This window comes from Theropithecus gelada, chromosome 4 (genome assembly GCF_003255815.1).
Source record: "Theropithecus gelada isolate Dixy chromosome 4, Tgel_1.0, whole genome shotgun sequence".
Classification (NCBI taxonomy): domain Eukaryota; kingdom Metazoa; phylum Chordata; class Mammalia; order Primates; family Cercopithecidae; genus Theropithecus; species Theropithecus gelada.
This window is the reverse complement of record NC_037671.1, coordinates 159,693,556-159,837,734: the sequence shown is the minus strand read 5'-3', so window position 1 is coordinate 159,837,734 and position 144,179 is coordinate 159,693,556. Positions and strand designations below refer to the sequence as shown.

The window sequence follows — 144,179 nt, the reverse complement described above, 5'->3', positions numbered from 1 at the left end:
CACAGAAATGAATAATGAAAAATGCCCGATATAAAAATGATGAAGTATATGAAAAGGCGTTTCACAAAAGAAGGTAAAATAAAAGATAAATATATTTTAAAATTTGAATACCATTAGTAATGAAAGAAATACAGAGTTTTAAAAACCCGGCAAGATACCATTTAAAGCAAAACAACAAATGGATTAAGATTGTTTTTAGTAATACTGTTTATTGTTACAAGGTTAATTCACTGCCGGAAGCACTTTGGCAAGCATGAAAAATATTTGTTCAAGTGATTCCACTTTCAGAATTTATCCCAAGATTTTAACTATATCTGTGCACAGAAATAGTCACAGCAGGGTTGCTTAGTGAAAAAACTGTAAACAACCATATGTTCAGTTAATTACATTATTGTATATCCATACAATACAGGCTTTTAAGGTGATGTTGTACAAAATATCTAATGACATGAAAAATGTCTATTGTAGAAACAAAGCACAAATTACACATTTTGCTTATAATCCAATATAATTCCATCATTTCTTCTCCCACCCCAAACCCACCCCAGGCTTATGCTTTTCTCAGTGATGGTATTTCTGGAGACTTCATTTTACTCTTTTTTTTCTTTGTATTTTCTGAATTTTCTACTTTAAACTCCCATAAGAGAAAAATGTTAATTTTTTCAATAGTAAATGCCAGAAGTTTTTGCCAGTAAGCGTCTTCTGAGGGAACCGCCCTGATAACATTTTGTGGTTTTGATATAATAACATCTGCTGTCCAGAGTGAATTTAATCCTGATGTTGTGTCAGTAGAGTTTCTTAATCGGGAAAACCAAATTGCTTTGTCCTTCTGCAACATCACAAAATTGTTTTCACAACCGGGCCGAAAACCAGAACTTAAAAATGATATGCATTGAAAATACGATGGTGCCATTAGATGGATGTAAAAGTTATTCAGTTTGCTCCAGTTACCATAGAGGAGAAGAATAACAATGAGTGTCTGGACGGGCTAGATTAGAAATCTGGAGAAGTAGGTTGTGGTTTCATTTGTTCCATCAGTTAGAGGTGTGCTTTGAGATTAATGAGAATCATCACCATAAAAATAATCGCAGGCATTATTATTATTAATCATGTGATTCCTATATATTACTCTCTGCAGTTCTTTTTTATATTATCCCGAATCCTCACAACTTCTTTCTCAGGCTATTTAATATCCCTATTTTACTGATAAAGAACTGGGCTTTGGAGAGCTTATTTATTTACTCAAGATTACCCAGCTTCTAAGTTGCGGAGCAAAGTGTGATGACATTTTCAGTTTGTATAGTTCACTAAAGCTCTGATTGCCCCAGTAAACATCAATTAAAGGTCGTGGCTTTTGTTTACTTTGGAGGCACTGGTCTAATGGTGTGGTTCACAAAGAAAGGCCCACTATTCTGACCAAAAATTTTCCACTGCTGCCATCATTCTATTCAGGAAATAATAAACGCCTCTAAATACAATGCACTGTGTTAGTTATGGCAAGATACACCATTGTTGAAAATAGTCCACTCTTTAGAAGCTTAAAATCCAGAATTCTAGGTATGAATCCTAAGTGCTTCACATACTAGCTGTGTGGACCTTGGCTTTAACTTCACTGTGCCCAGCTTCCTTATCTGTAAAATGGGGAAAGGAAGAATAACCATCTCAAAACTTACTAGAAGGATTAAAAGAATTATATGTATGGTGCTGAGACTGATATTTGGCATTCTTAAGTACTGATATGTGCTAATGAAACAATGTATAAATATATAACCAATCTAGTGGCTAATTGGATAATGTTGATAGCATTCACTGATAGAACTACTAGTCTACTTCAAAGTTTATACATGTATGATTTCTTTTAGCCACGTTTCTCTTGAGCAATAGCCTTTTGTTACCTGGTCCTCTGCTTGGTTACATTATCTGAAACATGCAATCAGTAACACTTCTAAACTCACTACTTCGTTGGCTAGGTTAAATGATAGAAGACATTTAAAAGCACTTTATATGAAAAAATATGTAAATACATGTATATTATTAGTAGTAGATCATTTAATTGTCTACTCAGTAGCTTTCTGTAAGCACAGGGACTGAAGAGGAAAGAAAAGGACTAAAATCATAATTAGGGTCAAATCTAGAATTAACTTTTAACAACACAATAGCAGGCCGGGCGCGGTGGCTCAAGCCTGTAATCCCAGCACTTTGGGAGGCCGAGGCGGGCGGATCACGAGGTCAGGAGATCGAGACCATCCTGGCTAACATGGTGAAACCCCGTCTCTACTAAAAATACAAAAAACTAGCCGGGCGTGGTGGCGGGCGCCTGTAGTCCCAGCTACTCGGAGGCTGAGGCAGGAGAATGGCCTGAACCTGGGAGGCGGAGCTTGCAGTGAGCCGAGATCGCGCCACTGCACTCCAGCCTGGGTGACACAGCGCGAGACTCCGTCTCAAAAAAAAAAAAAAAAAAAAAACAACACAATAGCATTCTCAGTGTGTGAGACACTGTTTCTTTTAAGTATGGTCCAGACACGCAAGATGATGTGAATAGATGTTTTACTAAAATTTGACAGAATTCTGAGTATTGTTTTAGCACTTTAATATGCGTGACCACTAGCCTTTCAACGACTTTGTAACTTCATACAAAGTTCTGATTATGTATCCCTGTCTAGGTTGGCAAGTACAAAGAATATACTGAGACATTTATAAAGTCGGAAAAGACAGTCCTATTTCATAAATAAAAGAGAGAGTTAGTAAACAAATATTTAAAAAAGAGGGGTAAGTCTCTTGGTTAAGCACATATTGTAAATTAGCAGCAGTGCTAATTAAATAATGAAATTCTTGGCAAAGTACAGTTTTCTCCCAAGTCAGATGAGATTGTTAAAATATATATGCACAAACACATATTTAATCTCTTAATTTCACTCATTTTTATATGACTTCATTGTAATTTAAAAGTAGCTCATTGAACAGCAAACTGTGTGTGCCAAGTACTATGCTAGAAGCCTAGAATTGCAAAAGAGCAAGGACCATGCAAGGGAAGCAATCTGGTCTTTGGAGGCTATGCTTTTGCTATTCTCTAGAGTATATTACATTATTTCCTTATTCAGAAATTGTTAGGATTTTAAAACATAAACCCAATTATTTAATGGAGAGTTCAGTTGCATCCAGCCTACCTATCAGATGAATTCACTCATTAAAGAACAGGTATAGTAGTGAGAATAGCTGAAGTAGTTAGTATCTCGGGAGATTCTCAGCCCCAGGCCAGGCCATTTTCACTTAGAATATAACCATAATCATGCACATGTCAAAACTCATTTACTGTAAAAATCATATTGGTTTTGAAATCAGTTAATACTCATTTAAGTAAAGGCAGTGAAAATATCTCAAAGACTTTTCCCTCCCACCTTCTAGTTCTCTCTTCCTTTGCTGACCTTCACGGGCTCAGTGTTGGAAAAACATTGAAATAGCATTGTTTAGCAATATCTTTTACAATTCTACCTTACAGTTGATGAGAAATTTAAAAAATCTTATTCTTTCAAAAAGTGATCTAGAATGGAAACTCAGAAGACATCCTGTATTACAAAAATGTAACCAAGTCTAATGTTAGACTTGAAAAGCTCAGAGTATTTAATCTTATTTACTTTAAACAATGGAATAAAAATCCAACAAAGCCTCAAGGGTTTTAAAAAATTGTTTTTGGAAATAAGAAAACCTTAATTTAAGCAGTAAAGATAATTATCATGCTTAAAAAAAATAAGTAGCAGTGAATCACCAAGACCCATTTTACTATGAGTCATAATGATATGTGGTCAGAGTCTTCAGTAGGTATACCTTTCTTTCTTCTTCTTCTTCTTTTTTTTTTTTTTAAGAATACCCTTTGGTGGTTTTCTTCTTCCTCCGGATTTTTCATAATTTGGCATTGCTTTCTGGGGCTGAGACTTTTCATCTCTAGAAGATTCAGCACCCTATAAATAAAGTTCTTGTGGTTCACATGGTACAATAGGACTGATCATATAGATGAGTCCCCTGCAGTGTCACCTACTCAGCTTCTTTCCCCACCCCATCCTGTCTCATGTGCAGACACATAAAATGTTCAGTTGATAAACAGGATGGCTTAAGGTAAAAGGTGAGAAGGAAAAAAAGGATAATATGAAGTGTTTTGAGGGTACAGATATTATATCTTTTTTTTTTTTTTTTTGAGATAAGTTCTCACTCTGTTGCTCAGGCTGGAGTGTAGTGGCATGATCATGGCTCACTGCAGCCTTTGACTCCTAGGTTCAATCAATCCTCCCGCCTCAGCCTCCCAAAGTGTGAGATTACAGGCATGACCCACTGCACCCAGCTGAGATATTACATCTTCATATGCCCCTCTTTTGACTAGCACATTTACTCTGTATCTTATAGGAGATCAATAAAGATCTGTCAACAATGTGAATGAATGAATGAATGAACGAATGAATGAATGAATGAGGGGTCCTTGAGAATGGTTTGCAGCCTCTTGTACTGCATCTGGGAAAGCAACTGAATTGAAAGAAAGTTGTATATAAGGACATTGGACTAATAATAACATCTATTATAGTACTTTATAATAGCTATAAAATACTTTCACATGGTGTATCTCATTTGAACCTTACAAAACCCTTGTTAAGGAGGCAGATGTTATTATACATGGAAAAGATGACAATGTTTCCTTCAATATATCACTTACAAAGCACCAGCCTGTGGGAGTGTTTGTCCCCTGGATAGCATATCATTAGTTGTGGTCATTGTGGTGAGCAACAAACCATTTTAAAGATTAGAACTGCACCAGTTTAAGGATGAAATAATTAATGCAACAAGTAGTCTTTTTGTACACATGGACAGAGTGGCAAGGAATGGGATGGGATAGAAGCTTATAAACTATTATGTAAACAACAAACATATAATGAGAACTTACTATATGCCAGGCACTTTGATGGGTCTCTTTTCATACATTTTTCCCATTTAACGAATGAGGAAATTGAGACTCTTAGAGATTGAGTGACTTGCCCAAGGCCACAGAGTAAGTATATGCCAGTGGTAGAATTCTAATACCCAAAAAGTAAAATAAAAGTTCCTGTGTTGGCCAAGTGTGGTCACGCCTGTGATCCCAGCACTTTGAGAGGCTGAGGTGGGAGGATTGCTTGAGCCCAAGAGTTTGAGACCAGCCTGGGCAACAGAGTGAGACCTTGTCTCTAAAAAAAAGTTCCTATTTTAAAGAGCGTGAAGGAAAAACCGTGAATAACACACATCGACAGATAAATATAGATGTAGCACAGGACAGACTCAATTGCTCTAATTAAAAACTCAAGCAGTGCACACTGCATGAGCTAAAGTGGTTGTTAAGTTCTTGAGAGAGGTCAAAAACTTGAACTGACCCTTGAAAGGCGAATAGAATTTGGACAGGTTGTGTGGAAGGGGAAGGTGTTTCAGGCAAAGTGAAATGCATCAGCAATTTGCAATACAAGTATGAGCATAACATAGTCAAGGGACAATACAAAGCCTGGGAAGATTTCCATGGTCATTCGCAACCACGATCTTGTATGATTTTAGATATGTCAAAAAATTCAGAGAGATATTAGACTGGTCCTACAGGAGGTTAGAGGGGGATCAGTGGGGGCCATTGAAAACTGAGTATGTTGATAAAAGTTTCATGGAGGATCTAAATCTAGAGCTCAATTCGAATGAAATTTTAGACCTTACGTATGCATAGAGGGGAAAGAGAGACTGGGAGAATGCTCTTGGTAAAGTATGCTGGGTTCATGTGTGTTTTGGTAGAAAACAACATTGCTGTGGGCCTTGGATACCAAGCTAACGAGTTTGTACTTTTTCCACCCAACATTTAGAAGTTTGGGGTTGCCTGTCATGGAGGACAGACATGGATAAGTCTTTATTCTAGGAAAATTAGCCATGTGGCTCTTGATAAGACTGACTGAAGGAGAGGAGAAACAGCAGCCAGAGTTAGAACCATTAGGAGGCTTTTAAGATAATTGAGCATGAGCATGTGGAATGGGCTGTGGAAAAGAAAAAGAGAGACAGAAAAGTGCGGGCTGGGCATGGTGGCTCATGCCTATAATCACAGCACTTTGGGAAGCCGAGGCAGGCAGATCACTTGAGGTCAGGTGTTCGAGACCAGCCTGGCCAACATGGTGAAACCCCATCTCTACTAAAAATACAAATATGAAAATTAGGCAGGCATGGTGGCACATGCCTATAATCCCAGCTACTCAGGAGGCTGAGTCAGGAGAATTGCTTGAACCCAGGAGGCAGAGGATACAGTGAGCCAAGATCACGCCACTGTACTCCAGCCTGGGCAACAGAGCAAGATTCTATCTCAAAAAATAAAAATAAAAATAAAGGAAAGCGTGGGGACGTACTGGATGTGGATTGAGGAGGAAAGAGCAAAGACAAAGAGGGCACCAAGGGTTCTAGTCTGGTGACTAAATGCCTAAGGACAGCTGGGCCACCTTTCTAATACTCTGCAGTGTTCAAAGCTCTCTGTTTTTATGATATGATTTCACCCTTTACTCTTATGATGGACCTGTAGGCTGGATATCATTCCTCCTGTCGATGAAAGAAGAAACTGAGAGGTCAAGCCAGAGCTCCTAAGCACCTGGCATGGAAAGGCAGTGAGCATAGGGAGTTGGTAGGGAGTGGTATGGGGATTGCTGTGAACTGGAGAGCCTAATTCTTATCTTCCATTTTTCATAGATTCTATTGTTCACATTTTACTTACTTAATTAGAGATGTGGCCTCACTATGTTGTCCAGGCTGGTCTCGAACTCCTGGGCTCCAGTAATCCTCCTGCCTCAGTCTTTGTTCACATTTTAATTTTTCTGCAGTTGGGGTGTATCTTACAATCCTATAGTCATTGCCAGTGAGGTGGCGGTCAGAATGAAGTTATTATCATAGCTGTTTGTATTATGGTTGATTCATGCATTGTTTAATGCATGCATTATTGACACTACGTGTGATGATTTACTTGCCATATAAGATGTCTTTTTTTTTTTTTTTTTTTTTTTTTGAGACGGAGTCCCGCTGTGTCGCCCAGGGTGGAGTGCAGTGGCCGGATCTCAGCTCACGGCAAGCTCCGCCTCCCGGGTTTTTACACCATTCTCCTGCCTCAGCCTCCCGAGTAGCCGGGACTACAGGCGCCCGCCACCTTGCCCGGCTAGTGTTTTGTATTTTTTAGTAGAGACGGGGTTTCACCATGTTAGCCAGGATGGTCTCGAACTCCTGACCTCGTGATCCGCCCGTCTCGGCCTCCCAAAGTGCTGGGATTACAGGCTTGAGCCACCGCGCCCGGCCTAAGATGTCTTTTAAAAGTATACCTTGAAAGTAAAAGTAAGTGTGTACAAAGAAAGGCATGTAAACAAACCTGTGGGATATATATTTAATATTTAACCACATTCATTTTCTATTGCTTCTTTATAACAAATTTATACAAATGTAGTGGCTTAAAATAAATAGCACAAATAGATTATCTTACAGTTTCGTAGGTCAGAAGTCTGATGGAGGTATCACTGGGCTAAAATAAAGATGTTGGTGGGCTGTGTTCCTTTCTAGAGGCCCTAGGGGAGAATATGTTTCCTTGCTATTTCCAGCTTCTAGAGGCTGCCGACATTCCATGGCCCCTTTCCTCCATCTTCAAAGCCAGCAGCAGCAGGTAGAAGCCTCACACTGCATCTATGTAACCCTTCTACTGTCTTCACATCTCCCTCTGACTCTGACCTGGGAAAAGTTCTCAAATTTAATGACTCATGTGAGTGGGGTGGGTCTACCTAGATAATCCAGGATAATCTTGCCATCTCCAGGTCCTTAACTTTAATTACATCTGCAAACTCCCTTTTCCCATGTGAATTAACACATTTCCAGGTTCCAGGGATTAGGAATCGGTCACCTATTGAGGCCATTATTCTGCTCACCACAGTGTTAAAACAAAAATTCATCTTTTGAGCAAAGACCACAGCAAAGAAACAATTGCTATTCCATGGGTCTCCAAAAAGGAAGTTATTACAGAGTAGGTACAACTATGTTCAATGTTATTAGTGAGATGTATATGGAAGATTTTACCAAAAACCAACCAGTGCAACTAAAGTGAAGGGGGATTTTGTTCAGTCTCTCAAAATGGATATATTTCCAATCCAAGAGGCTTTACTGATAGAGAATTAAAATATCAGAAGGATAATTTCTAGACTGATTAAAATCTAAGCTACATAACTTTTCTCTATTTTAATGTCTGAACTAGTTCAGCCTAGTTAAGTACTGATGTTTTTCAACTTGGCTTTGTTAGAACTAGAATCTGTCCTCTTTTTGCCCCTTGACCTCTTTCTGTGATAAAAGTGAAAGAATAAGACAAGCGTTACAAGTCAGAGCATGTGTTATTCCTGGGCAAGAGTATGTTAGTGACAATTTCCAGTGTGGGTGGATTTGAGGTTCTGGAGGATGAATGAATATTTTCCAGTTTGCTTTTCTATCAACATCAAAGACTCTATTGTCACATCTGCCCCATCTACTGCTTCAGTCTTGTGCCTATTATATAATATGTTCTCGACCTTAAGATTTTTTTACAGAGGTTTTGTTTCATATATCTAAGTTTATAGTTAATTAAGTGAAAGCTTTTTGAGTAGCTACTTATGCCAAAACAGTGCTAGAGGCTTCAGTGTGTGTCAGCGCACAGAATTTAATCCTCAGAGTGCATCCAGGAGGCACATATCCCATTACTGGGAGCTGGTCTTCATTTGTTCCTGGCAGTATCCCCCCAGCTAACACTCAGCTAGACTTAGCTTCATATGATATTGGCCATATCCAACAACATCACATCCTCTTCAAGTATCCAAGATTTGCTAACACGGAGGCTATGGGAAGCCCCAAATGCTCTGGTGGATGTTATTAGGTGGGTGCAAAAGTAATTGCCTCCCAAGGCAAATGCTTTGAAGAAAACAAGTCATGTAGATAACAGGTTTATGGAACTTTTATTTAGCAAAAATCAATAATGTTAATTTTAGTTATGCTTGCATGAAAGTTGTGACAAAAGCTAATCATCTTTTATATCTAAATCCCTAGCCCCTTTGGATTTTATCAGCAGTTGTAATTGTTCAATAAATATTAGAACAAATACATGACTTAAAAATACGTCATGTATGCGAGGCATAGCAAAAAAACTAAAGAGAAGTGACCGGCTAGATTTGGCATAAATAAATAAATATTATGAAGCAGCACTTGTTTATGCAAATTTCCAATTCCCCTTCCAGTGCCTCTGCTCCCATCCACTGGGGCCCACCAAACCTATTTCTGCTGGTTTTTATTCTCCCTTATAGTGAAAGTGTTGGCTGATAAAGGATTAAAGTGGCAGCTGTCCATAGAGAATATTCACTTTTACAGTGGCTTTAATGTCCTGATAAGGTTTGGAAAAATCAAAGACTAGCACCCCTAATGGTAGAATCTCAGGAGTAGACACCAGGGCAAAAAAATTCCTATTTGAAGCCTTCAGGTCTTCATTTTGTGGTGACTTTTTAGGCTGATGTTTTTTGCTACCCATTCAGGTCAAGACAATAGTCGTTATCACTTCACTTATCAGTAAGATTCTAAAATGAGAACCCATGTCCCCAGGTTATTTTTTCTCCAGAGTTCAAACGTGAAACCATGGTCCATCAAACAGGATCTTAACTGTAACTTCAATCCTATGCAGATTAAAAAAATAACCTTCCATTCCCAATGATGTTGGTTTTTCCTGGTCAATCATTTGTATGTGACTTTATTTCATGGGGTCTCTAATTACACGCCACGGGAAGACAAAAGGTATCGTAGGCTGCTCTTGTGGCTACAGTTATGATAAATCATGGGAGTGATGCAATAGTTGAGAGTATCTGTGGGTGTGAGGCAGTGTATGCTAGTGCTGCTTCGAATTGGCTCATGAGAGCTGATTGTGTGCATTTCTTCCCAACTCAGGTCCAATAACTTCATACTGGTAGTCTGAAATTGGATATGAGGGGGAGTATTTGCACCATGGAATTCGTCAAACAATACAAATCAGGGTTATTGATTGATTGGCTGATTAATTTCAAGAGAACTGGCTTACCATTTCACCACGGGTGTGGGTAATCTATGTCTCCCAAAGAAAGAAATATGCACTTTATTCCTCAATTAATATTTACTCATTTTATCCTAGCTGACCCTAAATCAGGTCAGCTGAACCATTACCTCAGGAGCATGTAAGATTGCGGACAACATAAAGACCTGCATTTGTTAATAAATATGAGTGCCTTCTAGGTGCTGTGGATACAGTACTGACTAAAGTCAGACACATGTCAATAAAAGAATGCCATAAATAATGTAAAATTTAGCCATGGTTAAGAGTTGTCAAAGACAGAGATGTCATATTACCAGAGTGTGTAAAAGGAGGATCTGACTCAGGGAAGGAAGGAGAGGCTTTTGTAAGAAAGTGATGTTTGCCTGAGATTTAAAAGAACAGCAGGATTAAAATAGACAAAGCTAGCAGGTGCATAGTACCTGGCACACAGTAGGTGCTCATTAAAGATAAATGGTGGGTAAATTATGTTCTGCTCATGCACTGGAATCTCTGTTGAACTTTGATAGCAATTTCCTGGGAAATATGGGTTTCGTTCTATTAAAACATATCACTCTGGGATGACAGCTATGATCTCTTATAAACTGGTTTTCAGGGACCGTTAACACCTGCTCACTGGAAGAACTCCAGCTCTGTGTGAGATCATGTGATAGGAGAGCCGTGGCCTTTAGCTACACATCAACCACACAAGTAGCTGTGGTTTGCCGAGTTAAAAAAAAAAAAAAAATTATTTTCCTTTTGAAGCCCAGAACCTGCCAGCCTCTGGAGTTGTTGTGACGCTGTCTGCCTTCATGTCTGGATGTTTGTTCCCTTCTGTACGGTGACTCATGTTCCATCTTGTCCATTTGCCATATGGTTTAGAGAGGTAACATTCCCTGAAGGAAACAAAAACACAACCACACGATCATCTTTAAGGTAGTGGAACTTAGGTTTTGAATGCAACTGTATGTAGAATATGAGAACATTTTGCTTAGAGAAATCAAACATATCTGTAATATACAGTAAAAGATGCTTCTTTGGGGGTGGTGACAGTGCAAGCGGATGTGGAAAGGAAGGCAGGACACATGTGTGATTTGGTGAGAGCTGTGGTGGATATGCCAACTGGGACCTGTAGTGGGAGAACCTCGCTGCCTCAAACACAAATGCATAAAACTCACACTAGGGGGCTCAGGGCTCTAGGATTTATGGGTTGGGAAGGGGAAGAGGAAGGGTGTCTTCCACCATCTGGCGCTCTGTGGTCCAGCTGTGTTAATCCAACCATTACTGTCCTCATGTTTAGCCCACAGCATCAACAGCTCTTTCTTTTTCATTAAATTTCATAAAGGGATATGAAAGTTTTTAATGTCAAAGTTTTGATTCCTATAACCATGTCATCCCCAGAGAAGCCTAAGTCTTTCCACATAGTTGTCATAAATAGCCTGGCCTGGTACTTTACCTCTGTCCACATAATGAGCAGAAAGGGGTCTTCCTAATGTATACTGCATGTATACTATGTACCAAGTATTACAGTTCACCTATCATCCTGTAATCCTTCAGCAAAGCGATGAAGGAGGTGTCATCTGTATTTTATAAATAAGGAAACTTAATTGTGGTGATATTAAGTAGCTCAACAAAATGTACTTACCCAGTTAAGTGGAGAACTTGGGGATTTGTGTCTATGTGTGTGTGCTTTCTTTCTACTATGCTGAAGTGTGTTTTTATCTCTCTGGGTTTTTTGTTTGCTTGTGTTTTATTTATTTATATATTTTTTTGCCATGGTCTAGTCATGGTGGATAAGAATTTGGAAAAAAAATTGTTTAGTTGCTTTTTTGAAATCTCAGACTAATTTTCCTTAGTTTCAACAATGAAGCAAACTCAGTAATAGTAAGTGATGTAGTTCAGAATAAACTTTATCTTCTTCCAAATGTGATTGAAATTAAGTAAAAAGAGGTGCCATTGTTTTTAACACATCATTTAAATATACAAGATTCTGAGAGTCTGGAATGTTTCAGTGAAAGTTACCCATGCTGAGTTTCTACTGATGGAATCTTTTAAACAGAGCTGCTAAAAATGACTTACGGCAATTATCGTTGAGACTTTAAAATCCCGAGTGTATAACCACAACAGTAGTAACAGACACAAGGTGTGTAATATAGAAACACAAAGTTCAGAGGCTTTGCCAAATTCATAATAAATTTAGAACACAGTCAATCTAAAGGAAATTAGTATATAAACAAAAATAGAAAACACGTAAGAGAACGACCTTGTATGAAAGCAAAGTGAAAGCTGTTGAATTTGTCATTCTATGGTATGCTTAAATACACAGAAACACTTTAATGCATCCACCCAAGTTAGTTGATCTTGATCTGTTCATCCTTAAAGTCAATCCATGGCAGCACATCAGTCTTTCTGCAGCCATGGGTAACTTTGGCTAGAGGTGTGCTGGGGATGTCAAGTGGTCATTCCAGACACCCTTGCCAAGGGGCTTTCCTGCTGGCCTCAAGGAAAGATACAGAACATTTCCTGGAATTGGTTAGAGACCCCTAAGCTGAAGCCAAGAACTTAATTTTTAAAAGATTCCAGACACTGAAATAAACACAAACCGACTGTTGTTGCTTTTTTCCCCCAATATTTGACTAAAGATTTGGTTGGTGCATGTCTTGTTATGTCGATCATCTACCTAAAAAATTCTTCGAAGAACTTACCTTCACAGGCAATTTGATTTAATTTTTACAGTAATTTTAAAGCCTAACTTGTCTAGTTGGGAGGGAGGGGGAGTTCCAAGCTTGACTTAGATATGTACCAATGTTGCTGTTTTAATAAATGAGCTGTAATCATTATCCTCTGCCTGTTATTCATCCTGGATAGTCTTTGCTTTGATAACCCAAAGTCAATCACATAAACTCTTCTTTCTTAGGATTTTCTTGGTGAATTATTTCCAATACATACAATTTTTAGGGAAAAAAGTGCCTTTAAGTCACTTTGCATACATGATTTCATTCTCAACAAGATTGGGTAAAGCCAAGATTAAATTTCAGAATCTATCTATATATCTGTCAATCTATATTTATTTATTTTTGTTATTCTTCACTAAATTATGGTTTCCTATCTGTGACTAATACTGTAAATGCTACTTCTAATTTGATTGTTTTTATGGCTGTAATATACACAAAATACATTGACTTTTAGTAAATATTTGAGACTATTCTTTATGGATAAGGGTTGAGTTGTAAATAAAACCTATAATGCAGGTTAAACAATGTTAAGGAAATGTTCATTTTAAGTCGGTATACTTATTGAAATTATTTGGCTGTACTAATCATATGTATGAAAACACTCAATATAATTATTATTGTAGATTTCCTTCACAGCAGAAACAAACTAGTATCTCTGGTGATTAGACTGAAGGATTACTTTGAGAGACTGAGGCGGGAGGATTACTTGAGGCCAGGAGTTTGAGACCAGCCTGGCCACATGGTGAAACCTTGTTTCTACCAAAAATACAAAAATTACCTGGGTGTGGTGCCTCATGCCTATAGTCCCAGCTACTCAGGAGACTGAGGTGGGAGGGTGGTTTGAGCGTGGGAGGTGGAGGTTGCAGTGAGCTAAGATCATGCCACTGCACTCCAGCCTGGGCAACAGAGTCAGACCCTGTCTCAAAAAAAAAAAAAAAAAAAAAAAAAGACATTTCTGGTGAGGGGATATTAGGTAAATAAATTAAAAAGGGTTTTGTTATAATTATAGAGTTTTTTTTTAATAAAAAGAACTAAATAATCAGGTTGTTTTCCCCAGTACATGAGGTGAGTTCCCAAGCCTGCAATACCAGCTCAAAGGTCTCATTCAAAGAATTCTCACTGCTCTGCCTTCCCTCTTTATCTGATGCTTCAAACGATTCTTTGTAAGAGCATAAGTCATAAAATCTGCAGTTAATAACTATGTAAAAGTGGCTTATGTTTTGAGTTCTTTTATGTTTTTGTATTTTTTTCTCTCTCCTAGGTCCTACAGATAGTAGTTGTTCCAAGAATTTGCTGTAAATCATTCCTCTCATATGTCAAATCATGCTTGATTCATGGTATGCTGTTAATGGCTTTGCAGAAGATCTGACCATTATACCCTTGTACTTTATTTCTTTACTTTTACTACAAATGTATTTGTGCATTTCTCCAAAGGGCAATAAAGTCTTTATAGCAATAAAATAGGCGCTTACTGTGACACACAGTGATACAATGAATAATTTCAGATCACAATGTTAAAAGTATTTATGAAAACAATGTGGTACAAATAGGCAGAAATCATGGTAATCTCATGATTCTGTCAGAATAATGCTTCCTTTTGTTTGTTTTGTTTTTCAAAGAAGTAACAATGGCAGAGACATAGACATCAGAGTTCTAAAAAGGTAAGGAGAAGGTTAAATAAAAATTGCTGTAGTTGAGTGAGTTCTATTGAATAAGTTATGGAAATCCTCTGGCAATTGAAGAAACAAAATTGAGCAGGTGTAACTGCATGCACATTATGCAAATTTGAAAGGAGCAAGGGCTCGTTCCGCAGACTGTGCATACCTTTATCACAGCAAGACAAAACTTTAGAAGGAATAAAGAAAGTGCCACTGAACAGTAACAGATCTTTAAACCTTTTTAGTTTTCAGCAATACATAATCATATCTAAAAATAAAATATTATTTTTGTACTACATAGTCCTTTGCTGAAACAGGTTATTTCTACTAGTCTGAGAAACCCGTTCAAGCCAGCTGAAACCAAGGGTGGATGTACCACCACTTACCCACTCACCTATTGTTGATCATTCACTTCATTTCCAGGTTTCTGCCATTACAAATGAAGACTGCAATCAACATCTTTGCACATATATCCTTATGCTGGCTATAAAATAGATTCCTAGCAGTGAGATTGCTGTGCTGAAACTAAATGTGTATTTTCACTTAAATCTTAATAGATGCTATAAAAATGCTTTCCAAAGGGTTGTTAATATTTCACATTACCAAATACTATGTCTCTGCCTCCCACCAGTAGAAGCATTCATACTTTTACATTTTAGTCTTTTCTGGCAGGATAAAATGAAATCTAGGGAAAAAATGCTAGAGGTAATAAGCAAATATATCAAGGTTGCAGGATATAAGGTTAATACGCAAAAATCAGTTCTGTCTTTACATTAGCAATATACAAGTAGAAAACAAACCGATTATAATAGCATAAGTAGCATGAGATATTTGGGGATAAATTTAACAGTATATATGTGAGGCCTGTATAATGAAATGAAAACTACAAAAAAATTTTCCTCAGATCGATCTATAGAACGAATACAATCATAAACACAGTATTTACTTGATAATAGTGACCAGATTTAAATCGTTGAAAACAATTTCTCATAATCAGATTGTACCAGAATGCTAAAACATAGTGCTTAATTTGCCCTACAAGTTAGTACCCAAATATGAATACTAAACAGTGTTTGATACAAGGCAAACTAAGTTGATTGTTCAAAATACCTAAACTTTTCTGTTAAAAGTAGGGCAGTTTTATATCAAAGTTGGCCAGGGACAGTTTATGTGATTTGACCTGATATAAATAATGTCCTCAAACTACTTTGATTTGAATGATGAACTATATGGTCACCTTAGCTAATAGGAACTCAGTGCTTAGTTTCAAAACCTTAAACCAGAAAGTTAAATGGAATTTAATAACTAGCTGCTTTTGTGTTTAATTGGTATGTTCTTGTGTAACATTATGATTCTTCTGGGTTTTTTTGTTATATATTGTTACTTTCTTAATGGTTGCCCTGGGGATTATAATTAGCATATAAATTTAAATAATTTACTTAAATTACTAGTGATTTATTTAAATGGAACACAAAAATTTTGCTCCACTATATCTTTGTTCCTCCCCCCTCCATTGTACTATTATTGTCATACAAATTACATCTTTTTTTTTTTTTGAGATGGAATCTCACTCTGTTGCCCAGGCAGGAGGGCAGTGGTATGATCTTGGCTCACTGCAACCTCCACCTCCTGGGTTCAAGCCATTCTCCTGCCTCAGTCTCCTGAGTAGCTGGGATTACAGGCATGTGCTACCATGCCCGGCTAATTTTTGTATTTTTAGTAGTGATGGGGTTTTGCCATGTTGGCCAGGCTGGTCTTGAACTCCTGACCCCAAGTGATCCACCCACCTCAGCCTCCCAAAGTGCTGGGATTACAGGCGTGAGTCACCCCACCTGGCCACAAATTACATCTTTATAGATTATAAGAGCATCAGCACAGTATAAAACTGTTGCTTTATACAACTGTCTTTTAAATCCAATAGAAGAAAAGAGTTACCTCCAAAATGCATATATACTGTCTTTTATATTAATCTATGTAGTTTCCTTCTTGTGAATTTTCTTCATGCGGATTTGAGTTACTATCCAGTGTTCTTTCATTTCAGTCTAAATGTCTACCTTTAGTATTTTTTGTATTTTATGTTATAATGTCTCCATTTCTTCATTTTTAAAGGATAGTTTGGCTGGATATAAAATTCTTGGTTGACAATTTTTTTTCTTTCAGTGTTTTGAATATGGCATCATACCATCTTCTGGTCTTCATGATTTCTGATGAGAAATCAAAATATTACTGTTTTTAGGGATCTCTTGTACGTGTTGAGTCACTTGTCTCTTGTGTTTTCAAGACTGTGTCTTTGTCTTTTGACTTATGACAGTGTATATGTAGGTGTTGATCTCTTTGAATTTATCCTAGAGTTTAAGCTTCCTGAATGCGCAGATTAATGTTTTTCACCAAATTTTGAAATTTTTTGACAATTATTTTTTCAAATGTTCTTTCAGCTTCTTTCTGTCTCCTCTCCCACTGGTATTTCCATTATGTCAATTGTACTAAGTACAATTAAGGTTATTGGGGCTCTGTTGATTTTTCTTCATTCTTTATTTTTTGTTTCTTAGGTTGGATACTCACAATTGACCTATCTTCAAGTTTACTGATTCTTTCTTTTTGCCGGTTTAAATCTCCTAGAGCTCCTCTAGTGAAATTTTCATTGTACTTAGAGTACTTTATAATTCTCGAGTTTCTATTTGGTGCATTTAAAAATAATTTCTACCATTTAATTGATTTTTTTAAAATTTGATGAAACATCATTCTCAGCTGGGAGCAGTGGCTCATGCCTATGATACCAGCACTTTGGAAAGCTGAGGTGGGCAGATCACTTGAGCCCAGAAGTTTGAGACCAGCCGGGGCAACAGAGTGAGACACTGTCTCCACTAAAAATACAAAAATTAGCTGGACATAGTGGGGTATACCTGAAGTCCCAGCTACTCAGGAGACTGAGGTGGGAGGATCATTTGAACCTGGGAGGTGGAGGCTGCAGTGAGCCAAGATTGTGCCACTGCACTCCAATCTGGGTGATAGAGCAAGACCTTGTCTCAAAAACACAAAGAAAGAGAGAAAGAGAGAGAGAGAGAGAGAGAAAGGGAAAGAAAGAAAGTAACATCATTTTCATACTTTCCCTTAATTCTTTAGCTATGGTTTCCTTTAGTCATTTGAACATATTTGCAATAGCTGATTTAAAGTCTTTATTTAGGTAGTCTACTGTCTGTGTTTCCTCCGAGATAGTTTTTATTGACTACTATTTTCCTGTGTATTAACCATGTTTTCCTGCTTGTGTATCTTGTGATATTTTTTGGTCAAAACTGGGCATTTAAAATATTACAATGTGGCAACTCTGGTAATCAGATTCCCTCCCTTTTAAGGATTTGCTGTTGTTGCTGCTGTTTCTTTGTTTAATGACTTTCCAAACTAACTCTGTAAAGTATTTTGTTGTTGTGTGTGGCCACTAAACTCTGCTTGTTTAGCTTAGTGGTCAGCTAATGATTAATCCAGGATTTCCTTGATGCCTTGAATAGTATATCTACTATACTTTACTGAAAAGCTATGTGTGTGTGCGCAGGCATGTGTGTATGTACACATCTGTGTGTGTGTTGAGGCTCACTTTAGACTCTGATAGAGAATTTTTATTATGTAAAAAAGGAATTTTTTTATACAACATATCTTCTGTTTCTTAAATTAAAAGCAATGTAAAAATCCCTAAAACATCTTGAAACAACAAAACCCAACAGTGTTTCCCTCAAGTCTTTGCATTGTGTTTGTTTTCCAATTTTAAAAAATGACTATCTTGCTGTGCTTAGACATTCTAAGGACCAAGTGGCAATGCTTACAAACACCTTCTTTTCATAGTAAAATACTGCTGTTCACAGAAATAAATGTGTTAGGCTTGCATTAGATTTAGAGTGTAAATAATTGAACAGACAGAAGTCTTGAACAGACTGCTTAAATATCATTGTTATCATAAAAAGTGTTACAGTGAGTCCACACTTTCAGCAATTCATTATAATACTGCAATGTGCACTCCAGCATATGGAGTGGCAATGTCTCAGAACATTTTGAAATATTCTGTTGCTTTTTTTTTTTTTTTTTTTTTTTGAGACGGAGTCTCGCTCTGTCGCGGGGGCTGGAGTGCAGTGGCCGGATCTCAGCTCACTGCAAGCTCCGCCTCCCGGGTTCACGCCATTCTCCGGCCTCAGCCTCCCGAGTAGCTGGGACTACAGGCGCCCGCCACCTCGCCCGGCTAGTTTTTTGTATTTCTTAATAGAGGCGGGGTTTCACCATGTTAGCCAGGATGGTCTCGATCTCCTGACCTCGTGATCCGCCCGTCTCGGCCTCCCAAAGTGCTGGGATTACAGGCTTGAGCCACCGCGCCCGGCCTATTCTGTTGCTTTCTATGTCTTTTTGTGTATACCCCAAAGCATGATTAAACATTTAATGATCTTTAGAATTAAACTTCTAAAGACAAACTATGAAAAGCATTCATAAAAGAGTATTTAGTCTAATTTAAGAGGTAAAGGTTTTAAGGGGAATTCATGGTTAGAATTTGGTGGCATAGCTTCTGTGTTTCTTTTTAGAGATCTTAGCACACCACTTTTCATAGCAGAACACATGATTGGTGTATGAAAGCTGTTGACTTTTGTGGTTCCCTACCTGAGAAAGTACGTGGGAGAACAGCCTCCCCTAAAATAGTAGGAGATATTGTGAATACAAGCACAATGTTAAATTGAGTATTAAATTAGTATTATTCTATTAAATTAAATATTAAATTCATCTCAATACTTGTGACTTGTATTTCCCTTACTTCACATAATTTGCAATATCTAATTCATTTAGCACATATTTTAGCAGAATCAAAATTTCATCCTAGGATTATGCATTATTATTATCATGTGGGTTTTTTTTTTTTTTTTTTTGAAATGGAGTCTCGCTCTGTCACCCAGGCTGAAGTGTAGTAGTGCAATCTCTGCTCACTGCGACCTCCACCACCCAGGTTCAAGTGATTCTTGTGCCTCAGCCTCCAGAGTAGCTGGGAAATACTGGTGTGTACCACCACGCCCAGCTAATTTTTGTATTTTTAGTGGAGACATACCTGAGACTGGCTAATTTATGAAGAAAAGAGGTTTAATTGACTCACAGTTCTGCATGGCTGGGGAGGCTCAGGAAACTCACAATCATGGGGGAAGGGGAAGCAGACGCCTTCTTCACAAGGCAGCAGGAGGGAGTGAGTGTGAGAGCGCAGGAAAAACTACCATTTATAAAACCATCAAATCTCGTGAGAACTCACTCAGTATCACGAGAACAGCATGGCAGAACCAACCCCATGATCCAATCACCTCCCACTAGGTGCCTCCCTCAGCACATGGTGATTACAGGGATTACAATTCAAGATGAGATTCGGGTGGGGACACAGCCAAACCATGTGGCATAGCATGCCACATGCTACACTCTTTATTCTGCAATCTTTCTCCCTATGCACTTGGTCACCTATTTCCTCCCCCTTGAGTCACTAAAATCTATTTCCTCATCTTTGAACCAAAACAAAGAAACAAGCAGATAGATAACCAACCAAAATAAATAAATATATCAACTTATAAAAATTGACTTCTCTTGGGCCATCTTATAGTCTCAGTCAATGTGCTTAGATATTCCTGAACCACAGTAGTGGACATAGTCTAGGCTCACACAGATTTCCTTTATACATAGTGTACCAGTCAGGCAGCACGCCTATCTTGAGGTCTGAGTCTCAGGTCCATGAACCTCTCCCTCTGATCTTCCAGGCATCAGCACCAGCCCTGCAGTGGCTCCTCTTCAGAGGCCTGAGTCCTGGCTATGCTGGGTCCTTCTTCTGGGTTTCTAGGTTCTGACAAGACCCATGTCTTTCTTTTTGCCCTAGAGTGGTAGCTTCTCCCTGGGGTGACTTATCTCTGTGTTACCTTAGTATTCCCTTTTTGCTTTAGTTCTCTAACACCTGATCAGTATTTCATTCATTACATTAAACGGTCTCATTATATTAAATTATCAATCTTTCATTCATTATACTAAATTCATTATATATCGTTCATTATATTAAACTAGTGTAGTTTCTATTTTCCTGACTGGGCGCTGGTGGTCCGGTGATGTCATTGTAGTGGCGCCATGAGGATGGCTCTGGGAGTGCTGAGAAAGGCAGGAGACCTGGCCTCTGCCAGGCTGAGACTTTTGCTGAAATAACACTGTGGAACAAACAGGAAGATGCAAATCCTTTCTTCAACCTGGCTTTCCTGCCTGCCTCCAGCATCTTCTTTTTTTTTTGAGACAGAGTCTCCCTCTGTCGCCCAGGCTGGAGTGTAGTGGGTTCACCTCCTGGGTTCATGCCGTTCTCCTGCCTCAGCCTCCTGAGTAGCTGCGACTACAGGCAACCACCACCACGCCCAGCTAATTTTTATATTTTTAGTAGAGACAGGGTTTCACCGTGTTAGCCAGGGTGGTCTCGATCTCCTGACCTTGTGATCCATCCACCTCAGCCTCCCAAAGTGCTGGGGTTACAGTCGTGAGCCACCGCGCCTGGCACCTCCAGCATCTTCTATTGACCAAGCCTAACAGGGAGCTGGAGGACCAAAGAGAAAAGCTCTTTACAGAGCCTCAGCCCCAGCATCACAACACAGAGTAGAAACGGTGAGTTTGGACACACACAGTTTTGACCACGGCTTTTAATTATTAGTGTTCCCAACTGGACTTTTGACTAATCTTGGGGATTCAATGATATGATGTTAAGTGCTAGGAAGAGAGGCATTTCACAGTATCCAAAGTATTCATTGTTTTTGTCTTGAATATGTATATGAAGATGTACTTTGTTATTTCTTGACTAATAGTGAAAAAGATAGTTTGAACATATGCCCATACTTTTCAAATTAACTTGATGGTTATATAATCTGAAACTAGGAATCTAAAACTAGCAATCAGAATTTAATAAAGACGGAGTTATAGAACTTAGTTGTAAGATACAGTGGAAAGAGACTTGAAAGTGCATATGGGCTGTAAACAGAGGGCACAAAATTGTAACACTGGAGTCACAATGCTATCATTTTTTCCCTTGCTTTAATAAGTATATTCTTCTCCAGAGACTCAGGAATTAAAACACAAACAAACAAACAAACAAAGGATATTCTATTTTACTCCACCAATTTATTAAAGTATTTAATTTTTTCTTTGTATACTATATATTAAGACATAACATACTTATAGATATTAAACAACATCTCTTCATTCATTTATTCACTCATTAAATATTTACTGAGCATGAACTATGGGCCCAGAAATGTGCAAGGTATTCGAGTTATGGTAGCAAACAAAAGCAAGATGGTTCCTGTCTTTAAATCTCCAAAGGTAGACCTTAAGCAAGTAATGTAATAAAATTGTTGGGTGTTATGATATGGAAAAATGGCCACTTTATAGCTAGCATATTTATCCACGTCTATGGAGTTGGAAAATGGTTTCCTGAAGGAGTGAGGTTTCAGTTGAAACCTGAAGGAAGGACAGGCGTTAAGCAGGTGAGGGAAAGTGGGATGGAGGAGTGAAGAGGGATGTGGGACCGTTGTGAGTAAAGGAGGAGTTAGAAGAAGGAAGAGTGAAGAAGAGTATTCCACGTACAGCACAGGCCATATTCAATGATAATATTGTTTTCTCTAGACTGAAGGCTCCTTTTGTATTATTATATTTTTCCTTTCCATTATTTTTATATTATTTTTCCTTTTGCGGTTTTGTGTCTCTGGTTTCCAATGAAAGGCTTGTTACACAGCAGGTGTTCAATAAATATATAAAAACTGTATGAGTGTGTTTTTCCTTTTCCTAAAATATTGAAACTCATTGATTTTCTTGGCAACAGTGATTCCATCTAGTAGGTATTCATACTGGTAGATTTAGATATTTTGGTTTTAGGAAGCTCAGTTTAAAATCCAAAGATCTGGTTGGGTATGGTGGCTCACACCTGCAATCCTAGCACTTCAGGAGACCAAGGCTGGCAGATCACTTGAGGCCGGTAGTTCGAGACCAGCCTTGCCAACATAGTGAAATCCATCTCTACTAACAATACACAGAACTATTAGCTGGGTGTGGTGGCATGTGCCTGTAGTCCCAGCTACTGGGGAGGCTGAGACAGGAAGATCCCTCGAACTCGGAGGCAGAGGCTGCAGTGAGCTGAGATCTCACTACCGCACTCCAGCCTGAGTGACAGACCGAGACTTTGCCTCCAAAAAAAAAAAAAAAAAAAGCCAAAAATATGCCTGTAATCTCAGCACTTTGAGAGGCCATGACTGGAGCCCAGGAGTTCAAGGTCACAGTGAGCCATGGTCATGCTAATGCACTCCAGCCTGGGTGACAGAGCAAGACCTCAGCTAAAAAAAGAACAAAAGGCTGGCTGCAGTGGCTCATGCCTGTAATCCCAGCATTCTGGGAGGCTGAGGCAGGCAGACCACGAGGTTGGGAATTCAAGACCAGCCTGGCCAATATGGCGAAACCCCATCTCTACTAAAAATACAAAAATTAGCCGGGCATGGTTGCGGGCATCTGTAATCCCAGCTACTCGGGAGGCTGAGGCAGGAGAATCGCTTGAACCCAGGAGGCGGAGGTTGCAGTGAGCCGAGATTGTGCCATTGCACTCCAGCCTTGGCGACAAGAGCAAGACTCTGTCTCAAAAACAAACAAACAAATAAAACAAAAAACAACAACAAAAATACACCAAAGATTCCACCCCCTAAAGAGAAATACTGGATAGAGTCATATTCAGTCAATAATAGAACATTTTGAGACAACACTAATATGTGAAGTTTCACTGAGCCAGGTCCAGGACCTCTAAAGGAGAAATCAGATGTTGTCATGTTTTAGCTTTGCCTACAACATTCAAATATAAAATATCAATATTGTTTGCTCAGTTCTCTCAAATGGAAGTGTAAAGTATTCATTTATTCATTTAATACTTTTATGTTCATATTTTAAGTGGCCATAAGGAAAGGAAAGCTATTTACTGGTCTATACATGAAATTTTCTAACAAAATTCTTAAAAACGTGAGTATGAAATGTTATTACATCAATACAATAATAAAATATCATATGAGTTATTTCACTGTTCCATAGTCAGATTCCTAACTAAACAAGTAAGCACAAACATATAATAATCAATAATCAATGAAACAAAAAGGACTAAAAAGCAAAACAAAATAAGGGCTTTAGATAAATTCCCAACTTCTTAACTAGAGTACATAGTGCAGAGGAAGAAAGAAGCGAAGGGAGGGAAGGAGGGGGTAAGGAAGAGAGGGAAGGAGGAAGGAAGGGAGGGAGGGAAGGAAAGAAAACTTCTATTCCTGACACTTAGTGTCATGAAAAAGTCACGCCAAGGTCAAGCACAAGTGAGAAAAGTCAGGTGAAGAGCAATTAATTATCCATTTACAAAGCAAAGATAGAGATCCTAATTTAGTATTCAGTAATTTTTTAAAAAATTAGGTCCTGAGAATAGTAGGAGTACCCTAACCAATGTATGATTGAATACTCTTGTTTAATTATATATGCATGAATCTGATCTCTGAGATAGGGAGGAGCTGGTTAAATTAATTAGGAAAATGTGGGCTTTTAGGGCCAGACTTTCAAATTTTTAAGAATATTTCTACCTTAGAATTGTTTAATTAGATTTCAAAGGAACAGTTTCTCATGTTTGAAATTGAGCATAGTTAAATTAAAATACCCTAATAAAGCATTATAGAGTTTATAAAAATAAACCTTAACTTTCAATTACAGGCTATTAAACTTAGCCAGTGGTTTCTATAAGTAAAGCCACATTATAAATTTACTCACAAATAACTAAATAGAGTCTCTGAGGCAAAAGAGTAAGAGAAAACTAGGAAATGATGGGGAGCTAGAACACAACTTCTGTAAGTAAAGAGACAGCCGTCCCTTCTCACTGGTGTACAAAAATGCCTCCAATATTTGAAAGAAGTAAGAGGCATAGTCCCAATTTCAAGAGTTATATTCTCAATTTCATTTGAGAATGAGCCAGGATGATATGTATAATCTTAATTTTAAAATAATGATAACAGCCAAAGTAAATACACTTTTTTTAAAGATTTACTACTTTCTCAGGCAAGTTGGCAGTTTGTCTCTTCGTACTCATGTCATATAGTCTAAAAAAACTCATTAGACCTTTTTTTTCCTGTAACTTAAAAAAAAAAACATGTTTCTTCTTTTCATTTTGTAGCTAATGTTGTCTGATTATCAAGACTTTTCATGTTTTAACACCCACCAGCCCCATCATATTATTTTTCTCTGGCTGAGGTCAGACTGACAAGTACATTGATACAACTGAATCATCCTTCTGCAGGCATGTCTTTGTTATCAGATTAGTTTTCAAGTAGATTTATGCATTTAAAAAATATATCCGTTTGAACAAGATTAGTCTTTGCAAGATATGACATTTATCCTAGCAATAGGTGATAGATTTCTATACATTCGACATGTGAACCAAACTAGATAGTAAGCTGACATATTGTTAAGTAGTTCTTTTCTTCTCGGCTATCAGATCAAGTCACCAAAATGAAGCTGAAAGAGTGTTGTCATGAAAGTTTATTGGATTAGGGCCAAATTTCTGCCCTCTTATGATGCCAGGTGATGCCAGGATTTTCCAACAACCAAGCCAAGTTAAGTCTTGCCTTAATATAAAGAGAATTCACAAAAACTGACAAACGAGAGGTAAAGTAAAGAAGCAAGCAAAAGTTGACGTTTTCTTGGATTTCCGTGGTGAGCCTAAAAAGCATTCCAAAGAGAACCATATAAAATACAAGAAAGGTTGAAAAGATGCATCCCATCAATATAATTTTAGAGAAGATGCTATATTGCTATACAAAAATAATCCTATTATATTCCTTAATCATGATCCTTCATAAATATATATTAATAACATAATAAAGATCTAAAGTGTTACTGCTGGGAAAAATGCTAACAACCAAAAGTTAAAGAGCCTTTTTTGAGGGATATAAAGAGTTTTGTGGACATTTAAAAATCTAAGAATCACATTATACCACATAGTATGATAGTGTAAACAACTCCAGACATGTTTTATTAGTTTGTAAGGAAGTGGAGTGAAGTATGACTTCCTTCAATTAAACAGCAAAGGATTTAGGTAGGTAGAATAAAACTATTTGACTTGGAGTTTAACCAAAATGTAGGGGTATTAGCACACCTTCTCATTGAAGTACTGTATGATCTTTTAAAGCACAGGTGTGTAAAGGGCCCCGGTTTTATTTTATTTTCCAGAAAAGGATTCCCTTTTCCTTGATGGAGAAGTAACATTGTACAAAAACCTGACGCGTAAACTCTGCAGGCCTTTTGGAAAGCTCTCTCCCGTACCTTCAAAACAGCTTCTCACATCTCCTTTTCTACCCATTTTTCCCAACTTCTTGTCTTCCTCTCTCTCCCCCATCACGTATCTCATTGGCATAAATTACACAGAAACAAATGGTCAGGGATTTAGCCCACATCCTTGTCATTTCCCACTTCAATTGCTTCAAAGTCATTAGATGCTGTCTACCGTTAGCAAGGGCACATTTTAACAATCATTAACTACAGTCCTCTAGGAGGACATACCAACCTTCTATTTGTACTTTTCTGGTTCATCTGTCAACTTCCTTTTGCATTTTGGATCAAGTCCCTTGACTCCATATATGAAAAGGGAGAAATCTGGATCACTTGAGGTCAGGAGCTCAAGACCAGCCTGGTCAACATGGTGAAACCCATCTCTACTAAAAATACAAAAATTAGCCAGGCATGGTGGTGCATGCCTGTAGTCCCTGCTACTTGGGAGGCTGAGGCAGGAGAATTGAACTTGAACCTGGGAGGTGGAGATTGTAGTAAGCCAAGATCACACCACTGCATTCCAGTCTGGGCAACAAAGTGAGATTCCGTCTCAAAAAAAATAATAATCAAATAAATAAACTGGAAAGAAATTTAGAGGTCCTGTAGTAAAACCTGTTTAAAAGCAAGCAAGCAAACAAACAAACAAACAGAGGCTGGTGAAGTAAGTTGCCTTGACACAGTTAGTTGATTGGTAACCTGAAGAGCTCCTAAATTATAGATAGATATTCTTTGCCTTGCACCAAGTTGCTTTTTGAAAGGAGGCGAAACAAAGGAGTCTTCCCATGCATTTTTTCATTACAAAGTTTTCTCTGGCCACTGCTAATATTGGTAAATGAAGTACTCTTCTTAGGTTCTTTGGGACACATGCTAAAATACTGGAAATTTGCCATAACATGAAGGATACCAGAAATTAGTCCTACTAATAGGCTTACCATAGTACAGGTTATTTCTGAATTCCTGATTTACCCCTTACTCTAGAGTGCCTATATTAAGGCACATAAAGAATTTAAAAATCTCTCTCCTTGTGGGACACTCCCTCCCTAAACATCAGTGTGCCCCTGAAAGGTTCTTTTCCCTAAGTAGAATGAGTAAATCGGAAGGCAACATCTCTATACAAGGAATTCAGAATTCATCAAGCCAATACTCCTAGGTCCAGGGCTGAGAAGAAAGAGGGGCCAGTACAAAGGCCAGTCTATGTTTGGCTCTTCCTATTGGTCTGGTTAACCAAATTGTGATTTTAAAAAAATTTCTAGTATATTTTTCCTCTAAAGCTGTTTATTGTTTTTTCGTCTTTTTCACTGATTGTCAATAGGCTACGACTAGTGGATAAAGCAATAATTACCTATATATTAAGATGGATTTATGTACACTAGTATGTCTGAGTATAGGAACAAACTTATCTCAGATTTTGTCTGGCCTAAGACTCTTGGAATGGGATAATTAATTCTTAAGCATTTTACTGAAGGTTTAAAAACATCTTTATAGATAATTTACTGTGTTTAATGGATTAGGACTATCCTAATAACATGACAGTGTGTTTCATTGCTTGCTGCTTAATTTCCTGTCCTCTTTTTCATTCACTAATAAAAACATGAGTTAAGAAATAAACAGTCCTTGGGACACATCTGAATCAATTATCAGTGCAAGTGAAATATAATAACCCTATAGTAATTTCTCTCTTTTTTTTTTTTTTTTGAGATGGGGTCTCGCACTGTCACCTGGGCTGGAACACAATGGCGTGATCTTGGCTCGCTGCAACCTCCACCTCCCGGGTTCAAGCGATTCTCCCTCCTCAGCCTCCCAAGTAGTCGGGATTACAGGCGCCCTACACCTCACCCAGCTAATTTTTTGTATTTTTAGTAGAGATAGGGTTTCACTATGTTGGCCAGGCTGGTCTCAAACTCTTGACCTTGTGATTCGCCTGCCTCGGTCCCCCAAAGTGCTGGGATTACAGGCGTGAGCCACCGCACTGGGCCGTAATTTCTTTTTTGAGATGGAATTTCACCCTGTTGCCCAGGCTGGAGGACAATGGCGCAATCTCAGCTCACTGCAACCCTCCGCCTCTTGGGATCAAGCAATTCTCCTGCCTCAGCCTCCTGGGTAGCTGGGATTACAGGCACGTGCCACCATGCTAGGCTAATTTTTTGTATCTTTAGTATAGATGGGGTTTCACCATGTTGGCCAGGCTGGTTTCGAACTCCTGACCTCATGATCCACCCGCCTCAGCCTCTCAAAGTGCTGGGATTACAGGCGTGAGCCACCATGCCCGGCCAACCCTGTAGGAGCAAAAAATAATAACAATAAATGACCCACATTAATATTACTTGGGAAGATGATATTTTATCAAAAGTTTCCTTGTTCAGCTGTCATTTTTTTAAAGAGCATCAACCTTTGAATAAAATATTTGTTCCTTAAAACTTCTGAGGCAATTAATACGTTGGGTAACAAGTGAAAGAATGGAGACTACAGAATTTCATAACATAAATTTTCCACACAGAAAATCAAGCCCTTGCTACACTAGCTTTCTTGAGTCGTTTTAGTGTAACATTTCAATGGGTGGAATAAAAAGATCTTTTATGATTATTTATGGTATAGCTAGGAGGCAGTTTTCAGAATTGTGATTAGGGACAAAAGAAAATCTCACTTAGAACAGACTCTCTAAACTTGTATTCCTTGTCATATAAATAATCACAATCAATAATACTTATAATTAACTTGATATAACTACCACTAGCATTTTTATGAATTATGAGAGCCTATAGACATGTAACATGGTGGTATTTACTACTGTCTCCTGTGAGATGTTTTTTGGGTTGGTAATTATTCTGGTTATATATTGCTACACAACAACCCCAAAACTTAGTGGCTTAAAATAAACATTTATATTTGTTCACAATTACACAGCGTTGGTAGAATCAGTGAGGACAGAGGATCTCTATTCCACTCAGCATCTGCTGGGGTATATGGAAGGCTTGACACTGGGATCATCTGAAGCCTCATTCACATTTGTGTCTGGTCATGAAGGCTGGTTGTCATCTGGAATCTCAGCAAAGGCACTGCTGGGCACATACCCATGGCCTTTCCAAATGGCTGTTTGCCTTCCTCACAATATGGCAACTGGGTTCTGAGGGTGAGCATCCAAAGAGGACCAAGTGAAAGCCATATCACATTTTATGGCTTAGCTTTAGCAGGTACACAATGTTGCTTCCAATGTAGTCATAGGTCCATCCAGTTTGTGGAGAGGAAAGATCTCTCAATGGAAGAGTATGTCTCAAATGAGGAGTCTCCCAAACTCTCAATGGAGAAGAGTCAGTGTATTAGCCTGTTCTCACACTGCTATAAAGAACTGCCTGAGATTGGGTAATTTATGAAGAAAAGAGGCTTTGACTCACAGTTCTACAGGCTGTACAGGGAGCATGGCTGGGAGGCCTCAGGAAACTTACAATCGTGGTTGAAGGATGAAGGGGAAGCAAACATATCTTCAGATGGCTGCAGAGAGAGAAAGCAAAGAGGGAAGTGCTACACAGTTTCAAACAACCAGATCTTATGAGAACTCACTATGATGAGAACAGCAAGGGGGAAATCCGCCCCTATGATCTAATCACCTCCCACCAGGCCCCTCCCCCAACACTGGGGATTACAATTCAACGTGAGATTTGGGTGGGGACACATAGGCAAACCATATCAGTCAGTATTACAAGGAAAGAAGATCATGTTGAATAGAATGTACTGGTGTGGACATCTTAGGAAAATATAATCTACCAAAATACCACAGTCATAATGGGAAACCAAAAGGACTAATTTTTGCCCAGTATTCTACTTGAAAAGGATTAATGTCTATTCTGTTAATCTAAATGCAAACATGGCTTTAAAAACTTCTAGTTATATCAATGTGATTATGTGTATCTCAACCAGAGTCAAAAGCAACTCTTGCCTAATAAAACCATGCCCCAGAATCACAAGTCAGGAAATAAGGAAATATGAAGAAATACGAAGAAAATGACTAATCATATTGAACCATTTCCTGAGAGAAACAGAAATTAGGAACCAAAGTCTTCTAAATGACCCCTGGTAAAATTACATAGGCAATCAGTATCAAGTGGCCTCTTCTCAGTGTGAAAGTTTTTCGGAACTTCTAATGAATTTTACGGGATAGTTTGCAAAATCTATGGCCCAATATACAGGCAACACTGTTGTGTGACTGTCCCATATCCAAGTTTTTCGAGATGAGCAATGGCTTAACCCTATACACATATTGAGGTGAGAAGGAAAACAAATGCTTCCCTTTGGCCTTTCCTATTTTCCAACCTGTCCTTCTGAAGAAAATCTACTAAGAATTGTATCTAGTGGCTTAAAGGGTTTTGATTTAAATTATTTTACTCCTGTCTTCTCAGAGTTTTTCTAGATATAGGTTTCTAAACAACACATTGACACTATATCCCATTTTCTGCCTTTTCAAAGAAAACAGAGCATGACAGGGCAAGGAAGGGAAATTCCTCAAGCAGTTCAGTGTTTTAAATGACTTTTAATGAGAGCCGCTTTTACCTTTTAAAACCCTACTTTTTATGTGCATGCTTTTTTTCTGGTTTAAATTTGATTTGCAAATTTTCTTTGCTTTGAATTTTCCCTTAGGATTTAAAGATGCTTCATCCTTTGATTTGTCATTAACATTCCGTTGGTGCCTTGAAGCATTTTGTACTGTGGACACACCTCTTTCCCATGGCTGAAAAGCTGTATGTGACCCTACATTATTCATACACAGGAAGCCTCAGGATGATACCCAGAGGTAGACAGTCTATAAATCCTAGAAGAAGTTGTGCATACACTAAGACGGTATATTGGCAAGTCTGGATTCCGACTAGGATGGATCTAGAAAATAAGTATTTCATCTTTGAAATATTCCCACCCAACTTTCTTTCTTAAAGGATACTATACTCAAAACGGACAGTTCTCTTCAACCTGTGTGGAAGCTGTTGTATGAAAGATTTCCAGATGTATTGGATATATCCAGCAATATTGGGAGCTATGCTAATTTCTTTTTTTCTTGTCTTTTTTTTTTTTTTTTGAGAGAAAGAGTCTTGCTCTGTTGCCCAGGCTGGAATGCAATGGCACAATCTTGGCTCACTGCAGCCTCTGCCTCCTGGGTTCAAGCAATTCTCCTGCCTCAGACTCCTGAGTAGCTGGGATTACAGGCACCCACCACCACATCCAGCTAATTTTTGTATTTTTAGTAGAGACAGGGTTTCACCATGTTGGCCAGCTAGTCTCGCACTCCTGACCTCAGGTGATCTGCCCGCCTCGGCCTCCCAAAGTGCTGGGATTACAGGCATGAGCCACCGTGCCCCGCCAAGCTGTGCTAATTTCTTGATAACATAACCTGGAAAGGCTGAAAGTCCCTCAAAAAAGCCTGCTCCTTGGCATGGTGCAGTAGTGAGATGTGGGCAGGAGGGTAGTGATATTACCTGGCTAGGGGCTGAAAGCAGTGACTGAGGGCAGACTCACTGAGCGTTGCACGTTGCAGCATAGAGCTGAGAAAACACTTGACAATCATGAGCCCTACCAAGGGGCAAGAAAATGCTAAATGTTTTGTTGGACAAACAGGCATGACATAAAGACAGGGAGGCCTCCTGAGGGCCTCATCACTGGATGCAGTGGTAAAGTTCAAGGGTAACAGTGGTGATGTCAGCACCCAGGCAACCAAACGAGACCAACCTCATCTCATAATTTTCAAGACCCCAATGGAATCTGTCCTGTGCAGCGGAAGTCAGTGGGGCCAAAGAAGAATACAAGCATTGTTGGAGTACTTTCTATGTGCCTAGAGCTGCTCTAGATGCTTTAATGAATTCAGCCATTCAAATCTTCACAACTGTTTAGAGTAGTTCAATTTTTATCCTCTGTCTCACAGTGTGACAACTAAGGCCCTGAGAGGAGAAGCATTTGGCCCTAGTTTATGCAGTGGCTCATGCCTGTAATCCCAGCACTTCAAGAGGCTAGGCAGGAGGATCCCTTGAGCCCAGGAGTATGAGACCAGCCTAGGCAAGATAGCAAGACCTCGTCTCCACTAAACATAAAAAAAATTACTACGGTATGGTGAAGTGTGCCTGTAGTCCCAGTGTGAACCCAAAAGTATCTGAGACAGGTCTCAATCAATTTAGAAAGTTTATTTTGCCAAGGTTAAGAATGCACTCGTAACACAGTCTCAGGAGATACTGAAGACACGTGCCCAAGGTGTTCAGGGTACAGCTTGCTTTTATACATATTTAGGGAGACACAATACATCAATTAATACATGTAAGATTTACATTACTTCTATCTGGAAGGGTGGGACAATGTGAAGTTGCCGGGTCTTCCAGGTCATAGGTAGATTTAAAAATTTTCTAATTAGCAATTGGTTGAAAAAGTTATTATCAGTAGTAAGGAATGTCTGGGTCACAATAACGGATTGTGGAGACCAAGGTTTTATCATGCAGATGAAGCCTCCAAGTAGCAGGCTTCAAAGAGGGCAGACTGTAAATGTTTCTTGTCACACTTAAGGTCTGTGTTGATGTTAATGAAGGAGGGGTATAATGAGGCATATCCAACTCCCTCTTCCATCATGACCTGAATTAGATTTTCATGTTAACTCTGTAATGCCGTTGGCAGAGAGAAGGCGTCCATTCAGATGACTGAGGGGCCTTAGAAATGTATATTTGGTTCATACTAGCTACGCTTAGTGGTTAAGGAAGGAGGAGCACTTGAGCCTGGGAGATTGAGGCTGCAGTGCGCTGACATTGTGCTAACGCACTCCAGTCTGGGCATCAGAGCGAGAACTTGTCTCAAAACAAAAGATTGCACATTTGGTAAATTGCAGAACAGAGCTTTTTGCCCAAGTGGCTTATAATCATTACAGAAATTGCCATTGTGCCAGACCTTTCTCCTTCTCTGCCTGCAAATTACAGAAGTCACAGAAGCTTTTCATTGCACCCATGTTTCTCAGGTGGCTCTCGGCTTTCAAACGGACTGAATACCGCCCAGGCGCAGTGGCTCACACCTGTAATCACAGCACTTTGGTAGGCAGAGGTGGGTGGATCACTTGAGGTCAGGAGTTCGAGACCACCCTGGCCAACATGGTGAAACCCCGTCTCTACTAAAAGTGCAAAAATTAGATGGGGGTGGTGGCACATGCCTGTAGTCCCAGCTACTCTGGAGGTTGAGGCAGAAGAATTGCTTGAACCCGGGAGGCAGAAGTTTGCAGTGAGCCGAGATCACACCACGGCACTCCCGCCTGGGTGACAAAGTGAGTCTCTGTCTCAAAAAAAAAAAAAAAAAAAGATTGAATATTTATCCAAAACAGATTGTTTCACTGAAAAAGACTCTTTAAAAAAAAAATTAGAGTTATACAGATATATAATTAACACCACAGAATTGAAGCAGCTGCCTTGTCTACGGTAAATACTTGGGGTTCATCATCACGTGTCATGAAAATTTAGGACACAGACATACCTAAGGAGTTTAGGAGTGGAGGTTTAATAGGCAAAAGAAAGAGAAAGGAAACAAAAAAAGCTCTCTCTTTCTAGTGAGAGACAGGGGACTTCTGAGAGGAAAGAGCCAGCTGGTGGATGCGCCAGATTTTATAGTCAGGCTGGAGGAAGCGGTGTCAGATTTACATAGGACTCGCAGATTGGTTGAATCAGGTACAAGGTTTAGGTAGCTCAGGAGAAGGCTGGCTGCTCCATCCTAATCTTATTATGCAAATGAACTCTCCCATTGTCCGGTGCCATCTTATTTGTTCCTTCCTGTACACCTGGCTGGCAGAGAAGGGAAGATGGAGCCGCCATTTTGAGCACAATTGACACAACTGCTAGCATGTATGTCTGCAGCTCGATTTTACAGGCTGCTCTTTGTTAGTAAGCAAAATGACTTGGGGCTGCTTTTCATTAAAAGGAAAACCTTACCGAGGTTTTCTATACCCTCACTATCTAAATAATTTCTTTCTTTCTTTTTTTTTTTTGAGAGGGAGTCTGGCTCCGTCGCCCAGTCTGGAGTGCAGTGGCGTGATCTTGGTTCACTGCAATCCCCACCTCCCAAGTTCAAGCAATTCTCCTGCCTCAGTCTCCCTAGTAGCTGGGATTACAGACGCGTGCCACTATTCCCAGCTAATTTTTGTATTTTTAGTAGAGACGGGGTTTCTCAAACTCCTCACCTCGGGCGATCTACTCTCGCCCTTCACAGTGCTTTTCTATACAATGTCTGTAATCTATAGATAACATAACCAATTAGGTCAGGGGTCGATCTTTAACTACCAGGCCCAGGGTGTGGCGCCGGGATGTCTGCTTGTGGATTTCATTTCTGCCTCTTAGTTTTTACTTTATCTTTCTTTGGAGGCAGAAACTGGGCATAAGACAATTTGAGGGGTGGTCTCCTCCCTTACTTTAAGGCACACAGGAGGGATACTTATTCTGCAGAGTCAAGGAAGATGTCACAGAGTGTGTGATAGAAACTGGGCTGTCCTGAGCAATAAAGAGGGAATGAGGATAGCTGGGCATTCTAAGCAGAAGAAATAGTATGTGTGAATGTCCCGAGTCAGGAAGAGCATGACTGGACCTGGAACCATAAAAGTAGGGGCTGAAACATAGAGTTCCCCACGTCTGGTGGTGGAGAGGTGGCAGGTGAGGTGGGAAACCAGGCAGCATTGACATCATAGTGGAACTCGTATGTCCTTCTAAGGGTTTGGACTTATTTTGTAAATCATGTGTTTCCATTGAAAGATGTTTAACCTGGAGAACTGATTATTATTAGAGTTTAGAACAATATGAACTTTTGAAAAAGTATCATAAAGAACTCCTGAAACATCTTTATTATTATATTTCATGATTAAGTGCTTGACAGCCAGAAAGCCTAGGGTTGTTGGTTGAAAGAACCTATCTGTGCAGGAAGAAAATTTCACCCAGGTGGTATTTTGCTGGTATTCCCCATTTAGTGGTTCACGTCTCAGTGTAGAACTCTTTGACTTTTATTTTGTTGTTGCAGGGCATTACTCTGCCTTATGAAATGCATGACCCTATCATTACCTCTCCAAGGTTTTGGTATGTTCTACATGAAGCTCTATAATACCACAAAGAAATTAAAAATCACCCACTGAGTCTTCTTTGAAGATCTGTTTCAGCGTCCCTGAATACCTTTTTGTTTGCTCAGTTATGCTGACAGCGCTTCTGTCAAACATGGAATTCCCAGATGGCCTCAAGTCCTTTGGGGGCAAAGCTTTGTCTTGATCACGGGATCTTGTCACAGGATCTTGTCACAGGATCTTGCCAATTTTTACTTAACTGAATTTCTGTCAAGAAACAAAGGGGTGGGGAGGGGGAGAGGGAGAAAGAGAGAGAGAGAGAGATAACAATATGTGAGGAAAGTAGTCAGGGGGAATTACAAATAGGAAGGTAAGAATATCATTTGTTCAGACAGAGGGTTATAGAAGTAATACGGGATATCAACAGGAAAATAAAGTCATCTGTTTATAAATTTTACGAATATTTAGTAACAATAATCAAGATGAGTAGATATATATTATTAACGTGTAATAATAAGTATAATTCACAAGTCCTCAAAACAATTGCAAAACTGCAAAGGACCCCAAAGGATCTTCCCACACACCCGTGACATTTTCTAGTTTGTAGCATAGGCCCTACTTTCCTAGACACTTCACTGGAAAATTCTAGAACTTTTCTTATATAACGTATCTAATGTCACAAGTATAACTATCCTCTATCCCTCCTTTTTTTTTTTGGAGGCTGTGTCTTGCTCTGTCACCTAGGCTGGAGTATGGTAGCACGATCTTGGCTCACTGCAACCTCTGCCTCCTAGGTTTAAGCGATTCTCCTGCCTCAGCAACCTCTGTCTTCTAGGTTCAAATGATTCTCCTACCTCAGCCTCCCAAGTAGCTGGGATTACGGGCTTCCGGCACCACACCTGGCTAGTTTTTGTATTTTTAGTGGAGACGTGGTTTCACCATGTTGGCCAGGCTGGTCTTGAACTCCTGACCTCTTGTGATCCGCCTACCTCAGCCTTCCAAAGTGCTGGGATTACAGGCGTGAGCCACCGTGCCTGGCCTCATTCTTTCTTTCTTAACGACTAAGATCAATTCCTTCATTTCTTTTTAATAGTTATGGAGTACAAGCATCACTATAATTTATTTACCAAACCTCATATGAGTATTTAAGTAGCTAACAAAGTGCTATTTCAGGAACAACAGAAAATTTTAAGTGTAAATGGATCAGTAATTGTTTAGTTCTGAATAGAGGATGGAAAACAGACTATATTCTGAGAAATATTGATATATTGTTAAGTAAATTCTAACTCAGCTGTATCACAGTGCTTAGTTTTTATTTATATCTTTAAAACAGGACACTATATGCTGGGCATAGTGGCTCATGCTTGTAATCCTAGCACTTTGGGAGGCGGAGGTGGGAGGATGGCTTGAGCTGAGGAGTTTGAGACCAGCCTGGGGAACATAGTGAGAACTCGTCAATACAAAGAAGAGAAAATAAATAAATAAAACAACACTGTGAGGCATAAAGGAAACATCTGAAACATATGTATATATTTCACATTAAATATAGTAATGAAAATTCCATTTAAGAAATTTTTGCATGTTTTGATTTGGTTTTTAAATTGAGGTATAACTTGTTACTGAAAGGTGCATAAATTTTAAATGTACAGTACAATAAAATTGTACACATGTATAAAACCTTATAATCCTAATCCAGATCAATATCTAGAACATCTTCAGCACCTCTGAAAGCTCCCTTTAATTCTCTCATCCCTGACTCCATTAATATCTACTTCAAAAGTAACATTTTGACTTTTTCTAATTTTATTTTTTTCAAACAGAGTTTTGCTGGGTCACCCAGGCTGGAGTGCAGTGGCAATCTTGGCTTACTGCAGCCTCCGCTGCCCAGGTTCAAGCAATTCTCCTGCCTCGGCCCCCCGAATAGCTGGGATTACAGGTACATGCATGGCTAATTTTTGTGTTTTTAGTAGAGACAGAGTTTCGCCGTGTTGGCCAGGATGGTCTCGAACGCCTGACCTCAGGTGATCTGCTCTCCTCGGCTTCCCAAAGTGCTGGGATTACAGGCAGGAGCTACAGCACTCGGCCTAACTTTTCTTTTTCTGCCCTGGCGATTATGTAGAGCAATCATTTTGACTTTTATCACTATAGCGTGGTTTTGCGTGTCCTAGAATTTCGCATAAATAGAATCAAACAGCACATACTCTTTAGGTCTGGCTTCTTTTGGCTCGCTGCAGCCTGGACCTCTCGGGTTCAAGTGATCCTCCCATCTCAGCCTCCCGAGTAGCTGAAACTACAGGCACTGGAACTACAGGCACGTGCCACCATGCCTGGCTAATTTTTGTACATTTTGTAGAGATGAGGTTTTTCATATTGCCTAGGCTCATCTTGAACCCTGGGCTCAAGCATTCTTCCTGCCTCAGCTTCCCAAAGTGCTGGGATCGCAAGCATGAGCTACTGTGCCTGGGCTTGGTGCCTTTATGAGATTATTTTAACCATTCTAGGATCTTTGCATCTCCATTTAAATGACAGGATCTAACTGACAATTTCCACAAAAAAAAAACCTGGTAGGATTTTGATCGAGATAACACTGAATATAGATTAACTTTGGAGGAATTGACATCTCTCCCATTTAACATAACAATAGTGACTTTTCCAATCTATGAACATGGAATATCTCTCCATTTAATGTCATTTTCTGTATTTCTGTTAGCAATATTTTCTAGTTTCCTAGGATTAAAAAAAAAACTTTAAGTTTTTTTTTTTTTTAATAGGGTCTCACTCTGTTTCTCAGGCTGGAGTGCAATGGTGCAATCAGGGCTTACTGCAGCCTTGACTTCCCTGACTCAAGCAATTCTCCCACCTCAGCCTCCCAAGTAGCTGAAACTGCAGGCATACACCGCCATACCTGGATAATTTCTGTATTTTGTGTAGAAACAGGCTCTCCCTACATTGCCCAGGCTGGTCTCGAACTCCTGGGCTCAAGCTATCCTCTAGCTTTGGCCTCCCAAAGTGTTGGGATTACAAGTGTGAGCCACCACACCTGGCTGGATGATATTTCTATGCCAATGTGGCTAATACATTTTTAATTTTTATTTTTCTATTGTTTGTTTCTATTATATATAAGTCATACAGTTTCATGATTATATATACAATTTTATAATTTTATCCAATTATATATGAATTATATACCTTATATATAAATTATACATATAGTTGTATATATAATTTATACAACTATATTCACAATTGTAAACAAATTATACAATGTATAAAATATACAATTTTGTGTATTGGTAGTGCCAATTAATTTATTAATTTTAATAGTTTAATTGTACAATTTTACCTTGAAATTTTTTAAAAAATTTACATAGCATCAAAAATATATGGAGTACTTGGCCAGATGTGGTGGCCCACACCTGTAATCCCAGCACTTTGGGAGGCCGAGGTGGGTGGATCACCTAAGGTCAGGAGTTCGAGACCAGCCTGGCCAACATGGCAAAACCCTGTCTCTACTAAAAATTAGCCAGGCCTGTTGGCGCGTGCCTGTAGTCCTAGCTCCTCAGGAAGCTGAGGCAGGAGAATTCCTTGAACCCAGTATATGGAGGTTGCAGTGAGCCGAGATTGCCACTGCACTTCAGCCTGGGTGACAGAGTGAGACTCAGTCTCAAACAAAAACAAAAACAAAAACAAAACACACACACACACACACACACACACACACACACACACACGGAGTATTTAGAATTAAATATTCCAAAATTGTGCAAGACCAGTCACTGAAAAACAAAAAGCATTATTGAAAGAAATCAAAGGAGACCTATATAAATGGAGAGACATATGTTGTTCCTGTGTTGAAAGACTCAATGCTAAAATGTCAGTTTTCCCCAAATTGATCTATAGAGTAAGAAAAATACAAGTTAAACTCAGAAGAAACATGTGTAGTAATTGAAAAACCTCATTTAAAAACACCTATGGAAATACCAAGGACCTAATATAACTAAGAAAACTTTGAAAAAATAGAACAAAGTTGGAGGATTAACATTACTAGATTTTCAGATTTATGAGGCTGCATTATCATGACAGCATGGTGGTAGTGTTAAGGTAGATCAATAGATCAGTAGTATATCAGTAGAATATCAATGGTCCAGAGACACACTGACACCAACAACTGATTTTGGATAAAGATGTTGATGCAATTCAGGGAAGAAAGGACCTTCTTTTCAACAAATGGTTGCAGAACAACTGAATGTCCATAATAAGCAAGAAAAAAACTTTTTTTTTTTTTTGAGACAGGGTCTTGCTCTGTTGCCCTGCTCACTGCAACCTCTGTCTCTCTGTCTCTTGGGTTCAAGCGATTCTCTCACCTCAGCCTCCTGAGTAGCTGGGACTACAGGTGTGTGCCACTATGCCTGGCTAAGTTTTGTGTTTTTTATTAGAGACAGGTTTTCGCCATCTTGGCCAAGCTGGTCTCCAACTCCTGACCTCAAGTGATCCGCTCACTTCAGCCTCCCGAAGTGCTGGGATTACAGGTGTGAGTCACCACGGCCAGCCAAGAAATGAACTTTGATCCAAACCTTTCCTCATATACAAAAATCAACTGAAAATCAACCATAAACCTACATGGAAAATCCCAAATTGTAAAACTTATTTTAAAAAGGAGAAAATTTTTGTAACTTTAGATCAGGCAGAGATTTCTTAGTTATGAAATCAATAGCATACTCTATTAAAGAAAAATTTGATAAACTGGACTTTTTAAAAATGAAAAACTTCTATTCAAAAGACACTGTTAACAGTATAAAGAAATGAGTCATGTACTGGAAGAAATATTTCCAAATTTTATATCAGATAAAGAAATTGTATCCAGAATATAGAAAGAACTCTCTACTACAAACACCCTATTAAAAATTGACCAAAGATGCAAAGACTTCACCAAAGCTGATATATGGAACTGTCAAATAAGCTTAACATCTTTTTATTTTTTTTCTCAAGACAGAGTCTCGTTCTGTCACCCAGGCTGGAGTGCAGTGGTGCGATATCGGCTCACTGTGACCTCCACCTCCCGGGTTCAAGCGATTCTCCCCCATCAGCCTCCCGAGTAGCTGGGATTACAGGTGTGTGCCACCACACCCAGCTAATTTTTTGTATTTTTAATAGAGATGGGGTCTCACCATGTTGGCTAGGCTGGTCTCAAACCCCTGACCTTGTGCTCCACCCATCTCAGCCTCCCAGAGTGCTGGGATTACATGCATGAGCCACCGCGCCAGGCCATAAGCTTAACATCTTTAGACCGTATGAAGTGTTGGCAATGATGTGGAGAAGATAGAGAAAATGGAACTACATTGCTGGTGGAAACATAAAATGTTACAACTGTTTTGGAAAACAGTTTCACAGTTTCTTTAAAAAGCTAAAGATAACCAATCATATCATTCTGCTCCTAGGTATTTATTTACCCAGGAAAAATTAAAGTTTATGTTTATATGAAGATTTGTACACAGATATTCACAGAAGCCTTATTTGTAGCCATCAAAATGGAAAACAACCCAAATATCTCTCAATGGGTGACTGGAAAAACAAATTGTGGTATACCCACATAGTGGAATCCTCCTCTAATGAAAATGAATGAACTGTTGATTCAAGCAACTACAAGGGTGAATCTCAAAATAATTATGCTGAGTGAATTAAGACAGATAAAAAAAGAACACATACCATATGACTTCACCTGTATAAAATTTTAAAGAATGCAAACAACTCATAGTGACAGAAAGACGAGCAGTTATTGTGAGGGGCCATGGTGAGGAAGCCTTGATGGGCAGGAAGGATCCTTGGATATTCTGGAATTTTTATTCTGGGTATAAAGGTACTTTAGGAAACTTTTGAAAGTCTGGATATGTTCATTATCTTGATGGGGTTGATAGCTTCACTGGTGTATACATATGTCAAAATGTATCAGAATTACACATTATATGCAGTTTATTGTCAATGATACCTCAAAAAGGCTGTTAAATTTTTTTTCAGTAATGTAGTTATGCTTCTTTCATTCATAATTTTTTTCACAAATCAATATAAAATGATATGTATTGTTATTTATGACATTTAACAATTCCATAGCAAGATAAATGTCATTTTATTTCTCTTCTTTTACTCATTAATTCATTCAGCAAACATTTAAAGTGCCAGACATTAGGGTGCTGGAGAAACAAAGATAAAGCTTTGTAATTACTGGGGGTAGAGAACTGGCATCTATTGAGTACCCACTCTGCAACACCTACTGTTTTTACATACATCATTTACTTTTCACAAAACAGAAGACATACATTTTCATATATATCCATTTTACAGATGAAGAAATTAAATCCAAAGGGATTAACAGCAACAAAACTGGGACTGAAATCCAGGTTCGTGATATTCCAGAGTCATAGTACTTTCCATCAAAACACAATACCAGAGTCTTTTTTTTTTTTTTTTCTTTCTTTTTTTGAGACGGAGTTTTGCTCTTGTTGCCCAGGCTGGAGAGCAGTGGCGTGATCTTGGCTCACTGCAACTTCTGCCTCCTCGGTTCAAGCGATTCTCCTTCCTGAGCCTCCCAAGTAGCTGGGATTACAGTCGCCCACCACCATGCACGGCGAATGTTTTTTTATTTTTAGTGGAAGACTGGGGTTTCACCATGGTAGCCAGGCTGGTCTCGAACTCTTGACCTCAGGTGATCCACCTGCCTTGATGTCCCAAAGTGCTGGGATTACAGGTGTGAGCCACGGTGCTTGGACCACACCTGCAGAGTCCTGAGGGGAGTGTAACAGTCCTAACTTTTTCTGAAGAAATCAGTGAAGGCTTTGCTATTGAGGCTCTATTGTTTGAGATGCAGTAGAGGCTGTGCAATATTTAGAGTTTTAAAGGAGTGCATTATTGATGACCTAAGGGCAAATTATATATTATCTGGCAGAAGTAATGTTTTCTTATTCATTGCTTCTGTAGCACTTTGCTTATGTGGTCTATTTATAACTCATTCACTTCATACCTCAGTGAGTTGTAGTTAAGCTTGCAATTAATTGACAATTACAGTGGAGTGCAAGCTGCCATTTGTATTTTAATAACACGATTTTTTTGGGGGGCGGGGAGGACAGAGTCTCACTCTGTCGCCAGGCTTCAGTGCAGTGGTATGATCTCAGCTCACTGCAAACTCTGCCTCCTGGGTTCAATCGATTCTCCTGCCTCAGCCTCCCGAGTAGCTGGGACTATAGGCATGCACCACCACCCCCAGCTAATGTTTGTATTTTTAGTGGAGAGGGGGTTTCACCATGTTGGCCAGGATGGTCTTGATCTCTTGACCTCATGATCTACCTGCTTCAGCCTCCCAAAGCGCTGGGATCACAGGAGTGAGCCACCGCACTCGACCAATAACACAATATTTTTAAGCACCTACTATGATCTGTGATAAATCCTCTTATGTGGATAAATTATTCACAGCTCGCGAGTTAGTATTACTATCTCTATTTTACAAAGAAACAGGTGGCAAAATAAAAATTACCTAAGGGTATAAAATAATAAAAACACTTAAGCCATATAACATTAGCAACTATCTCTATTTTTTTTTATCTTGGAGCTACATTAAACAACAATTTTTGTAGTCGAATACATTCAAATGCATGAATAAATTACGTTCCAAGCCACTTACAAATATAAACTAAATTTGGATTACTCTTATTTCTTTCTATTGTGCATAGCAAAAAGCTGAGTAAGCTTTTAATTATCTCTAGAATTTGACATTTGCCTTTGATGTGAAGTATCATCATTTCAAAAACACAAGCTAAAACTGAAGTGGTTTGTTCAGTATAATGAGGTTGGTTTCTTATATAACATTATTAACTTTACGTTCTAAGAAATGAGGACATTTAATAGTGGGTTATAGATTCATGCATCAACAACATTCATCATTACTACCTAAGGCCAGTGCTATGTCTAAAAACCTATATTTAATACAATGTTACACACAATTATGTGTTCAATGAATGTTCAGTGAATCCTTCTTTATGATGCTAATAAATATCGTTTATATAGCTAAAATCGTTTGCAAAGCTAAGGGCAAATCGTTGTTTACTGGAGATACTAATGCCGAACGGAGTGAATACATGAAGCTGTAAATTATATGAAAGCAGGGTGACCTATTATAGCCAGGGTCTCAATTTAATAATATATACCCGTTTAAAAATAGCCTTATTTCCTCCTCTAAAGCTTGGACTCTTTTTTTTTTTTTTTTTTAAGATAAGTTCTCACTTTGTCGCCCAGGCTGGAATGGAGAGGCCCGATCTCAGCTCACTGCAGCCTCGACTGCCCGGGCTCAGAGGATCCCCCCCACCCCAGCCTCTTCAGTAGCTGGGACTATAGGTCTGCATCACGGGGCCGGCTAGTGTTTGTATTTTTTGTAGAGACGGAGTCTCGCTATGTTGCTCAGGCTGGTCTCGAACACCTGGGTTTAAGCGATCCGCCCTCCTGGGCGTCCCAAAGTGCTGAGATTACAAGCAGGAGCCACCGCACCGGCCTGGGCTAAATCTGCTACCAAGTTTACACAAGTTTGTTGAAAGCCTACTGTGTGCCTAATTAAAGATCAAAGTTTGATAAAACAAGGTCCCTGCTCTTACTGAGCACATAGCTTTCTCAGGTTATCAGAAACCACATTTGTAAAATAATCCAGAACGCTGGCGTAAGTAGGTCAGGGTTCCCCGCTTGCAACATTTAGTCCAAACCAGTCAGTTCTAGGAGGCGCGATTTCCCCATCCCCCTCCGTCGCCCAACCTTTGGGTGGGGCCACGCCCAAACGCTCCCTCCCCTCTTCCCGCCGTGCGCAGCAGTGCGCATGCGCCCTCAGGGAGGCGAACAGTGACCCCCGAGGCATTGCCGTCGCGCGGTGCACAGATAAGACGTCGCGCTTGCGCAGGCGCTCGGCGCAGAGGCCTGCGGGAAACCAAGATGGCGCATGGGGGTTCTCCAGGGCGCAGTTGGCACCTTATCAGTATCTAAGCGGAGTGTTTTGGAAGGAGTTAAGGGGCTGTGGCAAACGCCCTCTCCGCCGTCATGGCCCGGCATCGGAATGTTCGAGGCTATAACTACGATGAAGGTAGGAGGCAGGGTCATGCCGGGACGTTCTTTTGCGGTTACAGCTGGGATCCTAGCCCGTTGGCATCTACTTCAATCTGTGAGTTTCTCGTCAGTGGTGCCCTGTCGGAATTGGAAGAGCCCAGTTGGGGAATATTACAGGCCTTCTAGTGCCGCCAAATGCCGTCGTTTTTAAGTCATGATTTCTGCCCTCTGGTGTTGATTTTGTTTGGGGAAGGAGAGGTGCTGAATAGCGTCATATGGGTAGGACATTGGTGAGGTTGGGATCCGGTGATATTTAGGCACGTAAGCATTATCACCTCTTCCATTGTTTCCTCCCATGTCGGGCACTCACGTGCCTGCTTCTAGCTCCTCTCTTTCAGACCCCCTTTGAGAAATGTCCTTGAAACGTTGCTTATTTGTAAAACACAGATTGACTTAATGCTTACAGTCAACAGACCTGTACCTGTGCTAGATTTACACGGTAAATCTTTTCTGTGTGTCCATACATATTTAGTGCAGAACCAGTTTGCGCTAATTTATTTTTCAACAAATTTCAAAGTGGAAACTTAGGAGACAGTAGAAAAGACACATATTAAAAAGGCCCAAATAATGAGTCGATCAGATGATCGTGAAGTTTATACTCAGTTCTTGGCTGGTAATGCTTGATGTAAATGTATTTTGAAATGTAAGTAAACGGCGGTACTAGAAGAAAGAGTGTATGGGAAAGGACTTTTTGATATTAAAAAATAAAAGAAAAATGTCTATATGAATGTTCTGTAGGAGTTAACAGGAGTTAGAATTATTTTTAGAAGGAGCACATCCCTCTTCATGCGGTAGATAACTATAGGCATCACCAAGCATCACATAAACTAAAAATATAAACAAGTATGAACTAATGCAGAAGAAGAATAAAGACCTATGCTTTGCAAAGTGCAGAACATGTAATGCTTAATATGTTGGTGATTGTCGTTGGCACCCCAGTAGATTATTATGGAACATCAGTGTGCTCTAACTAGAGTGAGGGCAGCTGACACCCTGTTCTCCATTTGGAACCTGTGACTTCAGTCCGTCTAGAACATGTGAATTTTCTGGTGGTTACTTTAGAATAGAGGCCCTTTTAAATAAGTATTGCAATGGATGGTGTTGCATGTGGACCATTGTCACCTAAGAAATGACTTTAGACTGAGAGATATTTTTGCAAATATAAAGTACATGAATAGACCTAATTATTATTCGTTTCTTTAATAATTGTTTATAATTTCCTCAACCACCATTAAGTTAGTGCTTAGAGTACTGTTCTAAGCTTTGAGGACTGACGGTAAGATATTTGAGGGTAGTCTAAAAGGAGAAGATTATACCAGTTACAGATTATTAGAGTATGAAAAATGCTACAAAAGGTACTGAGAAAACGCTATGGGAGGGATACACAGATGAGAACACTTAATTCAGAATGGATTGGGGGGAGTCAGCAAGATTTCTATGTGAAGGAATGCTTCATGGAGGAGAGGTGGTTGGCCTCAGGGAGCACCTTGGCTACTTGAGGTCAGGTTGTCATGTTTCTTTGGAACAGTTGGTGACATCATAACCAAGCTGTTCCTGTAACATTAAGGAGGTTCATCCCCTTTTCTTGTTTATAAAAGTTGTACTCATTATCAAGGTCCAGTTTATTTCTCTTCTTCCCAGTTAGGCTTTCTCTTGAATTCTCAGAATAATAATTTAAAAATTCTCTTAAGTAATATAACCTCATTAGAGAGAGTGTGCGTTCTAAAACCTATTGGTTTCTCTACTTAACTCCCACTTTGTTTTTCTCTGTAATTTATATAATACTTTACATGACTGCCTCAGTCACTGATTTAAAAGTCCCAGGAAGGCAAAATCCATACTTTAAGTGGCTGACACAGTGTTCTTTACATGTAGTAAATATTCCATAATTTTGTTGATTGAGGAAACAAACTACGAAGATTGCAGGAAAGAATTCTCTTCATCTTTTTATGTGGTGGCACTTTAGGGTCAATTTCAGCATTGACAAGCTGACTTAGTAAAAAAAGAGTCTCATTATGTTTTTTTTTTAAAGAGACGGGATCACACTTTGTTGGCCAAGCTGCAGTGTGAGTGCAGTGGCATGATCATAGCTCTCTGTAACCTCCAACTCCTGGGCTCAAGCAGTCCTCCTGCCTCAGCCTCCAGAGTAGCTAGGTCTATAGGCATGTGCCCCATGGCTGGTTGATTTTTTTTATTTTAGTAGAGACAGCATCTGGCTGTGTTGCCCAGGCTGGACTCAAATTCCTGGGCCCAAGTGAGATCTTGCCTCCTTGGCTTCCCAAAGTGCTGGAATTATAGGTGTGAGCCACGATGCCTGGCCTGTTGTTGTCTTCAGTATCTGAAAATATTTTGTTTGTGAATGGCCCCTTGTTTATTTTCAAATAAATTTTTATTAACTTGGGATTGTGATCTAATAATTTATTTAATCATATATCTTTTTGCCCAATAGTAGCATTTATCTAATTTTTCTTTGCCGTAAGCATTTGGTCTCAGCCTTTGAGCGTGCTGTTTCTGCTGCATGAATACCCTCAGAAATCAGCTAACTCTATCCTTTGGGATTGGTTTGGATTTTATATTCCTGGGGATCTTTCCCTGGCTACCCCACTCCCAGTTCTAGTTTTGTCGTTCATGTGTGTGTTCCCAAATTGCTCTGTGTTTCTCACGTCAGGCATTTACCACATGGTTTTGTAATTGCCCATTTTCTTGGGTGTATTCCTTGTCAGATTTTAGGTGCAGTGATAACTGGAAATGTGTTCACTGTTATACCACAGTTGTCTCAACTACTCCCTGGCATGGTGTTAGTGTTTGTGAAGTGAAATTTATGTAAATATATTTATGTTCTTTGTGGGTTTTTAGTTGTAATTAGTTTGATTCGTTAATTTATAATAAAACAGATATTAATCTAGTTCCACATGTGTGCCAGGTGGCTAAACCAAGTCTTGCCCTGAAGAAGCTGATAGTCTCATGTAGTGAACAGGCGTAGTACTCTGTAAATTGGGTAAGTGTGCTGGAGGGTAACAGTGGCAGAGGGGCTTACTGCTTTACCCAGAGTGGTCAGGGAAGACTTGTGCAAAGAGGAGACGTTTGAGCTAGAACCTTAGCTAGCAGAAAGAAATGGCCTAGGAAAATCAAGGCAAAGAGCATATCCCAGGAAGCAAGAAAAAAAGGGCAATTAGCCATCAGTGGGTGAGCATAGGGGTTTAGGGTAAGCTGGTTTGTATGGATGCTACTTAGCTTTTCATGAAGAAATACTACTTTTGTGATCTATTGTATACCCCCATGTTAGTGAGTTGTGTGGAAGAGACGTGCTTTGGTTATAGAGGGAACTTGGTAAAAAAAAATGGTTTATTTCAGATTTTTGTCAACACTGGAGAAACTAAGTATTTTTTTTTCTTTTTTCTTTTTTTTTTTTTGAGATGGAGTCTCGCTCTGTCACTCAGGCTGGAGTGCAGTGGCGCGATCTCGGCTCACTGCAACCTCCACCTCCTGGGTTCAAGTGATTCTCCTGCCTCAGACTCCTGAGTAGCTGGGATTTCAGGTGTGCGCCACCACGCCAAGCTAATTTTTGTATTTTTAGTAGAGATGGGGTTTCGCTATGTTGGTCAGGTGGGTCTCAAACTTCTGACCTCATGATCCGCCTACCTCGGCCTCACAAACTGCTGGGATTACAGGCATGAGCCACCGTACCTGACCTCAACTATGTTTTTTATAGGATTATTATCTTTGATCCTATGAGGTGAAAACTTGGGACCTGGGTAACCCAATTAATTTAACAACTGAAGAACTGTATATGTCTTTATAAATATAGTCAGTAGATAACTATTTTGTGGGTGAAATTCTTAGAGTTTTTTTGAAAATAGACATTCTAGATTCCTTAAATTTTGGATAAACAGTTTATTTTGGAGAGGATTCAGATGCTTCCTCACTAGTAACTAAGAATATGAAAAGAACTTGTAAATGAATTTATCTCTTTTGTCTTTATTTTAGATTTTGAAGATGATGATCTCTATGGCCAGTCTGTAGAGGATGATTATTGTATTTCGCCATCAACAGGTGAATTTTAAAAAATAATTTGATTCCTTTGATTTGGTGTTTAAAAACGTAAAGTAAATGGTAGTCGTTCAAGGACTAGAAGTGTTCTGTGAGACTGTAATGTATAACACTTAAAAAGTTAATTATATGTTAATTTTTAAAGGCATATAAAATAATTTCTTTACCTGTGAGTAGAATTTAAACTTGTGATTCTGTTATTTAGTTTTAAATAATATAAAAAAGACTTTGGCTTTTTTTCCCAGCATACTTTGCATCGTGCAGTTAATCTAAATATACTAAAATGGTAATTTAGTCAATAATGAAATTCCGAAGCCTCTAGAGGCAGGCAGCCATTATATCCTCAAGGATCCTTTGAGTGTTAGAAACATGGAAGTCTTATGCATAGACTTTCCTTTATACAGTACTTTAGTTTATCTATTGTTAAACAGTTTGGTAAATAAACCAATACATGTAGTTCAGACTTCTTTTGGAGTCTGATTTGGAGAGGGATTTGGCATTCATATTTCTGTATGATTCCACGTCGGAGCTGTATCTTCTAGATTATCAGCCCAAAGATTTCTTTTCTGCCACCATATAAGGAAAACATTCATATATTCTTCCCAGCAAAGACTGCGTCATTAATCCTGATCCTCCTCTCACTTATTTCCCTAACACTACCCTTGTCTCCAAATTTCAGCCTACTATCTACACAGGTTAAAATGCCCTGCTAAATTTTAGTATGGTATAGGCTGGGTGCTGTGGCTCACGCCTGTAATCCCAGCACTCTGGGAGGCTGAGGCACGTGGATCACCTGAGGTCAGGAGTTCGAGACCAGCCTGGCCAACATGGTGAAACCCCGTCTCTACTAAAAATACAAAAATTAGCCAGGCATGGTGGCGAGTGCCTGTAATCCCAGCTACTCGGGAGACTGAGGCAGGAGAATCACTTGAACCCGGGAGGCGGAGGTTGCAGTGTGCTGAGATCACCCCATTCCAGCCTGGGCAACAAAAGCTAAACTCCATCTCAAAAAATAGAAAAAAAAAATTTACTATGGTATAAAAAGAGGGTATAATAGTATATTTACCTATAGTTGGGTGTAGCATAAATGTAATTTATAAAACTCATTTTTCACAAGTTTAAAGATTTAATAAACATTTCTTTCAGAGCCTTCTGCCATGGTCTGAATGTTTGTGTTTCCCTCAGATTCACATGTTGAAATTCTCACCCCCAAGGTGATGGTATTAGGAGGTGGGGCCCTTGGTAGGTGATTAGGCCGTGAGGGTGGAGCCCTCATAAATGGGATTAGTGCCCTAATAAAAGAGGTCCCAAGGAGAACTCTTGCCCTTCTATCATGTTAGGACACAGCAAGTAGGTGCTATCTGTGGGCCAGAAAGTGGGCCTTCACCGCACACAGGCTGCCTTGATCTTGGACTTCCTAGCCTCTGAACTGTCAGAAATTTCTGTTTGTAAGCTACCTAGTTTATGACATTTTGTTATAGCAGCCTGAATGGACTAAGACATCCTTGTCTTAATTACCTTCTAGTCTGCTGGGCTGTCTTATAAACTGTACCTACTTTCATCCCATTTTTAGCCTCTTCTGACCAAATATGTCCCTTCTGACTTTTATAATTTCTTTTTATTTATAAAGGCATAGATATGCTAGAAGTTGTCTTTATCGTATCTACTCTTACCACCTTTTTCCTGTTAATTGGTTATTCTGAAATGCATCTAGCTCTTTATTTACAGGCCTGCCCTTCTGGTCAAGTACTTTTCTCATTTAGCTTAATCGTGGCCTTTGCTGTTATCTTTTAATGTTTCACTGTTATCAGTCCATATTCTGTTAGGAGATAAAGATTGTACCAGTTATTTTATCAGAAAGTATTTAACATAAAAAGTTGTTAACCAGGTATGATAGAACAAAGAATGCAAAAAGTGCAACCAGGATATCAAGAAGGTAATAAGTTCAGGAAGCACTTTACTGTCCCTAGTTCTTGGGGGAACAAATGGCAAGGTTGAAATCACCTTTTAGAAGCTGGTGGAGGCACCTTGGAACTGTGACTTAGACCTTGAGGAGAGGGTTTTTTGCTGCGTTGCCTCTGAAGTTTTCAAGAGGGACTGTGGGGCCAGGACTCAGACCTCTGGGCAGGGAGGCACTGCATGACTGATGCTGGTGCCTCAGAAAGCCCCTGAATCTTAGAGCTGGGATCCAGCCTTTTAAAGAGGGGATTGCAACCTACTGGCTGGTTGTGTTGTCTGGGGAGTGAAGAGGCAGATTGAAGCTGGTTCTGGGAGTTTTCGAAAAATCGAAAATGGATATTAATTGCAGTTACTGGAAGAAACTGCTTCTGGAAGGTGAAGTGAGTATTGCTGGGGTGATACTGGAACAAGAAGCAAAGGGAGAGGTGCATGTGCCTGCCTTCTCTGGCTTTCCAGTGTCCCTTTAGTATCTCCTTATTGGATGATCCTAAAAGGGAGCTGGGTATCAAAGAAGAAACGTGCTTTGCAGTGACTTCAATCCAGCATCACAAAGCTTAGTAAAGGATGGTAGGTTAGAAGCTGAGAGATGGCTTAATAAGCAGCATTCCTTTATAGCTCCTTATTCAGGGATTCAAAAGAGAAGACATTTTATAGTGATTTAGGAATAAAACAATTTCACATTTTTCTAGGAACCTCTTAGGCATTTGCCCTTTGGGGCTTCTATAATTCAGCATCACAGTTGACTAGGTAACTTAAATATTAGAGGTGACAAAGTGATGTCTGGTAGTGCTATCCTCATCACTCTCATTCTAAGCACATTAGAGAGCATGGCATATTCATAGAACTGAGAAGATGGTATGGTTATATTAGATTTGAGTTAAAAAATCTCTAATACATTGATAATGGATTAAAGGTGGTATATGGGTAGATGTAAGTAGACTCGTTAGGAGAGTGTTATATGTATTTATCTAGAGGAGATGAGGCTATTTAGGACAGTGTTCTCAAAGTGAACCATCAGCATCACTTGAGAGTTTGTTCGAAATGCAATGTTGGGGACTCCACCCAAGAGTCGGAAACTGGGAGTGAGGCATAGCAGATGTTTTAACGAGCCCACTGGGGTATGCTTGTGGTATGCATTGAGAACCATTTGTTTAGGGCAAGAGTGGTAGCATTGGATTTGGAAATACATTCAAGAGAAAATTTACAGGAGTTGAGGTCTACAGGACTTGAAAGTTGGTTGAATATGGCTTTGTGTAAGCATGGAATCTTTCAGATGGGGAATTACTGAAAGACACCTTAATATTGCAGGTTAACATAGTCATTTAGGCTTCTCTGGATAAATGTTATGTTATCTTGAATAATAAACTAACAGCACAGAAAGTCAGACTTTCAAAGGGTGTTTCTCTGAGATTTGCATTTATGGCCTAGCTTTCTTGAGGACAGGGTCAGAGTTTATCCATGTGTCTCTCATAGCTTTTGATGTGGCTCTTACCTGTGGTTTGTATTCAGGACAGTCAGAGTTACTTTTCGAACACACCAGAAGCCAACTGATCTTATCAAAGCAGGAGATAGTTAAATGTTTTTGAGTTTCTTCTGTGACAAACTGATATTTTTAACAAAAGCATGCGACTTTGGATTTTTAAAATTTTCAAATCATTTAAAAATAACAGTAATATCAGATAAGAAACTTAACTTTCCTCTTTAGTGGTATATTTTCCAAGTAATTTTCAATAAAAAATGAATAGTTTTAGAAGAATATTTTCCTTTCTTAAGCAGCTAATGTCATTGAATAGCTGATTATATTCATGGTGTAATGAAGTCTGATAATTGAATGACTTTACCAATTAATTGGAATTTCTCTCTAAAATTCATCAGCATGTGTATATTTTTTTGAATTCTATTAAGCCCAGTTTTCCTGGTCTCACTACGCTGCCTAGGCTTGCCTCAAACTCCTGAGCTCCAGTGATCCTCCTGCGTTGGCCTCCCCAAGTGCCAGGATTATAGGTGTACGCCACGATGCCCAACCTAGGATGGTGATTTTTAAATGTTAACTTTTCTTTCTTTTAGAAAGATTGACTTTGATACTGAGTATTGAACCTATGTCAAAGAGTGGGGGTAGCAAAAAGTTTGTATGTAAAACTTTATTTGAATGGTGATGTATTTTGTTTCAGCGAATATGATTAGAAGTAATCTTTATTTGCTCCATTCTAATTTCAAACCTTTATTGTGTATTTTTTTTTGTAAGAAAAATGTTATTCTAATACATTTATAAATTAGTTTGGTATAAGGAAGCTTGTTTAAAGTCTTGTTCAAATAACTTGCTACAACAGTATGGTGGGTAAAGAAAATAACCCTGACTGAAAGAGTATGAGAAGGCTTCTGGAAGGAGTTGGGATTGAAGCTAGTAAATTTGGGAGTAAGAATGGATTGAATCCCAGCTAGAGGAAACAGTGTTGCTTAAGCAGTGACCTGTAAGTGAGGCTTGTTTCATCAGACTATCAGCATTAATGCACGTGGCAGGAGGAAACAGGGCTAGGAAAGAAAATGGGAGTGAAATTGTGAAAGACAGTTTTTAGTTTTGTGTTTTTAGTGTCGACTTATTGGAGTTTTTTGAGTAAGGGAGCTAGTATTTTGTGCAGATAATCGATCATGGTCCACAAAGTGGCGTATGGGTGTGACAGAAGAAAGGGAAGACTTGTAGGTCACCAGTGTTTCTTAATCTTACCTTGTGATATGAATCTGCTGGGAATAGGTCTTTTTGTTTTTTTCTTTCCTTTGAGACAGAGTCTCATTCTGTATCCTAGGCTGGAGTGCAGTGGCATGATCTCAGCTCACCCCAACCTCCACGTGGCTCCCAGGTTCAAGCAGTTCTCGTGCCTCAGCCTCTCAAGTAGCTGGGATTGCAGGCGCCCGCCACCATGCCTGGCTAATTTTGTATTTTTAGTAGAGATGGGGTTTTGCCATGTTGGCCAGGCTGGTCTTGAACTCCTGACCTCAGGTGATCCACCTGCCTGGGTCTCCCAAAGTGCTGGGATTACAGGCATGAGACACTGTGCCTGGCCGGAATAATTCTTAGGAATACAAATTTCCTGCTTCATTCCAGCACCACTAAATCATAATCTCCAGGGGAAGAAGCCTAGAAAGCTGTATTTTTAATGAATGCCTCATGTGATTTTTATTTTAAGGTGTTTAGGAAACCATTTTAGGAAGTTTCAGGTGTTAGGTTTTGAATTCTTTGCACTTTTATGTTTGTCAAAATGCCTTAAGTTTTGAAAATTATGTGTCCATTTTTTCAGAAAGCACTTCCATCAAAGTTTGTGATTTACAATTTTAGAGAATAGCATTTTGTATTTATCATTTTCTCGTCATTACTTTCTCTCACTCCATTATTTCTTGTATTTGTTGCTTTTGGGGCTCTCAGTACAATTTCAGAGGTTTGGACCGGTCCCCGCCTCAGTCCCCGCCTCACCCACCCACCGTTTGAAAGTAATGGAAAAACCTGCAGTTACTTTTACACCAACCCAGTGTTTCTCCTGGGGGAATTTTCTTACTCTTCCCCCCACCCACCCTTCGCAAATCCAACCATTACTACTTCCAGAATAGTGGCCACAGTATAGGTTTCTGAGTTGGAGTTATGTGTTGGGTGTGTGTGGTGGTACAGGACCAGCCCGACCCCATTGCAGAAAAAATAGCTCCTGGCAGGCAGAGGAGAAGCCTGTACATTGAAAACTTCCTGTTCCCTGTCAGTATTTCCTGACTGAAACTTGTTAAGGGAAACATCTGATTTCATGCCTCACTTAATTTTTTAAGTTGTTTTGGGTTTCTCCCTCCTACTTCATGGGTAGGAGGAGAAGTTGGGGGAAGTATGTTTGTTACTTTTAGACTAAACTGTACACAGTTTATTAAAGCCAGGAAAGCACCAGGGACCAAAGGGCCTCATTTATACCACATTAAATCTAAAATGCTATGAATTGTAAGGTGTATCATTATTTTAAGGACCACTTTAAAACTGAAAGCTATCAGTCTAAGTATTATGTAATGCTCAGATGTCATTTGATTGAAAGACACATCTCTAATTCTGAGATTTGTAATGTGAAAAAAAGTTGTCCTCTTAGAGAATTGATGAAATAGGATGTCTCTTCTGCTATTTAGCCATGCTGACTTTATACCAGTGTTGTTATCTCCTTGCACAAGAGGGGGGAAATAGAGAGATATATGCAACATAACGTGCATTCTTAAAAATCTTTGTGATCTCCAGAATTACATGGGGAAAATAAGATCAGGACAAACCACTCCACCTGTAGAGTACTAACAGAAATAATCATCTTAATAAAAATGCTTGCACATTTGAAAAGATAAATTAATTTCCTATTAAGTATTCCAGTAAATATAGGATTTTACACTTTAAAAAAAATGGTGAAAGGAGATAGGAGATGTAAGAAAGGGTTGAAACTAAAGAGTAATATTGTAAATGCTCACAGACCTTGGAGAGCCAAGCAGTAAAGGCTGCCCAAACAGCGCACATGTCCAAACTGAGCTAAGGGGAAGAATGTGAAGCTATGTGGCATTACAATACAATTATACTTACAGTATAATATTTCTCTGTGGTTGGTGTTATCGGACTTTATATGTGTTGTTATTATGCAGTGATGCAAAACCTTGAAGTATTGGGAGAAAAATTTCATAAACTAAAGCATCCTCAATGTTACACTTTCATAGCCCATTGACATGTTTGTTTTAAGGAAACATGCATTATAATAGAATGGATTGAATTCTGTCAACTGTTCTTTATTAATATTTCTCTTATTCTGTTCTTGTTCAGGATCTCTTCCACCTCTTCAATTTTCCCTATATTCCTACCTCCTTTATTATAATGCTCCAGTCTTCATTGGTTACTTCTGTGCTTCCACAGTGCTTGTTGTCCGGTATTACTCATTTGGCTTTTAAAATAAATTATTAGGTTTTTCTTCTTTGCCTTCCCTCCTAATTTGTAAGGCCATTGACTTTTACAATGAATAGAGAGTGCTTATGCTTTAACCTTCTGAGTATAGGTGTTACACATACACTGCAGCTTTATGTTCTATGCATTATCTATGCATTTTGATGTCTTTTTCTCTACCCCTAGTGTGATTGTATATCTATAAATTTTGAATGTAGCTTCCCTTTAATAAGTAATATCTTCCTGATAACCTATACACAAGTCAATGAACTTAACATGTTTTGTGCTCTTATAGAAAGCTAGATAATACCTCTAATAATACCTTGCCTTGTGAATATCATATCTATATTTCTGTCCTTCTTAACATATTCTTTAATTTTATTCCTTTACAATTGAACACAGTCTCCAGGATTCAGTTCAGTGGCCATCCGGTAGAGCTGAAAGCATTAGTACTTTGGATATGCCTGTGATTTTCTCTTTTGCTCACTTGTATTTCATTTATGATACTCAGGCGTGTATCAGCATTTTGATAATCTGCCTTTCCTTTCCTTGATCAGATATATAAAAATACCCAGTTATATATTGAGTGATGATGTTGACCGTATTGCAGAGTAGCACAGATGTCTGAAAGTTAAAGTTAGGTATATGACCCTAGTTTACAGTGTCAGTGTATGATTGAAAGTGTGTGATTGAAAGCATGAGTTGTTTAAAGATTAAAGTCTGTATTTTCTGTGAACTCTTACATTCAGGCAAAATTAGCACTTCTTGGGAAGTGAAAATTAACTTTGTGTTTTCCTTCCTTTTCTTTTTTGTTTGAGATGGAGTTTTGCTCTTGTCACCCAAACTGGAGTGCAATGGTGCGATCTCGGCTCACTACAACCTCTGCCTCCTGGGTTCAAGAGGTTCCGCTGCCTCATCCTCCTGAGTAGCTGGGATTACAGGCGCCCACTACCACGCCCAGCTAATTTTTATATTTTTAGTAGAGATGGGGTTTCACTGTATTTGCCAGGCTGGTCTCGAACTCCTCACCTCAGGTGATCCATCCGCCTCAGCCTCCCAAAGTGCTGGGATTACAGGGGTGAGCCACCGCTCCTGGCCACCATGTGTTTTCTTAATTATGTAAATTAGAGGTTTGATATTTGGTTTGAAATACTTGTATCGAAGAGAAAATTTCAGAGAACACAGAATAGTATACAAAGAAGAGATAATAGGAAAGGTAGATTTTGGAAGCCATGGAGAAAGTAGGCTGAGTGGAATGGTTTCAGAGATTAGGGCAGAGAAGGAAGAAGATTATAAGAGATTAATAAGTGTAAGCACATTCGAGTAGGATTTTGGGTATATGTTTTGGTACGATATTGTTTTTGTTTTCTTCCCTTATTTTGAAATGTGGGTAACTATAGATGATTGATTAGAATTTTTAATTTTTACTTTAACGTTTGTAAAAAAAGTTAATAGGAAATGACTATACCATAGCATTCTTTGGTCATTTTATATTCTAGCTGCTCAGTTTATTTATTCACGGCGTGACAAACCTTCTGTTGAGCCTGTAGAAGAATATGATTATGAAGATCTGAAAGAATCTTCCAATTCTGTTTCGAACCATCAGCTCAGTGGATTTGATCAAGGTATAGCAAAAAGTAGTGCATCTGTTATCTGAAAATGATTAATAACCGAACACACCAGAATTTATCAGTTTTGTTGTGAGTGTTTATAACAGTGACTATGAACAGTAATGATGTAAACATATCTGTCCTATTCAAGGACAATTTATGTTTTATTAAGTATGTTTTGTGAGGAGTGTATTTAACTGTATGATTGAAAAATTGTATGGCTGTTGTTTAGTAACTGGAATTTTAATTGAACTGTCCCATTTAAAATTTTTTTCCATTGGAGAGAAACTCCAGTGATTTGTTAAGAAGACCTTTTTGAGACGATTTAATTGTTTGATAAGCTGTATGTGGAGCTTATGATTAGAATACATAAACTCCTTTACTTACAAAGATGTTAAGTTCAAAAGGTTTGAAAAAAACCAGTTGAAGTCTAAAGTGACACTGGATAAGTGTACTCAGGATTTACATCCGTGTGAATTAAGTTTCAAAATAGAACTTGGTAATGTCATTGGTTCTGAGTTTTTGCATATTTTCAACTCTCTTAAACATTTTAATGAAGATATTTATATTTTGGCTTTCTTCTTTTATAAATAAGTTCCAAACATGACATGGCTTCAAACATCACTCAAGCCATAGATTTGATAGCAGAACTAAAATGGCCAGGTAAAACAATAATGCCATTTGTTGATAGCACAGGGATTTGATCTTTCTCTGGAGTGTGGCTTTGTTCTATAATTTTCTTTTTTGAGACAAGAGTTTCGCTTTGTCGGCCAGGCTGGAGTGCAGTGGCGCAGTCTTGGCTCACTGCAGCCTCTGCCTCCCAGTTTAAAGGGATTCTCTTGCCTCAGCCTCCTGAGTGGCTGGGATTGTGGGTGCCTGCCACCACAGATGGGTAATTTTTGTATTTTTAGTAGAGATGGGGTTTCACCATGTTGGCCGGGCTGGTCTCGGTCTCCTGACTTCAAGTGATCCACCCGCCTCAGCCTCCCAAAGGGCTGGGATTACAGGCGTGAGCCACTGTGCTTGGCATGATTGTTTTTACATTGAAAATTTATAATAATTTTAAAACAGAGGAATTTTATGAATCTGGGAGTTGATCTTTGAATTAATCAATAAAATATATACCAGCTGCTAACCAACTCAAGAAAAATGGAGAGAAAGCATGAATATACAAAAGTAGAAAGCAGAAAGGGAAACAACAGATAAAGAAGAAATAAAAGGAATTTACCAACTCTGAAAATATGTTGGAAAATCTGGATAAAAGTCTGTAGCTGTTGTATGCACTCACTTTATAATTGTATTTTTAAAGAGTATTATTGTTAAGATTGTAAGGAGAGAAGATACGAATAGGATGGAAGTTCTGTCCTGCTATGCCTCAGTGGACAATGATTAAGGAGTTAGGAAATTCAGAGTTATTTTTGAGAAGGAAAGTTAATCATTCCAACCTGACTTATATGTAAGTAATGACAGTAATAATGATCGTAGCTGATTTTTGCTAATACTCTCTAGGTACTTTCTATGTACTGTTCAGGTGTTAGCATCTTTAATCTTCGCAACAACTTTATGAAGTAGGACAGTTGCCCTCATTTTACAAGAGAGGAAAAATGAGACACTGAGAAGTAACTTGCCTGAGATTGTACCTGCTAGTAAGTGGCATTAGGATATGAACCAAACTAGCCTAACTCTATAACCTCTACTTAAAATTCATAACCAGCCTGACCCACATGGAAAAACCCTGTTTCTACTAAAAATACAAAATTGCCCGGGTGTGGTGGCACATGGCTGTCATCCCAGCTATTCGGGAGGCTGAGGCAGGAGAATCACTTGAACCTGGGAGATGGAGGCTGCTGTGAGCTGAGATCATGCCATTGCACTCCAGCCTGGACAATAAGAGCGAAACTCTATCTCAAAAAAAAAAAAAAAAAAAAGGATGCCCTAATGCTAGCTATACTAAGTATTTTGTTACAGTTTCAATAATTGATGTTATTTATCAAAGAGATAGTATTATCCCAGTATAGCTTATTAGCCTTTAAAAGTTAATCTTAGATTGAAGCAAAGCAGAATTGCCCAAATATTTCAGGAATGTATTGTTAATAATTAAGGGGCCAATGAAATAAGTATCAAATACCTTTTTTTTTTTTTTTTTTTAAAAAGAAAGAGTATTGCCAGTAGATTACTTGTTAAGCATATGAGCATGTACAATTAAATATAAGTTGCATTCTGTGAAATGGTTTTGTGGAATAGGGAGTTTGAAAACCTCTATTCTGTTTTGGTTATTGCTGATTTAGTAGTGCTGTGATTTTCAATCTTATCTTTATTAAGTTAGAATTTGTCTGATATATCTAGCTCATAGACTTATTATGGGGATTACAAAAGAAATATATATATAAAAGTATTGTGAAACTTGGCAAGTGCTATACAAAAATATAAAGGAATATATCATAGATTTTTATTCATTGGCCCCTAGTTACCTGGTACTGTTTTAGGTTCTAGGGATACAAAGCCTCTCTTCTCTTACAGATTTTACATCATTAATAAGTATTATTAATAATTTTAATACTGTCATCAGAAAATTAAAATTTATAAACAGCTGAGATAATTCCAGACTTAAATTTTTTTATTTTAAAAGTGAATGCTGGCTGGGTGTGGCGGCTCACGCTGGTAATCCCAGCACTTTGGCAAGCTGAGGCAGGTGGAAACCTGAGATCAGGAGTTTGAGAACAGCCTGGGCAACATGGTGAAACCCATCTCTACTAAAAATGGAAAAATCACCCGGGTGTGGTGGCGGGCATCCGTAATCCCAGCTACTCAGGAGGCTGAGGTGGGAGAATTGCTTGAACCTGGGAGACAGAGGTTGCAGTGAGCTGAGATCATGCCACTGTGTTCCAACCTGGGCAACAGAGTGAGACTCTGTCTCAAAAAAAAAAAAAAAGCCTATCCTCCCCTTAACTTCCTGGACTTTCTTGTTTTTATGGCATTTTTATATTAGGTTATCTTGCCGTTTTTTTAAAGAGTCATTAAGGATTATTTTAGTTAGCTGGGAAGAACTGAAGTTAGCCAAAAAGGAAACAAGGTAGCAGCTTGAGAAATATAAGAAATATACTTTGTGAGTAACTGGGTTCACTAACAAATTAGAAATAGTTCCACACTCACCCCTTCCTTTCTGTACATGCGAAAAATGATCAATGCAGATACCATCATCATTGGTGACTGAAAATAGATATTAATGTATACTGTGCAGTGTACACTTTTTAAAATTATTATTATTATACTTTAAGTTCTACGGTATATGTGCACAACGTGTAGGTTTGTTACATATGTATACTTGTGCCATGTTGGTGTGTTGCAACCATGAACTCGTCGGCACCCATCAACTCGTCATTTACATCAGGTATAACTCCCAATGCCATCCCTCCCCGCTCCCCCCTCCCCATAATAGGCCCTGGTGTGTGTGTAATGTTCCCTTTCCCGAGTCCAAGTGATCTGTAATGTACACTTTTTAGAAACATTTAGTCACTATTATTCAGGAGACATTTTATTATAGTGATTTTTAAATTAACGAAATCGTTCCTCTGATAAGGGAAGATAGGTATATTGTAGATAAAAATGTGATCATTAGAAATAATTTTTGCCAAAGAGAAAGGAGAGTTGAATATTCTAGTACAGCTGTAAATTTTAAAATCAGTTTTGAAGATTAAAAGTTCTTTCATGGCGCCATTTAGTATAGCTTTTGACCATTGTTGTCTTTTCTAGCTCGTCTTTATTCGTGCCTTGATCACATGAGAGAGGTACTTGGAGATGCTGTGCCAGATGAAATATTAATTGAAGCAGTTCTGAAGAACAAGTTTGATGTGCAGAAGGCTTTGTCAGGGGTTCTGGAACAAGATAGAGTGCAGAATTTGAAGGACAAGAATGAGGGAACAGTATCTACAAGAAAGATGGCAAAAGGTATGCCTTTACTTGTTCTTTTTCACTTGTTTTACATAGTTAATGCCTAAAGAGAGACTTTCATTTGCTTGAGCTTTTAAGAAAATACTTAATTTGCTTGAGCTATTAAGAAAATCTTGCATGTTATTGTTAACTTTTGATTATCAGTTGATCTTCTAGTTGTGAATTTTTAGGATGAGTACTGAGTTTCCTTTCTTCTGTTGTACCCTGTTTTTGTGGTTATTTTACTACTTGATTTTTTTGGTTTGTTTATTTGTTTGTTTTTTGAGACAGAGTCTCACTCTGTCACCCAGGCTGGAGTGCAGTGGCATGATCTTGCTCACAGCAGCCTCCTACCTCCTGGGTTCAAGTGATTGTCCTTCCTTAGCCTCCCAAGTAACTGGGATTACAGGTGCATGCCACCGTGCCTGACTTATTTATTTTTTCTTTGTGTTTTTATTAGAGATGGGATTTCACCATGTTGGCCAGGCTGTTCTTGAACTCCTGGCCTCAAGGGATCCGCCCGCCTCGGCCTCCTGAAGTTCTTGGATTACAGGCGTGAGCCACTGCACCCGGCCTCACTACTTGATTTTATAACTAACAACATAGTGGAAATAAAATTAGATAAGACAAGACATCTTTTTCTTCTTGTTAGTAGCTTACAGAACTTTTCAATTGTTATTTTTTTAAACTCTAGTGAAATAGGAAAAGGAAATTAACAGCCAGCTAATTAATGTTAAAAAAATCCCTTTATGCTTTTATTATGTATACTTTTTAAAATTTAAATATAATTAGGTATAAGTATCATAATTATACTACTTTGCATTTTATAGCCAGAGATTTAATTTTAAATTTGTAAAATTTGGGGTGAAATTTGGAATTCAGTGGACGTAAGAGCGGAACTGAGGTGGTAGCATTATGTTAATTGGCATGCTATCTCTCAGTACGAGTATGGCCATTTGTTTACTTATGTCAGTGTTTATTGTAACCTTTGGGCTAAATTTTTCTACAACAAAGCTGCGTACAGCCTGTTACGATGAAATAAGAGTGTTTTCCGGGGATGCTGGGCCCGCAGATGGGCACTTTTAACTGGCTGTGATGGGAATGAATCTGTAATATTCATCTTGTATTGATAGTGTATCCCAGATTATGGTAGAAATTACTGGGAGTTATTTGTTTGCTTATTTGTTTCTAATACATTAAAATATAGAATAAAATGAACCTAGTTTCTTTTGTTTTTTTAAAGAAGTTTTTGAATTTGAGACAATCCTGACTATAATTTAATTATGGTTAAAACCTCACATTATTAAATTCATGAAAATTAGAACATTGACTGACTTACATTGTATTTATCAGTGAATAGAGTATAAAGAGTACTTTAAATTGTTAAAGGAAGGTAATACTCCCTTATTGGTTTTTAGAGTATTCATGTTAAGTAATGATCAAGTATCACTTTATTCATGTCATAATCAAAAGAAGCATTTAGTAATTAAATGCCTCATTTCATGTTTCCTTTTGGTTGCTGTGACTGTCTTCTGCGTGTATCAACCTATTCATCTGAAAATTAATGGCTCTTGTAAGGTAAGGAGTCTTATTTTCTTCTTCTGAAGTTTCAGCTGATAATGTTCAAAGTTCTTATCCTCAGTCAGCAAATCATTTGGATTATAGTTGCAAACCCTTTGATTTGTCTAGCTCAGTAGGAAAATATGGATTATCTCATAATTCTTCAGTTCCAAGTCACTATTTACTCCATAGAAGAAAGAAACTTGACAGACTTAAAAGTGAAAAGAAACTAGAATCATGTAAGTTAACAAAAGAACTTTCACTAGCTAACCTAATTCATGATATGTCAAGAGATTCCTGTGAAAGTCAGCCATCAGTCAGATTATCATCTACAGAGAGTCTGGAAAGTCTACTGTCAAAGAACGTAGATGCTGATTTGTTGAGACTTCATGCATCTGAATGTGTTTCCAAAGATGATTCTGCATTGAAAGAAATGCCAGATTTAAAGCCCGTAATCATAAAGAGCACAACACCGAATAATTCTTTATATATTCAAAATAATTCGCTATGTGATTTTCAAAACATTCCAGTACGGGACAGTTTAGGAAGTTCAAATAATCATTTGTACTTAACTAGCTCATTGGAAAATATGACTGTTGATCATTTAAATGCTAGTAAAGAAACTGAAGTTGGAAGTGTTTCTTTAGTTGAACAAAGTGCCGAGAATTATATTTTAAAAAATGATAATTTGCAGTTTTCTCAGTGTGAAAGTCCATCCCTCACTGAACTATTTCAGGAACACAAAGAAAACAATATAAGCCAGTGCTTTACTTTATCTGACCTTTATGACCAGTCATCTGCCAGTTTCACAGATCTAAGTTTGGGATCCTTTCCTCTGTCACAATTAGCAAATCGCTGTCAGTCTTCACCCGGAATATCAGAATTAACAGGATCTCTCTCGTCATTGGCATTTCATAAAGCTTCTCCCACAAGAGACCTTGAGAATTTGTCACTTTCTGAATTGATTGCAGAAACAATTGATGTAGACAACTCTCAGATTAGGAAAGAGTCCTTTGAGGTCAGTTTATCTGAAGTGAGGTCTCCTGGAATAGATTCAAATATTGATCTTAGTGTCCTTATAAAAAACCCAGATTTTGTTCCAAAGCCTATAGTAGACCAATCCATTGGTCCATCATCACGAACTAAAGTTCTAAATTCAAAGCTAGGGAAGAATTCCAATCTTGCTAAGGATAATAAAAAAAACAATAAAGGCTCTCTGACCAGGAAACCACCTTTTTCTCTCTCTTGGACCAAGGCCCTTGCTGCTAGACCTTCAGCTTTTGCCTCAACACTGTGTCTTCGTTACCCACTGAAAAGCTGCAAGCGACGCACCCTTGACCTCTATAAGACTTTTCTTTATAGTAGACAAGTTCAAGATGTAAAGGACAAAGAAATAAGTCCTCTTGTAGCGATAACACCATTTGACTTCAAATCAGCATCACCTGATGACATTGTAAAAGCTAATCAAAAAAAAGCATTTACTAGAGAATAGTAACAAAAGAAACACTTGATTGCTGTTGTAGAGCTTTTTATTTTTAATTAAAGTCTTCAGAGGATCACTTTATATTATGGGATTCAAATTGTGATTTTTATGAAAATTGTCCTAGGTCAGTTGATTAGTTGATACTTATTTTTGCACTGAATTTTTTTTAAACTATGCCTTCTTTCAGTGATAACTGGCTTTATTTAAGTTGGTAACCTATACTGAGTATATGTTTACAAAGTGGATATGGAAACTTGATGTTGTGAAATCAGACCTCAGATATTTTTGTTTGAAGCATTCAACTTTCTATGTTTTTTATGACAAAGTATTTTTTTCTATGAAATATTTTTGTGCTTTGTTCTTAAACGAAAATGCCAGCATTTGGGATTATTATAGTTTAGTGTGAAGATTATTCTTATGTGGCACAGCATAGCTGAGACGTTATATTTTAAAATATGATATAATTCCTAGTTTCATTATTTTTCTGTAGATAAATACTAAAATTTTTCTATTAGAAAAATCTTAAAATTCCTGACTTTTGAGAGTACTGTGGAGATTGTTAAAATACATTTTTGATAATAATAAACTGAAAATCTTTTAAGGGACCATGTAAATATAGAAGTTGGATTAATATGTGAATTATTTTTATACATTTTTAAAAACCATTTGTCCTAAATATACACTTTAAAATAAATGTATAAAAAGTGTTTTCAGGTATGGTTGCATGTTCTTTGAATGAAGAATTTTACTAGATGTCTTTAGCTGCTGCTGCTGCTGCTGCTTCTGCTTCTGCTGCTGCTTCTTCTGCTTCTGCTGCTGCTTCTGCTGCTGCTTCTGCTGCTGCTTCTGCTTCTGCTGCTTCTTCATTATTATTATTATTTCTTCTTCTTTGTTTTTATTATTATTTTATTTTATTTTATTTTTTTGAGACAGAGTCTTGCTCTGTCATCCAGGCTGGAGTGCAGTGGTGCGATCTTACTGCAAGCTCCGCCTCTGGGGTCACGCCATTCTCCTGCCTCAGCCTCCCGAGTAGCTGGGATTACAGGCGTCCGCCACTACGCCCGGCTACTTTTTTTTTTTTTTAATTTAAAAAAAAATTTTTTTTTTTTAGTAGAGACAGGATTTCACCGTGTTAGCCAGGATGGTCTCCACCATCTCCTGACCTCGTGATCCGCCTGCCTCGGGCTCCCAAAGTGCTGGGATTACAGGTGTGAGCCTCCGCGCCCGGCCTGTTCTTATTTTTTTAAGATGGAGTCTTTCTCTGTCGCTAGGCTGGAGTGCAGTGACAGTGACACTCACTGCAGCCTCCGCCTCCTGGGTTCAAGCGATTCTCCTGACTCAGCCTCCTGAGTAGCTGGGACTACAGACGTGTGTCACCATGCCCAGTTAATTTTTGTATTTTTAGTAGAGACGGGGTTTCACCATGTTGGCTAGGATGGTCTTGATCTCTTGACCTTGTGATCACCCCCTCATCCTCCCAAAGTGCTGGGATCATAGGCATGAGCCACTGTGCCCAGCCTGACTTGTTCTTTTCAGTAAGTAATGGAATGTGGAGTTTTCCTTTTTGCTACTGACAGCTGTGTGCCCCACAGTGACAAAGTTTCAGCAATGGGGGATCAATAAAAGCTTTTCTAATCATTCAGAACACAGACACTGAGGCTTCACTCCATATATGCTGAAGCAGTCTCTGAGGAATGGCACTTGGGAATGTGTATTTTCAAAATTATTCCCCAAAATGTATATTTCTGTTTGAGAATCATTGCCTTAAAGGGAGAAATCAGTAGAATGGACTTATTAATGCCAAGAATAACATCTGACTGACCTGAATGAATAATTTCTAGAAATAAGGAATACCAAGGAAAAATGCTACTTAGGAATTATAGCTTTTTGCATAAAATGATGGAGATATTATTAGTATTCCTTGCAAAAATATAATACAGTAGTATCTAAAATGTTATTTTATTTTTTTGAGACGGAGTCTCACTGTGTTCCCCAGCCTGGAGTGCAGTGGCATGATCTCGGCTCACTGCAACCTACGCCTCTCAGATTCAAGTGATTCTCCTGTCTCAGCCCCCCGAGTAGCTGGGATTACAGGTGCATGTCACCATGCCTGGCTAGTTTTTGTATTTTTAGTAGAGATGGGGTTTCACCACATTGGCCAGGCTGATCTCTAACTCCTGACCTCAGGTGATTCGCCCACCTCGGCCTCCCGAGGTGCTGGGATTACAAGCATGAACCACCACGCCTGGCCAAATATTTTTTTTAATGAAAATAAAAAGGTTGATCTTTTCCCAGTAAATATTTTTTCTCTGGCAGCTACTTTACTGTACATTTGATAATTTTTTGTGTTACTTTTGTTTCTGTTTATTTTCAGAATGACATTCCAAAATTTTAATCTCTGTGTGATGTTTTTCAGTATTTCGATGGGAAAAGTTAAGATGGCATTATGTCTTTTTTTTTTTTTTTTTTAAACCAAACACTTCTTGATTTCTTGTGATGTCTTCAGGTTTTTGTTTTTTAATTGAATATATCAGTGCACCATAATACTAATGGTTAGGAGATCATTTAAATCACAAGCTATATTTTGTGATTGATTTTAAAATTTTAATTATCCCAATGGTTGAGATTGTTTTTCTAGTCTTGAATCTTGGTCAAACATTTTAGTAACTTTGAATTAGTGTGTGACTGAACTAGATGTCTATATTGGCAGTCTTCAATTTAGGAGTGAATTAATTATAAGAGTTTGTTTGTAACTGATGATAATTATTGATAGGTTAAGTGCTGCACAGGTGGTCCACATTGCACATGAATCCCCAAATACTTACGTAATCTATACTGTAGTTGAATAGCAGCACTATTGTGTTACCTTCTTTTATAACAAAGTAATTTTCAAGTGGAAATGCAGTACTTCTAAAGCCATATAGTAGACCTTGTCGGTTGAACTAGGTCTCCATTTGTTGGCTGATTAGGGTTGTAACTACCAGGTATGAGATTCTTTTGGTGGGGAAAAAAATTATATATTATAGGGTGGTAAGAGATGGCAACGATATCTTAAATAGGTTTCCAGGCTTCCTATTTTCCTTGGCTTGGCTACTGGTCTGTCAGGCATGTACACGACAAGTACTTCGCTGTTGACTAAGGGAATGTCACAGTCTCTGAGATTGCAGAGGTGGAACTGAGCAGACCTTTCCACCTTCCACCCTTGGCCATTGGTCCTTGGTAAAAAGCCAAGTGTCTGCTTGTTCATGAATATGCTCCTTGTGATTGTTGGCACTAAGTGTATATTCTGTAGCAGCTGCTGTTTATTGACTGCTGTCTTAGTAGCTCAGGTATGCTAGGTGTTTTAGTTTACTTTACTTTCCAGTTCAGCTATAAATTTTAAGAGGCAAAGCTGTTTTTATTTGCTTTATGATCAAGGGCATTAATAATTTACTTTAGGAATATAAATAATATTGTAATTATATTCTAAATGATATAAAATACATTAAAAACAATTTTTGCTCTTCACTCTTTTTGGTTTCTTAAAAGATTTGATGTTGTTCATGGATGGATGTTTTGTCCTTTTGCATTTTAAAGTCTTTAGTTGGCTCTTTTGGATATGATTCTTCTAACAATAAATTGCCAAGAACCAGGGTTTCATTTCTGTACAGAGCACTTTTTAAAACTTTTCCTTTTTAAAACCTTTCCTAGTTACTAAACTGGCATTTTAACCTCTTTTTCTCCTTTTAGCTTTGAATCTGTCTTTCTTAAACTTGCCTTTTACACTTTTTCTTCTCATATGTAATGATAACTATAGTCAGTGTTTTATATTTAGTTTTTAGTATTCAGTGGGGGGTCATGTAACTAATTGTCATACCAGGGATAAAACTAATAAGGTGCTCATTTTTTGTAAGTAAAAGAAACCACTGAAGATAAAATACAGTTAAAGATAAGAATAATGAGTTCTCTTATGATTATTTCCCTTTTTAAATTGACCCTGAATCTATATGTGGACCATTGCAAATAAACAAGTATACATTGTATGTTGAGAAAGAACTGTGTATCAACATGTTTTCTCTTTTATGTTCATGCAGGTATATATTTGGTTATAAAGTCAATTTTATAATAGTTCAGAAATTATTTTATATGTAAACAGTAGATTATACATAAATAATGTGGACTAGACAGGGAGGGATTAATATGAATTTCTATACTCGTTTTCCTTTACCTATATATTTATAATGACATAAAGCTCAGTTTATGCAGTTACACAATTTTAATTTTTAGATTGTAAAAAATTTGTCACATTTTGAGTTTGTATATATTTTGTAAAAGCTACACTGAAAGAAATTAAAATTCTGAGATTTTCCTAAATCAAGTGTAAAAACATGCAATCTATCCATTAGGATTTTCTATATAAACTTGATATTTCTGAATGATCTTTTAATCATTTATGCTGAAAGTACTGTTTTATTTCTATAAACAAATTAAAAAACAAACTACCTGTTTGTGAAAATTTTCTTTTAAGATATTTGGCATTTAGAATTCTTGCTTTCCATGGGGTAAAATTTTATATATTCTTTTTACTATTTAGGACTCACCTAGAAATACTATATAAGTATAGGTTGTGATGAATATTGGCGATGTAATTGCAGAGATGACAGTGGAAGGCAAAGGAAATGATGAGCTGGGCATGGTGGTGGCATGCACCTGTAGTCCGAGCTGTTTGGAAGGCTGAGGCAGGAGGATTGCCACTTGAGCCCAGAAGTTCAAGTTCAGCCTGGGCAGTGTGGTGAGACCCTGTCTCAAAAAAAAAAAAGAAGTGATAAAATGCGTATTTATTTCTGAAATTGGCAGGCCTGATATCTACTGGATGCGTGAAGAAAAGCGTTTTAGATGAAAGATATAACCCAAGATGAACAAAGATAGTATTCTTACGTCAAAGGGGAGGGGGGTATATGCACACTTCAGCACATGATTATCTTTATTACGGTGTGGCATATTATACCCTTCAAAGCTGACATCTTTGTCTTCCTCATCTAAGGTGCCACCTTCTCTTCTGTTTCCCGTCTTTGTTATTACTATCACCATCTAGTTAACCAAAACCAGGAACCTAGTATCATCCTTGGTTCATCTCTCTTCACCTGCTACTCATAATTGATTACCATTCCTGTTATTCCCACCTTATAAATAAGTAAATATACGTGTGTGTGCATGTAATATGCATACATATATAGTCGACTCTTGTTATTTACAGTAGTTATGTTTTATAGTCACTACAAACACTGAAATAATGGATACTGAACCATTGCTCCTACAAGAAATACAGGGGTAGGTTCCTGTGAGCCTCTCATAACATTTTCATCAATCAGTGAATACATAACATTGTTTTATATGTGTCTCTATTTAAAGACACCTTATTTAATGGATGTGTATAGCATGGATTCATTAACACCGAACTCAGGCCAACAGCACTGTAACTCATGCGTTATCTCCTTATCTAACATCGTTTATTTTTTAGGCACATCCTAGCCTTCTTGTGTTTAGAATACTAAGCACTACACTTACAGGCCATTTTAAAAATTATCAACAAAAAGCACAAAATTACCAACAAAAAGTATAAAACTGGAAAAAAATGTAACACTAGGTAGACCATGAAAAGGACATTTGTTTACAGTATGAGAGCTGTAACAAGAAGGCCGACTGTCACCTTCCTCACCTCACCTGGGAACTTGCATGTTGGATGATTTTTTTGCTGCTCTGCACATGTCCACAAGTGAGTGCAAAAGTGAGTAGTGATTTTGGGATTACAAGTAAATTTGTTGTGATTAGGTGAATTCACAATGTGGAACCTGTGAATAATGAGAATCAACTGTACATTTTTTGGCCCACTACTCTTGTTATTTTTCCTCTTCATTATTTTCTCCTTTATTGTTACTTTTCCTCTTTATTGTTACTTTTATTTTTATTATTTTATTTCCTGTTACTTTTCCTTTTACAGGCCATTAGCTTTTATCAGAATTACCTAAACATCTAACTGGTTTCTTGACTTTTCAGTTTATTTTGGCCAGAATAAGTTTTCTAAACTAAAGATCTAATTTTCTCTCTCCCTATCTAAATCCTTTTATTTCCTGAGCCCCTTTATGAACTCATTTCTGTTTTGTACCTGTTTACCCAAACCTCCCCAAGAACACCTACCTGAGTTTCCTCTGCTTCTATAGTGCTTGCCTTTTTTCTCTCCCCCTTCCCTCCTGGCTAATCGCTGTTTGAATGGTAGTTTCGATATCACTTTACTCTCAATCATGGGGTAGGGGAACTTTCATATGCACCCGTAGTTCACTGTTCTGCCTTTATTACCACCCCATGTGAAGTCATAATTCCTCTCTCACACATGCATAGACTTTCTGTTGTAACTCTGCTTTATTCTTAACAGCACTTATATCCTCTGACACTGTGTTTGTTGTATATACACTTGTTTTTGTTATGTTTTCTCTCTGCTCTCCCTCCACCACCCTTCCACGTAAGTCCTACAAATATAGGAATTTAGTGTATTCACTGCTGTATTCCCAACTCAGAATATGTCTGGCACATAAACGTAGGCAAGGATTTTAAGTAAAAATTGAGTCTGTCTCCTAATATGGTCCCACAATCTAGTTCCTTAGAGGAAGCCACTGTAAATACACTGTTTCTTCTTTATTCTTCCAAAGGTTTCACTAGCATGTTACACATATGTGAATGTACGGATACATTTTTATACAAATGGAGAATATACTGTAACACTTGCATATGTATCACTTAAAGCATTTTGCAGAACTTTCTTTACTGCCATATACAGATCAATCTCATTTAACAGCTACCTAGAATTCTGTAATATGATTATACCATAATTTATTTAAACAGCCTCTGTTGATGAACATTTTAAGTGTTCCAGTTATTGCTGATAATGAATGAACATCCTCCATTTCTAGAAATTGAGCTGATACGCTTGAAAGTTTTGGATAGATATTGCCTAATTGCTCTTGATAGAAATTGATTTCCCTCCCACTAGTTTATGAGCATTTCTGCCCAAATTCTTATAGATAGGGGTATTATTCCTTTTGGTATTATACCAACCTGATAATTGGAAAATATTTTTTTCATTTATTTATATTTCTTATCTATAAAGCTATATTTTTCTCCCTGTCTACTCTTAATCTGCCCACTTTTCTGCTGGTTTATCTCTCGTTTCATGATTTTTAGGATGTGTGTGTCTGTATGTGTGTATGTGTATGTATATGTGTGGATCCATATGCACACATACATATGTGCATATTTATATACTAAGGAAATTAGTCATAAAAATTGTTATATGCATGGAAAACACTTTCTGACTTCTAGTTTGTCAGGTCATTTTTTTAGAAGATAGATTTTGAACTTTTATATATTCAGATTTATTAGCCTTTTTTCTTAGGGTTTTGGAAAGTTATGCTCCACTGTGACAAGATAATTTTTAAAAAAGTGTCCTTGTTTTTTCTAATACATTTGTCAGATTCATTGTTTTACAGTTGGATCTTTGATTTAGCTGATATTAAGGGCTAACATAGGAATCCCATTTCTCCACCATCTTTTCTCTGTGTGGAAAGATGGATTTATCGTAGTATCTTTTTAAATTACTATAGCTTTTTAGTACCTGTTTTAATATTTGGTAGGCTGTCTTGTTTTTTTCACTCCTTATTGTAGTTTTCCTGAGTTATCTCACATGCCTCTTTTTCCCATATGAGCCTTAGAAACAGCTTGTCTCGTTACTAAAAAAAGAAGAAAATCCAGCTGTAATTTTTATTGTTGTATTTAATGCTAGCAAGAGATTTCTGAAGGAAAAAAATACTGTCTCCAGAGTTGCCAAAGGTTAGATAACGTTAGACATTATTATTATCTTAGTAGATTTTCTAGTATTGTTCTAGTCTTATGATGTAGAACCATCTCCAGTTGGTCGTGGTGGATTTTTCTTTTAATGTGATGGATTTTATTTGCTAACATTTTATTTAAGATGATTTCATCTATTCATAAAATTACTTGAAATTGTGTGTATGTATGCTCTTTGGATATTGTTTTTTCTTGTGATGGTTTTACAAAAAATTTAGAATGATTTTGTCTTCAAATAATTCAGTAGCATTGAAATGATATGTTTTATGATAGGATTTATCTTTTCGAAGATTCTGGGATCAGTTTTGAAAGTTTTAATTTTCTTAGAAAAATACCCATTTCATCCAAGGTGACAAATGTGTTTGTTGTGCATTGTACCAAACATTGTCTTATTCTTTTAGATTTTTCTACGTCTGTAGTTACTTCTCTATTCTCATTTTCAGTATGATTTTCTCTCCTCTAGTCTCCCCTTTCTCTCTGCCCAGCATTTTTTTTTTTTTAATTACCTTGCAATTTATTTTGTTTTTTCTTCCCTAAATTTTAGTTCCTAGATCTGTAATTAGTTCTCCTGGTTTAATTCATTACTTTGTAAGTTTGTGTATGACTTAATGTATTTTCCTTATGTTTTTTGCTTTTTATTTCCTATCCTTCTGAGTAGAATATTTAACATATATGCATTTTTAATTCATCTTAAAAGTTTTTATGGCCAGGCACAGTGGCTCATGCCTGTATTCCCAGCAGTTAGGAGGCCGAGGTAGGTGAATTGCTTGAGCTCAGGAGTTCAAGACCAGCCTGGGCAACAGCCATCTCTACCAAAAATACAAAAAAATTAGCTGGGCGTGGTGGCACACATCTGTGATCCCAGCTACTTGGGAGGCTGAGGTGGGAGGATTGGTTGAGCCTGGGGACAGAGGTTGCAGTGAGCCGAGATTGTGCTAATGCACTCCAGCCTGGGTGACAGAGTGAGACTGTCTCAAAAAAAAAAAAAAAAAAAAAAAAGTTAGTTTTTATTTATGGAATTTCTAACAGAAAAATGCAGAAAATAATGTAACAAATACTCATGGAACTAGCACTTGGTTTTAACAAGCTAACATTTTGCCACGTAAATTTCAGATCTCTGTTTAAATAAACTGTTAGATTAGATTCTAGCCTCATCCTTTGCTTGTTCCTTTCTAATATTTTAAAGTTGATATGCATAATTCTCACTTTATTCTTATTTAATTGTATCTCTGTAGTCATTATTTTTCCTATGAATACTACATTTGCGGTGGCTTGTGGGTTCTTTTCGAGTTACTGTTATTTTCCGGATAATCAACAATTTTAATTTTCATTTCCTTTTTAAGCCAAGAGTCCAAGAGAGTTTTAGAATTTTGGTTGTTGGGGAGTTTTGTTATTTTTGTTATGATTACTGGTTTTATTATACTGTTTATCAGAGTATCTGGTCTGTACTCTGTTTATTGAGTTTGTCTTTGCGACCTAATGTATTTCATAGGCATTTGTCTACAACACTGTTCTGTTTGCAGAATACAAAATACAATAATTTTCTGTTAGCTTATTTTTCTTTTTTTTTTTGAGATGGAGTCTCACTCTGTCGCCCAGGCCTGAGTGCAGTGGCGCCATCTCGGCTCACTGCAACCTCTGCCTCCTGGGTTCAAGCTATTCTCAGGCCTTAGTCTCCCGAATAGCTGGGATTACAGGTGCCTGCAATCACACCTGGCTAATTTTTGTAATTTTAGTAGAGATGGGGTCTTGCCATATTACCTATGCTGGTCTTGAACTCCTGGGCCCAAGCCATCTACCCATCTTGGCCTCCCAAAGTGCTAGGATTACAGGCGTGAGCCACTGCACCCGGCCTGTTCATTATTCTTATAATCTGTTTTTTTTGTTTTTTGTTTTGATTGGCGACAGGCTGAGAGTGGTAAGTTAATATATAACACTCTTGCATTTTTATTTCATATTGCCTGGAGAGTTTACTCTGTAAAATTTGATATACAAAGATACATGATCTTTCTATGGATTTGAATTTATCATTAAATTTCCCTTTTTGCTAGTTTTTTGCTTTTTGCCTTAAATTCAGTTTAGCATTAATATCATGATTGCTGCTTTCTCTTAAGTTTTATTTGTCCCTTCTTGTGCTTTCAATGTTTTGAGTCGCTTAGGTTTAGTTGTATCTCCTGTATTTATATACTTGGGTTTGGATAGAGAGTCTTTGTTTTAATAGATGGGTTCTTCTCATTTATGTTATTAATAGACCAGATAATAATGTCTGTCATTTTTTAAAAAGTTGTTGTCTTTTATATTTACATATTTTGATATGATTTGTGTTTGTTTTTATCTTTGTGTATTCTATGATAACTTGGAAATTTTATAGTTCATTTTTATCATGTAATAACATACTTTATCTTTTTAACTTCACTAACTTTAAAGAATGTATATTGATCTCTCACTGTTAAAAATGGAGATGTGAACATTTACAATTCACCCCGTTTCCGTTTCTCATTAATTGTGTTAATATTTTAAATTCTTAGGTAAGGTGTTCTCCTTTACACCTTTACTGAATTTATTAGCTTTTAAACAATTTTTTAAAACAATTTATTAAACAGTTTTTAAAAACAGTTTATTAGTTATTTTAAAAGTGATTTTGTGACCTATATTTGCATGACAAATGGAAAATAATAGTTTAGCATTACTCTTTCCTGGAGGAATTTGCAGCTGCTGCTCTACTGTTTTCTGTTGTTGGATGTTGCTAACTAGCTACCTCGATTCTGCCACCTCCAGTGTGGCTTTTATTTCTACAGGAGTTTCCCACTCTCCCTCTGTTCTTCTTCTGAGCCCTGCTGGCTTACTTTTCCATTTGTCCTCCTATTTGTTTTTATCATCTTTATTTTATCCTCTGTGTCTTTCTTTTAAGCTCTTGTGTCAGATACTGTTATTTTCTTTGCTATATTTGATATCATAAAACTTTAAAAACCCTTTTTCTTTTTACACTCAACTGTTACATATTCTTCATCTGCCTTTTGTTTTCCTCCATATTTATTCTTAGAGTATTTACCGATAGCTTCTATGTCATGCCCTCTTTGAATACTTGAAAAGGGAGGGATTTCTTTTTTGACAGCATTTTATAAAGAATAATGGGAGGGGTGTGGTGACTGAGCTCGGACCACCTCGTACTCTTGAACTTGCTGTTTATCCTTAGGTCATGTTGCAGCAGTTTTCTCAGCAGTGTCAATTTTCTCTCTTTGAGGCAAAACAGAAACAGTGAAAGGCTAAGTGAAATTCTCTTTTGAAGGTTTTTGTGATTTCCTTGTCCTTGGCGTGGATGGGTTCTGAGATTCTTCCTTAGCCTTCACTGTTGCTATTTTCCTTGTTGGGTCCTTCAGAGGTATGTTTCCAACTTTGGAGAACTCTGGCTTCTGGACAGAATCTGGAGTCCTATGTTTCTGATGTACACTGAGTTTGATCCACATTTCTGTTTGGTAAGATGTTCTTCATAGTTTGTGCTTTGGTATTATGACTGTTTCCTACTTTTTTGAAAATGCAGTATTCTGCTTTTCTTGCTCTCTCTCTTTCGGGAAAATGGGATGGGTGTCTTTTGGAAGAAGAGTGGGATAGAAACATCTTTCTTTTGGCTCTTGAAGTGGATGTATTTTTCCAAGGGCACTTGTTAGATTAGATACCCCCTTTTAAACTGTGAAACTAGACCGATCTGAGAGGCTTGTCATAATTTCTTTCTCGGTGTGTGATACAACAGGCCTTGTCCTAAAGATTTAGGAGCTTATGTATAATAGCTCCAGTATCACGTCAACTTGATACCACTAAACATTCCCCTAAAAGATTACTAAAAAGATAAACTAAAAAGATTTCTCTTTTTTCCCCCAGAGAAATTTTCAGTATTTTAATATATCTATAGTTTTAGAATGTGAACTTCCTAGTATTTACATAAAATTAGCCTCTTCTGGTAATAAGTTAGAACTAACTTCTAAAATAATATATTACAACGTATCTTAATTTAGACAATATTTTAGTTCATTTTGTTAACAGCAAATACATATAACCTTAGAGTGTTATTTTATAATTGTGTTATACATTCCCATGAATGAACTGCTAAAAAAGCATATATTTGGGGAATAAAATTGTGGAATAATCTTAATTTTCTGATGTTATTTTCCTTGCCACCTTAAATCTACCAAGAAAAAAAAACACCCCCAAGAATATGAAACTGAGTAACACAAAGTCTTCCACAGGAAAATTCAGAAATTAAAATTCATACATCTTTTTTTTGGGGGGGGGGGAACAGAGTCTCGCTGTGTCACCCAGGCTGGAGTGCAGTGGCGCGATCTTGGCTCACTGCAAGCTCCGTCTCCCGGGTTCACGCCATTCTCCTGCCTCAGCCTCCCGAGTAGCTGGGACTACAGGCACCCTCCACCATGCCTGGCTAATTTTTTGTATTTTTAGTAGAGACAGGGTTTCACCGTGTTAGTCAGGATGGTCTCGATCTCCTGACCTCGTGATCCGCCTGCCTTGGCCTCCCAAAGTGCTGGGATTACAGGCGTGAGCCACTGCTCCTGGCCCATCATTGTTTTAAAGGATCCTCTTCTCAGAAAAATATTATTTATGGATTAAAATTTTATAATTAGTCAACTGGAAGATAGTTTTCAACAGAGTAGATATTATGTGAAGTGAGGTTTCACTCTTACGATTCCTATTGAGGCTTTTTCTACCACTGGATTAATTTTATTTCATTGAAAAAATAATATTAAAAAAAAGTGAGCATTGAGAAAAATAGTTGGTCTAAAAATCTGGAAAAACTATCATGTATAATTTAAATTGGCCATTTTCCACAGTTTTCAAAATTGATATTTCCATTGCTTCACAAATAAAGTAGCTGATAAATGTTTATACTAATCAGATCATTAAGATAATTGATTATTGAAAAGTATTTGCTTGGTTTGAAGAAATAAATGTATAATTGAGCTACTATTGACAAGGTGTGCTTTAAGTAATAGTGGTTTACCTATACTGGTTAGAAACCTATTATATATCATTTTCCTTTTCTCTTGAATTTTATCTAGTTTTCCCTTCAAGTAAAACTTTTGTTTAGAAAGTAAAGCCTACTTTTATATGATGAGGTTATATTCTTTCTAGCATTGTTTTGCCATTTTCATAGTGTTAATCTGTTAAACTTTACATAGTATATCTGTATATGAATATCTTTAATATTATTTATAACTCAGGTGATGATTGTCATACTTTTGGTTCTTATCTTTTGTTGTTGTTTTTGAGACAGTCGCGCTCTGTCGCCCAGGTTAGAGTGCAGTGGCGCAATCTCGGCTCACTGCAAGCCCCGCCTCCCGGGTTCACACCATTCTCCTGCCTCAGCCTCCCAAGTAGCTGGGACTACAGGCGCCCGCCACCACGCCCGGCTAATTTTTTGTATTTTTAGTAGAGACAGGGTTTCACCATGTTAGCCGGGATGATCTCGATCTCCTGACTTCGTGATCCTCCCACCTCGGCCTCCCAAAGTGCTGGGATTACAAGCGTGAGCCACTGCGCCCGGCCACTTTTGGTTCTTAATGTCAGGTTGTTCCCTATTGAAGATTCAAGAAGTTAAAAAAAAAAGATAAAGGAGCTATAAACAGTTTCCCTAAGATCATTTTTTTCCTACTTGTTTATTTTGCTGTATTTGTCTTTCTCTTAGCCATCTATGTATCTCATCAGTAAATGGGAAACATAGTAACATTTGATTTTTATGAGAAAATGCAACCTCTTTTTTTTTTCCTGCTCAGGTCAAATGTATTATGAGATTTTATCTTTATCCTGGAAATAAATCCTGTGATTAATTTGAAAAGTTTATGTTACAAAGAAATATGAGATATTATGAATACTACTAAATCTGTATGAACTTTTCAATAATGCACTTAAAATGCCTCTTTTATTTTAATCCTTTTTAGTAGATTGTTAACATAGTCATATTTAATGCATCTTTTTTGGTTTCCCCTTTTGAATATATTTTTCGTTGAAAATATTTTTTCACTAATTTATTCATCACTGAGTATTTTTATTTAGACAGGAGAATTTTATACTTATACAGGTAACTTCAGAATTAATTGGCTTTCTGCTTAAAATTATGTGGGCTTTGTAAAGGAAGTGGTTTATTTCAGTGAAAAAAACTTTAGTTCAGAATGTTCTCAGCTATGTTTTAAGATTCTCTTTGTATGTACACCTACACTGGAAAAACTGAAACACTAATTGCTTAATTTAAAAATAATTTGCTTTAGACTCTCAAAACAGCGTGTCTTCATGAACAGCTGGTACCATCTATGAATTACATGAATGTTAAATATAGAGTTTTCTTCTAACACTAATTACCTTGCTTTTTTTTTTTTAACTTTACAAATTCTAATCACATTATGTATATTTGTATATACTTTCTTGTTTTATTCTAAGGCAATTATACATCCTTTTAGTAAAAAATAATTTTTGAGTGCTTTTTATGTGCTAAGTACTTTAGCCAAAGAATAGAATGGAGGGAGAGGACAAATAAAATTTAGCTTAGCCAGCATTTATTGCGTGCTTTTTTTTTTAAATTAGAAAAGCATGCTAGGCATAGGGGACATAAAACTAAGATACAAACTTTCCCCTCGAGTTTTAGAGTAGCCCCTTAGGGGCTAGGTCTCTGATTTAATAGAAGTACCTTTATGGCCAACTGCTTTCAGTCTGAACATGGTGACTGCTTTTTTCTGGTTATTTGTAAAGCTTCCTGTTCTGGGAGCTACCTCTCAAGGGGAGATAGGATGGTGAATTAACATTTTGAATATCAGCTGTGCATCAGGCTTTGTGTATGTTTTATTTGGTCATTGTAAGAAACTTTGAGGTAGATGGAGAAACTGAGGCTCATATAAAATAAATAAATTGCCTAATTTTACATAGGTGTTAAGAGGCCAATTGTAATTCCAATAGAGTTCTTTGAATCTCCAGTGCCCTTTTCATTGTTATACATTACTTTCTTGCAACAAACTTTTATTCTGTAACAGTTTAATCTTGTTAAGTGATAAGTATCTTAGGGATAAAACTGAATCCATTGTCAAGGAAACCAACTTTATCATTAGTAGGGTATTTAAAAATTATTTTTAGTTTTTTTTTCTGCTAGTATTATTTAAACAAGAGACTTGACATTCATGTATAGACAATCGTATGTTTCTAAATCCTGCAAATTAGCAGTCCTAAGAAATGAAGTCATTTGCTAGTCTGTTTAAATTTCAGATCACTTTGTGGTCTTTGGATTGTAAAACAACAATTCTGTTTGACTTAAAATACTGTATAATTTAGTTTCTTAATATTTGCTAGCTTGGTGCCATTGTAAGGACCAGCTTAAATAATACTGTTTATTGAGAACCAATTTAAGAGGAAGCGCATACCTAATCCTATGGAATCTAGAATTATGTAGCATTTTGATGCATTTAAGCAGTAATCGTAGGCAATATTAATGAGTACTTTACACCAAATGTACTAAATTCTTTATATCTGCTATCACTTAGTATTCATAATAATCATAGAGAGTAGGGATTATTTTTATGCTGGTTTTATAGTTGGAGGATCTGAAGCTCCAGAATGTGTAAACATCTCCCCCAAGGCCACAAAACGAGTAAATGGTAGAAACAGCATTCACAGCAATATGTTTGTGATACTGAAGCCTTCGTTTTTATACTTTGTGTGTGTTTCTACATGTTAGAGTATATTAGTCCTTTTTTTAAAAAGTGGTCATCTGCCTTTTTGAAAAACCCATTTTAACTTAATCATGTGCAACATTAAACAACTCTTCATTTTGCCCTCCCCTTAGTCTCTGACAACCACACATAGACCCTTTTTTAATACCAATAAATTTAGATTTCATAGTATTCCATTGTCTGGCTGTCTGGTTATTATAGGAACTTAAGTGTTTCAATTTATTGTTATATAAAAGATACAATTTTAGAGTGGAATTGCTGGATAAAAAGGGATGGTCATTTTTAAGACTTTTAGTACATATTGTACATATAGTACTTTTAGCACATTTCTTCAGAAAGATTATACTAATTCTTAAATTTAATTATTACTCATAATGGCATTGATAGTGTTATTTCATAAAGGATAATTATACTCCACTGAAGGATTTTGTATTTGTATTGAAGTTTTCATTCATTGACAGTGGATAAAAGATAAATTATGCAGTTTTTCTTGGGCTTATGGCAGTTACCTTGTGTCCCTGAAAATTGTGTCCATAGTGCATTGAACATGCTGTTATAGGTCGGCATTGCCAAAAATACCATTTATCCATGAGAAAATAATGTCTGCCTTACAAGTTTCTGAGAAGTAAAGTAACCCATATGATGCAGTTGTCATAATGTCTTGCTCTTGGAACATGCCCAGGAAATGATCATTGAACTTAGTTCAAAGAAGTAATGTTCTTTTATTACTACTTAAGGAACAAATGCGGTTAAAAAGTGGATTATTATGTTAAAGTCTAATGAATTGAGATGCTCAAGTTACTTCCACTGAGTTTTTTTTTTTTTTTTGGAGGGATTTTTAAAAATTCTTCACAATGTTTTTATGTAGGCCCTTTTACCTGTTACCCCTTTCTCCATTTAGCCATTTTAACAGTCTAATGTATATTCTTTCACATAACCATTTATAAAAATAGACACATACATATAGGGATTTTTTATGATGGTTTTGTAAATAAAAGGCATACTATATTTTTCATTTTCCTTGCCCCCCGCAGGAATACACTGTCAAGATAGAATAGTTATACATCTACATAGTAGTCCCCAAACAATATTAATTTCCTTTTCCTTTACTAATTGCTTTAAAATTCGTTATATTTGTTACTATGGAGTTATTTCTGGATATTGGTGCCATTACTAAGTCTTTTGCTCACACACATAAATTCAAAATGGTGTTTGGAAATAATGTATTATATCTGGAGATATACAATGATCTTATTTTATATCTTTTTTAAAACTAAATGTTTTTTTAGGATTATTCAAATGGAGTAACCTCTCCCTGTCTTTAAGGTCATGTTTCTGAAAATCCCAGGTTGAAATAAGGATTATGCTGAATCTATGAAGACCTGTGTATGTGTATTTTATTGTCACTAAAAACAGTGTGTGGCACCTAAATATACAGAATATTAGTAAATTTTGATGCCATTTAAATTTGATTAACACAGTTTAATTTTCATTTATCATCTCTGATTCTAGAACCCTTGAAGTTTTCAGTAAGGTCCTTGTAAACCTTTTTTTCCTTATTTCAGCTCATGCATACTGTGAAATTTTTATTTCTCCTGAACTTTTTCTTGTATCCAAATGTTCACTATTTTTCTGATTTTTGTGACCAGAGTTGATTCTCACTGCTAGTTTCCACATTAATTTAGAAGAGCACTGGTACTTGTGTCAGAGTGCTTGGATTTAGATTTCAGCACTAGTCGTGTGTCCTTTAGCAAATTACTTAACACTATGCCACAGTTTCCTTATTTGCAAAAGTAGGGTTATAGTTCTTGTTTTTGCTGGTAGTTGCAATGCTAAATGAGCCGTTATAGTATATATTAAGTCATTATAGCATTTCTTGGTGTGTGGTTGGTACTTACTCAATTTAGATTATTCTGCATTGCTGAGGAGGTATTTCTCAAATATACATTCTTAGCTTTGCTTATAAATCATATGCCTAAGCTTAGGACAGAAGGATTAATGTGATTAGGGAGAGACTTAAGGGTAGATAGTTCCAGGGATAGGGATATAATGAGATCTCTCAGAGAGTTTGGGATAAATGAAAGAGAAGTCCTAGGACAGAATGTTAAAAAACACCAATGTATTTGTTTAGTGTAGGTTTTTTTCCTTGTTTTTTTTTTAAAGGTAGTATACTATTTCATGCTGTAAAGTAAAAAGGCTTCGTTTTGTAGGCTGTCCTATTTCTAGTCCAACAAAATTTTCAGTCACAGTAATAATATTTTCAAATAAAATATAAATCTTTTTGAAGGAAAATTAGTAATAAGTATTCTTAGTGCTATAGAGTGGTCATAATATAATTTAAATTCATTGCATGTATTAGATTATAAATTTTGCATATACTACCTCAAGGTATATAATCCAATCTAATATGTAGGTTGAATTTGTTCGTTTAAATGTCTTTGTTTTAAACAATTGCTGGTTCAGTGCTATTTACATAAAATTGAAATCTAGGCTTAGTGCATCTTTTAGGTTGTTTTCTTCTATTGTGATAGGAAATGGATGCTTTATAATGGATTTGATGACACAAGTTATGCTATAAAGCTGCTTTAAAGTGGGAAAGTAATTCATAACAAATAAATCACAATCAGTGCAACAGTGCTATTGAAGGAAGTGGTTTATTCTCTATAGCCTAGGTGGGGTACTTTCTGAATGTACATCTAGTAACTAGAATTTAAATGTTTAGTCAGATTCAGTGAAATGATTTCATATTTTAAGTAGTGTTTTTTTCATTGGAAATTTAACACTGATTTCTTTGAAATTTTGAAAATCTTAATTTTTTTGTGTGTGTACATGTATCTGTATGTACTGGCACATTGAAACATTTATAGGAATAATATCGATTGATGGCAAAAGTGTACTTATCTGGAAAACCTCAGTTTTTTTTTTTTTGGTTTGTTTGTTTTTTTTTAAATAAGCTTGAGTATTGTTTTCACCAAGGCATTTTGATCTGAATGACTTTAAATTGTGAATTTATCTCACATTAAAAGTCTGTTGTGAATTTGTTTTGAATGTTTCTAAGCCATATAAATATAAAAAAAAAATTCCCCTTTTTGAAATCTTTCAAATCACCTTTTCACAATGTCAAAGTAATATATTAATGTAATAAAAGGGAAAAAAGTCACTCATAATTTTCTTACCTTGAGATAGCATAATTTATCTTTGCTTTATTTTTTCAGTTTTTTTCTATGCATTTCTATATGTTAAGGTTATATTATACATACATTTCTGTAGCCTATATTTTCCTCCTTTTCTTTATATATTTTTAAATGTGGAATAAATTTTTACATCTCAGTTTGATTCAGAATACTTTCAAAATATTGATTAAAAGTTATAAAGGCATTTTAAATTTAAAACGAAAACTAGTGTTCTACATTAGTGTTTCACATCTTTATAGATACTAATTAAAATTGAAATTACTTAATGCCACAAGTTTACTTTTAGAAATTCTCCCTTGTAATATTTCTCACATTCAGTTGAGGATTTTATGTGAAGAAAGAAACCCAACTTGATGGTTTGGATTGCATTTAAGAACATTATCCCTAGGCAAGAGTTTTCATTAACTAGTACCCTATTTTATGTAGATGATAGTATTAAAATGTTCAAACATCTTGCATTTGATGTCATTTAGAGATAAATGATCTATTTCTATGGGGGAATGATTAGGATTATAAGGACATAAACCCTAAAAGGTCATCTGATTTTCTGATTTGAGGCAGGTCTTCAAATGTCTTTTTAGTTAGGAACCTGAAACCAGTCAACAATAGGTTAGGTGATTATAATTTGCAAGTAATGTTAAATGAGTGTGAACAAATTGTTTAATTTACGTAAGCCCGACTTCTCTATCTATAAAATTAGTTTTATACTAGATAAATAGTTCTAAATCTTTTTTTCTGTCCCATGACACATGAGAGAACACTTGTCAGGATCAGTGTCTCCTAGTGACAGTGGTTTTTAAAAGGGGGAGGAGCAAGGATGTCCCTATTATTTTGATGTACCTGTTCCTCCCAAGCTGAGAATCACTGGGTTAGAGAGTATGTTCCATTTTTTCATAAATAAATAATTTTATTAAATATTTGAGTGCCTAGTATGTACCATGCACTGGACTGGATGTTGTAAAATACATCAGAAAACAAACTTCTGGAGCTCTTAGTTTAGTTGAAGAAGTAAGGCACTATATATTTTACAAGATAGAAAACAGTATATGCTACACGAGAATATGCAATAAAGTCTTGATATGCAAGTTACGTCATTTTGGTCTGGAGCTATTATTTTTAGCAATTTGAGATTATCATGTGTGACCTAAAGTTGATAGGATTATGTTGTGATATACACTTTAGAGGCTAAATATACCTTTCTCACCTCCCCAAATCACCGTTCACAGAGTGTTAAGAGAACAGTATCCAGGTGTTTATTACCAAAGGAAGAATAGCCTAGCCTTCCGGTTTCCCATTGGAAGTTAAAATTGTAGTAAACAGAAACTTTCTCTTTGTTAAGCAGAAAATGATCTAACTACTAGGCTTTAACTGTGTATTAGGACATTCTGAAATGCAAATATTAAACCTAATCAGAATAATTGGTTTTAACATTAACTCTTACTCAGAAGTATCTGAGTAGATGTTAATGATGGTTAACCTCACTTAAACTCACAAAATCGTGATCTGGACAAAGCATTAATATTTTTAAAGGGGCTGGGCATGATGACTGAAGCCTGTAATCCCAGCACTTTGGGAGGCCAAGGTGGGCGGATCACCTGAGGTCAGGAGTTCAAGACCAGCCTGGCTAACATGGCAAAACCCCATCTCTTCTAAAAATAGAAAAATTAGCTGGTCATGGTGGCAGGCACTTGTAATCCCCAGCTACTCGGGAGGCTGATGCAGGAGAATCTCTTGAACCCAGGAGGCGGAGGTTGCAGTGAGCTGAGATTGTGCCACTGCACTATAGCTTGGGCAACAGAACAAGACGCCATTTTTTAAAAAAAAAAAAAAAAAAAAAAAAAGGCTGGGCGCAGTAGCTCATGCCTGTAATCCCAGCACTTTGGGAGCCCGAGTTGGGTGGATTGCTTGAGCTCAGGAGTTCAAGACCAGCCTGGGCAACACAGTGAAACCCCGTATGTACTAAAATACAAAAAACGTAGCTGGGTGTGATGGCATGTGCCTGTAATCCCAGCTACTGGGGAGGCTGAGGCAACAGAATTGCTTGAACCCGGAAGGCAGAGGTTGCAGTGAGCCAAGATCGTGCCACTGCACTCCAGCCTGGGCAACAGAACGAGACTCCGTCCCCCAAGAAAAATAAATAAATGTGTGTGTGTATTGTGTGTGTGTATATGTATATTTAGAGGCACTTGGTTGGCAGTTTTTGTATACATTCAACTTCAAAATCACCCTGCTTCAGTTACCTTGGGAACACCACTTCCATGAGGTTCTGAGAAGATTTAGAGGACAGAGAGTGGAAAGGGGAGGGTGCCTTGGAAGCAACCTAGAGAACACCAGAGCGAAAACTCCACTAATCAGCCATGTGAACTTTTGGAAACTCACTTAAATTTTCATCTGTAAAATGATGGACAAGATCAAATGACCTCTAACATATGGCTCTCAAATTGTATGATATGTGAATCTCAATTCTATGTAAGGATTCTATGAGGAAGGTAGATACTTGTTTTCAGCCTCCCTCTCTTTTGAGTATTAGTGTTGCTTCATTGGCTGCCTTCTCATTCTTCATTTTCTATAAGCTATCTAGGTCTTGAATCACTTCATGTGTTTTAATGTTGTTTAGCATTCCTGTAAAACTGATTATCCAGCTGTTTTCTATGGATTTCTATCTGTATGTCTGGGTTGTTTTTTGTTTATTTGATTTTTTGAGACAGGGTCTTGCTCTGTCGCCTAGGCTGGAGTACAGTGGCATGATCTTGGCTCACTGCAACTTCCACCTCCTGGGCTCAAGTGATCCATCTTACTCAGCCTCCTGAGTACTTGGGACTACAGGTGTGTACCGCTACGCCCAGCTAATTTTTTTTTGTGTGTGTGTGTGTTTTTTTTTTGTAGAGGCAGTTTCTCCATGTTACCCAGGCTGGTCTTGAACTCCTGGGCTCAGGTGATCTGCCCACCTCAGTCTCCCAAAGTGGGATCATAGGCGTGAACCACTGCACCTGGCCTCTATCTGTATGTCTTGAAGGAATGTCTGACCAAATGTGTCTATATTCATGAACAGTGTCTAGGTTAGAGTCATAGCAGTCATTTAGGTTCCTGTGTTTTGCCTTCCTAAGATTTAATTAATTTCCATGTTCTATTAATGTATTGACTCTCATGTCTGTTCCTTCTTACTCATTTCCGGTGCTATAGTACTTGTTCAGCTGCAGTCACAGTGGTTGTGGTCTCCTAGAAACTTATCTTAATTTCTCTGTCTCTTTTTTCTTTTCATCTTATCGTGCTGTTCATCACATCTGTTAGAATGAAAGCTATCTGAAAATAGTCTGTCACTCATCTTTGTGTCCTCAGTGCCAAGAACATGCTGTAATTTAACCTGAAAAGCTCTAAAGATCCAAGATCATGTCTAGGCAGTCTTTAATAAAATAAAATTTTTGGTGACAGTTTCTACTTAGGAGGAGGAAGCAGAGTTCCTCTATGGACTGTTGTAATTTTGTACTGAATGAAAGGAGTAAGAGAAATAAGATTCTGACCAGCAGACTTCTCTTAGTTTCCTGGAAGGTATTTCCTGTTTGTTCATGGCATCACCATCTACCCTTTCTTTCTTGGCAGAAAATCTGAGGACTGTCCTTTCTCTCATCTCCTCCATTCATTCAGATATCCAGGATTCATGATTTTACCTTGTACACTTGTCTCTCGTTTCCTTGGGTTTTGGCTCTGCTACCCGCCCCCCGTCAACCATCTGCTGATGCTTAAATACCTGATATAAAATGTCATTGTATTTGCATATAACTTATGCATATCTTCCTGTATACTTTTAAATCATCTCTAGATTACTTTTTTAAAAGTACCATTACATGAAAAGGAATCTAGATTATAAGTAATGTGGATACCAAATGCTATGTAAATAGTAGTTAAATACTGTATTCTTAAATTTTTTCCAGTATTTTCAATTTGTGTTTGGTTGAATCCATGGATGCAGAACCCAAGGATATGAAGGACTGACTGTAATATCTTTTAAAGTAATATCGTTTAAATATTCCTTTGTCTATCTCCATTGCTCGTAGATCACTTCATAGAATTTCTTACATGTATTTGTACAACAGTCTTCTAACTGCTTTCCTTTCAATCTTGCCTCCACAATCCATTTTCTATTCTGAGGTCAGAGTAAGTTTTAAAAGTATGATATGTATCTCCAATGCTTAAATTCCTTCAGTGAGTCTTGTGTTTCAAGATCAAGTGAAACGTTAGACGTAGTCCTAAATGAGTTGCCTGCTTTTCTAAGCTTATGTCTCACCACATTCTTGGATCTGTTTATTTCTGTACCTAGCACAGTGTCACACAGTTGGCATTTCTCGGCCTTCCCTTCATGAATGAATATGTGATAGCCAGAGAGTAATTTGTGTCTGTAAATGTCCTGGTATCACATGAGAAAAAGAGGAAGTTGGCATTTTGGTGACTGTCAGAGACCCACGGACTATGTGCTTTCTGTTAGTTGTATGAAGCATTAGGTATTTCATATGTGCCAGTCATTTCTCTAAGTACTTTACATGTATTGGCTCATTTAATTCTCAATTCTTCTAACATCTCTGTTAGGCAGATACTATTATTTAATGGACGAGGAAACTAGGCATAGAGAAAAGTTAAGTGATTCACTTGAAGTCATGCAGTGGCAAGGCCTGGCTTCACACTCAGGTTGTGTTGCTGCAGAGTCCATGTCTTATCTACCAACCTAACTGGCTGGTGAATTGGAGGCATTTGGTGTGGAAAACTTGTTGGGATTCTCCTGTGAGGGCATGAAAAGTATTCATGTAACTTTATATGTACTTTATTCTGTTGGTAATTACCTCAGAGGCTCTCAGTAAATCTTTGTGAAATGAATCTAAGAGTCTTTCATCATATATTGCTGAAGTTGGCCTCTGTGATTCATGTATTACACAAGAAGCTATGGCTTCCTTCTATTAATAATCACAAGTCTTAGCACAATAAAATTAAAGTATAATTTTCATGAAAGTAGTGGCTTTTGCATGAAACATGGAAATAGATGAGCCATGGCCATGCATGGGAGAAAACAAGAGTGTTTATGTCAGGGGTTCTCAGTCTGTTTATGGGAGTTGCAAGGAAGAGATGGATCTTGAAGGGTAAATTGTGGTCATGTTAAAGACTAAATGTACAAGTAGATTTTTTCTGTACAGAGCTATGGAGTATATTTTAGCAGGTGAGATGATGAAAACCCTAGTGGACAGAAGTAGAACATGGTTTGGGGAGCAAGAGATAGAAAGCAGAGACACCATATCAGATACTAGAGGCATGAGTCATTTTTATTATAAAAATAATATATAGTCATTGTAGCATAGAAGTATATAAAGTTTGAATTGAAAAGTCAACTCCTCTCTTTCCTACTATCACTCCCTAGAAGTAATCACTTTAAAAAGTGTGCACTTTTTAATGCCAGTCGCATAGTGGTATGATATAGGACCATTGCTATATTATATTTCAGTTGCTTTTTCTACTTCATGTGTCATAGTGATCTTTTCGTACATGTAGGTCTTCTAATTCTGTATCTGTAGCGTACTATTCCATTGTTTAGATACATCAAAGCCGTTCCCTTATATACATCTACAATTTTTTGTCATTACGTATGGTAACACAGTGAACAATCTCATTCATATACTGTTGCACATTAGTGTTAATGTTTCTATAGGCCATATTCTCAGAAGTATGGTGTACATAGCAACATTTTTTTTTTCCCTTTCCTCTGCCACACCTCTGACTTGTGTTTATTGACCTGGCCCATTTATTGCTCCCTTTCTTTTTCTGAGGAGTTTTTTCTCACTAGTTTGTAGGAACTCTTTTTTTTTCTTTCTTTCTTTTTTTTTTTAGACTACTTTCGCTCTTGTCGCCCAGGCTGGAGTACAATGGCACAATCTTGGCTCACTGCAACCTCTGCCTCCTGGGTTCAAGTGATTCTTCTGCCTCAGCCTCCCGAGTAGCTAGATTACAGGTGCATGCCACCACGTCTGGCTAATTTTTGCATTTTTTAGTAGAGATGGGATTTCATAATGTTGGCCAGACTGGTCTCAAACTCCTGACCTCAGGTGATCCACCCGCCTCAGCCTTCCAAAATGCTGGGATTACAGGCGTGAGCCACCATGCCTGGCCAGGAACTCTTTATTGTATATATTAACTAACCCCTTGCATGTATTTTCCTCACATATTTTATGCTCACTTGTGGTATCTTTAATCAGGGAGAAACTTCTTTAATGAGACAATGCCTCACTCTGTTCAGGCTAGAGTTCATTGGCACAATCATAGCTCACAGCAGCCTCAAACTCTTGGGCTCAATCGATCCTCCCATCTCAACTTCCTGAGTAGCTAGGACTACAGGTGCATGCCACTATGCCCAGCGAATTAAAATTTTGTGTGTGTGTGTGGAGACAAGGCCTTGCTTTTTGCACAGGCCAGTTTTGAACTCCTGGCCTTAAGTGATCCTCCCACGTTGGCCTCCCAAAGTGCTGGGATTTGTAGGCGTGAGCCACCACGCCTAGTCAGGCAGAAATTTTTATAACAAATTTGTACATCTGTACCTGAAGTAATTATACACATATTTTTGTGTTTTTCTCTTTGCTTTACGTTCATATCATTAATCGATAAGGAATTTATATGATATGCTGTATATATGATAGAGCCTTTTCTCCAAATGAATTGGCCAGTGTTCCCAGTATAATGTGTTGAATAACTCATCCTTTTCCCATTGATTTGAAACACTTCTGCATATACTGAATTTCTATTTATAACTACATATAATGTATACATTCCTATATATTTTTTCCATATATTTAATTCCTGTTAATTCCTATATATAACATTCATGTAAATATATTTCTACTAATTGGATTATTTGCAGATGCCCTACTCTAATTCATTGCATTAGATATCTGGTATCTTGATATCTGGTAGTTCAACTCCCCTGTTATTATTCTTAGTTTATTTTATTGGTCATTCTTTCACATTTACTCTTCTAGAGGAACTTCAACATCAACCTGGCATTTTTCCCCCCAAAATAGTCCCATTGGACTTGTTCTACCAGATCATTCTTAATTTGTTATGTACTCTTGAAACTTATCTGCATGACACTTAAGCAAATAAAAAACACTGAGTTCAAGCCAAGGTAAGGTACTTTGTGATACTATTTATCTGTGGTGAGATACATATTTATTGTAGTATTTCTTGATCCTCTTATCACCTAAAATGATTTTAAAACTAAAAGAAGTTAGTAGGTACAGAAATAGCCAGTAAAACCAAAAATTATCAGTAAACATGTACTGATAACAAACTTTAGCCATTACGTAAGTGTTTTCTTCCCGGGATATTACTATAGAAACAATAAAATAATTTTATAGAATAAAGGTCTGATTTTTTAGTTTGGTATGAGAATGTCTTAAATGCTTGTATGTATATGATATGTATTATATCATGGTGAGGTGGGGGTACATTTTTCAGATGGGGTAAACTCAGTCTCTGAAATATCTGATGACTAGGTCAAGGCTCGAGTTCTGTGAATTGTCTGATGGCCGAGCCTTAGATTTCTAGCCATAGTAGACTAGTAGGATTGGTTGCCCTTGTGTATAAAAGATATCTGTAGATTGTAAATAGGATCCTAGGGCTGAAGCTTAGGGAATGCCTTATAATGGCTTGGAAAAGGTGAGGAATTACAGAATGATGAGACACAGCAGAATATTTTATGGAGAAATCATCATCACATATACATTTCTATGGTTTTTCTCTTTTATAATCTTAATTTGGCTTTCCTCATTTCTAAACAGTTTTACTACTTACCCTTCCAAAGAATATTTAATACTACTTCTGTTTTACTTTCTACTTATTAAATGAGAAAAGGAGTCCATGAACATAAATCTACAAAAGATCTTTTTTTTTTTGAAAAAAAGCCATTTTTTCAAAACTTTAGCCATATAGTCTTTAAAAGTTTATTGATGAGTGCCCACATTTAGAATTTTTGCCCCACTGACCCCTGCATATGCCTTTTCTCATTTTTTTTTCTTTTTTTTGCCTCCTCTTTATTACTTTTGAGTCCAGTCAAGTCTCATTTCATTTGCTAAGCCTTCTAAAATTACTCAGGTACGTATTTTGAATTTCTCTTGCTTATTGCCTCTACAGCTCAGCTTAACAACTTTTATAACTTGTCTCTCAGAATAGTGTAGAATACGCTTTTTGATAATAGCACTAGGTAATTCGTATTTTTTTTTTGTAATTTAGCTATGTCACAGGCCACAGTTTTATGGCTTCTGGCAGATCAGCCTGTCTGAACCCCAGTTTCTCTAAAGAAATGTAGGAGTAATTATACCTATTCTGCATGGTTGTGTAAAGGTAAAAGACCATGTAAAGCACCTGGCTGAAGAGCATATGAGAGTGCCATGTTGACTTTCTAGAATTTATATCTCAACTTTGGGAGGTAGCTGGTATTAAATGCAAGGAGTAAGTAAAGAGAGTAAATTGAGGAGGTTATTGCCATCTAAGATAACTAATAAAGACAGTAGAGGTCACCTTATAGTTTCACAATTTAAACCCTTAGGGATTAATCATTAAACTGTATTTATTGGTGACTTGTTACAGGCAGAGCACTGTGTCATGTGCTGTGTACTATGTGAACGTGTATAAGGCATTTCCTGACCCCTGACAGCTAGTATTCTGATAATGAGTGTGCTTAAAGACCAAAGGAATGATTCAGAAGAGCATAAATTGGGGATATGCAAGCAGAGGGTTTCATTAAATTCAGCGAGTCTGTATCAGTTGTGTGATGTGAGAGAGATCTACCTTTGCATCCTTCATAAATGAATATACATTGGAAAAAAAGCATCTTCAGGGCAAGAGACCTACATCATTTCATGGTCAAGAGAAAACCTAGACTCTATTTAGATCTTAGCCCCAGGAAGGAACCAGGAGAGCCCTGGGGAAAGCAGCTTCTCAAGGGGTAACCACTAGGGACAGAGGAGGCAGTTTCTAATTATATTTTGCTGTAGAGGTGGCTGGAATATGAGAGAGGTCAACTGGACAGGCAATGAGGTAATTTGGTTTAAGTGCAAGCTCTGCCACTAAGGTCAGGTCACTTATTTGTCCCTTGTTTCTTCGTCTATAAAATAAGATTAGACTTGATTAGTTGGGTAGCCCTTCAGCTGGGTAACTATTATTTCTGTCTGAATGAAAACTCTACCTAACAAATGATCAGTTCTTCTCTATTCTAGAGACAGAACACTAATGATGAATATGAGAGTTTTCAGAATATGTATCTTTTGGGTGATCATGATTTGGTGGGTGGGTTTTGTGAGGCTTAGGGGAGGACATTGATGATCTTTCTTTGGAATGGTGCATTTTACTTTTATCTCATAGTGGGCTAGTTGATTTAAAGGACGTCTTAGTGGTTTAATTCACCTCTTAATAGGAAATGGAAATTTTACGTACTTCATGGAAAAGTTTGGAGGAAACTGAAGCTAGTGAAATTAAATGAACTGCTTAAGCCATAAGGTGACAGCTAATTAGTGGTAGGGCAGGGACTAGAATCAATGCTTCCTGTTTTTTCATCCAGTACTTATTTCTTACTGTCATATTTTGGGACTTACTGAAAATTTAGTGTTCAATTTCTTGGGATTGTTAAGTGGTGAATGAATTTCCAGTTGTTTGGGGAAGATGAGAGAACACAGTAAACATTTTATATTTTAAAAAATATGATGGATTTGATTATATATATGTATCTCTTATTGATCTGTGACTGGTTATTTTAGTTATGAGTTCCCTTCTGACCTATATCAGTAGAGTTTGCCTGCCTTCCAGAATGGTGCTAGCCACGAGGGGGACTTTGTAATGTGATTGAGTAAGTAGAAGTATATCACCTTGCTGTTAAGAACAGCTTAGTGGATAATTTACTGAATGTATGTTTTTATCCTTGACTATGGAGAACATTATTAATTTAAATTAATATATTTCCAAAATAGCCTTAGCCATGGTTATCTCTCCAAAGTTCTAGAGTTGGACTTATTAATGTCCTTGAAATAACCTGCAAAATTTTACATATATGGTACATTTTTCTATGAAGAATGCCCCATGGTTTTTGTTAGTTTTTAAAAGGGGTACCTGACTGAAAATAAAGATTTAAGAACCACTGCTTTAATGGGGTGGTATTCAAATCCATACTAGACTTTCACTTAAATAACTGCATTTTTGAAATGCTACATCACAAGTTTGATGTTCTATAGAAAAGTCACAAAAAGAAAAGTATTATGATATTTATTGCATCCCCAGAAATATTACAGGATCACATTGCAATTTTTTTGTGTGCTTAGAACCTTTTATGCCATTGTATGACCCACCTACTTTTTTAAAAGACAAAATTTCCGTATTTCAGTGCACTAAATATGTTAAGTGGGACAAGAAATTTTTTACGTGCAAAATGGTTGGAAGATACTAAGATGAACTATAACAGGAAGTTGGAATTAGTGTTGTAAAGACTGGATTGAGACATTTTCATGCTCTATGGTTTTTTTTCCCTCCTTTTGACAGAGGCCAGAATCCCCCATGCCACTTTTCCTTATTTTAATCTGTCAGGATGTCTCCTTGTTCCTAGCACACATGCATGCACATACCCACACCTCATCATCGTCATCATCATCATGCTCTTAAGTATCCTCCTTCCTTATCTCCTCACTTACCTCTCACTCCCCTTCACTTTCGCTGTAACTTCAGGAACTGCTTTTTCATGCAAAGCCAATCCTTCTGTAATTCTCAATCTATTTTCCTAGTGTTTTTTTCTACTCCTTGCTTTACTTCATTTATAGCCTCTTAAACCTCAGGCTCTGGAAGGTAACTTTGTTCTCTTTCCTTCCTTTCCATCATTATTCTGTCATCATCTTCCCCCCTTGATTTCTGTTCTTTTGAAGTTACTGTCTTTAGCTGAGCCAGCCTTCTGTCAGTCTTACTGCTGTCATCTAGTGAACAGCCTCACGGTCACTTCTCCTTACTCATGGGAGACTTTGGCAGCTAGCTTACTCTTTTCTTCTCCCCCTAAGCTCTTCATGATCACCGCTCATGACCCATCTGTACCACCAAGTCCAACACTGGATTTTCAGTTCTTTGACTACCTTATTTCCAGTGAGCTTCACCTCTCATCAGAAATTTACTAAGATTTCTTCTCCTTCTTTACTTACAGACCCCTCTGCTTTCTCCTAGTGCATCAGGACTCTTCCTTTGTCATTTTATTTATTTTTAAAAAATCAGCTTAGATTTCATTATTTGTAATTTCAGTGCCATATAATTTCTTCTTATACCTGTTGGATAGATCCTTAACTCTTAATGAAGCAGTTAGTGTCTTCTCTGTGCCTTTTTCATTAATGGCTGAACATTGCTAGAGAAAGTCACACAAAGGCAGATAGATTCCACTATAAATTCATTATCACAAATCTTAAATGGGCCCTCAATACTATCCAACAGTTCCTTTTATTTTTTAAGTGTTCAACTTACTCTGTTTTTGCACAGCAGTTATTGAAAACCTTATTCACTTTGCAAATCTTTTTACTTTCCTTGGGTGGTCCCAGAGCATAATTAGGTGCTGTATTATGGAGAAAATAGAAATCATCCATTAGGAATTTTCATTTTCCAGTTCCTAAACATGCAAAGCTGCCTTCTATTGAAATAAAATAGCGTTTCTCCTGTCTCAGCTCAGTTTCTACCTGTACTTTGGATTTCGTCTCATTCTACCTTCTTAGAAATTCTAAAGTATTGATGATCTCTTCGTAATTTATTCAACTAAACCTTCTCCATTTAATCTTTCCTATCAGCTTGATCCCATTTCCCCTTTCTATTGCTCTTCTGCCATATTCCCTTTTTAGACAAACTTTTTAAAAGAATCATTTTCATACATATGCAATCCCTATCTAAAGCTCTTGGGACCTGATTTGATTTAGAATTTGGAATATTTTGGATTAGGAAAACGTTAGCATGTATATACCATCTGTAGTATAATAGCCCCAGTGAATTGTGGAGCAGTTCCCTGTAATCAGACACATTGCCATTTCTGCCCTGAAGTGTGTGGCTGTCACTTTCAATAGGATCAATAAGTGCTATCAATAAATAGCTTCATATCAGTCCATGTTAGATTTTGCTTCCAAATGAGTTATTAAAATAATAAAACCCAAAACTTTAATATTTCAATGCTTTTGGATTTTGAAATTACAGATGAGAAGTAGTGAACATGCCTTCATTTTTCACCTTATATTTTTTAACCTAGTTTGGCTTTTACTTTCTCACTTTTTTCAAATGACTCTTGCTAACTCTACCAATGACTTTTATCTAAAGTGATCATGTCACCAGTGAATGTTTTCAGTCTTCATTCAGTTGACTGGCCCAGAGCCCCAGATCCTGGTGATGCCAACTCCATCAAACACTCTCTTCCCTTAGCTTCCTTGGCACCACCCTCCCTGGCTCTCCTTCACCTTTTTGTAGGTGTATTGTCCGTTACCTTGGCATTAAATGCTAGAGTTCTTCCAAGGCCTCTTAGGACCACTTCTCTTCTTGCTCTGTGCTCTCTCCCTTGGTGGTCTCGCCTGTATCTATGTCTTCAATTACCAATTATGTGTTGATGCAGCTCAGACCTCTCCTTTGAGGTCAACCAACATGTTCAACTGCCTATTTAACATTCATTGTCATTTGGAACTCTCAAATATTAGGTCCAAATTCCTAATATGTCTCAATTTCAAAATTTTCCCTAAACTGTTTGTTTTCAGATGTCCCTTTACTTCATCCTCCTCTCCCTTTCCCCTTCCCCTCTCTTTTGTTTACCTCATTTTGGTAACTTCTGCCTCTGTTAGAGCAAGCATTAGGATCTTTGGTATGACCTAAAGGTCCTGCACTCTCTGGCCCTGCCCATCTCTCCAGCTTCATGTAGCTCCCTTCTGCTCTTACTCCCTCTGAGGAACTGTGCTTCCTCCTACAGAAACGCCATTATACAAGCCTCTCTTTCTGCTTGGAATGCTCTTTCTTTCTGTGCTAGTTATTATAATTTATATTCATTTTCCCCATCGTAGCTTCAATTCTCACTTTCCCAGAGAAGCTCTCTAAGTCATGTGCCCTATCATCAAATCTTATGGCACCATATATGGATTATTTATAACACTAATAACGATTTTAATTGTACTCTTTTTTTAAACCATTTAGTATGTTTTCCCCACTAGAATGTAATCTCTTTTAGAGCAAGTGTTACGTCTGCTCTTCACCATCGCATTTCCAGCATAGTGCCTGGTGTATATAGGCAAATAGCAAACATTTTGAAGGAATTTTATACATTAACTTATCTTTTCTTATATTGTTAGTGCTTTCTGTATATGTATTTACCAGTGTAGCACATGCAGTTTCTATAGTTTTATGTGGATCCAATCCTGATGGTACTTTTTCTGAAAATTATAAAGACACATTTTTAAAAGTTCAATGAATTATGTAGGGATCAAATGAAAAAGAAAGTCTTTCTTTGATCTAGCGCATAATTTGTTCTCCTCCATTCCTCCATTTTTAATTTTATTTATTTGTTTGTTTGTTTATTTATTTATTTATGGAGACAGAGTCTCACTCTGTTGCCTAGGCTGAAGTGCAGTGGTGCAATCTTGGCTCACTGCAACCTCCGCCTCCTGGATTGAAGCGATTCTCCTGCCTCAACCTCCTGAGTAGCTGGGATTACAGACGTGCACCACTGTGCCCAGCTAATTTTTGTATTTTTAGTAGAGATGGGTTTCACCATTTTGGTCGAGCTGGTCTCGAACTCCTAACCTCGTGATCTGCCCACCTTGGCTCCCAAAGTTCTGGGATTACAGGCGTGAGCCTATAAAAATGCCCAGCCTTTTTTCTTGTTTTTGAGACAGAGCCTTGCTTTGTCACCCAGGCTGGAGTGCAGTGGCATTATCATAGCTCACTACAACCTTAAACTCCTGGGCTCAACTCATCATCCCACCTTAGCCTCTCGAGTAGCTGGGACTACAGGCACATGCCACCATGCCTGACTAATTCCCCCATGTTCTTAATTCAGTTTTCTACATTAACCTCTTTCCCCAGATTCTTTATAGATACCAGTATTTTAGTAAGTCTAGTGTTGTGTGCAAGTAAAATATAAACTATATTCCAGCACAATTCAGTGGACTCTCAACTTGTTCATTCGTAAATCTCACAGGATTAAAAATAGTTTAGCCATCTGCTAACTGACCAAATAATTTTAGTATTGTGAAAGGGTGTGGTAGGAAAGGGAGGTATAGGGTCTAGGTATAATGTCAGAACAAGGCTCAGTGCAGAAACTACCTTGTGACCTCTTAATACTGAAACTTAACAGTCAGTTCAAAATTAGGAAGAGATTTGGTGGAGGTTAAGCATAGGAGAGTCCTGATAATAGGGGATTTCCTAGATTAAAGTGACAGATTTTCTTTCAGCATTAATATCTTACTAAATTTTTTAGAGACAAGATTATGTGTTTATAAAGACATTTATTCTGCGAAAGTTATAATCTATAATTTAGAATAATATGTAATAGATTTCTGTATATTACTAAATAAATTAATTGGCCTTTTATATTTTACTCCTTAATTAGGAAAACCAGTAGATTCCCAGACATCGCGAAGTGAATCTGAAATTGTGCCAAAAGTTGCTAAAATGACTGTATCTGGAAAGAAGCAAACTATGGGATTTGAAGTGCCTGGGTAAGACTTTGAGTACCCCCTCATCCCCACTCCCACCCCCACGTTTTTGAAATTAGTATTGCCTCCTATTAGTCTGTAAGAAAGACTGTTTCAATTTTGCATCATGTATCATTAGCATTGAAGTATCATATATCCTCAGCGCAACATAGTGCAAAGAGACAAAATGAGAAATTAGGCTTGATTCTGGCCTTATCTTGTGTGTATTACTTACTCTACCTCACTGTCAGTTTTCTCACATAAATATTTTATAGCTACTTTAACGTAAAAAAACCTATGATTTTGTGAAAACTAGCACCGTGAGATAGGGAATTCTTATACCACTAGGTGGCGGAGATAACCAGATTTCGGAGTGAGTCCCGAATCATGGAATCATTAATTAAATTTTTTAATAACTGAAATATTTTTAAACTCTTTTGGATTTTTGTATTGAATAAATTGGACCATTGTAGCAAAGACATACGATATGAAACATACCTAGAATTTGAAACAAGTAGTGAAAAATGGAAATAAAGCATACCTTGGTAGCACTTGTTTGTTCTTATCACAGTCTCTAGAATCCTTCCAGAAGTTTTTATAGACAAGGGAAGTGAGTTGCTTTGAAGCCATTAATTTTTAAACTAAAATTTTTCAGAATTTTCAATTGTTCAATAAATCTTTTACTTACAAATTGTATGTATTTTGTCTGTCAAAATGATAAAGAAGCATTGTTATCAAATATAAACAATAGGTTTTTAACTGTAAACAACAGATTTTTATATACAGACTTTTTTTCCTTTTTTTCTCCCTTTTCCCAAGTTATATTTTTTAAAAAATATAAACTCAGGAGCCTTATTTTTTTTTCCTTACAATATTCTTTTGTCTAAATTAGTGAGGTATCATGAGTTTTGGTTGGGAAGAATGTTAATTATCACCTAGTTCAATTTTTGGGTTTTATAGAAACAAGACTTTATTCACTAGATTTCAAAGTCAGTGAAGGAAAGGACTCCTTATCTAGGACATAGTAGGCATTCAGTATACATTAATTGAATGATTGGATGAATGAAAAAGTTAATTTCTATCATGAGTAACTTTAGCCTGTTAAAATAATTTAGAATTCTGATTTGGTCTCAAAAAGCTTCATGTATGCCGTTTTTCCTTCTGAACTGGGATTGGGTTGTCAGAATTATAATCGCCCCTTTTGTCCTTATTCTTGAGTGCCATTTAATTCTATTATGGGATTTTTCCATTAGAAAGAGAGAAAGGGGAAATAAATAGAATATACAATTTATTGTCCTAAGGATTTTATAATCTTAGTTCAAAAGATTTTTCAGAAGTCTTAGCAACATGCAAATAAACCCAAAATAATGTAATATATTAGAAGTAAATGCATAGGTATCTAAATGAATAATTATAACGATAATGGGTAATAAATGTGTCAATAAATGTGTGTAATTTTTAAAGCTCTGTAAGTACAATGCAGGCCTTTCAGAATTTTATGACTGTATTCTTCATGAGGCCAGGGACTGTTAATGTTCATCACTGTATTCCTTTTACAGAATAGTTACTAAATATGTGTTGTTCAGGATCCTTGGGGAAATACATATTATTTTAAAAATAAACTTACAAATGATATAAAGGTAAAAAATCCACCCATGAGGCAACATTTTGATGTGATTCTATGGGAGAAGTTGTTAGAATATGAAAGGTCTGTAGTTATAGATTGAAATACTCAGAAATGCTCAAGGCCAACCAAGTCGTACTATTATGGGATTTTTTTGAGATTTATAATAGAGATAACACTTAGCCTGTTCTGGGTTAGTCTTAAGAAAGCATATAGAAACACAATGAAACACTTTTGAGTCAAGATTTCAGCATCATAGGTTTCTATATAGTGTGATTCTCAATGATGTCTTATTTGAAAAAGGATATGGCTGGGTGTAGTGGCTTATGCCTGTGATACCAACACATTGGAAGGCTGAGGCGGGAGGATTGCTTGAACCCAGGAGTTTGAGGGAGCTATGATCCTGCCATTGCATTCCAGCCTGGTCAACAGAGTGAGATTCTGTTTCTATTTGGAAGAAGAAAAAAAAAGGATAATGCATAATGTATTGCTTGGAAGGAACTGAAACAGCAAACTTTCTTTTTCTTTAATAACATTAAAAATAGTAGATGCAAGTAAATGCATGTAAGTAGAAATGGAATATTGCATATAGAAGAAATATTCTTCTTTTAAACTCTTAAATCTCAATTATTAGCTTCAAGTATTTTAACTCAAGAAGAAAGATTAAACCTCTAGATTCATCTATATGTTACTTTTAGAAAGGTAGTTTAGAGGAAAAAAAAGACTAGTCATTTTATAATATTAGATAAGTGTACAGGGTGGGCATTGTGGCTCAGGACTGTAATTCCAGCATTTTGGGAGGCTGAGCTGGGAGCATCACTTGAGCCTAAGAGTTCAAGACCAGCTTGGGCAATATATTGAGATCCCCTATCTCTACCGAAAAAAAAAAAAAAAAAAATTAGCTGGGTATGGTGGTGCATGCCTATGGTCCAGCTACTTAAGAGGCTGAGGTAGGATCACTTGAACCTGGGAGGCCAAGACTGCAGTGAGCCAAGATTGTGCCACTGCACTCCAGCCTGGGCAACAGAGTGAGAGCGAGAACATCTCAATAAAAAGAAGGAAAGAAAAAAAAAAGTTTACAAAATGATACCAGAAAGCAACTGAAAAAAATTCAACCAACTTATTCTTTCATTCATACCAATCAGTAATTAATTATAGGCCTGAAATCCAAGTGGTCATTTTTAGACCTTATCTTAGGTATTTTTCAAAACTTAAAACATTGACTTTTATTTCGTAATATGCAGAAGTTTTTTTGACTAAGGGCAGACTTACCTAGGATACTTTTCTAATTACTTTGGTCACTTCCCACCAACACTGTAAAATTTTAGTGAATCAATTTACAGTTTACCTAAGATTTACTTAAAAGGGGCCGGGTACAGTGACTCACGCCTGTAATCCCAGCACTTTGGGAGGCCGAGGCAGGTAGATTACTTGGGGTCAGGAGTTAGAGACCAGCCTGGCCAACATGGTGAAACCCTGTCTCTACTAAAAATACAAAAATTAACCGGGCGTGGTGGCCAGTGCCTGCAGTCCCAGCTACTCGGGAGGCTGAGGCAGGAGAATCGCTGGAACCTGGGAGGCAAATGTTGCAGTGAGCTGAGATCGCACCATTGCACTCCAGCCTGGGTGACAGAGCGAGACTTCATCTCAAAAAAAAAAAAAAGATTTACTTAAATGGAAATGCTATCCTGAAAGCGTGAGCTTCAAGCCCCTGCCCACTCTGTCCACCATAGCTGTCTGCTTTGATCTGTTTTCCATATTGAATTTAGTGTAAGCTTGCCTCTGAAGAAAATGTTTTGCAGCTAAAAGCAAAAAGATATGGGGCCCAAGATTGTGATTTCTCCCAGGTCTGATCCAAACCAGAGCCTGTGTCTAGTCACAGTAGATCACTTGTGTTATAGTTTGTAGGGCTTTTTACATTCTTCTAAATACAAAGTTATCATGTTTTGCTTTTAGAACTAGCTGTGGTCATTCAAACAAATATTTGCAAATTAGAGTCTGTTTGATTTCACTTAATTTAGCCTGTTAGAATCATTTAAAACTATGGAACATTTTCCACATACTACTGTTTTTACCTACTAGTTTAAGATGAAGTGCATCTGTCTAAGTAGTGCTCAAAAATGAATACCTAAATTGGTTAGTAGAGATTTGAAAAAGCAAAATAAAATGAGAAAGGATATGTGGCTTTTAATGAAGTTGCAAATATAACTAATGTGACTCTTTTCCTGAGGCATATTGTGAAGGACTAATATTGGGCATATAAAAATGCCCTGACAGGGAAAAATAATAGGCAAGAAGAAAATAGATGTGCTTATACATATCCATCATGCTACAATCTTAAATGATTATTATAAACTGCTTTCTGTATGTAGTTTTTCTCTGTCAGCTCCACACTGAGTTGGATGTAATTGGCTTCATTCTTAATAACTTCCAATTTAACCTGCTCTTTGTCCTAATTCTGTTTATCCATAGTTGTTAAAGGAAAGTGAGGTATATCATAGTCTGATTATTAAGTCACATTCCTTATAGCTGTTCACAGAGTAGCACTGGTACTAGATTCTATGTGGAGTGTCAACAAGCTCATGAAGAACTAAGATCAATGTTTACTTTTGTCAACGGAAGAATAAGTTAAGCTGGGCAGCCTTGTTTCTCCTTTATATATCTGAGTTCCTCACCAGATTGTAATCTTTTGGGAGTGGTAGTTGACTTTTTAATTTCTATGTCATTTTCTTTTTGACATCAGTCCCTAGTATATGTTGTAGTTTTTAGTAAATCAAGTGTTTGTTGAATTAATGAATTAAAGCTCCACTGTCAAAAATGTTTATGAACTGTAGTCATTTAGAGATATCTCCCCTAAGGGTAGTGTTTGAGTAAAAAAGATCATAAGTCTATTATGTTGGAAGGATGAGTTGAAGTAAAACTATATTTTAGTACTAATTCATCTCCAGTAATATATTTGATGCCATTTTGACAAAATATCTCCTTTATAACATTGATTTTGATAGGATGGATTATATGGCCAAGGCTGTGGGCTTAGATTTTGAATTTCAGTTATTTTTCAACATATTTTCTTCTTATCTTCATTTTTGGTACACTGTTTTTCTCATTGGGTCTTCCACGTCTGTATTTGTGTGGTTTGAATCTAGCTACTTATCATTTCCACTTTAACAGACTTTAGCTACTTAGCAGAGATTATTTTTGGTCTGCAGCATAAAGGATTATGAAGAAACAGCTTCTCTGCCCTTCTGACATTACAGGACATCAATAGAGTTGGTTTAAAATATTTTTTTCCTATCTGCCTTCTATAGAGTATCTTCTGAAGAAAATGGTCATAGTTTCCACACACCTCAAAAAGAACGGCCCATTGAAGATGCCATTGCTTCTTCTGATGTTCTTGAGACTGCTTCTAAATCTGCTAATCCACCCCTGACGGTTCAAGCATCAGAAGAGCAGAGTTCAACCCCAGCACCGGTGAAAAAGTCTGGCAAGCTGAGGCAGCAATTAGATGTGAAGGCGGAACTGGAGAAGCGGCAAGGAGGGAAGCAGCTCCTCAACTTGGTGGTCATTGGTAATGCTCTTTGTCCCTCTGGATCGTCAGCCAGCCATGCCTTAGCCTGCCATGCCTTAGCCTGCCCACTGTCTGGTGGCAGCATGGAAACTCTGAGTTTCTCCATGGGTGGAATGGACAGAGAGCGAGGAGGCACAGGGCCTCATAATGCTTTCTAGTCACCTGGGGAGAGAGAATGCCAAGTTACCAAAGAGGTCATTACACTTGATTGTGGGATTTTTCATTTTGTGAACATTTTGAAATCGGCATGTCTTGTTGACAATTTTAATTTTCAAAAATCTGAGAAATTTCCCCCCTTTGTAAAGAGACATGCTGTTTTTTTCAATTAGATGTTGTAACTGTCATTTGATAAATATTGGTATTACTGTAAACCACTAACATGAAATATTGAATTACACATTTATGCAGTGCCTCAATGTGTGAACATCTGGAAATGTACCTGGTATTAATCCTGAATCAATTTTCTTTAGGTCATGTTGATGCTGGGAAAAGTACTCTGATGGGCCATATGCTTTATCTTCTGGGTAATATAAACAAAAGAACTATGCATAAGTATGAACAGGAGTCTAAAAAGGCTGGCAAAGCTTCATTTGCATATGCATGGGTCTTGGATGAAACTGGCGAAGAAAGGGAAAGGTAGTCACTATATTTCAAAATTTTCAGTTTGAAGTCATACAGTCTTCTAAAATATGTGTGTAATATGTGTTGAATTTGTAAAACATAAATACTTTAGAGATTATTTTTAGAAAATAGCTTTTAAATATCAGGGAAATATTTTGACTTTTTTTGTTGTAATCTACATACTGTTTTTTCTCTTCTGAATTTTATGAAATAGATTAAAAGAATGTTTAAAAGAAACAAAACAACAGCCATGCAGAAAAAACAGTAAAAATCATAAGCTAATTATTCTATGGGATAAGTTTCAGTTGTCACTTCCCTAAGTATTTGTCAAATTGTCTTGATTTTGAATTAAAATTATGAGTAAGACTTAATTTCATGTCAGCTTACAAAGGAAAGGTAACTGTAGTAAAACCTATTCTGTCTAGAATCTAAATAACCAGCAAATTCAAATTACCAAACAATTCATTTTTATACTGTATATATTATGTTTTTATGAGACAGTCAGCAAACAAGTAATTCTGTAGCTGTAATGCAGTTACTCCTCTGTCTCTGTTACTGTATTGAGTGCTAATTTTGGGGGGATTCTAGTAGGAATATGCAGCTACTCATATACTCTGGCCAAAGAATAGTATTTCTTTTGAAGTCTTTTTAGAGTGACAGTATAGATCGTGTTAGGGTTATTAGGGTGGGAGAGCCAAAGGAGACCTTAATAATTAGTGAAATGGCAGATACATTACTGTATCAAAATAATGACTCTTTACAAACCTGTAAAGTCCTGTGGAAGTCCTAAATTAACAGGGTGATTAAACTGTGTTCCCTGATGTCTTCAGTCTGATTATTGGAGAATATATCCGGATTTTCATGCCTTTTTAATGGGTATTTTATTGCAGTCTTGGATAGTCTCCATTATAACATACAAGGTAACACTCTGTAAAGCAGGTCACAGTATTCCTTAGCTTTTCTGATATACCAGAATTTGTATCATAATGGTTTCTCTTTCTTTGTGGGTGTCTTTAGTTCTGGATAGTATCACAGACCTGTTTTCTATCCTAGTAAGAAAAATTAGCTGGACAGTTGCCAATTTTGGAAAACAATGGAATTGTATATATTGCATTATTAGAAGCTTAAATAATTTTCACCTCTCAGTTTAACAAGCACACTATTAAAGTATGTGGCTTTTTAGTTTTCTTTGCATTATCTAATAAGCAGGTAAAGACTTTGAGAACAGTATAATTTAAGTTAGAATGGTTTACTTGAATTTATCTAGTATCTTAGTTGAGCTGGCAAGTGAACTAATAGTCTATTTGATTCCTATAATGGTCAGTCATTTTAGCTTTTTTGACAATATATCTATTGATTGGCTTTCATATTTTTGCTGCTGCCTTTTACTGCTGCTAGTTCTTTATTGCTCAGTATGATATAAGTTTTAGAGTATTTCTTCATTCCATAGATAGCAGATGCTTCCAGGTACATGATGGGAGTTTTAGCTCACCACCATATGTTCCTTAATAGCATTTACAAAGCGTAATATGTTGCTTATCCCACCATGTTAAATATTTGTACATCTCCTGTTCTTCTCAGATACTGAAGAACAGAAATTGGTAAGTTGAGTGACATTTCATATCCTTAGGGTTACAAATTGAAATCAGAGCTGGATCAGCAGAGTATACCCAGGTCAGTCTAGGGAGGATCTCAGAATAATTCTTAGTTCACCATTATTCTGAAGGTGCCTGTCGTTCCTAGACTATTTGGGAATTATTAAAGAGAATTAAGCATCATTTTGGCAAACTAGGATGGCCCATGCTTTCAGATTAAACTCAAATGGCTTGACTAGGGAGATCTACAGTTACTTTATTGCTAGGGCAAACCTATAGTTCATTATTCTAATTGTTGTACTCTTGGTAGTAAAAGGGAGTATTATTAGTCCTTCCTTCGGGTGATTTTGGGGCAGACCTAATTAATTGCCACATGATTTCCCTGTCTAAATTCCTGAGGCCTGGAATGACTGAGTGCCTTTGTAGACCTTCCTTGGGCCCTTCTTTTACAGGTTAAGCATCCCTAATCTGAAAATATGACATTTGAAATGCTCCAAAATCTGAAACTTTTTGAGTGCTGACATGACATCACAAGTGGAACATTCTACATCTGATTTCACGTGACAGGTCACACAAAATGACTAAAAATGTTGCATAAGATTCCCTTCAGGCTACGTGTATAATGTGTATATGAAACATAAAGGAATTTTGTGTTTAGATGTGGGTCCCATCCCCAAGATATCTCATTTTGTATATGCAAATATTCCAAATCCGAAAAAATCTGCCATTTGAAAAGCTTCTAGTCCCAAGCATTTCACTAATCTGAATCTACATTTTTGTGGCTGAAAAAAGGCACTGTGTTTGTCTCCAAGAAGAATTAAATGGGATACAAAGCAATCTGCTGTTCATCTGTTTTTAAAAATTAGGCATCTGCTTTGATACTTTGTGTTTTCTAAATATGTAGCATACTAACCAGCCTTGCAAATGTACATTTTATAAGCTCATTTCTATAATTAGTGAAGCATAAGCATAGAACATGAAGAAAATTACCTCTTGGTCGTGGTAATTTTTCATTTATCTTTTCTCATATGCAGTATTTTCCCCCCATTTAGAGTTGTCCCCATGTATCTATCTTTCTTCACAATTTACACTATTTCTTACAAAACAAATAAGGTAATAGGGCATAACTATCATTTTTATTGAGCTCTTACTGTGTCCACCACTTTGTGTTAAAGCCGTAAGGATGCACTTCTCTTATAGCAGAAATTCCAGCCCCGAATGATAATTTAATTATTCAAAAATAATGGTCTATAAATACAATTTCCATTTTTACCTAAGAATGTAGATGGGCATGTAGACTATTATTAATTTACTCTATAGCACTATTTACATAGTACATTCTAACCATGTTTTGTTTTGTTTAAGGGGAGTAACTATGGATGTTGGTATGACAAAGTTTGAAACCACAACCAAAGTTATTACATTAATGGATGCTCCAGGCCATAAGGACTTCATTCCAAATATGATTACAGGAGCAGCCCAGGTAACTGCTGTTTTCTTTACTATAGTGTACTGATTGTACTTTATATAAAATTTCCTGATCCTGAGGTTACAATTCTAGGATTTTAACTTTTAAAATATTTTAAAGTTAAAAATTTTAATCTTTATAAAGCTTGAACAAAAAAAGAGCAATATTGTATTTTTCATGATCTTTTTACCTGTACTTTGTAAAACCTTTTAAAATTTCTCACAAAGAAACAAAATGTATAAATGCTATGAGTTTCTTTATCATAAAAGTAATGGTAAAGGACTTGATGAGTATAGTTTCATATTTCCTTTATTGATAAGTTGGCATGAATATTTCAAAATCTGCTTTATGTCTTTCAATATATTCAAGTCCTATATCTTTTTAAAGAGCTTATTTATGCAGAAATAATGAAGCTTGGGTATTTTTGCCCAGTGGTTTATTTCCTTTCTTTTTAACATTAAAAAAGCATTGCAATTTGTAAATTACACGATTCTTAATAAGAATGCTGCAAAAAATCAAATATAATTTGCATTCATGCATCCCTTAATGATAAGGATATATTCTGAGAAGTGAGTTGTTAGGCAAGTTCGTCATTTGTGAACATATTAGAGTATACTTACACAAATCTGGATGGTAACATCTTTTATACACCTAGGCTACATGGAACCTATAGCTCCAAAGCTACAAACATGTATAACATATTACTGTATTGAATACTGTAAGCAGTTGTAGCATAGTGGTAAATATTTGTGTATCTAAACTGATCTAAGCATATTATAGAAAAGGTACAGTAAAAATAGGGCATAAAAGATAAAAAATGGAATATCTGTGTAGGGCACTTTCCATGAATCGAGCTTGCAGGACTGGAAGTTGCTCTGGGTGATTCAGTGAGTGAGTGGTGAGTGAATGTGTGAAGGCCTAGGACACGACTGTATACTTTACAAACACTGTACACTCAGGTGACACTACATTTATTTAAAAATATGTTTTTCTTTAATAGTAAATTAACCTTAACTTACTATAGCTTTTTTTACTTTATAAACTTTTAAATTTTTTTAACTTTCTAACTCTCTTATAATAACACTTAGCTTAAAGCACAAACATGTTGTACAGCTGTACAAAAATAGTTTCTTTCTGTATAGTCTTATTCCATAAGCTTTTAAAAATTATTATTTATAAATATGAATAATGTTTATAAATAAATTTTTTTTTTTTACTTTTTAAACTTTTTTTGGTGAAAAGCAAAGACACAGATACGCACATTAGTCTAGGCCTACACAGGATCATGATCATCAGTGTCACTATCTTCTACCTCCACGTCTTGTCCCACTGGAAGGTCTTCAGGGTCAATAAGGTGCATGAAGCTGCCATCTCCTATGATAACAATGCCTTCTTCTGGATACCTCCTGAAGGACCTGCCTGAGGCTGTTTTACAGTTAATTTATTATTTAATAAATACAAGGAATATATTTTAAAATAATTATAAAAGTGAAAAATAGTAAGTACATAAACCACTGTCATAGTTATTATAAAGTAGTATGCATAATTACATATGCTATATTCTTTTATACAGTTGGCAGCACAGTAGATTTGTTTATACCAATATCATCACAGATACATGAGTACTGCATGGTGCTATGACATTTTGGCGACCACGACATCACTAGGCAATGGGAGTTTTTCAGCTCCATTATAATCTTACAGGACCACCATCGTATATGCGGTCCATGGTTGACCAAAACGCATTATGCTGTGCATCACCGTAACTTTAAATGATTAAAGCAATGAAAATAGCACTGCATATATAGGACATTCATTTCTTTCATAATGGATGCTTACTGGAAAACATGAAGAGTTAAAATAACTTGACTCTGTTACACGGCAAAAGCGTGACTTCAAGCAATTAACCATTTTCTGGGATCTACTCATTAAAAGGTTAATTTTTTGAGGCAGGGTTTCACTCTGTAGCCCTGACTGGAGTGCAGTGGCACAATCACCAGTCACTGCATCCACAACCTCCTAGGCTCAAGGGATCCTCTCACCCCAGCCTCCTGAGTAGCTGGGACTGCAGGCATGTGCCACCATGCCTGGCTAATTTTTAAATTTTTTGTAGAGACGGGATCTCACTGTATTGCCCATGCTAGTCTTGAAATCCTGGGCTCAGCATTCCTCCCACCTCAGCCTCCCAAAGTGTTGGGATTACAGGCGTGAGCCACTGTGCCCAGCCAAAAAGAGAATTTTAATATGAAGATTTGTCAACCATAGAGGAAACTGTATGAATATATTATAACATATTTGAAGATAAATAAGAAATTTTTGGTTCCATTTTAGAAAGTTGATATGTAATTTTAGAATATTAATTCAAGATTCATGGACTGAATGTGATAAAAGATTGAAATAAAGTAATTATGACTATTAATTGAGTATCTAATATGGGTCAAATACTGTATTAGGTATTATATGCATTTAGTTTAATATAGTCTTTATAACAACTCTAAGAAGTGTATATTATCACCATTTTAAGTTAGTATACAGTCATCCCTCCGTATGCATGGGTTCTGCATTTATGGATTCAGTCAACTGTGGATTGAAAGTATTTGGGGGGGAAAAATTCCACAGAATTCCAAAAAGCAGAATTTGAATTTGCCGCACGCTGAGTACTGTGTTGAATCCATGCAAATGAAATGATGTTTAGGCATTGTATTAGGTATTACACATAATCTAGAGGTAATTTAAAGTGTGTGAGAGGAAGTGTGTAGGCTGTATGCAAAGGCTATCCTGTTTTGTAAAAGGAACTTAAGCATTCATAGATTTTGGTATCCACGGGGGTTGGGAGGTCTGGAACCAATCCCTCACTGATACTGTGGGAAACTGTAGTTTTCATTGCATTTACCAAAGAATACAATATAGTTTTGATTTCTCCTTATATGTGTATATGTATGTGTGTGCGTATGTCTGTGAGTCTTTTTCTTTTTTTTTCATTGATTACTTACTGAATCCTGGCTGTGTAGCAAGCACTGAGGTAGCAGTGTGGGCATACAATGCCTACAAAGCACTGATAGTTTAATGAGTGAGACAAACACCGGAACAAGCAGTTATAGTAAAAATGCTTTTGAATTCTAGAACCTTAGAGTGCATAGTTATTATAAAGATCGTTTATTCCAGACCCAGGGATGGAGGCTAACACCCGTAATCCCAGCACTTTGGGAGGCTGAAGTGGGCACATCACTTGAACCCAGGAGTTCAAGACCAGCCTGGGCAACATGGCGAAACCCTGTCTCTACTAAAAATACAAAAAATTACCTGGGTGTGGTGGCAGGTGCCTATAGCCTCACTTACTCAGGAAGCTGAAGTGGGAGAATCACCTGAGCTCAGGAAGTTGAGGCTGCAGTGAGCCGTGAGGGAAGGGAGTAAGACCCTGCCTCAAAAACCAAAAATCATTTATTCCAAACTCTTTATGGAATTATGGTGGGAAAGGATTTTAGAGATCATCTAATTGAATTCCATTATGTAACAAATAAATAAAGAGACTCAAAGATGTTAAGTAACTTGCCGAGTGTGCAAAATATTGCAGTGGGCTTTGGGGACACAAAGAAGCATACGAGGCATGCTGCCTCACCTCAGGGAAATCACAGTGTAGAAGACGAGACGTGAAGATGAAAGGCTAACAGTTGCACTCCAAGAACAGAGAAGATACGCGTTGTGGAGAGAGATCACTTTATTCTGCTTGATCATCAAAGACTTCCTTGAGAATGCATAGTAGGCATTTGGACTCCCAAAGGCAAGAGCTGCTGCCTAGAAATAATATTAATAGAGAAATTGCCCAGAAATGTTTTGGAGATGGTAATAGGAAGATTAGGTAGAACATTTGTGGCCTTACGTATCTTAATACCAATTCAATGAATTTTACATTTTAACCTAAGAAGATAAATATAATTTTACAGTTATTATGAAAACCTAATGAGAAAAAGATTGTCAATTACTGAGCCTAGGACTTGGAAGTTCAGGTCTGGATGTTCTATATAAACTATATTTACTCCCTAGTGTTTCTATGAAGTAAGTAAGTTGATAATGCAGAGAGGCTACACAACTTGCCTGAGGTGGGGAGAACGGTTATTGACTACAAGCATGCGTGAAAGAGCCAATTTTCAAATTGATTGTTTCAGTGTATGCTTATTCTTATCTAAGAATCCTTGATCAAAAGAGCTGTATCTCATTGAGGAAATAAGTGTTCAGCTTTATAAAATATGAAGGATTGGAAGTGAAGATGGCACTTAAGAGTAGAGACAAAGCAAGAGTATTTACGTACGAGTAAAAGGAAGCAGGAATAGTGTAAATTATCCCACCAAAGTATATGGATGGTACTTCAATTTAAATTGTAATATTCTGTTGTGAGAAAATATCTGAGACATTCCTGACATATTTTATGACCATTTATTTTCCATTATGGTGAGGATTATATATGATATCTGAAATTCTTTAAAAACTGGAGAGCACAGAAATAAAGAGGTCATTGGGGAAGCAACAAAGAAACAAGCTGTTGTGGACTCTGTTCTGACCAGAAAGCAGGAGAACTCAATAATGTGGATGGAATATAAGAGGACCCTAGAGAGAAAGTGATTATTGTGTAACAGTCCAAGATAGCTAAAGAGGGGAAGGGGAATGCCAGGTGTAGTCTTTGTTTCCTGGATTTCAGAAAAGTGGATTTCTGTGACAAACAGGTATGCATACAAAGCAAAAGCTGTAAAAGAGAAAATAAAAGTGTTCTTTAAAAAATGCCCCTACAGTGCATTGACAGAAATAATTGGTTAGAATGAAAAGGGGGAACTTCTGTGGTTGCTCAGACTGTCTATTGCACATTTTAAAAGGCTGTATCCACATGATGCAAGCGGCATCAACACAAAAGAATAGTGGGAACCTGTAAAGTTAGTTTCAATAAGGCTAACAAAGAAACTGAGCTAAGCTAAGGTTAGCTTTCTTCTTGTGTGGGGTGTGTAATTTGAGTCTGAAAGAAATGTCTTTCTATCTGATTCACAAGATGGTCCACACAGGTTAGAAAACTTTGTTATACAAGGCTTTTTTTCAATAGCTGTAGAGGATGAATATGCTGCTTTTTGATAATTCATATATTTGCTATTTTTCTTCATTATAAACAATACTCTGATGAATATCTTTGTAGATCTATAATTATTTCTCTGGGATAAATTCCTAGAGGTGGAATTGATGGGAAGTAAAATATGTATAATTTTTAAGTTCTTGATACTTTTCGTGAAAATACCCCCTGGAAGGTGGTGCACCTACAGTCCCGTAAGCAATATTTGAGAATGTGCTTCTCACCGCACCCTTGCCTACAGCAAATAATTTTGTCTTTTAAATCTTTAACAATGTGATTTGTAAAAATGGGAGAGGGGGAATATGTCAATGTGTTTTTATTTTACTTTTTAAAAATTTTGGTTTCTACTGAATTTGAATTTTTTTCATGTTTGTTGACCATTTATATTTCTTTAGCAAATAGCTTGCTTGTATCCTTTAAAGCTATGTCTTCTTGTTTTTTTGTTTTTTTTTGTAAAGACTCTATAGAGATTATAACTTTTACCTTATGTGTTACTAATGTTTGTCCTTCCCTGTTTACTGCTTTTTGTTTTTTTGAGACAGAGTATTGTTCTGTCGAGTAGGCTGGAGTGCAGTGGTGCGATCTCGGCTCACTGCAACCTCTACCTCTCAGGTTCAAGTGATTCTGATACCTTAGCCTCCCAAGTAGCTGGGACTACAGGTGTGCACCACCACACCTGGCTAATTTTTGTTTTTGTTACAGAGATGGGGTTTCACCATATTGGCCAGGCTGGTCTTGAACTCGTGACCTCAGGTGATATGCCTGTCTTGAGCTCCCAAAGTGCTGGGATTATAGGCATGAGCCACTGTGCCTGGTTGCTGTTTATTTATGTTTTAATTTTGTTTATATTTTTCCCCTTTGCTTAGATATTTTAATTGTTATATAATCAAATATGGACATTTTTTCTTGGTCTTTATGTCATTATTTTTGGTGACTTTTATTTAAAATTTTAATCCATCTTTGGGAGTCTTTTGTTTGATTTGTTATGATGGGGGTAGTTAGGGTCTTCCTTTAAAAATTTGACACCATAATTAATTGAATAATCTGTCCTTTGAATTAAAATGCTGAAACATTTTTTCTGGTTTCAATTATTTTTCTTCTTTAGGCGGATGTAGCTGTTTTAGTTGTAGATGCCAGCAGGGGAGAGTTTGAAGCTGGATTTGAGACTGGAGGACAAACACGAGAGCATGGACTCTTGGTCCGTTCTCTGGGAGTGACGCAGCTTGCTGTTGCCGTTAATAAAATGGATCAGGTATTTAAGGGCTTTGTGAAGATTTGTTTAAGATGCTAATTAAGATGTTATTCTACTCATAAAGATGACCTCAGATGTCACTAGTGTATATTTTATTAGTCAGTTGCCATGTTTTTAAAAATAAATTCTCTGTTCTCATCTTAAAAGAGGTGCTAGTAATTTTTAAGCAAGAACATCTTATTTTCAAAATTAATTTTTAAAACCTAAAAATTGTTTTAAATTATAAAATAATAGATGTTTATTATAGCAGAATGAAAGTATAAAAATCAGAAATAAACCTATATTTCCAATTCTCCTTCCCACCCAGAAACTTATAACATTTCGTTTTGTATATTCATCCAATTTATTTTTATAGATAAGAATCTTTTTATTTACAAAATTGGGTTATCTGTTTTATCATCTTCTTTTTAAAAAAAGATAATTTTCTTGTCTTGTACATGTTTCCAAGTAATTAATAATCCTTAGATAAAGAGGGTATTGTTTTTATGACTGAATTCTAGTCTATTTTAAAGATATAATTTATTAAACATTTACTTTTGAACATTTCCTACATATGTATTTAGAAATGGTTCATTCCATGGAAATTTCTGGGCTTAAGGGAATATACCTTTTAAGACTTGCTGAACATGATTAAAATGCCTTTGAGCAAAATTCTGGTTATTTACTTCTGGCACATATGGTGTATTTACTTTTCTAAACTCTTATCACCACTGCTGTTATTACAAAATTATTTTCCCAATTTATGTATAAAACATGATTCCTCTTTTTTAAAACATTTACTGTTCTGTGAATGTTCGCATTTAAATATGTTTTGTTGATTAACAATTTGTTTTTTCTTTTGGGAATTATTTACATAATTTCCTCATTTACATAACTGTATTTTTTTCTTATTGGTTTGTAAACATACTTTATTTATTAAAGTTTTTATCCCTCCATCCTCTCTTAGATATCTTTTCCAATTTGTTATTTTACTTTTTGTTTATGGTATGTTTTGGACATATACTCAGACTTATAAATAGTTCCTTTTGACTTCTATCTTTATGCCTAGGTATTTTCTTTTTCTTTTCTTTTTTTTTTTTTTTTTGAGATGGGGGTCTCACTCTGTTGCCCAGGCTGGAGTGCTGTGGTGCCATCATAGCTTACTGCAGCCTCAATTACTGGGCTCAAGCAGTCCTCCCATGTCAGTCTCCCTAGTAGCTGGGTCTACAGGTGTGTGCCCCATGCCCTGCTAATTTTTAATTTTTTGGAGCAATAGTATCCCACTGTGTTGCCCAGGCTATACTGGAACTCCTGACCTCAAGCTATCCTCCTGCCTCAGCCTCTCAGAGTGCTAGGATTATAGGTGTGGGTCACTGCACCCAGCCTGCTTAGGTATTTTGTTACCCTGGGATCTGATTCACCCACATTTGCTATTAGTTCCTTTATGGTATCATTATTACATGTACTTTTAATTTTTTCCCAGCATTTGACCATGAAAAATTTCACTATAAAGAAAAGCGAAAAAAATTTTACAATAAACATCCATATTATAACCACTTGTTAAGATTCTGCCTCATACTTGATCACATATTGGTTTCTCTATCTACTTCTTTATCCATCCATTAATCCATTTCTTTGGCATGCATTTCCATGTAAGTTGCAGACCCCTAAATACTGCAGTGGCATGTCATTATCCAGAGTTCATATTACGTATACTTTTTTAGTCTATTTGGCTTGAGGGGAGTGCTGATTATTTTATTTTGTTCTAACAGTTGGTCCAAGCAAAAGTGAGTAAAATACTCACTTTTTCCCCCCAAATTTGAAATCACTTTTAGCATATATAGAAAATTCTAAATGTACTAGAGACTATTTCTAGGCTTTCTGTTTTAGGAACAATTACTTTTAGATCATATTACTAGCAAGGTTTGATATTCTGTGTTTTGATTTTAATAGATTTTATATTTATATTTGATATAGTCTTGATTATATTTCATTGCAGAAATTTAAATTTTATGTATCATGTTCTGAAGCATAGTTTTAAAAATAAATTGGATCTTTATCAGGTTAATTGGCAACAAGAAAGATTTCAAGAGATTACTGGAAAACTTGGGCACTTTCTTAAGCAAGCAGGTTTTAAGGTAAGGTCATTTCAGATTTATTTGTTATTACTTTCCTTAAGTCATCTTACTGATATGAGAGGAAAAACTAATACTTTGATATTCTTATTAAATTTGTTTAATTCTCTTTGCTTTATTTTCTCTTGAGTATCATGTATATAATATATTCTTTGGCTTATTTCACCTTAGAAAATTGCATATGTTTAATATTTGGGTTGGTTTTTATGTAAGCAAAATACTTTTACCCTATTTATTAAATTAGATGGTATAGGCTTAGGGAGGTCATAGATGAATGTGGAAACTGATAGGGAAGAATTTGTCCAGCAAGCATCTGTAATATGCCTTTGTTACCAAATGCTTGAATATTTTGGAATAAATTTGCAAGTTTTCCACAATCAAAAAGGTTGAAAATTAATTGGATCAGATGACTTTAGGGCTGTAGTTCTATGATTTCTATTACCTTTTAAAAAGTACATTGTTGCTTTTGCAAACTTGGTGCAGTTATGGTAATGGTGAATCTTTTAATGTTTTAAAAAATGTTGTATTAAGTTTCTTAAGTCATTCTTTTTAATAGGAGAGTGATGTAGCTTTTATTCCTACAAGTGGTCTCAGTGGTGAAAATCTAATCACAAGATGTCAGTCAAGTGAACTCACAAAATGGTATAAAGGACTATGTTTATTAGAACAAATTGGTAAGTATGCTGCCATTCTAGCTTTAATGCATTATAAACTTGGTATTATTATTTAGAGTTCTTTCTGGGAGATAGTCACATGTGTGAAAAAGCATAGGATTTGTAGTCAGAGGAGCTAAGTTGCCTGTTTTGTCATCATGTACAATACTTAACCTGTCTAGTGTTCAGTTTTCCTCAGTTAATGAGCCTAGTGCCTGGTTTACATATCTATAGACTATTGTTAAAATTAAATGAGATTAACATTCATTTTATAAACTACAAACTATTACTTGGTTGAATATCCCTTATCTGAAATGCTGGGGACCCAAAGTGTTTGGGATTTTAATTTTTTGGGGGGGTGGATTTTGGAATATTTACATTATACTTACCAGTTGAGCAGCCCAAATTCAAAAATCTGAAATCCAAAATGCTCCAATGAGCATTTCCTTAGAGCATTATATCAGCGCTCAAAAAGTTTCAGATTTTGGGGCATTTCAGATTTCAGAATTTCAGATTTGGGATGCTCAACATGTATATTAGTGACACTTAATTTGCTATTAGTAATTACAAAAAGTAGTTACTTTCTAGGAGAAGTGCGATTATAATGAGTTTACTGAAGTGAGTCAGACATTTAGTTTTAAATTAAACCTTGCCTTTTGCAATTTTTTTTTCCAGATTCCTTTAAGCCTCCCCAGCGATCTATTGACAAGCCTTTTAGATTATGTGTGTCTGATGTTTTCAAAGGTAAGTGCTACCTCTGCAGTGCTTCTTCAGTATAGCCCCCTTTTCCCCATTCCCTCCTAACTTTCTTTCCTGGACTAAGTTATGACAGTATATTGCCTTCAGAGTCTCTCTTCTCCATGCCCAAGTATGGATCATTGCCAGATTAATCTTAAAATGCACAGTTTTAGTCACTTAGCTTTAGTTTACTCACCATTTCTCATCTTTCAAGCATAAGAAAACCTTGCCTTTTGTCTTTCTAACTTTATAGTTTTTTTTTTTCCTTCCATTAGATTCCTTTAGTTTTCAAATCCTTCAACCAAACTGGATTGTTTATTGTTTCTTAACCAGACAGGATATGTTTATTGCCACATGTCTACCCATACTTCCCTGTTGTATTGTTCTTTCTCTTTACTGTCCATTTCCTATCCATCTGTAGCAGTCTGGGTCCAGTTAGGAGTTAGATACTACACATAGGTGAAATGGGAAATGTAATATAAAGAATTATTAACTATGATAACAATGCAACTAAAAGATATACAGAAACTTTATAGGTAGGCCTGAGGAAGTACCAACATAAAAGAGGTTCAGAGCTTGCTGGAAGAGATGATATATTAAATACCTAAGAATATAACTAACTTAATATGAGCAATATCCCATATAGAAGACTATAAAATGGAAATACAATTTAAAAACTCAATAAATAAAAGGATGTAAGATTTATTATTAGGATAATAAAAACTGTAAGGGTGTCATTTGTCCTCCTAATCTCCATTGTCACAGAGCCAGCAATGCAGAGTGAATCTGGAACTGAGCAGCAGTAAATTGATAACTGGCGTGCTTACCTGCCCACATGCCCTGATGTGTTCCCTCTGTATTCTCTGTACCCTCTGTCATTGTGCTTTCATGCAGCATTATAATTTTTTCTATGCTGTCTGTTTATCCCACTTAGATTATGAACTCCTTGCAGGCAAGTACTGTCTCTTCTTTATCTATATCTGCAGCCCTTACCCAGTGCCTGGCACATAATATATTTAATATATGAATAAAAAAATGAATGAATGAAGGTGCTTTGAAAAAATCATGCAATGAAATTGAAATTTATCATTATCATTATTAGCTTCCAGTGTTCTAGTAATAGAGGAAATATGCTAATAGTTTCCAAGATGCCCATTGTTTGTCAAGAATACAAGAGGTGGTTACTTTTCTTTGATTAACAGTGTTTACTGACTGGACTTTCTCACCTCCTGTTCCCCTTTCAGGCTGCTTCCTGGCTTCCGCCTACGCTGCTCTCCTGAGTGTGTTCCTCCTGAGGTCATGAAATGACCTCTTGGTTGCCAAAGTCAATATACACTTTCAATTCTATCTTACTTGAATTTGGCATTGGTTCTGATGCTGGTAGCCACATCCACCTTGAAACTCCTCCCTTGGTTTCTGTGACCTGCTTTCTCCTGTTAACCTGTCTGTTTCTCTGACCGCTCTATATCTTCTCTGTGGGCTCCTCATTCTGTGTCTCTTAAACAGTGTTCTGCTATGCCTCAGACCTCTTCTTACTCTGCAAGTCCTTTCGAACTGACATCCATGAGTTTCTCTACCTACTGCATCTTGATGCTTCCCAAATCTGTATCTCCAACCCAAACCTTTTCACTCATTCTCCACTCACTTGTCTAAGCACTACTGGACATCTGTCCTGGGAGAGTGTTCTTTTAGGGTTACCATTCTTATGGAATGTGGTGTGATTGGTCCCCCCTGGAATGCAACTTCTGCATGTGTATGTCTCATAGACACTTCAGATTTACCAAGCCTAAAATGGATCTTGTCCTTAGTTTCATATCTCACAGTTAATGCATCATCATCTCAGATTTTCCCCTGTCTGTCATTAGTCTTCACTTTCCTTACCACTCCAAACTTGTTATTCCTTATTCCCGAATTCTTGAGTTTATTCCCTTTCTGTAGTAAGTTTGTGCATTTGTATCAGCCTCTACTCTAAGACAGAAATACCATCACCTTACTTCTCCGGTCACAGTATTTACTGGCTTCTTATTACTTAACTGCAGGATGAAATTTAAACCCTAAGCGTGATTTATGAGACCCCTTTATTATTTCTCCCTTGCCTATCTCTGTTGCCTGCTGTCTTGCCTTTTCTTCATTATTCTATATGGCCCCCTCCCCATAGCCCCAACAAGTGACACATGGCTCTTAGCCCATCCCACATTTTGTTATGCCTTTGCACACACAGTTTCCTGGGCAGCAGTGTCTTCCTTTTTCTCCTTACCCATGCATACAAGTTACCTAATAAACACTTACTCCTTCTTCACAGTGCCCTGATGTCTATTCTCACCATCATGGATTCTTTGGTGCACCTTTCTGTTTCTATTGTATATTTTAAATATCATTTGTCTCAGGACAATGTAATTGTTTTCATCTTTCTCTTCACTAGTATATCTTTATGGGCAGGGACTTACATTTTTATTTTTTTTATCCCCAGAGTTTAGTATAATGTCTGGCACTCAAATATTTATTATTTCTCAATGAATATTTGAGAAAGGAGTGAACCTTTTTTTTTTGTAATATAAGTCTTATTTGCAAAAAAAAAGTAAAGTGTGGTATGACATACTTAGTGGAGATGTTAATTCTGAAATGACTATTATTTAATGTCCATTGAACGGCTAGTTTTATATGACTACTTGGGAACTAAGTATAGTTAACAGTATTAATCATCAGATAACATTGCTGTATGAATCGTAAGCTTTTGGTATGTTTTGCAGATCAAGGATCTGGATTTTGCATAACTGGTAAAATTGAAGCTGGTTATATCCAAACTGGTGACCGACTACAGGCAATGCCTCCTAATGAAACTTGTACCGTAAAAGGTATTTATCTACAAGATGCTTTTGCTAAACAGGCCTTAAGTTGAGACAGCAGATTTTTAAAAAGTAGTTTAGTTACAACTCCAAAGTAAGTAACCTCTTACTGAAATTGTAACTGACTGTCAAAATGATACTGACTGTTGAAGATTAAAATGTGAAAACATTAAACGATTTTTTTCTGTTGTGACTGTGTCTATATATATGTACATGTAACATTCTAACTGTGGTAGCATTCTGTTTTTGACACTGATTTGAGAAGCCTGGTTAGGATTTAATGAGATATGTATAGATACCTAACAGATATATTTGGAATAATATTCTGTAGCAGAAATTAAATCTAGTCCCAGCCTGACCCTAACTAGTCAATGGCAAAGCAACCTTCTATAGTCTGTTACTTTGAAATGTATGTTTCAGAAAACTATAAATTAACAACTTCAATCATGTTTATGCCAAAAATGTAGGTATATTTTATACGAAGATATAAGTAAGATTCAAATGGAAAAAAAACCCAATGTTGAAAAGAGAAATTGAACTAGTTTAAATTACCAGTCACTGTTTCTGCATATAGATCTAATATTTTTTTCATAATGGCTGATAATTATTTTTGTCTTCTAATACATCTAATACATACATATATATTTATGTATATGTATACATGTTATATGTTACATGTACATGTGTGTTATTTTCCAAATTTTGACTAAAACTTTCTAATTCTATGCCTCTTTTATTCTGGCTTCCAACTTTAAGCCTCTGATTTCTGAAGATCTGTTTTATACTATAAAATAATATTATTTGTAACCACTTTAAGCTGAAGTATAACCTATTGAAAATGTAAAAATTTTTTAGATTTTAGTATTTTTTTCTCTGTTACTCTTATAGTTTACATTTACCTGACTACTTTATTTGAATGTATGTTTTTCTTGAATTAATATGCTCTCTTTAAAAGAAGATTTCTTGAAAAGTTTAAGAAATTAGTATCTATTGAAGTTACATGGTTTAAACTATATTTAAAGATGAGTAAGGGAACGAAAACCAGTTATTTCCATTTGAACTTTTTATTTCTGCCCACTAGGGATCATGAAATTTCTGTTTTGATAAAAAGTAATATGCACTTTAAAAACAGTGTCATTTTCTATAGATCTGTTCATTGTGTGCAAGTACAGGTGTCTGCTTTTGCTTTTTAAAGTGATTAGAGCTATAATACTTTTGAAACACTATTTTTTTGGTATGTTAATGATCTTTTTTGAGAACAAGAATTTTTTTATGATTAAGAGCCATAAATTAAAACCATGATCCTAAAGTTATCACAGACCTTGAGATTGGCTCCCTTGTAATCTCTAAAATCCTTAGTCACCTCTGAAAGTCTCACATTCTTTACCCCCCTCTTCTCTATACTTTCCACATGTAAACTCTAAAGTATTGTCTTTAATCAGTGTTTGTTAAGAAAGAAGTCTTATTAGAAGCCACAGGGAAGAACCACCCTACTCCTTAAGAGCCAGACTTTTAACTTAACGGAAAGATTCTCAGTCCTCGATTTCTAACCTTACTGCTTTTGCTTGGTTTACTTGATTCTTGAATGCACTCTTCTGTCTCAACACTTTTGGGTACTACTGTGGCTCTCTAACCAGTACTGTCCCAAAAGAAACAATTGACTGAATCTACTACCAACAAATAGAAATTCTAAATTACTTTTTTTACTTTATTAACATATCAAGCTCATGGAGTATTAAAAAAGGGCTTCTTTTTGTAATGTTTGTCCAGTGAGAAAAGTTTTTTGATAAATGTCATATGTGAAACAGTATAACATCATTGAGGGGAAGAAGAACCAGATAATATAATTACCTTTGGAAAATTTTATACTGTTAATTGAACTTGTAGTGTGAAACCTCTACAAATTTTTAAGCCAAAGGCAATATCTTTTGTATGTAAATACCTAGCTTCTCTTTTTTTTTTTTTTTTTTTTTTTTTGAGACGGAGTCTCGCTCTGTAGCCCAGGCTGCAGTGCAGTGGCCGGATCTCAGCTCACTGCAAGCTCCGCCTCCCGGGTTCACGCCATTCTCCGGCCTCAGCCTCCCGAGTAGCTGGGACTACAGGCGCTCGCCACCTCGCCCGGCTAGTTTTTTGTATTTCTTAGTAGAGACGGGGTTTCACCGTGTTAGCCAGGATGGTCTCGATCTCCTGACCTCGTGATCCGCCCGTCTCGGCCTCCCAAAGTGCTGGGATTACAGGCTTGACCTAGCTTCTCTTTTTAATTCCATATTTCATAGCAAAATTCAGATACGGTCATTCTAAATTTACATTTTAAAGTGAAATCTAGTAAGTTGATATTTAGCAAACATTCCTTAATACCATAATTGCTAACATATTTGGGAGGAAGAAGTTCTGATACTTGAAGAAAGTTATGCCTTCTTTTCTCAAGATGAATGCAGATGTGCACATACATGATATTTTGCATAAAACTCTAGATTGTCTCAGAGCTCTTAAAGTTAAATCCTTGAGCTCCCTAAAAGTCAGAAACTCTCCCTGCTGCATAGGAAATGAGTATTTTCAGAAAGATATGGGTGGATTATAATTTACTAAGAACAAGTCAACATGTCAATCAAGAACTATCCACAATGGTTGGCCTACACATTCTCTTTGTCAAAAGGCCTACATTCCTATGGAAAGGAACTTAATCCATAAATGGATTCCATAAAATCAGAAAATATGGGATATATTTTAAAAGCCTTTGAATAAGATAGCTGAGTATTGCCCTTGGGAACTGCCCTCCCCGACTACCTTCAGGACTATGTCTAGGTAAATAGATGTGTATCTCCAGATATATAGCAACACCTAGGATCATTTTTAAATTAAATTTTCTTATCACTATTTCCTTAATATTTTTCTTTTCATATAAGCAATCATTAGTACGCAGATCTCTCTCTGGAAAGAAGTTCTTTTGAGCCAGGAGTAGTTAAGGGGCCTGCTGAGAGGACCATTTGAAATTCTGACTGAGAGTACGTGTCCCATGGGTTACTTGGAAAACAAGGATTACTTGTTTAGTTGGTTGTCTAATTAAAAGCAAAACTCAAGAAAATACTGCTAGACATCTTCTCCAGTCCCGTCTTTTATGTCATTATGAGTAACTTGAACTGTGTTTTGTCTGTATCCATTAATATAATAGAAATATTTGAATGGGGCCTGTTTAATGAATATACCAATTGTGTCAATTAGTTTAAAAATCTTGATTAAATAAGCAGAAGTCGGCCTTTTATGGGCAAATACAAGTCACTTTATGTTTAGGGTGGTATTCTAGAAGAGTCAGTTCTAGAGGAAATGTGTTTTCCTCAACGCTCACAGTTACACTTCTTACTCTCAATCCATTCATATTGAAAATGATGAGTAGTGACTGATGAAGCACAAATCAGCCAAACTCTGTTGGTTGTTATGGTTTGATATCGAGGTGTTTCACTGTATGCTTTGGTTCTTACTCATTTCCAGGAATCACTCTGCATGATGAACCTGTTGATTGGGCAGCAGCAGGCGATCATGTTAGTCTTACTTTGGTTGGGATGGATATCATCAAAATCAAGTGAGTGAGAAAATGAGTTTAAGCAACTGTTGTCTTCATATAGGACCTCACCTCTAAACACATGTATTTTGCAATCTACTAGTTCAGTTCTGAATTTCATTTGACCAAAAATAGACACCTGTGGAAATGTAAGCAAACTTACTTAAAATTTTAATTAATACATGTCAGCAAACATACTTGGCATGTGCTTTGAGTGAAAGCTCTAATGTGTAAAAATGATGTAAGGTTAATAATGGTTTAAAGCCATGTTTTAGCTCAGAAGGGAATATTTAGAAAAAGTCCCTAACTAATTGTTTTACTTTCCTTGTAAATGTTTTTGAGGTCTTTCTATTTGATATAAATTTGTCCCCCAACTACCTTTCCTCTTTTTTTGTTCTTACAGTGTTGGCTGCGTATTTTGTGGCCCCAAAGAACCTATTAAAGCTTGCACTCGCTTCAGAGCCCGAATCCTCATCTTTAATATTGAAATTCCTATCACTAAAGGATTTCCTGTAAGTTCCCAAATGTTTTATTCCTGTTTTTATAAATTCAAAGTAATTTTATCCTAAAAGTGATAACTTTCTTTACAAGTGGTGATACTATATTTATTTTCAATTAACATCTTATTACTGTAATCCAGAAAAACTTATGATTAGAAAATCATTTTTATTTTGATCCTTGAGCCTGGGGCTTTTTAAAAGGCATTGAGAAGATATTTCATAATAAATAGGATACAAAGTAATGATAATAAAATTTATCCAGGGAAAAATGATAGACACATTTTCACTGTGTTCTAAAGTTTACCTAAGTTTTTTAGGTTGAATCATTCTGGGTTTCCATTTTGTTTAATATGTCGATTTGCTTTTTCTGATAATAAAAGTAATAGATTGTTTAGAAAATTTTTGAAAACACATAAAAATATGGAAAATTAAAATGCCATATATTTGCATAATCCATAAATATGTATCTTTACATGTCAGTGTGTTTTAATGTGAGCATATTATCCACCCAGTATGTGTATATACTGGTATGTATTGGGTGTATTCTGGGGATCCTAGATAGACAGTAAACTTTAATTGTGCTGAAGCAACACATTCAGACCCTGCATGTTGTAAGGTTGGTTTGCCAGCATCATTTGAACATATACATTTTATGGGAAGAGGGAGATTTTATACAATAATGTTACCTGCCCTGAAAAGCTGTTACTTGTTAATAGTCTGGATTTTTTGTTTTATGTGTAATTGTTTTGAGATATTTGGGACCATACTCTTATAGTTTGGTACCTTGCTTTTGTCACATGACGGATGACCATTTTCCCATTAGACTTTTTTTTTTTTTTAATTAGCTCATATAGTACAGATTCTGCATGACAGTAAATGTTTCTCAGTGACGTTTCTACCATTTGATGCATCTTTGAAATAAAAGTAAGACTTTTTAAAGTTAGCGATAGTGGTTTAGAGGTTGGCAATACATTTATTTGGGTCATTTATACTGATACACTTATATTTGAGATAATCATGTACTTTATAATTCTTTGTAATCATTTCTACATTAATTTGATCATGTAAAATTATATTTTAAGGTGCTATTTAGGTACTTTACTTTCATAATTATATTCCATTTCTTCCATGCACTAAAAAAGAAATGAAAGCTTTAAAAAAAATTACTATAGTTGAAGATACTTAAATATTCAGAATTCATGTATTGATCATTAAGTAACAACAGGTTAATTGTTGTGAGCGAATGGAACTCATTCATAGAAAGCAGTATGTCCTATGGGGCAAAGGAGAGGTTGGTTACTGCATATTTTTACTCATGCAGTAATAATATTCGCCAATGGAGAGGGAGAGAGGTCAAGAGGTCAGTAGTGACTTTGAATAGTAATATTGTCTACCTGACTACTGTAGTTTCTTAAAAATAAGCATGAATTGCAAGTTTTTCAGTGTTGCTTTAGGAGATTCTACTGGCATATATTGATTCAGAAATACCAGGATCAAATTTGTTTCAGAAAAAATGGTCATATTTTGTCAATCTACTCCCTGTGGGAGAAAAACTTCAAAAAAAATTTTTTTAAGCAAACAAAGGTTTCCTAAGCTATTAAAATTTTACTATTTAGGGACTAATACCATAATACTACATAAATGTATTTAAATTTCCCCTATTTTATTTCAGTAGCTTTTGGGGAACAAGTGATTTTTTCCTTTGTTTTTTATTTGTTTGTCAATTTTCTTTTGACTTCTTTTTTTTTTTTTTTTTTTTTTTTTTTTTTTTTTTTTTTTTTTTTTTTACCAACTAGTGGTTTTTGATTACATGGATAAATTGTATAATGGTGAAATCTAAGATTTTAGTGTATCCATCACCCAAGTAGTGTACATTGTACCCAAGATGTAGTTTTTTATCCCTGACCCTCCCCCAAGCCCTACCCGCTACTGAGTCTCAAGTGTCCTCTATACTGTTCTATATGTCTTTGTGTACCCATAGCTTAGCTCCCACTTTTAAGTAAGCACATATGCTATTTGATTTTTCATTCTTGAGTTACTTCACTTAGAATAATATCCTCCAGCTCTATCCAAGTTGCTGCAAAACACACTATCTCTACCCTTTGTATGGCTGAGTAGTATTCCATAGTGTACATATACATTTCCTCTATCCACTCATTGGTTGATGGGCACTTAGGTTGGTTCCACATTCTTACAACTGTAAATTGTGCTGTGATAAACATGTGCATTCAGGTATCTTTTTGACATAATGACTTATTTTCCTTTGGGTAGATACCCAGTAGTGAGAGCACTAGATCAAATGGTAGATCTACTTTTAGTTCTTTGAGAAATCTCCATACTGTTTTCTTCAGAGGCTATACCAATCCACATTCCTACCAGCAGTGCACAAGTGTTCACTTCTTCATTGCATACATGGCAACATCTATTGTTTTTTGACTTTTTAATAATGGCCATTCTGGCTGGAGTAAGGTGGTATCCCATCGTGGCTTTGATTTGTACTTCCTTGATGATTAATGATGTTGAGCATGTTTTCATATGTTTCTTGGCCATTTGTATGTCTTCTTTTGAGAAGTGTCTCTTCATGTCACTTGCCCATTTCCTGATGTAATTGTTCGGTTTTTTTTTTTTTCTTGCTGATTTGAGTCTTTTGTAGATTCTGGAAACTACCTGTCAGAGGCATAGTTTGCAAATATTTTCTTTCATTCTGTGGGTTGTCTGTTTACTATATTCAGGATTTCTTTGCTGTGTACTAGCTCTTTAGCTTAATTAGGTCTTATATATTTATTTTTATTTCCATTGAATCTGCTTTTGGGGTCTTAGTCATAAATTCTTTATCTAGGTCAATGTCCAGAGGAACCTCTCCCAGGTTTTCCTCCAGAATTTCCATGGTTTCAGGTCCTTGATCCAAGTCCCTCTTGAGTTGACTCTTGCATGTGGTGAGAGATAGGAATCCAGTTTTCATTCTTCCATATGTAGCTATCCGGATTTCCCAGCACCATCTGTTGAATAGGGTGTCCTCTCCCCAATTTATGTTTTTGCATGCCTTGTCAAAGATCAGTTGGTTGTTAAGTATTTGACTTTGTTTCTGAGTTCTCTATTCTGTTCCATTGGTCTATGAATCTACCTTTATACCAGTAACATGCTATTTTGGTTATTACAGCCTGTAGTATAATTTGAAGTAAGGTAATGTGATGCCTTCAGATTTGCTTTTTTTTGCTTAGGATTGCTTTGGCTAATTGGGCTCTCTTTTGGTTCCATATGAATTTTAGAATTGTTTTTTCTAATCTTGTGGAAAATGATGTTGGTATTTTGACAGGAATTGTACCAAATCTGTAGATTGCTTTGGGCAGTGTGGTCTCTTCCACGATATTGATTCTTCCATTTCATGAGCATGAGATGTATCTCTGCTCATTTGTCTTCCATGATTTCTTTCAGCAGTGTTTTGTAGTTCTCCTTGTAAGAGATCTTTCACCTCCTTGGCTAAGTACATTCCTAGGTGAGTTGGTTGGTTGGTTTTGTAGCTATTGTAAAAGGGATTAAGTTCTTGTTCTTGATTTGATTCTCAGCTTGATCGTTGTTGGTGCTACTGATTTGTGTACATTGATTTTGTAACCCGAGACTTTACTGAATTCATTTATCAAATCTAGGTGTTGTTTGGGTGGAGTCTTTAGGGTTTTCTAGGTATGTGATTATATCATTGGCAAACAGAGACAGCTTGACTACTGTTTTCCAATTTGGATGCCCTTTATTTCTTTCTTTTGCCTGATTGCTCTGGCTAGGACTTCCAGTACTGTGTTTAATATAAGTGGTGAGAGTGAACATCCTTGTCTTGTTTCAGTTCTTAATGGGAATGCTTTCAGCTTTTCCCCATTTAGTATGATGTTGGCTGTGGGTTTGTCGTATGTGGCTTTTATTATTTTGAGGTATGTTTCCTCTTTGCCTAGTTTATTGAAGTTTTTATCATTAAGGGATCCTGGATTTTATCTAGTGCTTTTTCCACATCTATTGAGATGATCATCTGGGTTTTTTTTTACTTTTAATTGTTTCAGTGATGAATCACATTTATTGACTTGCATATGCTGAACCATTCCTGCATCCCTGGGAGGAAACCTCCTTAATCATGGTAAAATATCTTTTGGATATGCTGCTGGATTTTGTTTGCCGGTATTTTGTTAGGGATTTTTTGTCTATGTTTATCAGCGATATTGGTCTGTAGTTTTCTTTTTTTGTTATGTCCTTTCCTGGTTTTGTTATCAGGGTGATGATACTGGCTTTATGGAATGAGTTAGGATTCTCTCTTTCTCAATCTTTTAATAATTTCAGTAGGATTGGTGTTATTTCTTTGAATGTCTGGTAGAATTTGGCTATGGATCCATCTGGCCCTGGGCTTTTTTGTTGTTGTTGGCAATTTTTTTATTACTGATTTATTCTCACTGCTTGATATTGGTCTGTTTAGGATTTCTTATTTCTTCCTGATTCAAGCTTGGAGGGTTGTATGTTTCCAGGATTTATCCATTTCCTCTAGATTTTTCAATTTGTGTGCATGGATGTGTTTATAATAGTCTGAAATGATCTTTTGTATTTCTGTGGTGTCGTTTATAATGTCTCCATTTTCATTTTGAATTGAGCTTATTTGAATCTTCTCTCTTCTTACTCTATATTTTTTTAAGTGGAAATAATAGAAGAATGGATTAGACTTTAAGTTAATTTATATTTGATTTTATTTATATATATATAAAGCATGGAATTTACCACTTTTAAGTGTACAATCAGTGGCGTTAAGGACCTCCACAATGTTGTGCAGTCATCACTATGATTCCTTTTTTTTTTTTTTCCTTGAGATGGAGTCTCTCGCGTCCAGGCTAGAGTACAGTGGCACAATCTTGGCTCACTGCAACCTCTGCCTTCTGGGCTCAAGCAGTTCTCCTGCCTCAGCCTCCCATAACTGCCTCAGCCTCCCAAGTAGCTGGGACTGCAGGTGTGTGCCACCACGGCTGGCTAATTTTTTGTATTTTTAATGGAGACGGGGTTTCACCTTGTTGGCCAGGCTGATCCCCAACTCCTGACCTTAGGTGATCCACCAGCTTTGGCCTACCAAAGTGCTGGGATTACAGGCGTTGAGCCACTGCGCCCGACCAGTCATCGCTACTATTCATCTGCAGAACTTTTTCAACATCCCAAACTGAAAATCTGTACCCATTAAACAGTAACTTCCCATTATTTGCTCTTGGTATCCCCGGTAACCATTCTTCTACTTACTTTCTCTGTGAATTTGCCTGTTCTAGGTTCCTTATGTAAGTGGAATCACACAATATTTGTCTTTTTGTGTCTGGCTTATTTCACTTAGCAAATTGTTTTCATGGTTTGTCCGTGTTGTAGTGTGTATCAGAATTTCATCCCTTTTTAAGCCTGAATAACATTCCATTGCATGTATATACCACCTTTTAAAAATCCATTTATCTGTTGATGCATATTTGGATTATTTCCATCTTTTGGCTGTTATGAATAATGGTGCTGTGAAAACAGATGTACAAGTATCTATTGGGATTCATGCTTTCCTTTCTTTTGGGCATATGCCTAGGAGTGGAATTGCTGGATCATATGGTAATTCTATGTTTAACTTTTGGAGGAACTGCTAAACCATTTTCCACAGGGGCTCTACCATTTTACATTCCCACCAGCAGTGCATAAGGGTTCTTTTTTCTCTACTTCCTTGTCAACACATTAAATAACAAGTTTTCTAGGGGTAGGGTGTGGGAGAGGGATTTTTAAAAATATAATAGGCAAACTAATAGTTGTTAAGTGGTGTCTTATGGTAGTTTTGATTTGCATTTCTCTAATTAGGTGCTGAACATCTTTTCATGTGCTTATTAGCCATTTGTATATCTTTGAGAAATGTCTTTTTAAATCCTTTGCACATTTTGAATTAGGTTGTGTTGTTATTAATAGAAATTCTTAATATCATCCCCTATTACATACGTGATTTGCAGATATTTTCTCCTATTCTCTAGGCTGCCTTTTCATTCTCTTGATAGTGTCCTTTGCTGCACGAAAGTTTTTAATTTGGTCGAAGTACAGTTTATTTTTTCCTTTGTTGCCTATGTTTTTGGTGTATTCAAGAAATCATTGCCAAATCCAATGTCATAAAGCTTTTGTGCTATGTTCTCTTCTAAGAGTTTTGTTGTTTTTGCTTTTATATTTAAGTCTTTGATCCATTCTCAGTTAATTTTTGTACTTATGTAAGGTAGAACTTCATTGTTTTGCATATGGATATCCAATTTTCCCAGCACCATGAGTTGAAAAGACTGTTCTTTCCCTATTGAATGGTCCTGGTACCCTTGTTGAAAACCAATTGACTATGTATTTGTTAATATTTTTAAAATACAGGTTATCTAGATAATTAAGGAAAATAATCTATTTGGCCACCTAACAGGTTATGTAACCCATTTGAGTTTATAAAACACTAGATAATTTGATTCTCATAACACTACATGAAGTCTAGAATCCCAGCCTTTACCTGAAACCCTTTAGGCCAATGGTTTTAGAACTCAGAAATGTTAGAACTTTAGAAAGGTAAATAATGCATAAAGTTACACAACAGAAGGGAACAACACTCTAAAATCAAAATATTAATGTTTCTGCACCAGAACTTATTAACACTAACTGAGATAAATTAAGATCTGTACATTGCCTCACTTCAAGTCTGGTTTTGCACTTAAATGGGCTTGTTACAGACTTAGGAGAAAACTTCAGATTTTCAGTCTTTTGGGACTTGGGAATTGCAGATAAGTGATTGTGGACCTGTATTAGTATGGTTCCCATTTGTAGTTAAGAAATTGAACCCTCCGAGAGGTTGTCCTATATGAATAATAAGTGATTAAGCCAGGACTCCTTATTCGTTACCTTTACTCTGAAATCCAGTGCTTTTTTTTCTATTACACTATGCCGCACATTGCTTTGAATTATAGATTACTTTGGTTATATATAATCTGAATTAAAATGTTGAGATAGTGTACAGTCACTTCTCTCTGTTATTTTCGTGTAATAATTTGTTTGAGCTACTATTTGCAAGATACTGAGGAGATAAAAAGACATATGAGACCTAACTTCATGCTGCCACCACCCATCCTTTGTTCACCCTGATTTTACCTGGAATGCACACATAGCTCACCAAGGGTAGAAAGAACTTAGTTAGGTTTGTGTGCTTCTGTTCTTTCAAATTTGGCCATGGAGATTGGTTCCAGTTCCTTTGTCACACCTTGGCTAAGCGAAGTGAATCCTACTTGTTTACATAAGTTGTTTGTTACAAAAGAAATGTTTCTTAGATACTTAGACTTATATTTATGTTATGTTGATACTGGTTAAGACCTGAATGCTTTGAATGCACAGAGGTGTTTCTCATCACTTTACCATGCGTTGTGGCAAGTTTTTCACCCCCAGTAGTCAGTTTTTAATTCTTTTGGAATCTTTCTAGTTCTGACTCCTCAAGTGTCATTGAAAAATAAAACCACTTTTGTCTTTTTGGAGTAATGGAGGCTCAGCTGTGCCTTTTTGTTTTGTTTTGTTTTGTTTTTAAATTGAATGAGTTGGTTTGGAAAGTTCCCAAAGTCTAGGATTGTGCATCTACAGCCCCTCTTGCATTTCTGTTTTCTGAATGTGCAAACTGTTTTGGCTAGGAAATTCCAGAGTAGAAGTGTCAGTGTTTCTACAAACAGCATTAAATGGTCCTTATAAACCAATGAAACTTTGATAGTTCTGATATGTCCTGGGAATTGGTCTTTCCAATACCTCCAAACTGTAGACATATTACACACTTCATGCTTATTGCACACTTATTATTTGAGCGAGGATAGTCAATCAATGTTCTGGTTTGGATTAGGGTGTATCCAAACCTTAGCTTCATCTTCATGAAGCGAAAGGTTCCATTTGTATGATTTCTATAGGCCTCCTTGTAAACTCAAGTGGGAAGAGCTTTCAATTTGTAGTTTCAACTGACATAAGCCTAAAATTCAGCTCTACACGTAGCATCATGGCCACGTTAAATTGCTTAACCTTTTTGATTTTAATTTTCCTTACATATAAAACATGGAAATAATAGCTAATATATAAGACCATCAGTTAACTGAATGCTTGCCATGTGCCAGGTACCACTTTAAAATAACATTATCTGATTTTCCTCATTTCAGTGATAAGGAACCAGAGGCTGGGGATTTTAGGGGTGGAAGATTGTTAAAGAAATTGCGCCAGGCCAGGCACAATGGGTTATGCCTGTAATCCCAGCACTTTGGGAGGCCAAGACAGGCAGATCACCTGAGGTCAGGAGTTCGAGACCAGGCTGGCCAACATGGTGAAACCCCATCTGTACTAAAAGTACAAAAACTAGCTGGGTGTGGTGTCGTGCACCTGTAATCCCAGCTGCTCTAGGGGCTGAGGTAGGAGAATTGCCTGAACCTGGGAGGTAGAAGTTGCAGTGAGCTGAGATTGCACCACTGTACTCCTGACTGGACAACAGAGCAAGACTCTGCTTCCAAAAAAAAAGAACTTGCCCCAAAGTTCACACAACTAGAGGTGATTTGAACCCAGATCTGTCTGACTTCAGGGCCTACTCAGCTGCCGCATAAATTAAATAGAACTTATAAATCGTATCATACAATGCTTGTACTCTGTAGTTAAAAATGTTGTTGTCCTTCCTCTTTACCTCTGATTTATTATAATATTCTTATTCAACAATGAATTCATTAATTACTGTGAATATGGTATTATCCCCCTCTCTAATTTGTATGAGACAATTCATATTCATTGAACATCTACCATGGCAGGCACTGTGTCTGATCCTATTTAATTTTCGTCATAACACTATAAAAGCCTACTTATTTTACACTTGAGGAAACTGAGGTACAGACAGATAGAAGAGAAAGAGTTGAGATTCAATCCCAGGTTCTTTCCCTACTACTTATAATAATAAAAATGACAAAAACATTTGTTCTAAATGACGAATTATCTTACTTAATCTTTACAACAACCCTAAGATGTTGTTACCCTCCATCTGTACAGAGGAAAAAGCTGACAGGTTATGCACTGAGCTAAGTTGATACAGCAATTGGTGCGGTAGAAATTTGAAATGCCTCTCATGACTTTTTTCCCCTTAGTAAGTTAAGTAACCACCTGATTAGAGTGGTGGGACTTAGAGGAAGCAACTGGAGATCCTGAAAGACTCCAAGCAGTAGCACTGAATTGAAGATAATTAAGTGTAAGTGCCAAAAGAAAAGGACAGCGATACTATGCAGATTTTTAGTGTTATAATTTTTTTTGTTTTAGGTGCTGTTACACTACCAAACTGTCAGTGAACCCGCCGTTATTAAACGATTGATTAGTGTCTTAAACAAAAGCACGGGTGAAGTCACAAAGAAAAAGCCTAAGTGAGTGTTTTAATACAGAAATGATAAGCAATTTAAGCCAATTTTTTAAAGATTAGCTCATTTGTGTAGTATTTCTCTTTGTGGTAAGTGAAACCCATTTTTAATTGTTCCAGAAATTATTTTTTTCAAGGATTAGATTAAAACAAACATAAAAACAAGCAAGTATTTAAGCTTTTGTTTAGATATGAATGCTAGATATAATTTCTGTTATGTGTGGTGGTGGAGGATGTGAATTATAAATAAACGTAAATATAAGCTTATATATGTGTGTACATTTCAAGCCGTAGATACTGATGATGTGAAAATAAGGGCATTTCAAAAACCAGACCTACGTTTTAAAAAGTATGTCTAGACACTGGTTCCAAATTTCTACTGCGTGTTTAACTTTCTTGTCACCTCCTTAATAAGATCATTCCCTACGCTAAAGCTAAGAAGAAAGTAATCTACACACTCTGTAGTGCCTGCTCTTTTCCCATCTGGAAAGTTTTTTTTTTTGTTTTGTTTTTGTTTTTTGCTCAAAGTCCACGTGGAACCTTAAGTTGAGGTGATCAGCATCCTGTTGGGCCTGCTGATTAGCATTAATGTCCAGGCCTAGGTGTGACACTTTCCCTTTGGCTAGGACAAGATTGGGATTTTTTAAGTACTTCCTCATAAACTAAGTATGTAAATAAAAACAAAATACAAGACTAGAGATGAATGTTACACAATAGATTTCTTGGCCGGGCATGGTGGCTCATGCCTGTAATCCTAGCACTTTGGGAGGCAGAGGCAGGCAGATCACCTGAGGTCTAGAGTTTGAGACCAGCTTGGCCAACATGATGAAACCCTGTCTATACTAAAAATACAAAAATTAGTTGTGTGCGGTGGCTCACAACTGTAATCCCAGCTACTCAGGAGTCTGAGGCAGGAGAATCCCTTGAACCCGGTGGGTGGAGGTTGCAGTGAGCGATGATCGCGCCACTTCACTTCAGCCTGGGCAAAAGAGCGAAACGCCATCCCCCCCGAAAAAAAAAGAAAAAAAAGATTTCTTACCCTAATCCAAGTTAAGGCTAATTGCAATTTGGTTTGGCTGCTTTAGCTTTGGGGTTTCCCTTCCAACGTCTTTTCCAATAACATCCCAAGTCCCCTTTTTTCTGTCCTTGGTGTTCCTCATCTTTTACACCTGCAGAAGAGGCCAAACGTGGGTAGTGGGTTAATAGGCTGACTGCAAGTGGAAGAGGAAATCTTACATTGCTCTAAACCCTTGCCTGTTTCACTGTTAGGAGGAAGGGCTACTTTACCTCTCTTCTAAAGGTAGATCTTTATATTTAACCTGAGTCTTGAGCTTCTGGCATGAGTGTTTGCCATAATGTTCTGAGAAACACGATATAACTATACGACTAACATTTCTTGAGGACCACTATTTTTTAGGTTGTATTGTGAATGCTTTCACATGATGTATATTCTTAGCAGTCCTGTGAAGCATCTAGCAAGTGACACAAAGCTCAAGTGATAGAGGCAGGATTCTAACCTAGTCAGTTGGTTTACATAACTTACATTCTTTTGTTCAGGAGCCAGGTTGTTTGACCCAGACAATTGATACAGAATTTTCAGTCTGAAATTGGCTCATCATATATAATCCTGAGTCTTCCCCTCCATGCTTCTGCTACAAAATCCTAGCTCAATGATGGTAGAGTTTAACATATATTCTCATGTTTGTGTTCCCTGTCACCTTATTTGTAGCTTTATCCTTTTATTTTGCACAGTTGTTTGGCTTTTCCCTTTCATTCCTGTTCAGGTACGTTGTAGGCTCTTGATTATGCAGTATGGAATTTAATGTTTTAGAAACTAAATTAGGAACAAGCCATGTATGTATTAGATGCTCTCCTTCCTAAGGAATGAGCTTAAGCCTGAAATTGTCCGAAACCGATATTTGGAATTTTTGGTGTATTTTTTTAGAACCTTCTTTTAGTCTGTCTGCCCCTGAACTAATCTTTCAAAAGGAGAGTTTATGATTTCTGTCCACTATACTTCTAGAGTACATCAAAATTAAATTAGAAAACAATTCCAAAATGTCCCTTTTTAGGTTCTGCCTCTCTCACTAAGTCTGAGCAGGACCTACCCTAGAGATTTTTTGTTTACTTATTTTTATGAAACCATTTACAGTCTGATCCATGCCCAGTCTTCCTTCATATTTTACAAGTATCATATTGTGGAAAAGCTACTTATGTGATTTTTGTCCTGAACTCTGCTAAGGAACTATTATTCCTGTGTGGGGAAACAGAGAGATTGCTTGATTGATTGTCCTCTTTACAGATAACTTCCTAATACACATTCCCCAAATTACAGTTTTACTAGGAAAGACATAGGGCATTATATTCCGCTTTGCAAATACTTTTTTCATAGAAATAAGCCTTAGTATAATTTTCTTTATTAGATAATTGAACTCACTTTCTTGAGGGAATGGAAGAAAAAGCATTTCTTTCATGAGGAGGGGCCCTAAGCATTTTAGGCTATGGTGGCCCTGTAAGGGATAGAGTTATATTTGGAAGACTGGTAAAAATGAACTACCTAATGTTTCTTAAATCTAGAATTACTCCTCATTTCTTTCAACTAAAGCAGAAAGTCCAAAGACATATATTTTTATTCAAAAAATATTTTTCTTGGTTTTGAAAGACGCAGTTGATATGTTGGTTAAATGTGAAATATTTGTTTTTCAGGTTGTCATTATTACGTTTATTCATGTCTATCATATATTCATTTGTTCTTTTTTTTGTCTGAATAGGTTTTTGACTAAAGGCCAGAATGCATTGGTAGAGCTGCAGACACAAAGACCAATAGCTCTTGAGCTGTATAAAGACTTTAAAGAGCTGGGGAGGTTCATGCTACGTTACGGTGGATCTACAATAGCTGCTGGTGTTGTCACTGAGGTATTTTATTTTAAAGTGACTCATTATATATCCATAGTTATGATGCCTTTTCTTTTTTACCTTTTAGGAATGAAAAGAAAGCATTGAGGGAATGAAAGAAGAAGCATTGATGAGGAGAGGCCTTACGCATTTTAGGTTGTAGTGGTCCTTTAAGGGATAGAGTTATATTTGGAAGATTGGTAAAATCTTCAATGAGATTTTATGGCTTAAAGGAAACACAGTTATGCTATTAGAATAAAAAATTAGAGTTTATATTAGATTCTAATTGCTGGAGAAAATAGCCAGAAATGAGCCAGAAAATTTCAGTGATTTAATTTCTTCTACATTATCATAATTAATATGAATCTTATGAATATTGTATTTTAAAGAGTACTTCATTACTCCACATGATTGTTTTCTGCCTAAAACTAGTTCATTTAATTGGATATAACACACTCTTTAAATTGCATCCAAAGTGAGTTACACATATCATGAAAGGTCTTTCTTTTAAATTGGTAAAGCACCAAGAAACTCTGTATACATCATTTAAGTAAAATGCATATGGAAGGCGGTGTGGGGTGGAGGTGAAGAAAACAGCTTTCAGAGTTACACTGCCCGTTTGTGTTCTTGCTACACCAACTTTTAGCAGCATAAATGCATTTCTTCTTCAATTTACCTCCTTCAGTATAAAAATAGGATAATAGAATCTACCTCCTAGAGTTGTTGTGAAATGAAATGATAACATGCAAAGAACTCGGCACAGCAGTCGGCACATACGAAGCATCCAATATGGTAGCTGATGTCATCAACATCACATTTAATCTATCAAGGAATTCTTTCTAAAAGAGCATTCTGAAAATAAGATAGAGTTGTTTGTGGAGAATAATGGAGAGAGTATAGTAAATTGCAGAAATAGCATGACTAGGAAAGGAAGAAAGTTGCAGAACAAAGAAAAAGATTTTATCTTGATATAATAATTCTTTCACTGTAATTTTCCCGTTGTTGTTCTTATAATGTGATTGATTAAATGATAGCAAATGTCTTTTTTTTTTGCTTTAACAGATAAAAGAATGATGGGTCAGAATTTCTGCCGTGTTTCCGGATACAGTGAAATAGCTAACCTCTGTTTCAAAGAATCCAGTCATTAAGTCAAAGGAACAATGTGCAATTGATATTTTTTTAGATGAGAGGAAAAATTAAAGCTAAAATTAGCTGCAAAGAAGTATTAATAATCACCTCTGCAAAAATTATAAGTTGCCAACTGGCAAAGAAAGGCTAATGTTAAAAACAACTTTCCCTTTGAAATGTTAGTAAATGGATTTACTTCGCTGAGATTTATGGCAAGTGTCAAAAATAGTATCCGAAGATACTGAATCATCATGAAATGAACTCTACTTCTGGCCAAAGCACAATGTATTTGCAGTTTTCTCTTTTGATTCAATTATACTGCACATGTTTTAAGGAAAAGTAACTTAATTGGGTTTTTCAGGCAGTTGATATTTGACCTAAGCTTTTTTTTTTTTTTTTTTTTCTCTTCCAGTTAACGCTAAGAAAAGATTTGGGGAAGGTTATAATAAAGGTATTTTGTGGTGACCATAAGAATGTCCCTCCCCAAACAAGTAAACTTGTGAAAGTTTAGTTTGGAATTAGTGGAAGCTGTTCCTTTGAAAGCCAAGATATTATTTAAGTTGTAAAGCCAGCTAATAAAATGCCTTAGTTTGAGCTTAATACAAACTGTGTTTTGTTCTTCAGACATTTATGAGATTCTCTAGACATTTATGAGATTCTCTGCCACTAACATTAAATATGATTTAGGGGTTTTGTGGGATCTTTTCCACCTAAGAGTTTCCTAGCTCTGTCACATGAATTATTTTTTATCCTAATGGCAGATCCAATTTCATCTCATCCATTTTTTAAACCATAACTTGCTTTTCCTGTTCTCACTTTTAGAATTACACCTATGATGGCCCTGTCTTTATCTTGCTTGCCTTATAAATTATAAGTCCCCTGTGAGTAAGTAAGAGTCATATTTTTCTTTAAGGTTTCAACAACAAACCCCAAAGTTTACTTATTTAAAAACAGGTATTCGTTGAGGTGCCTCCTGGGTGCAAGGAGCGTTAGAGTAGATTTTGACCTCAGCTGAACCTGGAACTCTGATCTAATAGACTATTTATGATAAGCCTTTTTTTTCTTTTTTTTTTTTAATTAGAAAGCAGTGTGATTTGTATATTGATGGCTTAACATATACAACAGCATTTATTTTCCCCGCCCCCTTTCATGAACCTGACATTTTGAACATAAGCAATAACATCCATATGGTAAAGTAGGCAGATTATACATGTGCTGCTTAGTGGATGATTACCAAGTGAACACACTTGGTATATTTCTTTACCAAAATACCTGTGTAGTTGTCACTTCAGAGTAAATTCACTGAGTTAAGAAACTTTTATTTATATATTAATATTAATCAGGAATTTAACAGATACATGTGACAGAAATCTAACTTCAAGTGACTTAAGCAGCAAAGAAAAATTTTTGAATGACATAACTGAGAAAATTAGAGGTAGCTCTAGCTTTGATTCAGTTTAAATCGAGCAGCTCACCCAATGTTAGCAAGGACTCATCTCCACTCTGCCTTCCTTAGTGCTGGTTTTGCCCTCAAACTCTATACAGAACTCTTAGCCGGGCACGGTGGCTCACACCTGTAATCAAAACACTTTGGGGGGCTGGGTTGGGAGGATAGCTTGAGCCCAGGAGTTTGAGACCAGCTGAGGCAATATAGTGAAACCTTGTCTCTACAGAAAAAATTTAAAAACAGATCAGCTGGGTGTGGTGCCACATGCCTGTAGACCCAGCTACTCAGCAGGCTGGGGTGGGAAGATCACTTGAGCCCAGGAGGTCAAAGCTGCAGTGAGCCATGATTGCATCACTGCAGTCCAGCCTGGGCAGCAAAGCAAGACCTTGTCTTCAACAAATAAAAAACCTCTCCTGTAATGCCAGGTTCTTGACAGGATGTGATAATTCCACACTTACATCCTCAGATCTTCCATCCAGGGCAAGGACAGACTAAAAGAGCATATATTTTCCAGAAATCCTAGAAACATCTCATCATTGACTCTGATTGAATTTTATTTATTAATACTTCCCTAGGATATCCTGTGTTTGAGTGTGAAGTAAGTATCACACAAAGCATATAGCTAACAGTTGTGGGAGGATTGGAAATTCAGGGTGCTGTTAGGAAGGGGAAATGGATTGGGGTTTAAGGTAGGGGGAGTAAAAACAAGAAACCATCCACTCTGTATATTATATAAGACCATGATCGAATTAAGAATTTTAGTTTACAATTTAGCATAAACAAATAGTAGTAGTAGAAATTAATGCATTTATTCATTCCTTCTCCAATAGTGTTTAAGTACAATCTTTTTTTTTTTTTGCATTTTATTGATGATTGATTGTGTTTGAAGGGAGTGGTGATATTATTTCAAGGATTCACTGTGTGAGAACACTGTTGGTAGTGGAAGACTTGAGTTAATTAAGTGACAAAGAGGTAGAGCAGGCACGCCCAAGCTTGTTTATGCTCTGATTTCCTCACCCTGTTACTTTCATCCATAATTTATAGTACATCCATTTTGTGTCATTTTGCTTCAGGTATTTCTTGTCCTGACTCTTCTTTTTTATGATTTTACTGTTTCTTCACACTAATGGCTTTGTCCTCTGACTTTGACTCTTTGTGAGATTCTACTGAGCAGTTAACCTCTAGGATAATGTGGCTTGAACACATTACAGAACCGTGTTTGGACTTGTTAGTAGTATTCACACATTCATGACATTTGAACCTCTCTACTGTGAGAAATGTTTTAGAGACCAGTTTCTAGGCATAGCTGTTTTTCTCCTGTGAGTATGGAAATCAATACTTTAACCCTTGTTAAAATGCGATCATAGTGACTTCAGAAAATTTGGAAAATACAGAGAAGAATAAAATTAACCCACAGTTCTATCACCTAAAGGTAACTGCTGCCAATGTTTTCATGTATTTCTTTTGTGTCTCTCCAATGCATTTTTTTACATAGTTGTGAGCATTAGCCAAGTTATTTTCATTTTATTATGTAATCAATTTTTTCAATAGAATTATTAGAGGTATTTTTTATTGATATAAAAATAACAATTACAGATCCTGATGTGCAGAAATTAGTCAAAATTATACAGTTTCCAAAAAATCAAGACAAGTAGGCCCAGTACAAACTACTTAATCGTCTTCTAATTTCCCTCTAAAATATTTATAGAAATGCGTAAGAGAAAAACATTCATCCTTTCCTCGCTAATTATGAGCCTGCCATATTCCAGGCACAAGAGAAAGTTGTCCGGCTTGAGTCTTAATAGGGCTGATAGTCCAACCAGGGGACAGGATATCATAGAGAGATAATTCGAAACTTTACGACTGGGGAGTAGGTGATGGTAGAAAATTCTGCAGCAAACATCTGTTGATGCTCATCATTTGTTGATGTCATCAAAGATCACCAGGGCATAATTGTAATCAAAATTAGTTTTTATTGATGCTTGCTGCAGCAAGAGAGACTGCACACCACTGGGGTCTATAGGTGCTTCTCAGTGGGAAGGTGTAAGGAGGGGCTTGCTAAGAATTTGAGCACATGTAGCTAATTTTAAGGAGGGCTGAAGCAAGCACGGGTTTCTTCTGGATTGAGTGAGTGCTGTCAGAAAGTGCGAGTGATTTTGCAATTGGGTATCTTAATTTTTGTGTTGTGGATGGGAGGAAAGGAAAGAAGCAACAGTCATCCATGTTAGCCACAAGAAGAGGTTGGCTATTTATGGTTTGCACAGTGACTTTGTTTTTGTCTGTGCTCAGGCATGATTACAGTATCTCATTTTATCCGGATTACAGTGACCTCATCTGATGTTAGAGATTTGAGAATTGTTAAATGTTCAGCAGGAGAACACCACCACATAGTGTGAATGCTAGGTCAGAAGCTGCTTTTTCACACCGAAACCATTTAAGTATGTACAAGTAAGTTAATAGTGTAAATGTAGATGTAAAATACAATGCAAAACAAAATAATGAAGTAAGTGAATTAAATTATTGTGCCAAATATGGGGATATGAAATAGGGAAAGAAAAGCATTAAATTACTTATAGTCCATAAAGGGACTACATTATTTTGTTATTCTGATAATCCCATAAAACAAAGTTTTAAGAATGTTTACAGTAACCACGAGTGGAATTAGTGAAACTATTCATATCAATGCAAAAAAAAAAAAAAGAAACTAAGTCTGTACAGCAAAAGATGGAAAGGAAACAAGAAAATTAAATGAAGACAAAGGTTGTGATCATTACAATAAATGAAAATAGGTTTTTATCTTTAAAATGTAGACTCAAACTGCAAAGCTAATGATATGCCATCTACAAAATATTCCTATTTTGTAAATAAAACCATAGATTTAAAGAAGAAAGGGCACAGGTGTACTGGGGAGACAAAAATAACTGTGATCTGTTGGATGTCTACCATGTGCCAAGCAATTTTCATATACTCACTAACATGACATATCTATAATTATTATTATTAACCTCAGTTGACAGATAAGAAGACTAAAGCCCAGAGGGATTACTAAAAACTAGTAAATAAATTATGGAAACATGATTTGAATTTAGATGTAAGTCTGACTGAGGCATGTTCAAAGACACTACACTGCCTCCCCAGAAATCAGGAGTAGCAATATTAACACTGGACTAAGAATTTAAAGCAAGTTAAAAGAAAATTAAGGTAAGAGAATTTCATATTAATAACAAGTATAATGCACAATAAAGCTGTACCAAATGACATAAAAATGCATAATGAAATTTAGACATTAAAAATTAAAGGACATAATTAGAATTATTGAGGAATTCTCATAGCTCTGCCTTATAGATAATGTAAACAAACAAGGTCATAGAGGACTTAAACAGCAAAGCAGAAAAAATGAACATACGTAAAAAGAGAATGTACTGTTACAAGTTTCCTTCAAGAATTGGATAATGAGCAGTGATAACACTGCTCTTGAAGAGTTACGTTATAAAGTGAACTCAGTGGATCAGACTATAGATATGGGAGTTGTCTTTTAGGTTTGGAATCATTTAAATGGACTACAGATATTGGAATTACTGGTTACAGAATATAAAATAGCTGGCTAAAATATTTAAATATTTAATATTTCCTTATAAGAGGTGAGTAAATAAGAGACTATAAAATGACCATATGTGTTTTAAAATCAAACATAATCTTTAAGTGTGAAATATATAATTGAAACTAAAAACTATTTAGATTAAACAGATTAGATACAGCCAAAGAAAGAATTAGTAGCTGGAAGCATAGATCAGAGAATTTACCCACAATAAGATAAAGATGAATAAGTTCATGTGGAATGGAGACTAGAATGAGAAGGTATATATTATATAAAACTAAAGTTTTAGAAAGTGGGAATACAGAGAATGGATGTACAATATCAAAAAATATAGCTGTAAAATTTTCCAGAATTGATGGAAGATGTGAATTCACAAAGAGAAGCAATACAACATATTTCAAGGATGGTAAATAAAAAGAAATCCACTTTTAAGTACATTTTAGTGAAACTGCGGAATACTGAAGACAAAGATTCTAAAATTGGTCATAGAGAAAAGTCAAATCTACAAAGGAACAGGAATTAACAACGAAATGGAAAACAAAAATAGCAAGTTATCTGCAAAGAGTTAAAGAAGGTCTGTGCCATTCATAAGAGGGCTTAGTTATCCATGGAATCTTGAGAAAGGTTCACAGCAACAAATGCTATTCATTCAAAGCTCTGTCTCTCAGTCTGCTCCAACTGCTATAGCAAAATACCCTAAATTACCCAGGTCATTTATAATAACAGCCATTTATGTCTTAACATTCTAGAGGCTGGGAAGTCTAAGATCAAGACACCAACAGATGTGGTATCTGGTGAGGGCTCTCTGCTTCAAACATGACATCTCTTGCTGTGTCCTCACATGGCAGAAGGGACAAACCGTGTTCACATGAGGCAGAAGAGCTGAAGGGACAAACTTGCTCCCTCAAGTGCTTTTATAAGGACACTAATCTCATGCATGAGGATGGAGCCCTCATGGCCCAATCTTGTAATTAAAAGGCCTCAACTCTTAATACTGTTACATTGGGAATTAAATTTCATCATGAATTTTGCAAGGACATAAATATTCAAATGATTGCACTCTGTCCAGAAAGGAAAGACTCCCTGGTTCCCTTGGCCAGGCCAGGCCCAATTAGGAGATAAATACATAACTCTGAGCTAGATTCAAATACTGCTGAATTTTGATTTGTCTGATGTCTCTTCTGGTTCCTTGTTGTTCCTTTAACTTTTACTGAGCTGCATAAGTTCTGCTGAAGGTAAGAATAAATGTGCTGAAGTTTGATTGTTTGGCAATTCAAGTAGTTTAATTAGAGGAAGGGAATGTGCCAGGAATGAGGACACAAGAATCTGGGGGTTTTCTGATATACTTCTCACCGTATATAAATAAATTGGAATTTGGGTGTTAAATATTAACCTCTTGAGTTTAGTTAAACGAGCCTATTCTCAGTATATTGACAAATTCAGATCCCAGAGCCTGTAAGCCAGATATCAAACCATGGTAATTTCAGCGAAATACTGTTGATGCCCCGAGAGCCTTCTGCATGACAGCATACTGACATTTTCATCTGAGGAGTTTTACCTGTGGCCAGACTTATTTCCTTAAACACCTTCTAAAATGTTCATTTACAAAAATTGAATAAAGTATTCTTAGTGATGAAGAAAACCCCAGGTTATCAAAAGCATAATATTCAAATGTTCTGTATATTAAAATGAGTTTTTAGAAATACTTTAGTCATGGGACGTATAAAAGACACTCTTCTAAATAACCTAATGAAGAAAATTTAAGATTATTTTCAAAAATGAAAGTGAGACTACTTATTAAAGCTTCAGATAGCTTTATACTGATGATAGTTTTCTCTTTGTTTTGGCTGCCAGGAGGCTGACAGCCAAATTTGAGGCCCCAAACTGTACAGGATCTTAGGCATTTTGTAAACTACCCGTATCCCTGGCTTTATCTTGTTTGTGAGCACTTCTTTTTCATTCTTCCTAATATTTTCTCCACCCCCAACCTATTATAATGTATGTGTTTTTATTTCTGTAAGTCATCTCAAATCATTTGTGGAATACAAAGTAATAGAAATAAATCAGCAAAGTAAAAATTTTTAAAAATGTGTATAACACATATACCTATGTATTACATGTGTATACAACAAATGTATTTTACATATATGCATGTGTATATGTGTATATATTTGTATGTAATGGAAAGAAAGCAGTATATCCTTAAATATTTTTTACTATAGGCCTATGGGAAAACTAACTTAAGAAACATTTAACTAAAAACCTAGAAAAGAAACAGAATGACTGTCCTTAGGAAATATACCCATGAGTCCATACCAATATGAATAAATGATTGAATAAATAAAAGGAGATGGAATACATAAGAAAGGGGAAATGAAGAGACAAATCTCCCTTGTAAAACCATTTCAAATAATTTATGTAGATAAATCATGTAGATCAATCATAATTTATGTAGATAATCATACCTTCATGGAGGTAGAACGTAACACTCCACTCCTCATGTGTGGGGCTGAGCCTAGTGACTTCTTTCCAAAGAGTACGGTATGGAAAAAGCAGTGAAAAGAATTTTATAATGGAAAAACCTGACAAGTACTTCTTCAGCCAGGTGATCAAGGTTAACATCAAGAGTGATGTCATGTTGATTATACGTACCAAAACATATGTATGTATAATAATGTGAAGATGGCACTTTTTCTCTTTGTTCTTCCTCCTAAAAACTCACAACACCTCTCTAATCATGATAAAAACATCAGGCAAATTTTAATAGAGGAGCATCCTACAAAATTCTCGGCCAATACTCATTAAAACTGTGAAGGTCATAAAACATTAAGAAAAATCTGAGAAACTCATTGCCATGAGGACGTAAGGAGACATAAGCAAGTGTAATGTGGTGTCATGAGTGGGATCCTGTACCAAAGACATTAGGTAAAAGCTAAGGAAATATCAATAAATTATGGATTTTAGTTAAGAATGTATCACTAC

General features: G+C 36.7%; 1 protein-coding gene across 5 annotated transcripts; it reads left to right on the top strand.

Annotated features, from left to right (window-relative positions):
* Positions 1–43,748: 43,748 nt before the first annotated feature.
* Positions 43,749–136,758, top strand: HBS1L (HBS1 like translational GTPase). 5 transcript variants are annotated; one of them, XM_025382713.1, is made up of 19 exons: positions 43,749–43,999; positions 48,010–48,075; positions 56,470–56,595; positions 60,334–60,528; positions 89,369–89,514; positions 96,982–97,090; positions 101,999–102,258; positions 102,729–102,894; positions 105,840–105,957; positions 112,161–112,307; positions 114,350–114,424; positions 114,978–115,095; positions 115,750–115,818; positions 118,563–118,667; positions 122,148–122,238; positions 122,621–122,729; positions 132,036–132,136; positions 134,901–135,045; positions 136,087–136,758. In XM_025382713.1, exons 6-19 carry the CDS (start codon positions 97,044–97,046, stop codon positions 136,096–136,098), a joined length of 1,563 nt encoding a protein of 520 aa, XP_025238498.1. In that variant the 5' UTR covers positions 43,749–43,999; positions 48,010–48,075; positions 56,470–56,595; positions 60,334–60,528; positions 89,369–89,514; positions 96,982–97,043; the 3' UTR covers positions 136,099–136,758. The 5 variants fall into 5 exon arrangements, with proteins under 5 accessions (XP_025238498.1, XP_025238495.1, XP_025238496.1 ...); XM_025382710.1 differs by lacking the exon at positions 89,369–89,514; XM_025382711.1 differs by lacking the exons at positions 56,470–56,595; positions 89,369–89,514.
* Positions 136,759–144,179: the final 7,421 nt, after the last annotated feature.

Bases quoted from the DNA above. Each gene is read 5' to 3' on its own strand.
- HBS1L (XM_025382710.1), top strand. From the start codon at position 43,957: ATGGCCCGGCATCGGAATGTTCGAGGCTATAACTACGATGAAG. The intron at 112,308-114,349 runs GTATTTAAGGGC...GATCTTTATCAG, and splicing joins CCGTTAATAAAATGGATCAG to GTTAATTGGCAACAAGAAAG. The intron at 114,425-114,977 runs GTAAGGTCATTT...TCTTTTTAATAG, and splicing joins TTAAGCAAGCAGGTTTTAAG to GAGAGTGATGTAGCTTTTAT.